Below are 144179 nucleotides of genomic sequence, written 5' to 3' on the forward strand. Positions count from 1 at the left end.
ATTGTATGTTAATTCTGTGTTGAGAAAATATTAATAAAAACTTATTGAGTTAAAAAAAAAATAGATTGAATAATGGGAGATTTGTTCAGAGATAGATTAGGATCATACTAAATACCATTTGTAAAGATTATACAGGTGTTCTCATGTTATACACACCTGAAGATAGAATCAATGAAGCCAGTCAATGGCGGACGCTGCCGCCCCGATCACCCCAACCTGGCGTCAGGAAGACGCGGACTGCGCATGCGCACCCACATCATCGGAGAGTGCGAGGCGGTGCATTCGTCAAACACGGGCACTACACCGGCCATATTGGTGAAGAGCACAATGCCAGACTAATGATAAATATGCAGACATAAAAATATGTAACGTGAATAGAAATAAGATTCATGGAAACTAAACACATAGATCCCCAAAACTGCACATGGCCAAAGGTGGGGGTCAGGGTGGTGCATGCGCAGTGAGCTGAATACCAAAATGGCCATATTGGCAAAGGGAACATAACAGGCATGTACATACGCAAATGTCTGAGATAGACGCGCCACCCCCAGTCCCCCAATTGATGGGAGGGAACCAGAACAGCACATGCACCCCAGACGGATGCTGAAGGGCAACCATATTTAAAAATGACAATAAAAAGGACGTAACAATACAGCTAAATGTAGAGGACAATCAATAAATAATACAGTGCATATATATATATATATATATATATATATATATATATATACACATATACATGACTTAAAAATACAAATCCAGGAACACCTGCTCAGTACCATATATAAAATTATACATAAACCAAGACCAATTTAACTCATAAATAAATCAGTGCATACATACAACGTGCTAAATGGCTTATACCATATTGTTGCAAAAATATACACACACACACTTATGTATATATGTGTGTATATATATGTGTGTGTGTGTGTGTGTGTGTGTGTATATATATATATATACACACACACACTCAAAAGTAAATATAAATACCTCAATGGTTAATATACAAAGTGCAAAATTGAATAAATAAAAAGTGAACACACGTGCAAAAGTGAGAAGTGAAAAATAACTAAAGTGAATACATGCCTGCACCCAAAAAACAAATAAAATTAAAATATATAGATACAAATTTCATTAAACAAAATAATTCAATTAAAATAGAGTACCAATAATGTATACAAAACACTTGATAATGAAAAAAAATAAATATATATATATATATAAAAAGTGTGTATATACGTATATCAAAAAAGAACATACATGATCAATTACATAAATTAATTAAAAATCATAAGTGAAAATGTGGTAATATTTAAGATGAGCATATAGGCCCAAAGAGACTGGACTAAAATGCATGTGTAACTTAGGGCAAAAAATACCCCTTCAAAAAGCTGAAAAGCCTGTATATGTTCTATAATAGTGCATAGTAGTATGCATATATAAACTACATTCATAAAGTAACTTAATATCACAGATGATGGCATTAGATCCACAGCTCAGCAGACAGTATTGCACACAATAGGATTAGATACACAGTTCAGCAGACTGTATCACACAATCAGGGCCAGCCTTAGGGGTGTGCGACCTGTACCATTGGACAGGGCGCATCACTCCGGCAGGTGGAAGGAGGCACTGCGCTGGCTCCCTTCTCCTGGTGGTGTTTCAGAAGCTTCTTTTCTCAGTGGCTAGCTCCCTGCTATTCTATCTACTAGGCTACAGACCATTCGGCCTGCAGCCTATCAGGCGTAGGGACAGGATCACGCTGGCCTACGCTAGCATCCCATTCTTGGCATTGTGGAGCAGCTCCGTTCGTCGTGGGAACGGGGCCTAGGTGAGTACATTTTTTTGTTTGTTTGGTGGGCACGGTCTACAAAGGGGGAGGTGGGGGGCTGTATGGCACTATCTACAAGGGGGATGTGGGGGCTGTATGGCACGGTCTACAAGGGGAGGTGGGGGCTGTATTACACTGACTACAAGAAGTTTGGGGCTGTATAGCACGGTCTACAAGGGGGAGGTGGGTGGCTTTATGGCACTGTCTACAAGGAGGCGGTGGGGGATTATGGCACGGTCTACAGGGAGGCTGTATGGCACAACCTACAGGGGGCCCTATATATAAGGGTTGGCTGTGTGTGGCAGCCAGGGGAGAAGGGCATTATACTGTGTGGGGGCCACTAAGCAGACATACTGTGTAGGGGCACTACATGGGCCAACATACGGGTGTGGCACTTAGGGCACATAATACTGTGTAGGCACAATTAGAGGACAAAATATTGTGTCCTTGAAGGGATTATAATATATTCAATATTTTTATTACTATACCGTATGGGGGGCACTAAAGGAGCATTATACTACTGTGTGGGAGCACTATATAGGGAATTATACTTTCTTTATGGGACATTTTTTTATGATATTGGTGTGGGGCGCCAAAAGATAATTTTGCATAGGGCGCTACCTATCCTAAGGCCGGGCCTGCACACGATATGCTTCGATACAGGGACTCTGGACCGGCGTAATCTCTCGATACTTACAGTGCTGTCCCGTACCCAGATGCATTGATCTCCCTGTCAGTGTTTGAAGATCTGACATGGGAGTTGTGGCTGCACAGGCTGGGCTCTCATGTCGTGGTTTAGATGCATTTTTTGCCACAAATGACGGCAAAACTGTCATTTTGCTGCAATCTTTACAACATAATGATGTGGTTTTGTGGCGGTTTGTTCACAAAATTAAACCAAACCACAACATCCCAGGCTTATCTGCCAGAATCTTTTGGAAATGAAGGGAGGACAGCCAGGGTGTCTCACGGAAATGCCAGTGTCGCGTGCAGGCCATGCCCCCCAAAAACATGCACACCTGTTGAGGAATATGGCTGATGGTGAACAACACTAGATTGTACCTGGAATTTTTCACCCAAACTTTTCGGTTGATAAAAGTGTGGCTAGGGCTTCATGAATATTGTCCTTAAAGAAAAGACTTCTAGCAGAAACACAACTTAACATCATAGGCACCCCGCACCTGTTTGTCTCGAGCCGTGGACTTATTTTATGTATAATTTACTTACTTTCTGTGTAGGAACAATGCCCAAACTGGTTAACACCCAATTGTCAAATTATTCCTAAATTTTTAAGAGTAATAACGCAGGAACAGCACAACATAGTTTTAAGGGCTAGTTCACACAGTATTTTCGCACTGTTTTTGAAATGGAAACCGCGCCCAAAAAATGCCCGAAGTTGCCTCCCATTGAAGGCGAAAGCGTTTTTTCCCCCCGCGAGCTGTAAAAACCACTTGTGGTAAAAAAGAAGCGACATGCCCTTTCTATGGGTGTTTACATCTATGGCCCCCTTTGACCTCAATGGGAGGCAGAGATTGTGTTTTTCGCTGCGGTTTTTGGCCACGGCCGAAAAATGCGGCAAGTGTTCTGCCGGCAGGTCAAAATCTGCCACAAAATTCCTGAATGAAGTTTGAGGCAGATTTTTCTGCCTGCAAAATACTCTGTATGAACAAAGCCTTATAAAAGATGTTCCAGCATTGTTATGGGACTTATAATTATTTACTCAAAATAGACATGACAGGAGATGGCAGGTCCTCTAAGATTTTAGGCCCATTAACCGAATTGTATTTGCTGTTCATGCTCCCTTTATATATGTTTTAAGAAAATTAGATTGTGTTCAAGGAGTGAGAAGTTAGAAAATCATTTGTCCAGGATTAGAAAAACAGATCTACTTTCTACCAAATATAGTACCACACCTGCTCACAGGTTGTGTGGGGTTGTACCATTTAGCTCCATTCACATTAATGGAGGAATTGCAATACCACACACAACCCATGGACAGGCGTGTTGCAGTTTTTAGCAGAAAGCAGATAAAAGAAAAAAGTGAAAAAAAAAAAAAAAAAGTAAAAAATAGTAAGTTTCAAGTGATAAAATAATAACACAATTGGCCTTTTTCCCTTATCAAGTCCTTTGTTATTGAAAAATAAAAATAAACCATACATATTTGGTATCGCCGTGTCTGTAACAGCCTGAACTATAAAAATATTGTTGTTATTTATTCCACGTGGTCGGCGTAAAAAAAAAACCTTAAATAATGCCAGAAAAAGTTGCATGTATCCAAAAATGGTACAAATAAAATCTATAGTTCATCTTGCAATAAACAAGCCCTCACACAGCTCCGTCGACTAAAAAATTAAAAAGTTATGGCTCCCAACATGGCGACAGAAAAAATAAATTTTTTACAAAATAAATTTTATTGTGCAAAAGTGTAAAATATAAAAAAAAGTGCCATAAATTAGGTATCGCCAGAATCGTACTGACCCGCAAAATAAAAAGTTAACATGTAATTTATAACGCATGGTGAACGGCATAAAAAAAACCATGCCAGAATTGTTGGTTTTTGGTCACCTTGCCTCCTAAAAAATAGGATAAAGTGTTATCAAAAAGTCACATGTACCCCAAAATGGTACCAATAATAACTACAGGGCGTGCCGCAAAAAAACAGCCCTCATGCCACTACGTCTATGAAAAAATAAATTAGTTAAGGCTCCATTAAGTCAGGAAATAAAAAACATGCAGTTGTGCAGGACCGCGGGGAACATTTCTTCTGTTTCAAGAGGCTATTTATCAAGGCCCTAAAATTGGGGAACCAGGAAGGGTAGGACCCAAACATATCTGCTGGAAGGGAGGGTTCCCGTATTATACCAAGACAACACTTCCCAGCAAAATTCCCCAAACTGCAAAGGTGCAGAGTATGTACCAAAAGGGGTATAAGAAAGGACAATTTATCAGTGCGACATTGGCCTGGGCATGAAGGATTGCTTCACAGCGTAACAAGTATCTATGGATTATTTTACCCCATTATTATATCACCTGACTATGCCCAGCTTACATATGCCACCACGTTATAAACTAAAATACCAGTAAAACTACAAACACTACTACCATGCAAAATCCACGCTCCAAAAGCCAAATGGTGCTCCCTCCCTTCCGAGCCCTACAGCAGTTTACCTCCACATATATGGCATCGCTATACCCGGGAGAACACTTTTAACAATTTTTGTGGGGTGTGTCTAGTGGCACAAGCTGGGCACTACATATTTGCCACTGAAATGGCATATCTGGGGAAAAATGTAAATATTTACTTTGCACCATCCGCAGCGCAATCATTTATGGAAAAGACCTGTGGGGTGAAAATACTCACTACACCACTTCATAAATGCCTTGAAGGGTGCAGTTTCCAAAATGGGGGTCACTTTTTATTTCACATGCGAGCCTCTGCAATTGCGAACCAATACTTTGTAAGCTGCCAAATTAGGCATCAATTTCACATGCTACTCTTTCACTCCTGAGTTTGGTCGAATGTCCAGGCAAAAGAATAGGGCCACATGTAGAGTTTTTCTAAAACCGGGAAAAAGCATAAGAGAGAGCTATGTTGTTATGGTGGCACAAGCTCGGCACCATATATTGGCATCTATGCAAAAAAAAATCCCATTTTCACTCTGCAACATCGAGTGCACACTAATTTCTGCAAAACACCTGCGGGGTTAACATGCTCACTACACCCCTAGGTGAATACCTTGAGGAGCGTAGTTTCCAAAATGGGTCACTTCTGGGGGGCTTCCACTGTTTTGGTCCCACAGGGGCTTTGTAAATGCGACATCGAGCCCAGAAACCAATCAAGCAAAATCTACACTCCAAAAGCCAAATGGCGCTCCTTCCCCTCTGAGCCCTATTGTGTGCCCAAACAGCAGTTTATAACCACAGATTGGGTATTGCCGTACTCAGGAGAAATTGCTTTACAAATGTTCAGGTTCTTTTTTACTTTACTTGTTGAGAAAATGATTTTTTTTTCCACTAAAGATACATCTTATTGAAGAAAAGGGATTATTTTTATTTTCACTGCTCAATTCTAATAAAGTCTATGAAACACCTGTGTGGGGTCAAAATGCTCACTACGCCCCTACATTAATTCTTCACGTGGTGTATTTCGTGAATGGAGTCACTTTTGGGTAACTTCCACTGTACTGGTACCTTAGGGGCTTTGCAAAAGCGACATGGTGCCAAGAAATCAATCCAGCAAAATCTGTGCTCCAAAAGCCAAACAGCGCTCCTTTACTTCTGATCTTTGCCGTGTGCCCAAACAGCAATTTATGACCACATATGGGGTATTTCCGTACTCTAGAGAAGTTGCTTTACAAATGTTGGGGTTCTTTTGTTCCTTTAATTGTTGAGAAAATGAACAATTTTGAGCTAAATCTACATCTTATTAAAGGAAAAGGATTTATTTTTTTTTGTCACTGCCCAATCCTAATAAAATCTAAGAAACATCTGTGGGGACAAAATGCTCATTACACCCCTAGAGGAATTCCTCAAGGGGTGTAGTTTCCTAAATAGAGTTACTTTTTGGGCGATTTTCATTTTCATGGCCTAATTCCAATAATTTCTGCAAAAAAACCTGTGGGGTCAAAATGACCACTATACTCCTAGATAATTTCCTCAAGGGATATTGTTTCCAAAATGGGGTCACTTGTGGGGGGTTTCCCCTGTTTTGGCATCACAAGACCTCTTCAAACCGGACATGGTGCCTAAAATATATTCTCATAAAAAGGAGGCCCCAAAATTCACTAGGGGCTCCTTTGCTTCTAAGGCCGGTGTGTCAGTCCATTAGCACACTAGGGCCAAATATGGGATATTTCTAAAAACTGCAGAACCTGAGCAATAAATATTGAGTTGCATTTCTCTTGTAAAAACTTCTGTTGCAAAAAAAAAAAAATATTAAAAAAATCGCTGGTTCTAGTGCCCTAGGGGGACAAATAGTGTGTGAAAAAAAGTTTAGTAGTGAAAAAAAAAAAATAAAAATAATTAACGTTTAAAAACCCCCCTTTTCAAATTTTTCCCCTAAAATATAAAAATAGAAGTAAACAAAATTGGCATTGCTGCGTCCAAAAAAGTCTGAACTATTACAATATAGCAATATTTAACGAGCCGGGTAAACGCCGTAAAAAAGAAAAATGTAAAACTCTAAAATCGGTGTTGGTCAACTTCGCCCTAAAAAAAATTTTTTTATAAAAAAAAAAAAGTGATCAAAAAGTTCTACATATTAAAAAACAGTACCGATAAAAACTACACCTCGTCCCGATAAAAATAAGCCCTCACACCGCTCAATCGGTAAAAAAATTTAAAAAGTTATGGCTCTCAGAATGTGGCGACACAAAAAGTTTATCAATAAAAGTAGTAAAATAACAAATTTACATAGTTTTTTTTATATCACCGTAATCGTATTGAGCCACAGAATAAAGATAAGTTGTCGTTTTTACCGCACGGTGGAAGCCGTAAAAACGAAACCCAAAAAACAATTGAGGAATCAGTTTTTTCCAACTTCAGCCTGCAACATTATATGGAACTATAAATGGTACCAAAAGAAACGACTCCTCCCGCAAAGAATAAGCCCTCACACCACTCTATTGACGGAAAAAAAAAAAAAAAAAAGTTATGGCTCTTGGAATGCAGGGAGTGAAAAACGAAAATCAAACAATTGGCTCAGTCTCGAAGGGGTTAAAGAGGAAGCCCGAGCACGCACACGTGAACCAAGAACATTCGACCGCAAGGAGGGGACACCAGCAGGACAGAGACCAGCAGGGGTTAAGGGGAAGCAGCGTCATGGGATGGATAAGGTGTGTATGAATTCTTATATTAATTTACACAATTGTAAGCAGTTTTTAAAATAACCTCCAGAGGTTGGACAACACGTTTAACAAAAGGGGATGCAGATGTAGCAGTCGCAACCGGTACGAAGGCCCCTTGCCAATGTGAAAACATACCAGTATCATAAATGGCGTGATAGGAGGGAGGCTGTTACGGATTTTGCACTGGCGCTCCCGAAGCCGCAAACTACGCCTCTGCTGAATGATCAGTTACTGTGAGCTTAGCTTATTAATTTTTGCTGCTTTGTAGTGGCTGTCAATGAAGCAGTAGGGGAATCCCACTCTTCATCTAACCTTCGAGATTCACTGCTGGGCCTCAGAAACCTGGTCACCGTAAGCGGCTGTCTTCATCATCATCACTTGTGGCATGAGGCCCTGAAGACCTCCTAGCATAAGGACCTGGTTGCCGTTGTGATATGCACAGGAAGTTAATTTTGATGTTTAGGTTTCATCTATCTGTATCATGGACTGTTACAGAAATCTGAATACAACATGGGCATAATGAGGATATATTATCAAATTAAAAAAACCAAATAACACCATACTTTGTTGCTTTATTTGCATATTACAGTTTTGCATAGATATTACAAATCAGTATACAGCTTATAAACGCATTCCTTTGTATGTCTGAATTTTCTTTAAGTAGCAGATCTCTGCAGTTATTTTTTTTAAAAAGAAATAAAAACGGGTAAAAAGCATGTAAGGCGAATGATAAAAGAATGGTTAACACAAAGACAGCATTAACAATACTATTAATAAGACAGTAGGTTGGCCTAGTACAGCATTTGGCTTTAATGGCAATAAAAAGGTAAAAATGAAAGGTATAGACAACCTAAAAGGATGAAAAGTACACTCCAGGTACAGTAGGGTTGTACGTCAACACTATACAGTCCCTTTACTGGTCAACACTGCAATATATTAAAAAATATATATATAATAAAGTACAATGAACAGACCACGCAGGATTCTTTTTTGTTTAAAGAAAACAAAAATATACAGGGTTTAAAAAGATGGAATAATTACAGCTGGTTATGTCATTCGGCTTGGTTGGTCTACCTGTCCACCTTCCTAAGAATCTCCTAAGAAAGATTAGGACAACCTTCATGTATTTCCTTCTTTTGTCTTAGTGCCAGTTAAATGCCAGGCATATAAACATTTGCCTTTTTTAATTAGATGCAATGACAGAAATGATTGGTAGAGATCACTAAAATTAAAAACAGAGAAAAATGAACCTTCATGTCCTCACTACTCTATATAACAGAGTGTTTAAGCATTTTTGGTACAATATATTGTTACCTTAAGTTACTATGGCTCTTAAGGAACTGAAATAAATTTCCACACCAGAGTGAAAAGCCCTTCAAATTATCCAGTCTACGTATTTCACAGCTTTGCCTTCTATATATGCAGAACGTAAATTCTCTTATCTAGTGCAACTGCGCTTAGCGGAGCTTCATCATGGGCCCAAATGGCCATCTGAACAACCACGAATAAGTATAACATAGAATTCATCTAACACTTCACAAGTGCTTCTGCATGATCGGGAAACACACACTTTCCATGTCTCTATAGAACTTTCCTCGCTCTTCCACACTTTCCATGTCTCTATAGAACTTTCCTCGCTCTTCCACACTTTCCATGTCTCTATAGAACTTTCCTCGCTCTTCCACACTTTCCATGTCTCTATAGAACTTTCCTCGCTCTTCCACACTTTCCATGTCTCTATAGAACTTTCCTCGCTCTTCCACACTTTCCATGTCTCTATAGAACTTTCCCCGCTCTTCCACACTTTCCATGTCTCTATAGAACTTTCCTCGCTCTTCCACACTTTCCATGTCTCTATAGAACTTTCCTCGCTCTTCCACACTTTCCATGTCTCTATAGAACTTTCCTCGCTCTTCCACACTTTCCATGTCTCTATAGAACTTTCCTCGCTCTTCCACACTTTCCATGTCTCTATAGAACTTTCCTCGATCTCTCTGGGTACATCTTTATCCACAATTGTACAGTCTCACCTCCTTAGCACTGTTCCTGTACTCTATTTACACTCTTCATTACAACATCCATTTCATAAACAAACTTTCTCCAAAACCTTCATTTCATTTTCCATAATTCTACGTAATCTGTGCCATCATGGAACACAACTTCCTTTCTCTTTCCAGAACCATCTCGTCGTCAGTGTCCTATTCAATGTCCGTTATTCATAATCACACGAATCCAAAGATCTTCAGAAAATCTAGAAGCTGGACTGAAGGAGTGTGATCCGGATGGGTTCCCTTTCTTCCTTGCAGAAGTCTGAAACTTTGCTCATGCTCAGTGGGTTATAATGTAAGTCTTCTATGAGGAAATCATAGCTTGCCACCTGTCCGTTACACTTGGGTAGAGCAGAGCCCTCCTGTTTTGTGACTGGGCCGTGATCTCGGCTTTCTCCCTGCTTTTGTGCTGACCAGTTCTCATAGTGTAGATTGTCTGAATGCAGACTACTGAACCTGTCTTTGGTTATGTCAGGACTAGAGGATCCTTCGGAACAATGCTGGCGGGACACAGAAGAACAGCAATGCTCATCTTTCTTTGTATAGGTTTTTTCATTTGGAGGACTGGTTGACGCGACTTGGCAATCATCTCTGACTTCACAGGGTTTGCTGCTGTTGGAATCTTTCAGAAAGTCCCATGGATACACTTCATCTGACGTGGAGACGTCACTATTGTTATCACAGTCATCAATGAAAGCATTCGCTGTAGAGGAAAATACAAAGTCATCAAAGGAACATACAAAATCATCTTAATTCTCTTCTGACTAAAGGGTTGTGTAAATCCAAACAAAAAAAAAAGAACTCACTGCAGTGTATGTAAAATCTGACCAAACAAAAATTCCTGAGTGAGGCCTCATGCACACGACCGTATTTTTTCCCACCCGTAAATACTGGCGTAAATACGGGTCCGGTGTCACACGTATTCGACCCGTTTTGCACCAGTATTTACGGACCCGTGCCCGTAAATATGGGTCCAGTGTCACCCGTATTCCACCCGTATTTACGGGCACGTTTTTGGCGGCAAAATAGCACTGCACTAATCGGCAGCCCCTTCTCTCTATCAGTGCAGGATAGAGAGAGAAGGGACAGCCCTTTCTGTAATAAAAGTTAAAGAAATTCATACTTACCCGGCCGTTGTCTTGGTGACGCGTCCCTCTCTTCACATCCAGCCCGACATCCCTGGATGACGCGGCAGTCCATGTGACCGCTGCGCCTGTGATTGACCTGCGATTGGCTGCAGCGGTCACATGGGCTGAAACGTCATCCAGGACGTCGGGCCGGATGTAGAGAGGGACGCGTCACCAAGGCAACGGCCGGGAGACCGGACTGGAGGAAGCAGGAAGTTCTCGGTAAGTATGAACGTCTTTTATTTTTATTTTTTACAGGTTTATTCTGATCGGTAGTCACTGTCCAGGGTGCTGAAAGAGTTACTGCCGATCAGTTAACTCTTTCAGCTCCCTGGACAGTGACTATTTACGGACGTCGCTTAGCAACGCTGCCGTAATGACGGGTGCACACATGTAGCCACCCGTCATTACGAGAGCTCCATAGACTTCTATGGACTGTCCGTGCCGTTATTACGGCCAGAAATAGGACATGTTCTATCTTTTTCAACGGCACGGGCACCTTCCCGTGAGAAAACGGGAAGGTACCAGTGGCCAATAGAAGTCTATGAGCCCGTTATTATATTGCATCCTTATTATTAGACATTTGTATCCGCAAGATATACTGTAGAAATAAAATAAAAAAAACATCAATATGCATGACACATATCAGTGGTGGAGTGCAGGAAGGCAATGTAATAGAGACGTTCAGTCACCTGTAATTATTTTGCTACGTTGCGAAGCCTCTGATGCAAGTGTGTAGGACAGGTTGACAATTCGTTCCCGCTCTCCCTCCATGGAGATGGTGTAGCCTTCATCAGGGCTAAATCAGAAGTGAAAATTAACAACAGGCAAACAAACAAAAAATACAAAAAGAGGCCACATGCTTGGTCTTAAGATCATACAAATAGCAAAAATACTGGACTGCATATACTCTTATCACAGGGTTCGATTATAAAGTCTGATCTTATGTTCTCCAAAACGGTAGACCTCAAAATTACCTGGTCCTTGACATTGGGGTTTTTAGTCTGTCCACAGTCTTTGGCTTCCTTTCCACTTCTTTAAGCTGATTTTTGACAATGCCTGTGGTTTCTTCAACTGATCTGGTCTGAAAGAAAAATGATTCAATATTCACATATGTGCAACACATCACTAAACCAGAAATACGCCTGTCATGTCATGAAGGACCCTGCGGTGTAGGACTACATGCATATAAAGTCCAAAACACAGTCACATGCTCCAAACTACCTTTCCGTTTTATAAACCACTTTGAGCCCATCATTATTCCTCTGAGATGAGCATGGTGAACTTCTACATGTACCATACAGTCTCATGCCTGGTATATACAGCGCAGTGCACCTCATGCCAGTATGAAGCCCGGACTGCCCAAATCATCATTTACGCTAAGCCCGCATAACACGCCCATGAGATGATCATACAACGCAGCGTCGAAGCAATGGATCTAGCATGCAAACAATACTTTGTTTGAAGCTTACCCCCTGCTTATTGTAGCTGCCATTGTGCATATCTTTTTTCAGTTGCATGCAGGCAGCAGTGACAATTTTACTGCTTGTTCTTAATGGAGGAGTCACCTTTACCATCGGAGAGATCTCGTGACTTGTTACTGAGGTAACATTTTCTGCCTGCGGTTCCATGACAACACTGTAGGTCGGGTCCTCAGGCATTGTATCGGATGAGGACTTTTTTGCGTTGTTTCCCGTCTTTCCATGCACTGGTGCAGATGTGTTGCTGGGGTAAAAGGACGCAGTGACCCTCACCAGCGTTGGTTTTCTCTGTTCTGCCGAGCTTTTATCCAACGGTTGAGAGTTTGTAGAAGATTCCGAGGAAGAAGATCTCAGCTGCAGGAAGATAGTAAATGCAAATTAGCAGAGATCTAAACTTAAATCCCTGCCTTGAAAACCAGAGCACATAGAGTCTTATAAATATAACTAAAGAGGAGGCAGGATGTCCTTATGCATACACAGCATGTGCGTGCATAGGGACGCAAAAATGAGAAAATCCAGAAAAAAAAAAAAAAAAGTCTGATAACAGTATAGTCCCCCAACCTATGGCTCTTCTGCTTTCGTGAAGCTACAATTCAAGGCCTGCGGCCGTCAGTAAATGCTAGGAGTTGTAGTTTTGCATCAGCTGGACAGTCACAAGCTCTGGATCACTGCTATACGCACTGTAAAAATGTTATGTTTTAGGCAAATTAATTATCCCAAAAACTTTCTTGGAGTCTTCCAAGCCAAGAATTGTTTGCGTGTAGATGCTTTACTTACTCCCAAACGCAAGAAGTCAATTACAAATTATTTGATCAAGGAATTTATATTCACATGTTGCAGAATAAGTAACCACATTCCATCCACAAGAACAAAATGTATTAGGCTACAAGTACACGTCGTGCATTACATGCGAATTTGCAGCGCAGAGTTCCCACGGGAAATCTACAGTACCAGCAAAGTAAATGAGATGACAAGTAATCTTATCCACTCGTTGCAGAATTTTCCCGCACCTAAATTGAGCTGCGGTGGAGATTTAAAAATCTAAATTCGGAGATGGAAACGCAAGGTGAATTGACAAGTTTAACCATAAAAAAGTGCACCAAAATACGCAGCACAAAAACCGTACCTGTTTCTGCATCAAAATATAAAAATGCATCAAAAAATGCAATATAAAGTGTGGATTCTCCACAACAAATTAAGCAATGTGTGCATGTAGCCTTACTCAACTCAATGAAGAAATACACACCCTGCCTCGTATAGGACCCGATGTGGACCTCTGAGAGTTCTGACGTTGCGCTGTAACACCAGGCTTTGGTTTCTCATGAATCTGAGCCTCCTGATGCCTACGCATTCTCTCCATTTGTTCCTCAGCACTCATCCTTTGCTTCCGAACTGTCCCCATCTCTGGCACATTGGGTGGTGATGCCTAAAAAGGCAGAGTAAAAGTGGTCAAACCTTTAGGGCTTGTTCATACATAGCGGAATTGCTGCGTTTTCCGTCCGGAATTGCGGCAGAACACAGTAGCAGCAAAGTGGGTGAGATTTAACAAACCTCATCCACATGCTGCGTAAAAATTCAGAGCAGAAATTGACCTGCGGTGCGTATTTTTCGGACCGCAGCATGTCCATTCCCGCTGTGGAAAGTGGAATGAATTGCTGCGTTTTTCAGAGATGTCACCATCTCCTAGCATTGTGGAAAATGCAGCAAAATACGCACCATTTTCTGCAGTCGAAAATGCAGGAAATGGTGCGTTTTTGCCACAGCGGTAAGTCTGCTACTTTCAACTGAATTTCTGCACAAATTTTCTGCAGCAATTCCGTTACGTGTGGACAAGCTCTTAGACTTTGGTTTGATTTGCACAGTTTTTATGCATACTATACCTTTGCCTCTAGAGACATCTTGTGACCTGAAGGTATGGGTACTGGGCATGTGGACTGAACTTGGCGAACACCTGCCACATCCTTAATGGGTAAAGCAGCATCTTAAATACAAGGAAGTTAATAAGATGAGTTAAAGTATTATAATATGCCATATATAAGCTTTGGCTATAATAAACAATAAATTTGACAGGTGGTGCAACATATGTATATTTATAGTTTATATTAATTTTCAGCTGCTTATCTAGTACCAACATAGTGTAGTCCCTGTCCGTTTACAATGTAATTTCCCTACCTCACATACATAAGCGGGATAATTTCATAAGACGCCAACACCAATCAAGCAAGAATAGAAGTAAATAAATACGAAAAATAAAAAGAACAGGAAACATCATAAGAATCTCTCAGTAGTGCAGCCTCAGACTTTGGGCCTGTACCTTTATGTAAATCAGATCTTTGATAGAAGATATTTAATATTTTTTACATTTGTAATTTGACAACAGAATGTATTTCAACAGATTTTTACATTCAGACAAGTCCGACTATTTTCTTCCCAGTAGCCATTTTATTTTTTATACAGGAAGATTAAAACTGGGGGGGGGGAAGAGAGTAACTCACCACTGAATGTACTTGGTGACGGCGGTGCTACTGGGCTCTCTGGCTGCTCAGATACTCCTTCATGCTCATTCTATAGAAAGAAAAAAAAATAAAAAAAAAGACAAAACATCTTTTATGATGAGGGAATTCCAACTTGACAAGGTTGGCAATGTAGCATAGCTCAAATGCAAATAAAGCGATCAACTGGGAGATGTATTAAAACTGGTGAAAAGGAAATGTTGAGTAGTTCCATGTCAACCAATTAGGTAGGTCGCTATTTTAATGTTCCAGAGGGCCTCCGAAAAATGAGAGGTGGAGTCTGATTGGTTGCCAATGGCAGCTACTCCATTTTTCCTTTGCACCAGTTTTGATACATCTCCCCTATTGTGCCATTTCTGGAATTGCTTTGACTGTAACGACAACTCCTTCAACAGATATATTAATACACAAAAAAGTCTATGTGATCACCAAGTTTTACACTTACTTTTTAGGAGGTGCAGCAATTTATGAATAGATTGACACTAACCTGTTCACCGATGATCCCCCTAGTTTGTCCTTCAACCTCCATACTGGATGTCGGGTGATCTCTGGGCAGAGGTGGTCTGGGAGGAATGGCTTCAGACTCCTTTAAAATAGAAATTGGTGCAAGTTATAGGGTAGTTATTTTATTCACTTGGAAGCTTACATGTAACATTCAATAATAAAATGTAACTATCCACTCAATTGCTTTAGCAGATGGTTTATGCCTGCAACTCTGCCCTCCCCAAGAGCCGATCCTGATATTTAAAAGGAACATTATAACCACAAAGCATTTTTTATTTTATATATAGTATTCGACCTTGTTCACCAGTCCGCTATCACTTGTCTGGCTTCACAAATGCCATTGAAGCAATGAATAGGTGAGAGCATTTGATTGTACCCCATGTACCATAGATCTATTCGTATGATGCAAGACAGGCTTGTGTAATATTAGATATTAGCATATAAGTTAATATAAATATGGGTAACAAGGAAGTTGAATCCAGCGCTTGAGTGAAGATAAAATGGAACGGTTTTCCAAGTTTATTTGTTTTTCGTTAAAAGTCCAGTAAGGTATGATCCTGGTGTGTGGGCAATGGGAAAATGTGATCCTTTTAAGCCTACGCGTTTCGGACGATAGCAACGTCCTTAGTCTAAGGACGTTGCTATCGTCCGAAACGCGTAGGCTTAAAAGGATCACATTTTCCCATTGCCCACACACCAGGATCATACCTTACTGGACTTTTAACGAAAAACAAATAAACTTGGAAAACCGTTCCATTTTATCTTCACTCAAGCGCTGGATTCAACTTCCTTGTTACCTCTGTTCCTGCATCGTGTGCCGACACGAAGGATCCGGGCGCTGACAGCGACACTCACTACTGTGTCAGGTGAGCTGGAGGATTCCTCCCCTTGTTTCCTTACTATTAATATAAATATATTAAGCACCTATAGCAAAACTCAGAAGGGGCACCACACCGCATTGAGAGCTCTGCAGAGTGTACTTTTTTTTAAAATACATTTAAAGAGGCTCGGTCACCAGATTTTGAAACCCCTATCTCGTATTGCAGCAGATCGGCGCTGCAATGTAGATAAGAGTAACGTTTTGGTTTTTTTTAAACGAGAATTTTTGGGCAAGTTATGAGCATTTTTATATTTATGCAAATGAGCCTTTCTTAAGTACAACTGGGCGTGTTTAAAGTGAAGTACAACTGGGCGTGTATTGTGTGTGTACATCTGGGCGTTTTTACTCGTTTTACTAGCTGGGCGTTGTGAATGGAAGTGTATGATGCTGACGAATCAGCATCATCCACTTCTCTTCGTCAACACCCAGCTTCTGGCAGTGCACAGACACACAGCGTGTTCTCCAGAGATCACGCTGTGACGTCACTTCCTGCCCCAGGTCCTGCATCGTGTCGGACGAGCGAGCACACATCGGCACCAGGCGACAGAGGCTACATCGACTTACCTGCAAACGCCGATGCTGCTGCAGAATCAACTGTAGCCTCTGTCGCCTGGTGCCGATGTGTCCTCGCTCGTCCGACACGATGCAGGACCTGGGGCAGGAAGTGACGTCACAGCGTGATCTCTGGAGAACACGCTGTGTGTCTGTGCACTGCCAGAAGCTGGGTGTTAACGAAGAGAAATGGATGATGCTGATTTGTCAGCATCATACACTTCCATTCACAACGCCCAGCTAGTAAAAACGCCCAGATGTACACACTCAATACACGCCCAGTTGTACTTAACTTTAAACACGCCCATTTGTACTTAAGAAAGGCTCATTTGCATAAATCTAAAAATGCTCATAACTTGGCCAAAAATGCTCGTTTTTGAAAAAAACAAAACGTTACGGTAATCTACATTGCAGCGCCGATCTGCTGCAATACGAGATAGGGGTTTGAAAATCTGGTGACAGAGCCTCTTTAATGCCGACCATAATTTCCTATTATATATCTTTATATCAGTCATAGTTAGGGTTAAAGGGCTTGTCCAGGCTGGGGGCTGTTTTTTATACTTCTGACCTATCCACAGGATAGGTCATCAGCATATGATCGGTGAGGGTTCGACAACCGGACCCCGTACTGATCAGATGCTTTGGCTGCCTCCAAGCAATGAAAGTTATTCAGGGTCGGTGCCGGAAGCAGGTGGCTCCGACCACCGTATAGTGCAGCTCTGCACCGACCCTGCATAACTTCCCGTGCCTGGAGGAAGCCAAAGCAGCTGATCGGTCCGGGTGTCAAACCCCCACCAATCATGTGGATAGGTCATCAGTATAAAATGTATCCCCCAGCCTTGACAGCCCTATAAAATGACATAATTCTGGCATGTAGCCACCACTATGGGGAGAAAACTGAAAATTGATTTATACTGTTAGCATTGAACTCAGAGAGGCTCTGTCACCACATAAGTGCCCTATCTCCTACATAATGTGATCGGTGCTGTAATGTAAATAACAACGGTGGTTTTTATTTTGAAAAACGATCATTTTTTAGCAAGATATGAGAAATTTTAGATTTATGCTAATTTGTTTCTTAATGCCCAACTGGGCGTTTTTTAAAACTTTTTACCAAGCGGGCATTGTAAAGAGAAGTGTATGACGCTGACCAATCAGCGTCATACACTTCTCTCCATTTATGGCCATTTGTACTCAGCACAGCGTGATCTCGCGAGATCCGGCTGTGCCGTCACATACACCCACATTAACTTTACTGAAGTGTCTTGAGAGTGAATAGACATTGCCTCCAGCCAGGATGCGATGTCTATTCCGACTCCCGACACTTCGGTAAAGTTTTTGTGGGACTTACTCACAGAGCACAGCGTGATCTCGCGAGATCACGCTGTGCTGTTATTCACAGCGATTAAGTCCCACACAAACCTTACAAAAGTGTCGGGAGTCTGAATAAACATCGAATCCTGGCTGGAAGCAATGTCTATTCACTCTCAAGACACTTAACAGTAAAGTTAATGTGGGTGTATGTGACAACACCTCGTGATCTCGCGAGATCACGCTGTGCGGAGTAGAAGTGTACATGAATGGAGAGAAGTGTATAACGCAGATTGGTCAGTGTCATACACTTCTCTTTACAACACCCACTTGATCAAAAGTTAAAAAACGCCCAGTTGGGCATTAAGAAGCGAATTAGCATAAATCTAAAATTGCTCAAAATGATAGTTTTTCAAAATAAAAACTACTGTTATCTACATTACAGCGCCAATCAGATTATGTAGGCACTTATAATCTGATGACAGAGCCTCTTTAACAGCACAAGTAAACATATTTGTTCAGTAAGCGTCCCCTAGTGGTGGTTGCAGGGAAATGCGGTGTGTAATAGGAAATGGGAAACAGTTCAGTGTTGGACCTCTTCTTCACATGGGCCCCAACATGTGTACACATCATGCACCTGAATAGGGGGCCAGCAGGTAAGGTGCCCATAGTCACATTGAAAGCAACTTCATGCAATCTTCTAGATTGCATTTAAAGGACGGAGCTAATGAATTCAATTTCACTCAAGTTCTGATAGATTGTTAGAGAGGTATAAGGGTGTGATCTATGATGAGAAAAACAAGGGGCCCATATCGCATTCTTGCACAAGGGCCCAATGCTGTCTGTGTCTGCTCCTGATGGGTCCCAGATTAGTTGCGCGCCCAGCATTAATAATATGTATGCCTCTATATAAGCAGGGAACAGTTGGGTGTGTGTGTATACAAAAAGGAAGATGCAGGAGTAGAATTAGGGTATCAGGAATAGTATTGGCTCATAGTGTCGTAGGTGACAGTGAAGTAGTTATGCAGGAGGAGTAATGTCCCAAGACTATTTACAGAGATCTAAACGTAGTGTAGGAAATGTGGATTAGCTTACATTGGGATTTTTCTCTTGCCCAAAGGGATTCAGTCCAGACTGATGGTAAAGGAAACTCCTCTGGAAGGTTTTCTGTGTTTCACTAGCAGGTGAAGGTGGCATCATTGCTGCATATATGGATAAAATTAATTAAATTACATGAATCCAATAAAGAGTTGAATTCCGCAAGGTGCTTTCTATCTAAAAAAACAGGAATAGATCTCAAAATAAGTAAAAAAACAAGTGTTTAAATACCAGGATGTCTTGCCGGATCAGGAATGACATGAAAGTTGTTTTTGTTAACTCGGAGGCCAGATATGATGTCATTGATCATCCAAAGATCTCTCTGAGCTGCTGCCTGGTCCTGAAAATACAAGAAATGCATAAAATACACGTAGCAGCTTATAATGGCTGGTGGCCCTGTCTTTAGAACAGGACTACATTTACAACTGGTGGCTACTAGAGTGAGTGTTTATGGGGTCCCTCAGGAGTCTGACTGTAAGGAATAACGTGCTATTATTTACCTGTGGGTGTCCAACTTGACTGACACGTTCCAATGTCTCCCTCACCGTGTGCAGTTCGTTTTCTAGCATTCTGTATTCTTCCCATGCACGGTCTCTGTCCTGATTAAGAAAATGCAAAACAAAAACATCCGTATTTCATTATGACTTTTCTTAGACACCCCGTGTTTGACGGTTTTTAAAACACAATAAATTTTGGCCACGCTGTGTATTCCATTCTTTGGGACAGAATACTAGCGCATTTCACTTAGTAAATCTCCCCCAATGTGTACAAATTACTATCCTCTATAATCCAACAACTTTTCTCACCTTGATTAGTGTTGCTTTGCTTTACCAGTATAGAATGTTGCACTACTGGCAATAGGTCTAAATGCTATCATAATGGGACCTTTTGAGGGCCAGTATACTACGTCAGGGTCATAGCACCGGCTATTCGGAGATCTCTAGTGTGTGGCCCTGGCTTTAGGATTGGTAACATCTTGGATTTAGCAGCATCTTTTATTAGTACCTTAGGCAGAGGCCCGGTGGGGCAATACATGGAAAAATATACATGTTATACGTGCTGATTTGCAGTGGATTTCACGCTATGCACATGGCAAAGAGTGAATACCACTGTGAAAATCTGCAACATAATGAGCATGTGAATATCAAAATCAGCATCATGCTCTGAATTTCACGCAATTTTTTCCTCTACATGTGGATGTTGGTTTGCTATACAAGCTTTCACACTTCGGGGAATAAATAAGCCTCCAGTCTATGTAGGAAACTGCTAAATGACATCTTCTGCTTTGTCCTCTATTGATATTGTTAGATCTTGGGCCATTTAATCAACTGCTTACTGGGTTTTTTTATTATCTTTCTGCCAATACAGGTATTACATAGGTTTCTCGGAAGCCTTGGGGTAAGTGAACAAGCTCACCAAAGAGAGATCACACAGCCTGGCCCGCACATATACCAGGTCATCCTGCAGGAGCCTCTGCTGGTACCAGATGTTCTCAATCACTTGTTCCTGACCCTGGAACTCCTCAAGGTGTCGATGAGTTAATTGAAGCGCATCCTCCAACTTTTCCTATTGGAAAAATACAAAGGCAGAAAAGGAAGCATAGGTTTACCTAATTACTCAGCATGTGAATATAAATTCTTAAGATCATGTACATACTCCTCTGCATTTGGATGAGCAATTTAAGAACTGGTTAGATGTAAATCGGGTATTTTAATATGGTTTCCTCCCCCAATAAGATAGAAATGGCTGGTATTTATTTAAAAATATATCTGCTGGCCGAGCATGCGCACCATTCTCATGGAGCACTTTGGAGGACTTTTGGTCCCCCGTTCACATCATCACTGGGGGTCCCAGCTGTCGGACCCCCAGTGATCACACATGTATCCCCTATCCTGTGGATAGGGGATACATGTGTTTTGTAGGAAAACTCCTTTAAGGGCAGATTTCATTAATATGACTGCATCTGTAATTCTCACAAGTGGTTATGGATATTGGAAATCCCATTTCTTGTGGGTACTTGAGAATTGGAGTTGAGAAAAACTGCCACACAGTATGTTGCGAAGGAAAAATACAATAGAAAGACTGGAGGAAGGAAAACGGTCCCACATGTCAGAGCACTTATATATGAGCTGGTTAAACATCAATATTCTGCAAAGAGGTTGATAAAACCATTGACAATGTAATGTCATGTCTCTCTCGTCATTTGGACATAGCTTAAAATGTAGGTTTGGGAAAATATCTAGGAATGCCGTTTCCGTAACTCCCGTAGAAGTCTCTATGGGATTGGCAGCATGCATGCTCGACCACCCGTTCCATACAAGAACTAACTCAGCCTGCAGGCGAAAAGGAACGGGCAAATCTATACCCCTGTACTAGTGATCAGTGGGGGTCCCAGCACTAGTGCCCCCAGTAATCTAACGTTTATCACTTATCCACCGCATGGGTGATAAATATTTGTGGGAAAAACCCCTATAAACACCTAGCTACCAATACCAACTACCTTTTCAGTTCGAAGATGAGCAGATTCCTCCTCAATTCCAGAGAGAAGCTTATCCTGACCGCACATCTTTGTCAGCAGAACCTGTAATTGAAGTTTAAGATGAATTGTAACTTTTATAGTAAACATGTAAAATAAAACCAAAAAAAAGGATATAAAAAAAAATATTCAAATATTAATCTACTACATCATATATCTTGGAAAAAATGACACTAATGTTCTTGTCCATTATTATTCCATATTATTTATCTACAGTGCTTGCTATTAGGGAAGCATAAAAATATCCATCACAGATTTTAAGCGATCACTTATTTGGTCCTATTTGTTCCTATTACTTAATGCAACCTGTGATTTAAAGGGGTTGTGCAATGCAGGGCAACTGTCCGATGCCCTGCAGGTATCCTGCACTAGTATTATTCTAATTAACACCGTCAGACGGTTGCCTCAGCAGTGAATCTGTGTCGCTCCATTCCTGATGTCCGTTTGGATGGAAGTGAGTGGCCCAGCACGACCCCTTTAACCCCTTAGTGACCAACAATACGTCTTTTCATGTTGGTCACTAAGGGGCCTTAGGCTAGGCTGACGCCTTTTCACGTGAGCCTAGTCTAAGTCCTGCACGGGTCTCCCGTGCAGGCTGGAGCCGGGGCTCTGCTGTCTGATGACAACTGAGGTCCTGCTCCAACGCCCGCGATCGAAGTTCACTTCGATCGCGGCCGTTTAACCCGTTCAATGCCGCCGTCAATAGCGACCGCGGCATTTAACTTGTTTACAGGGGGAGTGAGCTCCCTCTGTCACCCATCGGCGGCTCGCAAATGCAATCGCGGGTCTCCGATGGGTTGTCATGGCAGCCGGGGGCTTGATAAAAGCCCCCAGGTCTGCCCTGGACATATGCCTATTAGGACGCGCCGGAGGCACGTCCTAACAGATTGCCTGTCAGATTTACACTGACAGGCAATAATGCTCTGGTATACGAAGTATACCAAAGCATTACAGCAGCGATCTGATGATCGCACAATAAAGTCCCCTAGTGGGACTAATGAAATAAATAAATGTGAAATAACGATTAATAAAAATGACAGTAAAAAAATAAATACAACAATTTTTTCCATAAAAAGTGGCTTTATTTAGTAAAAGTGTAAAAAAGAAATAAAAAAGTACACATATATGGTATCGCCGCGACCGTAATGACTCCATTAATAAAGTTAATATGTAATTTAAACCGCAAGGTGAATACCGTAAAAAAAAACGCAAAAAACAATGGCGAAATTGCAATTTTTTTCCATTGCCCCCCAAAAAAGTCATAATAAAAATGAATCAATAAGTCCCATGCACCCCAAAACAGTACCAATCAAAACTACGTCTCGTCCCGCAGAAAACAAGCCCAAAAAAATCACTACATTGATGGAAAAATAAAAAAGTTACGGCTCTTGGAAAGCGACGATGCAAAAACAAATAATTTTAGTTCAAAAGTGTTTTTATTGTGCAAAAGTCGTAAAACATAAAAAACCTCTACATATGTGGTATCGCTGTAATCATACCGACCCGTAGAATAAAGGTAACATGTTATTTACGTCGCACAGTGAACGGCATCAATTTAAAAACGCATAGAACAATGGTGGAATTTCAGTTTTTTTTTATAATCCCCCCCAAAAAAAAGTTAATAAAAGTTAAGAAAAAAATTATATGTACCCTAAAATGGTGCTATTAAAAAGTACAACTAATCCCGCAATAAACAAGTCCTCATACAGCTATGTAGATGAAAAAAAAAAAAAAAAAAAAAAGTTATAGCTCTTTGAATGCGACTATAGAAAAACGAATAAAATAGCTTGGTCATTAGGGCCTAAAATGGGCTGGTCACTAAGGGGTTAAGGTTTTCTAACACTGCTTATCACTATGCTAAAATTATGTCGTTTTATAGCTAGACCGTCTCAGTAACTTTATCAGCTGTAAAGTCTTTGGACCTATACAGTAGATGAAGCTCCCCTTTAAATCATATGTGCTGCCTTCTTCATAAAGTTAAAGCACCTATCTAATAGTAAACAGAGGAGAAGGGTAGAAGCAAGTCTATTCTGCAATGGAAACCAGTTTCAATGTTATTCTGCCTGTAATGATAATGAAATGACTGCTGAGAAGTGTTATCTACAGACCAAGATGACACAAAATATATATATATATATATATATATATATATATATATATATATATATATATATATATATATGTCTCACACACAGAGCTGTATTACAACTATCTGAATGTGGGCTTACTTTGAGTCATATCCCATGCACAACACATTTTCTCCATGGTTATAGATGGTCACTGTATGGCACTAGTTTGATATTACCAGCATATAAAGTAGGGTAGCTTACAATATTACATAAATACACTGATCAGACTGTCCTTTTGAGTTCCTAACACTAAGAATAAGCTAAAAAGGAAAGGGCATATTATTTTCATGCACAAGGTAAAATCAATACTTACATCAATGCTATTCTCTGCAATGCGAGCTGGGTATGGTGCGCGGTCACGATACTGTGTAGTACCCGATGGCTAGGAAATATGAAATAAGAATTAAGGACAAAAAGCAGCTACTAATAGATAGACCTGAGATAAATAAATAGACAGGATAGATTGCTTCTCTAACTAGGAAAAGTACAGATAAACTATGTCAAAAAGGTATAAAAAGTACCAGGACCTGCGTGATTTAGAGCACCAGTAAGGGTCCCAGGGGAAGGGTCCTCCACCAATATTACTAAGGCCCTGTTCACATCTGCGTCGGAGGCTCAGTTTGGGCCTTCTGGCACCGATTTAGTTCTTTTTGCAGGACCAAAAAAAAAAAAAAGACAGAAACCCGACAGAACCAATTAAAGTCAATGGGTTCCGTCGTGCGGCGTTGGTTTCAGTCACGTGGCAGATCCGGTGCTTCTGCTCCTTTGATGGAGCAGAACAATGGAAGCTGGAATACAGCCTATGTTCATCCTCTGCTATACAGATATGTATTGATCTATAAACATTTGCTCAATCTCAATAAATATTGTTTGGGTTCTGAAGGTAATATTAATCATAGAAATCTCACCACAGCACTCAATGACATCCTCTTCCCAGCAGGTAGATGGGGACGATTGGGACCAGGAGGCAATGGTGGCAGCTGGGAATAACTCACTAAGCCCTGCAGAACAAAAACATTTTTGTTTTAAGAAAAATACGCACCCATCACACTTCTTGTCAGGTGCTCGGCAGTGAAGTGCCGCAGGTAACGTTTACTATACAGTAAAACACATCCTGATGTAGCTATGGGGAGAAACCACCTCAGTCGCTGTATTAACCCATTAGGACATTGTTTACCACAGCTTTTCTGGACTATTCATTGCAACCACTTGTACAATTTTGATTAAACATGCCATATTTTATAGTAGAACCAAGAATCATCACAGGGGTTTTCCAGTATCATGTGACTGAAAATCACTAAAAATTTAAGTTCTACAACTTTCTAATACACATTGTGATTCAATTCTTCACCATTTTCGGAAAGCAGATGTTGCAAAAGGTAACACATCTACTTCTGCTCTCAGCTGAGAAGTGGATACAATTGTATCCAGTCTATGCAATTCTCTGTGAGCGAAATACATTGAGGCTGTGTTCACATCACCGTCTGTGTTCCGTCAGAGGTTTCCATCGGGTTAACACCTCAACGAAAAGGCAAACGGAAGCTTAGGTTTCCGCTTGCCTGAGAGGTTAACCCGACGGAAACCTCAGATGGAACCCCTCAACGGAACGGTAACGGTTGTGTGAACAAGCCCCAACAGCAGATGCACAAATCTCTGGTAGTCTGCTACAATGTATCATTCCCCATGTTTATTTTTGTAAAGGAGAACAGATAGAAGCAGCCTGCATTTAGTGCAACAGCCGAGAAGTAGAGCAGGGGAAGGTTCTTAAGATCTACCATGAAATAAATGCATTTTTTTTCACAGAGAAAGGAATGGACCTTGTTTAGGTCATACACATTACTTACATGTTTGTGACAAATCAAAATCACAATGTAAAAATAACACCAAGTATAGCATTGTAAGGCTATGTTCACATGTAGCGTAATTGTTGCAGATTTTCTGCTGGATTTGCAGGTGGAAAATCTGCAGGGGAATAGTGTCTTCTATCCCCTCAGCTTCTGTGCAGCGGCAAATACGGCCAAAAATATCAAACACTATTTGGTGTAGGCTTTTTGCCTGCGGAATCTTTACAGTGGCACATTTGGCCGATGCAACGATCGCCGATCAACGAGGCAGCTCGTTGACGAGCGCTCGTTTGCTCCTTTCAAAAGGAGCTAGTATGGGGACGATCGCTCGTCCCCATACATATGCATCATGTTGGCAGCACGTCTCCCTGTTTACACAGGGAGATGTGCTGCCAACGATAATATTTTGCACTTTTAAAGCGATAAGATCAGCTGATGAACGAGCGTTCACTCGTTCATCTGCTGATCGCTGCCCTGTTTACACAGGGCAATTATCGGGAATGAGAATTCTTTAAATGCTTGTTTGCCCGATAATTGACCAGTGTAAAAGGGCCTTTAGTCTGCATATTTAATCAAGTGTCTACCTAGGGACTAGATAGATAATAGACTGATATCCAGAGCATATCATAGAGAAAGCTGGCAATTACCATTTGGAAAAATTTAGGAAGTGAAGTGTTGCACTGACATGTAATTAATTTTTTGAGACTATATAAAAGCTTGTGCAGTTTTGTAAATACAAATTCTCCTTGTAAATTGATGGACAGTGATGAGCTCCTCACATGTAGCCCGCAACAGGATAAAATACTCAGAATTATCTGTATATAAATACTCTGAACATTAAACACAGCAGCATGTTCTCTATGTACATTGTACAGATATTCAGCTTCAATTTACATTTTGTAACTAATACACTTTTATTTCACTCATTTTCTCTTGAAAAATGCAGAAACTCTCTCATGATTATATTTGACCATACAAGGATCCACTCACCATCTTTGACAGGTGCCTCGGTGTGTTGCCAAGACCTCGACCGGAACATATTGCAGGGGGGAGGAATGACCTCTCCGAATACTATTGGCAGAAAGAGATGGAAAACTTATCAAAACAGGAAAACCGTTGTATAGAGAATTTTTCCATTTGGTATAGGTTCTGCTCAACTACTACCGGAAACCAAAGCTACTTGTAGGAGGTGATCCTAATATCCAGGCGTGCTAGTCATTTGATCATATACTTTATAATAGAGATCATTCACTTAAAAATAGAATTAAATAAAGACTGAACTGTATATATAAAAGATGCCTACCCTTGGTCCTTGGCTTCTGTGTCTTCTTAATGATGGAGTCAGAGACAGCTCTGCAGAGTATTCTTCTACTATTACCCTCTCTGCTGGAGTGTTTGGTCTTATTTGCAATCGGCTGTTGGGATACCCATGGGCTCTAGGAGGTAAATTAATTCCACAACCATCCAGCCTTTCATCTTCTGTCACTAAAGGTTGCGATCTTCTAGAATACCGATTAGGACCCTTAGTCATTGTAGAAGCAGTGAAAGGGTCATCAGATGGCAGAACATCAAACCTATCAGATGGAGTTTGAGGTCTTGTTGCAGACTTCACACCGTGACTTCTGGTTCTAGAGCTAGTTACAAAATAATCGCCTGGTCTTTCGTCACTGTTTCTGATAGTTGCAGAAGCAGGAACTCTGTCTTCTGAAGGAAGGATGTCTACTCGCCCAATTGGCGTATTGGATCGAACGGTTATTCTTCCCAAAGACGGGGAGCCAGTCACAGCCACAAAAATATCCTCATTAGAAGCAGTTTTATGCTGCTGTGTTTGCACTTTTGGACTGAGGTTTGGTGTAAGAGGCATTTCTCTTTTGGTTGGACTTCCAACAGGTAATGCGACATTTGCCTGAAAACACTCTGGATAATGGGGAGATTTTTCACAAGGTAAAGGGCTTCCATACTTCAGGTTAGGAGGAGGACTTCTCTTTATCATCCTGTGTCTAGAAACTTCCGAAGGTGTTGGTGGAAGAGATTGAGATCTTGAGGCCTTAATTATCCTCTGAACTACGTACTCCACTCTTTCTGGTGAAGGGCACGTTGTGGTCCTTGACGGAGAGCAGGAAAGTGGGGACATTTTACTTCCATCTTGTGAATCCAAAAGCTCATCTTGAGCCATGAATTTTTCGTCTTTCAAGTTCCGGTTCCGCTCTAAAATGTCAGCTCTATATACATGCGTAGGGACAACAGCAGGAGAAGAAGGAGCAGAGCGGGAGTGAGGAGAGGAATATTCATCATGTGGGCATTCAAACCCCTTTGGTGGGTGTCTAGGGGGACTCTTATCTTGGCAAGGCCTGTGAAACGAAAAATACTTGTATTCATATATAGTTGTACATTACTAATGAGAAAAACAAACGACATGATTTGCAAAAACCTTTTCAGGTGTATGCAAGATCACCAAGTAGAATAGTATAGTTCAAATAACGCCACAACAGATGCTTACACTGACAGACACTTATGAAAAGGCACCCACTCTTCATCCTCAGGAATGGAGTCTTTCCCATCTGCAGACATCTTGCTTTCTACTTCGTGTTTGCTGTAATTGAATTCCACATGCTTTACTCCGCTTTCTGGTGTGGGTGGAGGAACAGAACCGTTCTGGGATATAGAAGTATAGTGTTGCATAGCATCTGTTAGAGACTCCCTCAGCCCACTGAACAAGCGATCATTCTCCAAGTCCCCATTTCTGTCTTGGTCTGGAAGGCTGTCTCTCGAGCTCTCGTCTTGTGATCTGGTTTCAGACAGATGGGCAATCTCCAAAGATTCAGCACTTTTTCCATCATCTCCAACAGTATTTATTTCAGAGTGGGAGAAATCTTCATAGCTGGCATATAGCTCATCTTGTGAGGTTAGGTTGTGACCATGGGTACCCCTGTAGGAAAAGATCACGAAATCCAGGTTATACTCCACAACATATATAAAGTTTAATACTAAACAGGTAGAATGGCATAACTCCCCGTACATTTTTTCCCCTGTGAGAAAAATGTCGAATAGTAATGGAAAGAAAACTTAAAAAAATAAAAACAACAACACGCAAGCAAAAAAAAAGAAAAAAGAAAATTGACTCACATTTAAACCCATACAAAATTATAGTAAAGAAGGCATTTGCACTGGTGACCTATCAAAAAGGACAAGTGAGAATCTAAATTATGCCATATGTAGTACATGAAAAAGATCAAACTTAAACTCTGCTAAAAATTCAGGTGGAATTTCAGAATCTCTCTCCACACGTCACATGGATCCAGGATGCTGAGATATGGTGGCATGGTCCTGATGATTTTCTTTACCCACCAAATACCAACTGTGTAGGGTTAACAAGTCAAAAATAATTTTCCCTTTCAGTGGCAAAGGAAATCACAAGTTGTCTCCAGAGAGGACCATGCCAAACCGTTTCCCCTATCTCAGTTTCCTTGACCCCACTAAGTGAGACATTGAGGGTTGGATATTATGGATAACACTTAAATCCTCAGGTTTTAAATGGAATTAAAGGGTTTTTACAGGAAAACACATGATGGCCTATCATTAAAACAGTACATCAATGTGTGTTCTGCAGGGTTTGACCCCCAATTATCAGAATGAAGGGGTTGCGTGTCTTTCCAGGCTCAATGGCACATCCATCCATGTGGCTGCGCCTGGTATTACTGCTCAGCACCATTCAAGTGGGTCTGACCGTCGCCAATCACACGCGGATGAACAATAACACACTGGTGACCTATCCCAGGTCATCATTGCGTTTTCCTAGAAAGCCCCTTTAAGTCTTTATTAATTAAAGCCTAAAGAATTGTATCACAGTCCAAATTTCACAAAGATCTGACAATCCTAACTTCAAATATCCCTTTTCTTAGTAAATAGCGTTCTACATAGTGAGGAAAGGATATTTTTCAACTATTGAAATAATACACTTATTGATAGGATTCACTTCCGCCAACAAGATCTTTTCTTCTGCCATCCACTGAGGCCAAGGGTGACTTTCTTTTCTTATTTCTCTCATCAAGTGTATTTATACTTTCATTAAGATTCTGTCTGCAAGCCAACATGAAACTACAGTAGCTGCTCAGTTCACAGACTTCAGTTGGCTCCCATACATACACAATATTAAGTCACCCAATATTCATACTTGTTTTTGTTGTCACCGACGACCAGAGCAGATTGATTCATGGCACGGATCCAGGCATTCATGTCTTCCTGAGTGTCGGCTCCAAAGTAATAAGTCCTCATGCCAGGATGTTCTGCCTGAAAGGTTGGAGTACATTAGGACTGGTTCATTTGAGTTCCCTCTTTGGCACTGCTCACAGTAATACGCAGAAATATATGCACATATACAATGCACACAGCTAATATGTATATGCAAAACTAAATATGTAAATCATACCTTAAAGCTGAACCTTCGGTTTTTTACTTCTCTTGGGTTGGCTGGCAAGATTTCATAGCTTGGTAATAAAATACTGCCGAGTACGGTCTCCTCTCTGCTGTCTGCAGGAAAATACATACAAAAGAAAACCATTTAGAATTCCAGATGAAAAAAAATAATAATTTTATTATACCCAACATATCGAATATTTATCTGAAGAATTGTAAGACAAGTTGTGACAAGTATGCTCTACATTACCTCGGTAATAAAACAAGCAGAAGTCTGATAGCACGAACCACCTCCTTTTCCAGAGACGTAAGCCTGCACTGTCCTATAAGATATAAAGAATGTTGAGGGCCGCCACTTACAGGGACTGGGATTCCAACCTCTTGCATTTCATGGTGAAAAACATTTACAATAAATTAAATTCAGATTGAAATAAATACTGTATGTAATTTTCTAAAAAGCCACTAGGTGGAAGACCACACCTTTCACAATTCCGGTTACCTTCGGGGGTTAATACTAGTAGCTGTTGCTGCAAACATTTTTTTATTTTTATATGCATGCTCTCAGATGCTACATAGTATTTGAGTACACCAAAAAAAAATAATAATATTTGTACTTAAATGCTGAATAAAAGATGCCTATTGGCATATACAAAAAAAATAAAAAAATACAATCCTAGGCTGGGTTCACACTGAGTTTTTTTTGCAGGCGGAAATTCTGCCTCAAAATTCCGTTTGGAAGTTTGAGGCAGATTTTCCTCTCCCTGCATACAGATTTTCACTGCGTTTTTCGCCCGCGGCCATTGAGTGCCGCGGGCATAAAACGCTGCGAAATACGCTTTCTCTGCCTCCCATTGATGTCAATGGGAGGTCAGAGGAGTAAACGCCCGAAGAAAGAAGGGACGCTCGCAGGAAAAAGACGCCTCCGCCTCCCGTTGAGATCAATGGGATGCATTTTCGGGCCGTTTTTGACGTTTTGCGGCGCAGTTTCCGCGTCAAAAAAACTCTGTGTGAACATACCCTAAAGTATACTTTAAATAAGCTTTGAATAAATATCTTATTCATTCGAGATGTATCCTTTACAGTTTTCTGCTGTCCTCAGTTTTGACAGTCACTAACCTGCTTATAAAGCCAACCCCGAATCACCACAGGAGAGTTGGGGTCCCTCTTAATGGAATATTCTCTTTTTCCAAATGTGTGCACTCGCTTTATTGATCTGGTTGATGGCTAAACAAAACAACAATGAGGGTTATCAGCGCATTGTGAAGGTAACATTTCAGTAGGTTTAGATTTTAGATTTATTCCTGTAGATAAGAAAGTTCGTTTATCATAAGTCCTAATGAATGATTGAAGGAAATTTAACTGGAGTTTGTGTGACTCCCTTCAGTTGCCAGCAACCAGGCTTTTACAGGCAGAGTTCGATTTCTGACTATACGAGTACCTAAATGAACTGGACAAACATCATCCAAGCATGCAGGGTTGGACTAGCCCACTAGACTATCGTCTGGTAAGCTCAGGGTCTGACACGATAATGGACCCTAATACAACAGGGCCTAAAACATACAGCAGAAGACAAGCCCAGTTGGGGCCAATCACCTGCCACTAGGGTCTGTTTCTTATGAGATGATTCACTACTAACCTATTTGATTTTATTGATATGTTCTATTTGCACAATCATAATAAAGTTTACTATGCACTAGAATATGGATGCCCATCCTTCGACTAGGCCTTCAATATCAAACCTGTGGGTGTACGACTCCTGGAACCCCAAACAGCTAAATGAGTGCCACGCCTTCATTGTTTACTAGGTACAGCTCCATGCATTTCGTGGTGGCTTAGCCTGGTACTGCTGCTCATTTCCATTCAAGTCGAAGAGACTGAGTGATAAAACTGTGCCTAGTAAACAAAAGGGATACAGCACTCAATGGACTGCCACGGCCCCCTCGCCGATCAGCTGATTATTGGGGGCCGCAGTGGTCCAGCGAGTGCCTCGCCCCACCTTTATGGTTTATATTCTCTGGTGGACCCAAGAAATCCCACTCCGACACCCTAAGCACGTGCGATAAATTTGACAAAAATCTGTAAGGCAGTGATGTGGCAAATGAGCCGTTACGAAGGAGATTTACCTCAAGCATAATTTGTATAACACTAGGTTGTTTTATATATAGCTGGAAATGGAGGAATCTGTATTTTAAAACTCTGTGCGGCACGAAGTAAATGTCTTTCTACTTTTGCTGGAGGGAGCCCCATGGGTAAGTTTAGACATAACGGAAAAAATCCCCTGTGGATTTAGACGTAAATCTGCAGCAAATCCATGGCAAAATCTGCATGTAACACATGCCATGGAATGTGATGCGTATTCACGGCAGATTTCACCCTATACACTGAAAAGCTGAAATCTGTGGTGAAAATCAGCGCCTTTTCTGCAACATAATGAACATGCTGTGGATTTGTAAATCCGCAGCATGCTCATATTTTTGCGCTGAATTTTTCCGCTGTGTGTGGATGGGATTTTATAAAGCTCCATTCACGTGTTACAATGTTTTTATAAACTGCACTCACCCTTGACCCCTGGGTGACAGAAGCCGTTGTGGCAATGCTGCTGGTCATGCTAAGCCCACTCCTGGGACGCTCCATTTCTTCAGTCATAGTTCACAAGTTCTAATGTAATGGGATTTCCACTTGCAGGATCAGGAGTTCATAGAAGTCCCTGTAATATAAACAGTTCATTAATGATCAATTTGGAGTTACTCCGCCAGAAAGTGAACGCTTTAAACAGGTCTGAATGTTCCATTGACTTCCAGCAACATACTATATGAAGGCCGCACTTCTTGTCTATGGTGAGAAAAAATATTTATTCCTATTATACTATGCAGCCAGAGGCACAAGAGTCAGTTAAACAGCAGATCGTTTGGTCAATAGTAAAGTACCATCTCCCCCATTCACCAGTCTCATGTAGCGAAGGTTTTGATGGACGCCACATTTAAAAATTCGATTATTCAGCAGATTCTTCATTATAGATGTATGGGTGAAGCTGGATGACAACCTATACTGCCGCCATGACAATTCCCATAGAGCTGGTCACCCAGCTTTACAAAACTCTGGAATGCAAATTTGCCTAGTTGTGAAGGCATATAACGCTCTCCTTTCAGTAGTCTGGGAAAGTTGAGCGACATCCCGGCGAGAGCGGTCATCCAGCTATATTTGGCGTCATCTTGCTTTCCCAACACACATATATAGATGAAGCCATTTAACAGAGGGATAGCTGAATGACTTGTTGAAGCCATGTTTCAAACCCAAACATTAAAAATCTGTTTCTGGATATCGGTTTATTAAAAAGTTTTCCCACCGCCTCAGATACACTGAAAAATACCAACTTATCTTCCAGCCTGTACTGAGCAGCCTTATAAATAAATGAAAGCTTTGTGACTTTAGACCAGTCCAATGTCTGCAGGGCCTGGTATGCGTTCATAGTATAAGCTTTGTAGATGCCTTTCCCGGGGGTTCAGCTGGGGCATACACTAGCCGTGTACCAAATACTGCTAAATCTGGAAATGTATGAGCCAAGGCTTGAGACAATGCACCCATTAATTTTCCAGACTTAACTTCATTACAAAAACCAAGGATTAATTATTTAGGGTCAGTCATTTTATAAGATCATTACCAAGCATTAAACAGACAATTAAAGCCTATTAATGTACATAGCCTACAGCAACGTGATCCAAGTCCTGGAAGACTTCATCTAAGGAAGCCAGAGCCCTATAAATGGTCACTTTCTGCGCTTCCCCTTTCCAAGTACAATGAGATAAACAACTTTTATATAGAGCAGTTCAGAGCTCCAATCCGTATCAGGGGTCGGAGATAATGACCGGTTATAATGGACCACTGTACTACTAAACACTGAACACTTTCAGGAATGTTGTGACCAACAGAAATCAAACACACATTTATAAAAATAAAAAAAGTACCATTCTAAACATGTTCATAAAAAAAGTTAAGAAAAAAAATACAGCTTTAGTTTAGTTTGAGTGACGCATAACGCATAAACCAACAGCTAAACATATCTGTGGTGGCAGTCATTCCACACTTTGACATCTTCCCAAATTGGAGTGGTTGTAATCCTCTCTGGTTCTATTTTCTCATTGAAAGCAGTCAGGGAAAAGGTCGAGGAGTGGGGTTTAGGAACAATTGGACTTGGCCTTCCTGCAGGGGGAGGCCAATCTAGCCCATGTATAATAAAAAATATTGGTAGAAGCCTAGTGGAAATAGCACCTCGCGCCCATTAATTCAGGCCTACATATGATGGGCTGTAGGGACTCTTTTAGGCTATAATGCGCTTGTAATATTGGAACCCTTCTACTGCAAAGCCATTCATGCAATTTCCTTATCACATGTATATACATTCATGTTTGGCTAGCTGGCTTCAATGTGTTGCTGCTCCCCAATCTTTCATGTAATAGCTTCCCCACATTTTCAATAGTGGTTGAGAAGTTTTGGGGAGTGTTTGTTTCATTGCTTTAGTTTCTATACTATAAACATTGTTAGGAAAACTAAAAGATGGTGAGATTGTCAGAGTTCAAAATGGGGGCTCATGGTTTGACAAGTTCAGCAGATGACTGCAGAAACACTTCGGTCACCTAAGAGTAGAAACTAACCGCTCAACAGTCGTGTTCTGCTGCAGAGTCCTCGCCCTACGAAGTGGCAGCTGAAAGTTGTTCTGCCAACAGTTATCACAACCGATCCCCTGATTAACCTGCACGCTTGGCTGAGCATCCATGTTATGTCCATGGAAAAAGAAGGGATGAGTGGCTGCCAGACACCTCTAGAGCCAAAGACAATCTAGCACAGCTGACCCTCTTTTCTCCCGAGAATGGATGGTGTCTGCCAATGCACATTATATTGTAGGCAAATCCCAACAAAAATGACAGGACCCGACAAAAAAAATTGTTACTTGTAAAAATGTTAACTATAAAAATCACTAATGAGTTTGCAGAGCTTTAGGCTCCAGTAATACAGCTTTGTAGATTTAGTGTCAAGAACAGGTTTGAACCTTTTTAGGAGAAAGTAGGGAAAATGTACCCAAAAGTTTTATTTGTCCCACATAGTACCATATCATGGTTGTCGTGAATGTCACTCTTATTTAGCCAACACCATGGTTTGGATTTCAACTAGTGCACCATCTACATGAATCTATGTCCTTCTAGTGTTGAAGTACTATGTTTTTTTGTACATATATCTTGGCAGTGTCATTGGTTTCTTCCCTTTTCAGTTGCATCTATACATTGTGAACCCTGTTATTATTGGCAGCTGTGTCATGTGATCTCAGCCTGACCACCAAAATAGACCACTCACAGGAGCAACTGACCTTTCTACACGTGTACGACTTCCTGTGAACTACAGGATTACATAATCACCTATTAAATCACTCCTAGCAGCTCTGAGACCCCACCCCTCTCCTCCCTCCATGCATATAGTGCTGCTGAAGAGATTATTTCTACCATATCTAAAGCTCCGGGAGTGCAGTGATAGAATAGGCTGCAGTTATAAAACTCCCATGACTCTCACGGTCTATATTGTGAGTGTTGTGTGCAGAGAATCCAGTGTATTCCTATGAGATGCTGCTCCTCACTGTCTCCTGCTTGAAAGGGCTGACAGAAAAAGCTATCACTAGCAGGAGGCAGGCTGAACTGGCATCACATAGGACACAGACTCTGCAGTGTGAGTACAGATGTTTTACGTCACAACTATAACCAGCAGTAGGCAGGAAAGCAGGCTGAAGCTGCATTACATAGGATCCACTAAGACTGCAGTTAGGGAAGAACAGTCACTGATCTATCACTTGCTGTCCTTAGACAGGACTCTGAGCAGAGAAAATGCAATGTGATGGGAAATGTAGGCTGCATTAGGGGAACCATATCAGAGGGGGAAGAAGGAACCAAGATGGAAGACAACTCATGAATGGCACATAAACTAAGCAGGTATGCACAAGTCATATACAAGAACCTCTACATAATTATTTAATAGACTATGCTGCACTATATAGGCAAAACAAAAAAAACAATCACTGTAGGGCTTCTTAAAAATTGGAGCCTTTAGGTTGCAAACTCCACTGGCACATGCAAGTCTCTACATAAAGTTTTGTACTGCTACCAGGGCAGCACGGTGGTTCAGTGGTTGGCACGGTTGTCTTGCAGCCCTTGATTTTAATCTGACCAAGGACAACATCTGCACGAAGTTTGTATATTCTCCCTATATTTGCATGGGGTACTCCGGTTTTTCTCCTACACTCCAAAAACATACGGATTGGTTTACGTGGCTGATAAGAAATTGGCCCTAGTGTGTTTGTGCTATTGAAGGAAATTAGTCTGAAGGGCTAGGGACTGGTGTGAATGGTGATACATTTTGTACAGCGCTGTGGAATATTTTTGCATTCTATAAACATGGCTGCTACCATGCTCATGGGTTAAAGAGGCTCTGTCACCAGATTATAAGTGCCCTATCTCCTACATAATCTGATCGGCGCTATAATGTAGATAATAGTGGTTATTTTGAAAAACGATAATTTTTGAGCAAATGAGCAATTTTAGATTTATGCTAATTAGTTTCTTAATGACCAACTTGTGTTTTTACTTTTTACCAACTGGGCATTGTGAAGGAGTGTATGACACTGACCAATAAGTGACCAATCAGCGTCATACACTTCTCATTGTTCCAGCCCATTGTTACAGTGTGATTGTGCAGTGAAAGAAGCTGGGCTGGAATTCTCATTGTTCCAGCCCATTGTTACAGTGTGATTGTGCAGTGAAAGAAGCTGGGCTGGAACAATGAGAAGTGTATGACGCTGATTGGTCACTTATTGGTCAGCGTCATACACTCGTCTGTACAACGCCCAGTTGGTAAAAAGTAAAAACATGCCCAGTTGGTCATTAAGAAACTAATTAGCATAAATATAAAATTGCTCATAACTTGGTCAAAAATGATTGTTTTTCAAAATAAAAACCACTGCCGTTACCTACATTACAGCGCCGATCACATTATGTAGGAGATAGGGCACTTATAATCTGGTGACAGAGTCTCTTTAATACCAGAGGGACTATAAACTTTTTGTTTTCACTTTTGTGGTTTTCAATCCCTGGTGGAAAGAGTCCTTCTGATAACATAGATGTGTCAGCAGAAACGTGTTTGGGACAAAATGTAATATGGATTGTAGGACTAGATTAGGGTTTAATAAGGACTGCTTTATAGGGTTGAGCTTTTCAGGGCTGTAGCTCTGTGGAAGGACAGTGTAGGCTGAATCACAGGATCACACAAAGTATCTATGCTATTTTTTTTATCATATTCACTGTGGACCGGAATATACGACATACCGGCAATCTGGGTCCATTGTTTGGGACTACAGTCTATGTATTCTTCGTTATAATAGATACATAACCATTGGTAAGTTACCATCTAGCTTTTTGATGAGACTTAAGTCTTGTTGTGGTACAGTTCATTTCTTAAGGGGGTTTTACACAAGACGATTATCGTGCAGACGAGCGTTAATATAACGCCCGTTGCCGATAATTACCCTGTGTAAATGGGGGCTCGATCAGCAGATGAACGAGCAAACGCTCGATCATCTAATGGTCATATAGTTTTAAAAAAAAGTGAATTATCGTTGTTGGCAGCACCTCTCCCTGTGTAAACAGGGAGACGCGCTGCCGACCTGATAACGTATGGTGAGGAGTGATCGGAGTAACGACCGCTCGTCCCCATCCATAGCTTCGTGTGACAGGAGCAAACGCTCGATCATCTAATGGTCATATAGTTTAAAAAAAAAGTGAAATGTTATCGTTGTCGGCAGCACATTTCCCTGTGTAAACAGGGAGACGCGCTGCCGACATGATAACGTATGGGGAGGAGTGATCGGAGTAACGACCGCTCATCCCCATCCATAGCTCTGTGTGACAGGAGCAAACAAGCGCCGATCAACTATGTCTCCTTGATCAGCGCTTGGTGCACCGGCCGGTGTGAAATGCCTGTACCCACTGTGTTTGTTATATAACCAAATGGGAAATGCACACGAATAAAAAAAAAAAAAAAGGACACAATCTAAGTTTCGGCAACCTATATAATACAATGCATGCTATCCGCAAACACTGCATTTACCTGAAGTGCAGCAAAGAAGGACGCAATAATCCAGAAAAGAACACAACCGTAAAGCAGTGGAGATTCTTTTTACTCTAGTAAAACAATGAATCACATGTAGCTGGTTAGGGTTGTGAAGATGGCAAGGCACCTTGTTGTTTCAGCAGTTCTGAATTGACCCCGTTGACCCCTCGCAATGAACGGAGGTGACTTACTGTGTGAAACTTTACCAGGAAACACTGCTTGCCAGAAACTTCAACAAAGTTGAAACACAATATATACAAGCGAGAGAAGGAGGTAGATTAGTCTGAGACTGGAGCTGATCTCACTTGAAAAGGGAGTAGGTCAATGTAATGGTGTATCCAAGGGGGAGTGGAGAGGTGAAAAAGAATTTGGCCAGATTCCATAGAAGGGATATTGCAAGCTTCACCGCTCAGGCTGACCAATATTCAAGCATTACTCATGCATACCATACATCAAGTAAAACTGCAAGCTCGAACCAAAACATATTCAGCATATTCGATTTTATTTAGCATCTTCCCAGAACCCTTCCCATAGAATTCTCTCCAGTGGTTTTCAGGAAAGTTGGGTCACAAGCATTACGGCTGCAGTTCCTGAAAACTGATAAATGGCAAATATGGCCAAAAGACCCTCACTCAACATTTAACACCTTGGGTAGAGTGAAGTGACAACTAAAAGTGAGGATTTTTTTTCCCCAGGGGGAATACTCTTTAAAGAGGCTCTGTCACCAGATTTTGCAACCCCTATCTGCTATTGCAGCAGATAGGCGCTGCAATGTAGATTACAGTAACGTTTTTATTTTTTAAAAAAACTAGCATTTTTGGCCAAGTTATGACCATTTTTGTATTTATGCAAATGAGGCTTGCAAAAGTACAACTGGGCGTGTTGAAAAGTAAAAGTACAACTGGGCGTGTATTATGTGCGTACATCGGGGCGTTTTTACTACTTTTACTAGCTGGGCGTTCTGATGAGAAGTATCATCCACTTCTCTTCAGAACACCCAGCTTCTGGCAGTGCAGACACAGCGTGTTCTCCAGAGATCACGCTGTGTCGTCACTCACAGGTCCTGCATCGTGTCGGCCACATCGGCACCAGAGGCTACAGTTGATTCTGCAGCAGCATCAGCGTTTGCAGGTAAGTAGCTACATCGATTTACCTGCAAGCGCCGATGCTGCTGCAGAATCATCTGTAGCCTCTGGTGCCGATGTGTCCTCGCTCGTCTGACACGATGCAGGACCTGGGGAAGTGACGTCACAGCGTGATCTCTCGAGAACACGGCTGTGTCTGCACTGCCAGAAGCTGGGCGTTCTGAAGAGAAGTGGATGATACTTCTCGTCAGAAAGCCCAGCTAGTAAAAACGCCCCGATGTACGCACATAATACACGCCCACTTGGACTTTTACTTTTCAACACGCCCAGTTGTACTTTTGCAAGCCTCATTTGCATAAATACAAAAATGGTCATAACTTGGCCAAAAATTCTCGTTTTTTAAAAATAAAAACGTTACTGTAATCTACATTGCAGCGCCTATCTGCTGCAATAGCAGATAGGGGTTGCAAAATCTGGTGACAGAGCCTCTTTAAGGCTGGGTTCACACGGGCACATTAACGTCCGTAATGGACGGACGTATTTCGGCCGGAAATCCCGGACCGAACTCAGTGCAGGGAGCCGGGCTCCTAGCATCATAGTTATGTACGATGCTAGGAGTCCCTGCCTCTCCGTGGAACTACTGTCCCGTACTGAAAACATAATTACAGTACGGGACAGTTGTCCTGCAGAGAGGCAGGGACTCCTAGCATCGTACATAACTATGATGCTAGGAGCCCGGCTCCCTGCAGGGTCTTCGGTCCGGGACTTCCGGCCGAAACACGTCCGTCCATTACGGACGTTAATGTGCTCGTGTGAACCCAGCCTTAGGAGTAAGGCTATGTTCACACGGAGTATTTTGCCGAGTTTTTGGACGCGGAAACCGCGTCGCAAAACTCGGCAAAAACGGCCCGAAAATGCCTCCCATTGATTTCAATGGGAGGCGTCTGCGTCTTTTTCCCGCAAGCAGTAAAACTACCTCACGGGAAAAAGAAGCGGCATGCCCGATCTTCGGGCGTTTACGCCTCTGACCTCCCATTGACTTCAATGGGAGGCAGAGAAAGCGTATTTCGCTGTGTTTTATGCCCGCGGGTGAAAAACGGCGCAAAAATCGCTGCGAAAATCGGCGTGCAGGGAGAGGAAACTCTGCCTCAAACTTCCAAACTTATTTTTGAGGCAGAAATTCCTCCTGCAAAATACTCTGTGTGAACATAGCCTAAAGCTGGAATTCTTGTAACATTTCTTGTGGTTTTTTTATATATATATAAACAAGGGGGCGAATCAAGCTGGTGTTCCTTGCAGACACTGAAGCGCCTAGGGAGAGTGTCAGGGACTGCGAGGGGTTAAAGAAGGATGGAACGTTTAAATAATGCCCAGGACCAGGATTGGTGAGCAAGGGGTAAGAAGGGCGTGGTTAAGGAGATATAAGGCTGGGGTTTGGGGCAGAAAGCCCTCTTACCTTCAAGCTGCAGCGGGAGAAACACCCGCCCTCCCTCCCCTTGTGGTGTTGGTTTTAAAAAACTTTTCTACGGTTATATTCTTGTTCTGGCGTTTTTCTGGTTCTTTCGTAGATGTCACAGCTGGCGGAAAGTACGGCAGAAGACAGAGTTAGCACCCTACATGCCAGATGGAGACAGGGAGCATCGGCAATTCAGGAGGAGAGAAATTATATATATATATATATATGTCTTCATGCCGATGGTTGTAAATAATGATAATAAAGCTGTGGCCACTTCCACATTTCCATAAAGAAGGTGTTGGTGTTTTATTTAAAGAAGGATGGTATAAGGTCGTGGACAATGGGTCCTTGCAGTCCTTTAACATTGACACCGATTGGCCATTATAGTAAGACAACAGACGTTTTGACATGTGTTAATAGCCCGTTTGTGTATGGCAGCCTGGGCTAGAAATCTGGGGCCCATGCCCAGGATCAAGTGAGTGGGAGACCGTGTCAGAAAACAAGAATCCATTAACAATGGAAAGAATGTTCCCCACCTACAATTCTGAAGAGTCAAGGTTCATATTGGGGAAAATATGAATGTGCTATTCATATAAACACGAGAAAGGTCAGCGACGGCTACAATTACATTAAAAAAAATTTGCACAGAATCGCAGCTATGTTACTGTAATATCTATTGTCTGTTCACTTATTATTTCTGTTTGTCCATAGCATTAGTGACATACAAGATCTTCTGAACTATGCTGCGATCAAGAACATTTCACAAATATGTCTGATACGAACACTGGACGTCATTTGGTGGTCACAGCAATTGAGGCATCTGCAACATAGTTGCACTACATAAAAAAAAAAAATCCCCAAAAAAACAACTGATTACGATGCATATTTTAGGGCGGAGGGCCTGAATACATTAATAATTTAGATTCTTCCCTAGAAGTAGTGTTTATAGGTAGGATTATCTCCGACATGTGGCACCCACGTTCATGAGGTCTTACACAAGCTTTAACCGAAACTAAGCTGAACAAAAAAAAAAAAAAAAAAAAAAAAAAAAAAAAGCTTCCTATTCTAATTACTCTGCAAGGGTCCCTAATGTAGTTTACTGGTAACCGATCCTGCAAAACATGGATGACTACTGTATTTCATAGCTCATGTGAAGACCATTGTAGATACCCAGTATTTTTCTGAAGCGCTGCAATTAAATTCCATTTGCACTACTGTATCCTGATTTTTGTTTTTTTGGGGAAAAATAAAAATTAAAAAAAAAATCACCACTGGCCCCCACAGTTGAATTGAGCAAATAAATGTGTATTTTAAGGACTCTTATTATTGCAACAGGCAAATTTAGTTTTTTCACCAACACAGTATCATTGCACATAGATGGTGCCGCATTTGAGGGGGAAAATAAATAAATAGTGCAAATGTAGCAACATTCACGAACAAGCAGAAAATGAAACATTTACATAAGGGGGACAAAAAAAACCTCACATTGAACAATTGAAAATTGGCACAATTCCGATGCCCACAAAAGTCCAGAAGGACACACTGTGTGAAGCACCCACCTGAGGGTGGTCACGGCACTGAATATTTTAGATTTTGCATTGATCTTCTATTCCATGAACTTGGGCACCTTTTGCCTCAACAGATGTAGGGGTGAACAGGCCTTGCACCATGCTGGCTTAAAAAAGCAGCAGGTTCCTCAGCTGAACACAGAGGTGAAGCCAATAGACTGGTTTCAATTAGGGATTCATGAATTTAGAACGTCTCATGTTCTTTCATGTTAGAAAATACAAATATTTTTTAACTGTAAATTATAGCATTTAATGGAAAACCGAATGCTATTAAAATACTGAACATTGCACAAGATATATACAGTAGCCTCGCGCACATTATGAGGCTTGTGCAAGTACAACTACTAGTCCTTCTCAATGAATTAGAATATCAAAAAGTTAAAGGGGTTTTCCCACGAAGGACATTTATGACATATCCACAGGATATGTCAAATGTCAGATCGATGCGGGTCCCACCTCTAGAATCTGAACCTATCTCTAGAATGGGGCCCCCCTAAACTCCATCGTAGCTTTTGGCGCAAACGCCGTCTCCCGGCCACTTCCTGACTTTATGGTCGGGAGTTACGGAAACAGCGTAGCTCGCTGAGCTACGCCGTTTTCTTAAATCCCGTACTAGTGAATGGCGGTTACGGAAGCAGTTTAGCGTGCAAGCTACGCGGTTTCCGTAATTACCATTCAGTTCTATGGGACTTACAGAAACAACGTAGCTCAGCGAGTTACGCTATTTGTGTAACTCCCGACCATAGAGTCAGGAAGCGGCCGGGAGACAGCATTTGCACCAAGAGCTAGAACGGGGTTTAGAGGGCCCCGTTCTAGAGATAGGTGCGGGTCTCAGAGCATCTGATATTTATGACATATCCTGTGGATATGTCAAATGTCCTTCATGGGAAAATCCCTTAAATTTATTTCAGTAATTCAATTAAAAAAGTGAAACTCATATTATATAGATTCATTACACACAAAGTGATTATTTCCAGCATTTTTTTCTTTTATTGTTGATGGGTATGACTAAGGCCCCATGCACACGAGTGTGCTTTTGCGGCCGCAATTCCCCCGAAAATCCACGGGAGAATTGCAGCCCATTCATTTGTATGGGGCCACGCACACGACCGTGGTTCCCACGGTCCGTGCATGGCCCAGGAGCCTGGACCGCAGAAAGAACGGGGAGGTCTTATTACGGCCGTGTTCTGCGGTCCAGGCTCATAGGAAATAATGGACGTGGCCATGTGCACGGGTGACACTCCGCTGTCGGCCGACCCGAAAATCACGGCCGTGCACATGGCTACGGTCATGTGCATGAGGCATAACCGTTAATGAAAACCCAAAATTTTGTGTCTCAGAAAATTACAATATTAGATAAGCTCAATTTCAAAAAGGATTTTTAATACCGAAATGTTGGCCTACTGAAAAGTACATACAGTATATGCATTTAATACTTGGTCAGGCTCCTTTCGCATGAATTACTGCATCAATGCGGCGTGGCATGGAGGCGATCAGCCTGTGGCACTGCTGAGGTGTTAGGGAAGCCCAGGTTGCTTTGATAGTGGCCTTTAGCTCGTCTGCATTGTTGGGTCTGGTGTCCCTCATCTTCCTCTTGACAATTCTCTATGGGGTTTAGGTCGGGTGAGATTGTTGGCCAATCAAGCACGGTGATACTGTGGTTAATAAACCAGGATTGGTACTTTTGGCAGTGTGGGCAGGTGCCAAGTCCTGCTGGAAAATGAAATCAGCATCTCCATAAAGCTTGTCAGCAGAGGGAAGAATGAAGTGCTCGAAAATTTCCTGGTAGACGCTGCGCTGACTCTGGACTTGATATAACACAGTGGACCAACACGGTCGCTCAGTGGTCCAAAGTTCTGTTTTCAGATGAAAGTAAATTTTGAATTTTCTTTGGAAATCAAGCTCCCAGGGTCTGGAAAAAGAGTGGAGAGGCATCAGTCCAAGTTGCTTGAGGTCCAGTGTGAAGTTTCCACAGTCCATGATGGTTTGTGGAGCCATGTCATCTGCTGGTGTTGGTCCACTGTGTTATATCAAGCAAAGAGTCAGCGCAGCCGTCCATGCAAAAAAGGAGCCCCGACCAAGTATTGAGTGCATATACTGTACATACTTTTCAGGAGGTCAACATTTCGGTATTAAAAATCATTTTTGAAATTGGGCTTATATAATATTCTAATTTTCAGAGACACAAAATTTGGGGTTTTCATTAACGGTTAGCCATAATCATCAACATTAAAAGAAAAAAAAATGCTGGAAATAGATCACAGTGTGTAATGAATCTATATAATAATATAATATAGGAGTTTCACTTTTTGAATTGAATTACTGAAATAAATTGCTCAGAATAGATATGTTGGTTTAGTAATTCATGTATACAAAAATCCTAATCTTTGACAATCAGATTTTCCTGCACATGAAGCATCCACATACAGGGGTTGTAATCCAGTGATCCGCACCCGGAGCTGGTGTATTTTTATTTGCTTGCGCGGGTGAGTGCTGGACCAATGGTTGTACCAGCTGCAAATCCAGCACTTACTGCACTTCAGACCATCACACTGACCCACACCCAGTAAATGTCCTAACCAATATAATGTCTTTAGGTATGAACGTGATAGGTCCAAAAGTACATCTGACCTTAGGCAGGTTATTTAATAGATCTTACATAACAGAGCACGTAGTGCTCACACTTGCAGCGTTAAAAGCCTGACCTTGGGAGCTGATCACAGGGGTCACAGCTGTGAGTAGGGGGAGGTGATGTTTATTTACACACAGTTTGTCTATCTCAATGGATTTGAAACATTGGAATGGGAGTCTCCTGTCCATATAGCTATGTATGGAAGGGGAGGCATGCAACAAGATCTGGTCAGGGACAGTATTTTAACACACATATACGCTAGGAAAGTATGAAACCTACATGTTTTCTGTTATTAAAGCCCTATTTATATCAAAATATAGGACTCCTATCATTAAAACCAAACCAAAAAGCAGTGTTGGTTAGCAATACAGTACAATACACCACATCCAAAAGAACTGCAAGAATTTTTAGAGAATCAACATCATTCTATCCATCCAAATAACAAAGCCTCATCCGGCTGACGCAAGCAACATCAATGACACTGAAACCCCTTAGTATGTGCTTGGGAGTCGTTCCATAGACAAGCCACAGATGTTGTGCTGCATGTCTCCAGATCACTGACCCCTGGGGTCTCACAATCACTGGAAAGCCATTTCTTACTGAAGAATTTAGAGAAGTTTTAGCTGCATAAAATATGGACGACACAGATAATGTATTTTACAAATGTAGCGGTAGGAAGTAAGGAACACAAGGAGAGGTCCCCTATGTAAACAATTCTTAATGGCCGCCTTCAGACAGGTGCGGAGCTTGCCGAACACTATTTCAGTAGCGCAGCTGTTAATGACTTGGTCTTTCCTCTCCTTATCTCTACTTCCCCCTCTTTCCATTAGTAGCAGTGACCGGCAGCTAGTGGAATGTGCGTCCTCTTATTCGCCATGGGAACGATCCTCACTTCTTTCCGGAGAGTAGGAAAATGTAGAAAAGCACATTATAATGCTTGAAGGCCAGCATGGAGCTCTCTTCTGAATATTAGGATCCGGTTTGGGGATATGTACATAAACAATTCCCTAATATGCGGTCATTGACAGAATTGCTAAAAACCGAAACCCAGGGCAACTGCGTGGACTTTGCATGGCTGACTTACGCCATTTTTAGATGCCGTGTGGTCAGTGCAAAACATTTTGGCAGCAAAATATATAGCAAAATTTATATGGGATTCCTAAATACTTGTAGGCACTCGATAAAAGAGGTCTGCGGTGTCGGATAACCGATTATACCCTTATTACGGCATGTTGAGCAAATTCTGACCTATTCTGCAAAGCTCTACAACTGGGAAACAACAATTACAACCATGGAATACAAAGTACATCAAGAATGACAGAAAATATTAACTAAAGACAAGATGAGAGGGCCCTGGTCACTAGAGCTTACAAGTTAAGAAGATGGGGGGGGGGGGTTCTGCCAGAGTTCCCCCATATTAACAAAAGCAATGCAATAAAAACTATCAGACATCAATAACAAAAGACCAAAAAAACAACGTTAGGGCTCCTGCAGTAAATCTCTATGGATATTGGCTACTGGAATCAGTGATTTGCCCTGGTCAATAGGCAGCTGAAAGGGGTGTTCCACAGGATAGGGCATAATTATCTGATTACTAGTTGCCCCCACCGAACCTCCCGTTCCCTCCTCAACTGCAGAGAGGAGGACATTGAATGGAGCGGCGGTCGAGCATGCAGCTGCCGCTCTATTCAAAAAGTTTACAGTCCTGGCCAAAAGTCGAGACGGACACGAGTTTTGGTTTTCACAGTTTGCTGTTCATTTTTATAGTGCCAATTTGCATTAATCCTAGATTGTCATGAAGAGTGATCTCATGAACTGCAATTAATTGCAAAGTTATTCCTTGCCATAAAGGCTGGACCAATATCAAGAAAAACATCAATGACCATGACATTCTACAGGAAGTACAGGGACTGGACTGCAGAGGACTGGGGTAACGTTATTTTCTCTGATGAAGTCCACTTCAGACTGTTTAGGATATCTGGAAGAATGATTGTCCGGAGAAGAAAAAAAAGTGAGCGCTACCATAAGTCCTGTGTCCTGCCAACAGTTAAACATCCTGAGAACATTCATGTATGGGGTTGCCGGTCATCCACGAGAGTGGGCTCACTCACACTTTTGCCTAAGAACACTTCTGAGAATAAAGAATGGTATCTAAACATCATCCAAGAGCAACTTCTCCCAACTATCCAGTAGAAATTTGGTGATGAACAATGCTTTTTCTAGCATGATTGAGCACCATGTCACAAGGCAAAAGTGATGAGTGGCTCGTTGAGCAAAACATTAAAATTTTGGGTCCATGGCCAGGAAACTCCCCAGATCTTAAAGAGGCTCTGTCACCAGATTATCAAATCCCTATCCCCTATTGAATGTGATCGGCACTGCAATGTAGATAACAGCAAAGTGTTAGTTTTTAAAAACAAAACAAAAAAAGATCATTTTTGCCCAAGTTATGAGCAATTTTAGATTTATGCAAATGAGCTTTTCAATGGACAACTGGGCGTGTTTTCTCGTTTTACCAGCTGGGCGTGTATTGTGTTTTTACCAACTGGTCGTGTTTACTCGTTTTACCAACTGGGCATTGTGAATGTAAGTGTATGACGCTGACAAATTAGCGTCATACACTTATCGTTCCCACCCAGCTTCTTTCACTGCAGACACACAGCGTGACGTCACCCACAGGCCCTTCAACCTTGGCGTCGGACGAGAGAAGACACATTGGCTCCAGGCGTCCGAGAGGGTACAGTTGAATCTGCAGCAGCATCACCGTGTGCAGGTAAGCATAGTGAACTCCCTAGAGATGAGCATATTACCCTCTCAGACGCCTGGAGCCGATGTATCTTCTCTGTCCGACGCCAAGGTTGAAGGACCTGTGGGTGACGTCACACTGTGTGTCTGTAGTGAAAGAAGCTGGGTGGGAATGATGAGAAGTGTATGACGCCGATTTGTCAGCATCATACACTTCTATTCACAACGCCCAGTTGGTAAAAACAGTAAACACGCCCAGGTGGTAAAACGAGAACACGCCCAGTTGGTAAAACGAGAAAACACGCCCAGTTGGTAAAACGAGAAAACACGCCCAGTTGGTAAAACGAGAAAACACGCCCAGTTGGTAAAACGAGAAAACACGCCCAGTTGGTAAAATCGTTTTTAAAAAAAAAATTAAAAAAACTGCTGTTATCTACATTGCAGCGCCGATCACATTCAATAGGATACGGATTTTATAATCTGGTGACAGGCGAGTGCAGATCAACGAGACATCGTTAAATCGGCGCTCGTTTGCTCCTGTCACACGGAGCTATGGATGGGGACGAGCTGTAGTTACTCTGATCGTCTCCCTGTTGTGCTGCCAACAACGATAATATTTTACTTTTTTAAAACTATATGACCAGCAGATGATCGAGCGTTTGCTCGTTCATCTGCTGATCGTTCCCGTTTACACAGGGCAATTATCGTCAACAAGCGTTCTGTGAACGCTCGTCTGCTGGATAATCGTCCAGTGTAAAACCCATTTTAATCCCATTGAGAACATGTGGTCAATACTCAAAAAGCCGGTGGACAAAGAGAAAAAAAAAAACAACAACTCAGAAATTGCGTTAAACTCCAGGCACTGACTGGTTGGACAAGAATGGGTTACCATCAGTCAGGATTTGGCCCAGAAGCAGATGTCCAGCATGAATTGCAGAAGTCTTGAAAAAGAAGGGTCAACACTGTAAATATTGAGTCTTCGCATAAACTTGATGTATTTGTTAATACAAGTTTAAAAATGTATGATATGCCTATAATTGTACTGCAGTATACCATAGAAACATCTGACTAAAAGAAAACACACTGAAGCAGCAAACTTTGTGAAAACCATGATTTGAGTCAGTCTCAAAACTTTTGCCCAGGACTGTATAGCACATTAGAAATCACTGAAAAGGCCATACTTACTCATACAAGGGCAGTTACAAACACCAGTTCCCAGCAGGATGAATTTTTTCAGAGGACTGTCTAGATATGACAGAAACAGCTGAGTACAGTGCTGTTTTCTTAATTCCCTTAGACACTGAATGAGGTGGTGGGCACATGATTGACCACCGCTGTATTGAAGACCCTCCTTTAAACGGGGGGGGGGGGGGGGGGGAGTGCAATGAGGAGGTAAAGTGGCTTTTGGCCAACTTTTCTCGCGATTGGTGGGCGTCCCAGAGATCAGAGGATTAGGATCCATTTCCATTTGGGTACACCCCTTTAAGGTCTATATTCACAGAACACCTTTAAGACTTTGCAGGTCTATTGACACGACATTTTAATGTTCCACCTTTTAGAACATAACTGGAGTATTTGTGACACAAACTCCTGGGAGACATGTAATGCACTTCCCTTTAGTAAGAATTGTACTGTAAATTAAAGAACAGGCTTTTCCTGTTTTTAACGAGTAGTACATAAATGTTTAGATCATGAGAGTGACAAAAATAGTATAGTATACAACTTATATACAATGTATAAACAGCGCTGCCCCCAGTCAACTGTACAATAAATTGCAACAATGTATTTTTTTTTATTTTTTTATATGAAGTTAAAAACGGCCAGCAATTCAAAATTCTAAAAACACAGAAAAAGTACTTTAAGGGTGTGTTCACATCAGCGTCACCCTTCCGTTTATGGGTTCCGTCAGGCCCTAATCCCTATCAATGGGATATGATGGCAGATTATCAGACGGTTATAGAACAGTAAATAAAATTCACTTGTAGGGAGAACTACTGCAACTCAAAACTAAATTTGAAACACAAGGAGGGGTAACTAAAGAGGACCTGTCACTGTCATAAGTTAAACTGATTTACTGACCCGAATAGCGCCGTCTCCCTGATTTCAGCGCATTTTTTTTTTTTCATGGAGCCCCTCTCCCCCCTCGTTCCACAGATATGACCCACTGTGGTGTTGGCTCCCTCTATGCGCATTTGCTGTAGTTAGCCAACAGGGTGCAATCTACCCTCAAGCTGCCAAGCACGGATTGGTCAGCATCAGAGGCAGAGGCAGTGAAACTAGATCCAACCCTTGGCTAACTACAGCAAATTAGCAAATAGGAAGCCAACACGACAGTGGGCCATATCTGTGGACAAAATAGCACTGGAATTAGGGAGGTAGAGCGATTCAGGTTAGATGACACGTTCATCTGGGTGTTCCATACGTCAATCTAAATATAAAGAGCACTGGAGTAAAATGCATTTAGAATTTATTAAGAGGCGTAGATATTTGCCATAATTTATGCAAGCTTCAGGCGTAAATTATAGGGAATTTGTTGGGTTGCCCAAGTTTCTGTGCAAATTGCCAATTCTCACTTATGGGCAACTTAATGACTTTGTAGTAAACCAGTATTGAACATGGTTTTTGTGAATTACATGTAAAATATTCAGAACAGATAGCAAATGTAAAAATTTAACTGCAGCGGTATAACCGCTTAAGCACCTGACAAAGTTAAACCGTGATAAGAATGGCATGAATCACATGGAGCTTAGCGGTATCAACGTCAATAGTTGGCTCTGTGCACTACAGAGGTCTGCCAACATCCAGCACAAATTACCTAAACGTTGCACAAGCTCATGTCCTGATCAAGTTTACCACCAGATGCGAAACCAATAAATGTATTTATAATGCTGCCGCTCATATCAATGTATTAGGTAAGAGACTGATAAACACCTAAGAAATCCCAACATAGAGAGGATATACTACAAAAGAAAATGGTGCCATTCCCATATTAATACAGCATTATTATTTTTTTCCCATGTAAATCATATTATAAGAAGTTCTGCAACGTTCCAAATTACGGTGTGTTTCAATTGCTCCTTTCAAAATCTCTGCTTGCTGTCAGTGAATGAGAACATCCTGGTAAACATCCAGGAGGCTGAATGCCCCAAAAGACCAGATACTGAAAGTTTGCTACAATTGTATCCGGTCTAGACAATCCTCTGAACAAAAAATAGGCTGGACTCAAGACAATTTACTTGCACTAAATCATTGTAAAAAAACGATGGGGTCAGGGAAGAGATTTGCGCTGCTGACGTTTTTAGCCTCGACTAAATACAATTGTAACGAACACAACAATGAGTATTTTTTTCCCCGCGGCGACTTTTAGCTGCTCGTGGAAAAAAAATAAAAATAAAAAGAACGGCATGCTTCGGACCTTGCCTTGAAATCATTGGGAGGCCGATAAAGTGTTTTTCATGCAGTTTTTTGCCCCACAGCCCTCAATTTTCCGCGGGCGAAAACCGCTGCAAATACCACGGTAAAAAAGTGCAGGCAGGTCAAAATCTGCCTCAGATTTCCTTCAGCAGTTTTCTGCCTGAAAATTCCTTCGCGTGAATGGGACCTAAGGCCTCATGCACACGAACGTAAAAACGCCCGTAATTACGGGCCCATAGACTTCTATTGGCCACGGGTACCTTCCTGTATGCTTACGGGAAGATGCCCGTGCCGTTTAAAAATATGGAACATGTCCTATTTCAGGCCGTAATAACGGCACGGGCAGGCCCATAGAAGTCTATGGGACTCCCGTAATTACGGGTGGCTATGTGTTGCTAGGCGACGTCAGGGGATAGTCACTGTCCAGGGTGCTGAAAGAGTTAACTGATCGGCAGTAACTCTTTCAGCAGTGACTACCGCTGGAGTTAATAGTATTAAAAGTTAACTTACCCTCTTCTTCGTCCAGTTCGGCCTCCTGGGATTACGTTTCATCCCAGGTGACCGCTGCAGCCAATCACAGGCTGCAGCGGTCACATGGACTGCCGCGTCATCCAGGGAGGTCGGACTGGATGTCAAAAGAGGGACGCGTCACCAAGGCAACGCTACGTATGAACTTCTTTTACTTTCAATCACTGCGGAAACTCTGCCCGAAAGGGCTGCCCCTTCGCTTTCCAGCACTGAGAGAAGGGGCTGCCAATTAGTGCACAGAAAATGGGTCCGTAAATTCTGGTGGAATACGGGTCGAATACGTGTGACAAAACGACTCGTATTTACGGGAGGAAAAAAATATGTGTGTGTGTGCGCATGAGGCCTGAGACTGGATTCACACTGCATATTTGTTCGATTTTGGTGTGGATTTCAATGCAGATTTTTGAGGCAAAGCCTGAAGTGGTCCCAGGGGGAAGGGGATTCCAGCTCCTCGAGGGAGTCCCAATGGCAATATCTACAGGGTGGCATGGCGCTATCTACATGGACACTGTGGCACTATATAGGGGACTATGTACAAGGGAACTATCTACATGGGCACTGGCACTAGGGGCAATATACTGCATGGGGCAGCTATGGGGCAGTATACTGCAAGGTGGTAGCTATGGTGGCATTATACTGTGTGGGAGGCACTGTGGGAGCACGATACAGTGTCGGCTGAACAGGGTATGTATGGGCAGCGATTGGGTGGGACTAGAGGTGTGGCTTAAGAGAAAAAAAATTGCCATGTCGCATCCATTGTCCCTCTTTGTGATACTTGAAAGTTGGGGGGGGGGTATGGCGTTTATGATGTGCGAATGGCAGAGGATCCGGGTCAATACTTCGTCTTGCTACTTCTGCTGTCCCCTAGGAAGTTATATGCAATGTATGAGCATAGGACCCCCCTCTCTTTATTAGGGAACCTATACACTACAGCAACATCCCATTATTTAGGTTGTAATTCTTACCATCCCATTATGATGGAATAAATGAGAATTTAGCATCATAGGATGCAGTTGACTTTTATAACATTGACATACTGAGGTCTGTATACAGCGATTACCACAACATGGCATATTATTTTCACTCATGACAGCAGCAATGATCAGTGAAGGATTGCTTTAGGTGATCTACACAGTGACTGTTGCTGGTTGAGGTCAGTAATAAATCACAAGAGAAATCTGTGCAAGCCTTACAAATGTGTATAAATCAGTCCATGCATTTTTCTATATCTGGATACTTGGCTCACGGTCAGGCCTTTATACTACTATACCCTGACAGACTTTAATAAACCTATTTATGGACAATCCCTTCCCGCCCCCCCCCCCCCCCCCGCAGTATAAAATGAAAGTGTGTCTGAAGTCGCTAATGAATTTGACAGTCCTAATTCCCCTGAGCCTCTCCCTGTTTCAACTCCTGGAGAAACTTAAAAGTCTTATTGTGTTCACCCACAAGAGCGTATAATGCTTTGATCACGGAGACATCACACAGTATATGCATCATGGTCCAGGGAAAGAAATGATTGCTCTGGATAATACTGCAGATATTCCCACCCCACCCTTTTCATTCTTCTACATTGTAGTCCATATCTTAATATATCACAATATCAAATATATAGTTCACAGATTAAAAAAAACAAAAAACCTAGTCAGTCATTCCACAATTTTAGGTTTTGAACTATAATTTTTAAAAACTTCTTTCTTGGAGGAACTAATAGTGCTGTTCATCCTGATCTTCCAGGTTCAGGAATGGAATGGCATAACTCTAAGGCATACAAGTAGGACGGTAGAAAATAGGGAATGGAATAAGAATAGTAAATCAACAAGTCTGATTTTCAGGGCATTCAGAGTCTTTGGAAAGCTAGGCAACAACCCCGATGGGCACTGTAACAGCTGCCAATAGTGTTTATTCTCCAGAGTCCATAATGCATTTAGGGTGCCATCAGCAGAGATCACCCAAAGGAAGAATTCAGCCGAGTAGTCGGTGACTGACTGCTCCAGCTGGACAGAACCGCGGATTTGCAGTAGACTTGCCTGCCCTGTCAAGAGGTCACCTGCTTTTTTTTTTTTTTTTTTAAGGAGACTCCCGGTCAATCCAGGAGGGTGGGCAAGTATGTACCAATCTCAGAAAGCATTGAAAAGAATTTAGAAAGCCTTTGCACAAAAGGTGAGACAAACGTTAGCAATAGAGATTATTTATCCAAATGATTGATTCACCAACAACTCTTGACCCCTTTTACATGAACGAAAAGCTTGGGTTATCACGAATGTTATTTCAATGGGCGGAGCGGCTACAGTGGTTGTAACACATTAATTGTTTCATAACTCATTAACAGGATAGGTCATGAGACATTGATCAGTGACCCGTCTGCTTGGAGTCAGACAGGCAAAACACAAACCTGTCTGATCCTCAGGGGAGGGTCTTCGAGCCCCAATAGACACTAGTTTTGCAGGATCTTCTAAAAAAAAAAAAATACATGGAATCTGCTGACAGAACTAATCTCATCTAATGGTCATCCTTACGTTTTGAGAGAAAGCATGGGTGCTCGTCCACGCTGCCTGCGCATTAGTCATAAGAAAAGTTTACACAAACTTGGATGAGTAATTTGAATTGAAAGTAAGAATATTAGCATTTCAGCATCTTCTTGGCGTCGTGCAGTTAGAAGACATTTGATAAGTGGATCCAGCAGTCCTAAGCTCCATACCAGCTGGAGTGCTCAGTTCTGGCTTTCTAACCTTTCCTTTGAAACAGAATACATCAGGATTCCAGTGCAAAATTAACATCGTAACAGAGACAAAGAGGAATTATGATCCAAATAGTCTCTCCCTCCCACAGCATTGTTGTAACCATTCCAGACAGAGATCTTATAGTGAAATGTGTTAAATGACAACGTGAGCAAGTGGAGCATCAAAGTCTTACACAGCCCACCATGCAGACATTTTTTCTTGCCCTGTTACAGAACAAAAGCTTCTGTTTTGCTTCTCTCTGACTGTAAACAAAACTTAAAATGTCATTCTCGGAGACTGAGATACAAACATACATTATACAGAAGTGAAAAAGACATAAAAAAAAAAAAAAACAAAAAAAAAAACACACACCACAGAAAACATACACGACATAGGCTTACTTTGCCGTTTCTGGAAGCCCCATAGAAGTGGAGTGGTAGCGTGCATGCTCGACCACTGCTCCATTCATTTCTATGGGGCTGCGGAGCGAAGATGGTCAATAAGGCTAAAATACGTTAACTTTTGGCAGGCAGTTATCAAAAGTCTTACGATTCTTTTTTTGCTTAAAGCTGTATTTGAGTTTTTCCAGCAAGTTTAAAGTGACGGTTGCATGTGCCAATCCACCAGCCAAAATTGAGTAGTCTGCTAACAAATCGTGATCAAAAACTTCTTATAATCCCAGGAAAACCTGCATCAATACTGGAATCAAATACTACAGCAGAGGCTTAAAAGGGAAGCATAATAGAATTAATCTCATAAAGGAGATGTAAATCTGTAGAAGAAATAGAATGTGTTATTTTTATTAACGTTGTAGCGATTTGTTTTAGAACCTTCCCTGGGGCAGCCTTATTCGAGACAGACTTCCTTCCTGTATTGTCTATATAGGGTTTGGCCTTAAACTCACCCACTCACTATTTATGCAAAATCAGATGAAATCTGTGCAGGTGTGAACAAAACTTTGGTGGTGTTAAACGCATATTTAAGGTTTCCCTCAGGCATAACAGATGGGAACATAGACTACAACCCTGCCTCCAGTGTTAAAAGTAAAAAAGTCCCATTTATTTTAGCATATGAAACAGCAGTTGACAGTTGGACTAATAGTAGGAAGTCGTTATAGGTTTTATATACTCGCAGCATTAGAAAAGAAACCAAATTTACAATAATTCAGTTGCAATTAAAAAAAAAAAAAAAAAAAAAGAAGAAGAATGTAGGAGCCAAGAAAATACCATTTATACCGCCATTTCCCACTCTAGTGTATGAAGCATTTCCACGATCCACCCAGTCTTCTATATAAAAGAATTATTCTGCGGAGAATGGCTACATACAGAGAATTGAGCAGATTACAACCACTCCTATCCATGCCCCCGAGTCAGGGGGGCAAATTTTTTTTTTTTTCTTTGGTCCAAGGGCCACATTTAAGAGATTAGTAAAGGAGTACACACTGGGGTGTGATGCCAGACAACAGTGTGTTATAACATGGGTAAGCTACTGTCACTTAGCTGCATGTGTACTCTGTATTAATGAATTATGTAACACTATGTGTTAGGCTACACCAATGAGTACTATTATATACTATCATTTGGGACCTCATTCACTCCTCTTTGATAAACATACCCAGGTGTTAGTAATTTATTTATGAACTTATTTATGCACCTTGGTTTCTCATATACATCCTTCTTATGCATATCCTACAATAGTAGCCCCATTATACACGTGTCTGGCTTCTTTTTCCACACTGTGGTAGTCATCCTTGTCTTTTTAAACTTGTGAGTAAATACATTTATCTGTTTTGTTGTGCAATAATAAAAATTATAACTTCTTTATTATAAACTCGGTCTTTGACTCATTTCTTTTAGGTTGTTGTTCTTAACATATTATATGAGTTATCGCTAATGTTACCAGTATTCATGGGTATTCACCTTTGTATGCCCTTCCCCTATATATTATATATTTATTAAAGTAATTTACTTGATGACTTTCAAAGGGGTATTTTGGTTGTCCTCCGCATTGGTGGTCTATATTTATAATTGAAAATAAGGTGCAGCCAAGGTGTAACACAAGATTGTAACTGGCGCAGGTCGCCAACCACCACTTTTCTAGATGGGAATGTGAAGGAAAACCTTTATAAAAGATACAAAAAAGTGCAACATTAAATCCACCCCTCCCCCTTCACGATAATTCAGAAAATTCCGTAGACTTCAAAGTTCCATCAGCATAATTGCATTCGGCAGAAAAAATGGTGGTAAATAGATTGATAGATGTGCTCCATTATATATGGGGGGGGGGGTGACTCACCACGGGCTACACAAAATGGAAGCGTGGTCCTCATGAGATCCCTAGGACTTTAGTTGTTGAAGTACATTAAATCGACGATAGGTCGAAAATTTCCACATCATGTCGACACAGGTTTAGGGCTAGATATGAAGCCTTAATCCCCAACAGTAAATGTTTAAAAATTAGCTTGCACGTCAATCAAATCTTATTTTAGAATTTCCACATCAAGATCTTAAGAATTTCAAAAAGAACCCTGGACCTGAAGCTTTAGAGCTGTAAAAATTAGAGAGAAAATAAATCCTAAATTTAAGTGGATTTCATTTCTCAGGGAGAAGTTCACTATTGTTCCTTCTTGACATGTCTAGCCGAAGTGTTGATATGTCATCAATGAAGATCACACAGATCGTTTTAAACCATGTCTTGTTTTCCGTATGTCATCAATTCTACAAGCAGTCATACACTATGTATAGACGGTGGCTGACAGGGACTATAGTGATAGGAACATCTTCTGTCAAAGAAATTATTCACCAACCACAATCATTCACTCATCAAGTCTCCAAGCTCAGTCTACTAATGAGTGGCCAGCTGGAGACTGCAACCAGACAAATCCCCTTTCATAAAGACTCCTGTATCCATCGTCTACCACCCTCAGGAATTGAACAGATCAGTAGAGCAAAAAGAGGCAGCGATTAGAACCAGCAGATGCCACTGTGCCCTGTAATAGAATTAACACATACGAAGCAAAGTGGGCACAAAAGATCACACTAAAATCATAGAAACACGGGCCAATGATCAGGCGCACTTGAGTTTGTAAGAAGGGTAGCAAAAAGGAGACAAACGTGCAAACACTTTTTTCAACGGATCTTAAGTGCTGCCACAAAAATGGTGACTTGTCGGCTTATCAGCACGTATTAACGATTGTTTGTCCACATTCCAATCATTGCTCCGTTTGAATAGGGCAAGCTAGCGCCTATTGATATGCTGTATTGTCAATCGGCGCTCGTTTACCCGTGTAATAGTGCCAAGAGAGAGGTTCATGCACACAACTATATTCAGGATTCGTATCACATGAAGCCCATATACTCCAAATGTGGTGTCTGCATTAAAAAAAATCTGGCATGCTCCATTAATTCGAAGTTGGAAATTAAGCAATTTTAAGCTCTTTGAAGGAATTAAAAAATTGTTTTTATTTAAATTTCTCCCAGGGTATGTTCGTGGGGGTGAATTGCACGTTCTATGCCAGTTTTCCACGCATATCACTTTAGAAAAAAAGGCGGATGGGGCCTGGCATTCCATGGCCCGACAAATTTACTATAATTTACACCTGAAATCGTAGTGCAAATCTACTCAAGTTCATAACTGGAGTAGATTTAATTTTCTGGTATTTATTAGAGGCGTGAGTTTCTTCATGAATTAGGTGCATCTTACTCCAGCACGCTTTAGATTAAGACTTGTGTCTGAAATAATAATATTTAATCTCCTAAATAATTATCCCCATTTTGTATTTCCTGTTTTTGACAGGAACATTTAGAACAATTACAATATATCTCCCCCTTTTATCATCACGTAATTTTTAGGTCCAACAATCTGTGCTTACGAATTTCCTAATATTTTTATAGAGGTCGGAATGGTTTTTCTGATACAGAACTCCAATCCTAAATATGTAAAATAGGGGCTGGGCACACCCCCTGGCCCAAGTATGCCTAGAAATCGGCTACATGCATCTACCTTTTGAGGGTGCCCATACAAATAGCAGTAGCGTAGTGCACACAGATTTACTGCAAATTACCAGATTGTTTTTGTTTGACCTGTACAAGTGGTGCAGTCAAAAACTGTGTTGCAAAACCACGGTAATACGTAGTTAAACTGCATTCTGTCTGTGCAGGGACCCTTAGTCAATTATTTATGGATGTGTAATAATTTTTTTTATTAATGGCTTGCTAAAACAATTTAATTGGCTCACGGCGTGGTCCTTCTAAAGTCTACAGAATGTTGTCCATCCTGGATTTAGAATTTACTTGGTATCTTTAGAATTCCATAATCATTCACTTCACTGGAGAAGAAGGTCAACTGAAAACACTAGCTTGGGTTTCACATTAGAATCCAATCATAACTTATGTTTAATAGCCACTACCATATGACTAATGTAGATTCCAGAAATGTTACCATTAGCCGACAAATGCCACCTCAAGTTCATGTTGCTTTACATTCCTATAATTCTACGGACCCATTCTATCTAAAGCTAATGGTGGACCATCTGTGGACAGCACTCATGAGAAATGTCTTATTATGGAATACACAGCTGTGCCCTACAGGACATAAATAAAGAATTCCAAAGGTCCATTCCACCCCCATAGTGTGTGACTCAACACTGCTCAAGAAGAAGTAGTAGTAAAAACATTTCTCTTACCTACTTCATGAAGACACAGGGCACCGCACCTTCCTGGCATGTAAAGAACTTATACCACAAAGTCCAAGGTCCGGTGAATTATTGCTCCCATTCTTAGGTTAGGTCAGCATGGTTTGTAGAGCTAAACAATGAATCGTTGAACATAATGTTGTTCCAAGAAATACCCTACTCCTCTGGCTTTAGATCTCTGCAGGAGATCAAACAGATTAAACATTGATGGTCTCCACTTCTGTGCCTTACACGAGGAACCCCATGCACTAAAACAAGCTAAAGTGATCAAAACTATAACAAAGAATGAAAAGTAAAGATATAGCCATACTAAAAAAAAAAAAAACAAAAAAAACATTGACTGTCAAATTAAAATGGCAAACACAACTTTAATATTTTCAGGAAATGGCATAAAAAATAAAATAGTTTATGCTACTACAGTCCCTCTCTACTGAAACTTGCAATATGCAAGAACCCTTAGGCTGTAATATGGCACCATCCATTCATGCTTTACGCATGTTGAATCATGACGTGCACATACATGGCACACAAGGTAACAAAGTACTTCACAGTAACCAGACATGAGAAGAAACTAGTCATCATGACCCAGAGGGGAAATTGTATTTTCTAATGTCCAATTCATCGCCAGCACAGGTGGGGAGCAAGACTCCACTTGTTATCAGTGATGGTGGTCAGGCCTTAAGCCTAAGCTAAAGTGGGTAGCAGGATTCTTTATTAATGAGGTAACGTTCAAGACAAGTTACTGAACCTGCGCTTTGTGCTGCTGCTGCTCAACCCATTATAAACATGTAATTGGGGACTAGCTATAGGGGGCGCAGGGGTACACATAGCAATAGCACATGGTTTGGGAAGGGCCTTGATACAGATTTTGCATTGTGGCCCAGGAGTTTCAAGTTACGCCTCTGCATCCTATTGCCATACCATGTTGATTGCAGGGGCATTTCTTGGGCACAAACGAAACTGGTTGCAAGGATATTATTACACACCAAGAATAGATGTCTTTAGCCTGCTATGTTAGGCGCAGGAACGTCATCTGATGAACGCTCTCCTCTATGCACGGAGGGTGTGACTTTAACAAACCTGCTAATGTCAACAATTGTCAACCATGAATACATGTATAACGGAAACAGCTGCAGGCCAACATGATGGAGGTGTCAAATGCATCAGCCAAGCTAACTGTAGTAGTCTCAGTACAAAACATGGACCCCATGATGTGTTAGGACATAGGTGGGTAATTAAAAAGAAAAACACTTATTTGCAGCTTTATGAATTTTCAGTATGATGCAGTTAAAGACTATAATGCATGTATATAATAGAATAATTAGACAAAAGAGTCTCACAGGACACAAGAATATAAGGGTGGGATGCAAAGAATCTCAACCACCCGCAATATTTCAAAGATACGAACTCCAAACAATAGTATATAAACTTGAGAAAAAGAGTCCAAAGATATCAAATCTTAAGAAAATACAAAATCTTTATTGATCACAAACATGAGAATCTAAAACAAGTTATTTACTGGATCAAAAAATAAATGTATATTAAATAAGAATTAAGTACAGGCAACACATGGCATGAATAGGAATGGAGTACAAGCAATATATGTCATGAAAGAATCACTCACTTAATGTATCCCATCTTAAGGGGTCCTTGAAGAAGCTACATGCGAAACGCACGTCGGGGCGCAACTTTATCCACTGGGTCATATCACTATACTACTGAACATGGGTAAGCATATGACAGCGGTCTTGTCAGGTCCTACACAGCCATTGTACTGTTTGCTTCCACTAGATGATAATCGCTATTCTTAGCTTTCCACTTTCTCTTTCTTTTTTCTGTCCTGACATACCGACCTATATGAACATACCTCTAAGATGGGATACATTAAATGAGTGATTCATGCCATACATTGCTTGTACTCAATTCCTATTCATGCCATGTGTTGCCTGTACTTAATTCTTATTTAATATACATTTATTTTTTGATCCAGTAAATAACTTGTTTTAGATTCTCATGTTTGTGATCAATAAAGATTTTGTATTTTCTTAAGATTTGATATCTTTGGACTCTTTTTCTCAAGTTTATATATATGTATATAATAGAACTGCATAGAACGTCATCCCATATTATACTTTTATCTGAACCAATGGACGAAAAACAGCAGGGAATCTGCCGGACAATGGAATTCAGAGGCCTGTACTCCGCTGATGGTCTTGAAATTCATGTGATTATGGCTATTATGGTCACATGAATTGTATAGAAATGAGACATGTCTGTAGCAATCTATGTACGTAAGGCCCATATTTTTATATATTAAGGCCTGATGCACATGAACGTAGCCATGTGCATGGCCATGATTTTTGGGTCGGCTGGGGGCGGAGTGTCACCCGCAAGCCGCCCGCAAATCGCGGGCTGTGCACATGGCCACAGCCATTATTTCCTATGAGCCTGGACATGGCAGTAATAAGACTTGCCCGTTCTTTCTGCGGTCCAGGCTCCTGGGCCATGCACGGATGTGGAAACCAGGGTCGTGTGCATGGCCCCATAGGAATGAATGGGGCTGCATTTTTCCCGTGGATTTTCGGGGGAATTGCGGCCGCAAAAGCACGTTCGTATGCATGGGGCCTAATAGTAAATAGTTATCACTTCCAATTCACTCAAAACTTGGCAGATGGCTGGAGATCATGACTATATACAATAAACTGCCGAGACACTTTTGGTTCATGTTGCACTTAATCACTTATGTTGCATAATCATTGATTCTGAGGGTTTACTGGAAGTTCTCGTTTTTTCATCCTGTAATGAATGCAGAATTTGTGCACACAGTAAGACAATATCCTGCCTGGCAGGTCATAGGGTGAAAAGAAGAATAAAATACCACAAAACATAGTAAATATGGAATTCAACCAGCAGAGCCTAAACAGATCTCGCCCATGTGTTCTCTATGTACTATTTACAGTGCTTTTAATAGAATCTCGGCAGCCAAACTACCTAACACGACTTGTATAGAAGCATTCAGCCAAACACTTGGTGCATTATCCCACCAGTCATATCATACATGCACCACATATGGATATAATACTCTTCTTTTAAGAATACAACTAAATTACAACATGCGAAAACACAATTGTTGGCATTAGTTCTGCAAAATTTAGTGGTTTGGAGATCTGTAGAATATAAATGTTAAGCTAAGTTTGGAAGGGTTCATTGTGGCTTAGCGCTGCTATTTTTGCAAGCCGTGCAGATCATAAAAAAAATCCAGCATGGTTCACTAACCTTTCCACAATAAGGAATAAGCTTATTTAGAAACATAGTCTGGGTTTAATAGTTATGGGTAAACCCCAAGTCTTGTTACTGGTTATTGACTGCTGTCTGTACAATGCAGGGAGACTGGGTATCTGTAACCTGAATGGGTCAGATCTTCAATACCAGACATGTCCATGGACAACATTGATGCTATACGAGAAAAAAAAACAAAACCCTTGTTTGCTTACTTATCTCAGAACATCACTTTAAAAAGTTATGTTCGGCTTTTGGAACCACTTTAATAGATTCGGAAAATGCATTAGGAGCATTTTTTCTTATTTAGGCCTATTACCCAAAAAGTTTACTTTATGTGAAAAGACTCAATTTATGTTGCCTGTATTCCGAGAATGGAGAGGACGGAGGGCTATGTCAAGAAGAGTCAGCACATTACACCGTATTTTCAGACGTTTTTTAGTAAGCGTGTGAAGATATCCTTAAGATAGAAGTATAGAGTCAAATTGCAATTATCAAAACACAAAAAGAATGTATGATCCTATGTTTTAACTAAAGTGGGCCATACATGTTACAGACTCGTTTCCAGAATTAAAAAAGAAAAAAAAAAAAAAAAAAGAAGGGTTAGTCCCCCCCCCCCCCCCCAGATACAGCGCCACACCTGTCTATAGCCTGTACCTGCTGTCACAGCTCAGCTCAATTCAAGTAAATGAGGCTGAGGTGCAATACCAGGCACAGCCTATGGACAGGTGTGGCACTTTTCCTGGAAGAAAAAATGCAGACCCTTTTTTTTCAATCATAAAGGACCCCTTTAAATGATATTCACGAGAATAAAGTTTGGACATGGATGTCGGGCCTGCTTATATTCCTCCCAATGATTTCAATAAAAGCGAAACAAATTTTTCAATAACTGAAGCCTGTAGGCGATAGAGAAGAGAAAACCTCCTTTGTATTTAATAGTGTCATGCGTAGCTTAAGACACGGTCTACCATGTTATTTTGAATTAAATCATTTTTAGAACACAATATTCGAGTCCAGACCAAGACTGCCAAGTGCAATGGCACACATGCCTTTTATGCCAGCTACTTGGGGGGGTGAAGATGGTTGAATCAACTGACTATGCAAGGTCTGCCCTGTGAAGCGCTGACTGGGTGGCAAATGTATCTATGCTATAAAAAGTTCCCAATGGTGTGAAGGTGTAGACGCATTCCTTAAAACTGAATTACATGAGAGGACAATACAGAAGCACCATTACTACACACTGTGGCGGCAGGAAAAAAAATACAAAGCCAACAAACAATTCTATGCTAAAGGTGGGAACACACAGCGTAAACACTGCCGATTTTCTGCAACGGATTCATTGTGGAACATCCGCAGCGTATTACAGTAGCAGCAGTGTGGGTGAGATAGCAAACTCCCTAGAGACGAGCAGATTAACCTTTTGGATGCCTGGAGCCGATGTATCTTCTTTGTCCAGCGGCAAGGTTGAAGGACCTGTGGGTGACGTCACGCTGTATCTGCTGTGAAAGAAGCTGGGTGGGAACGATGAGAAGTGTATGATGCTGATTTGTCAGCGTCATACACTTCTATTAACAACGCCCAGTTGGTAAAAACACAACACACGCCCAGTTGGTTAAAACACAATACACGCCCAGTTGGAAATACGAAAAAACACGCCCAGTTGGAAATACGAAAAAACACGCCCAGTTGTTTATTGAAAAGCTAATTTGCATAAATATAAAATTGCTCATAACTTGTGCAAAAATGATCGTTTTTTTTTTAAAAAAAAACCATCTTTGCTGTTATCTACATTGCAGCGCCCATCACATTCAATAGGAGATAGGGATTTGATAATCTGGTGACAGAATATTTAAGAATATTGGACACGCTCCAAGCTTTCAATGCGCACTATATTGAAATACAGTCCATGTATGACAATCTCCAGAACCACAATTGTTGTGGTGTATGGGCTACGGTTTACAGATGCTTATTGGTAATGGTAATACAATAGAAATCACAATGCAGCAGTGGTACTATGGTCAGGCTCTGTTCACACATGCGTGGTGGTTTCGGTTTATGACAAATCACGACGCATAGCCAGATACCACCGATGCACGATTGATACAATGGACTTGTGTCCAACAGACCTCGTTGACTGGTGTGTAGTTTTGACAGGAAAAACAGTGCTGTATACAGTTTGATTAATGTTTTTGCTTTTTACATTAACATTAAAAGGGTTGTGCCAGAATAAACAATTAATCCCTATCCTGCTAGGTGATAATGGTCTGTTTGGTGGGGGCCTCCATCACTTGGGAGAATGGGGGTCCCGAATCCCCTGTTCCTCCTCACTGCGGTCGAGGACTTTGAATGGAGTGGCGGTCAAGCATTCAAAGTCTATGGGACTGGCAGAAAAAGCTCAGTACAGCGCTCGGCTATTTCTGACAGTTCCATAGACATTGAATATAGCGAGAGCATGCATGCTCAACTGCAGATCCATTCAAGCTCCTCTTCACTGTGGGGGATGTAGTGAGGAGGGAGGCAGCGAGGAGTAACTGGGGGTTTAAGACTCCCGTTGTTGTGATCGATGGGGGTTCCAGCAATCAGACAAGGGATTGCTGGCTCTATCTAGGATGCACAGCCCCGATCACCGGTCTGAAAGTAAAGATGTGTTTAGCCATCACTATGGTCTTCGTACCATCTATTCCACAATGCAACCTGCACCGGGCACTAAACATTATCCGAGGCCCCCAACTTTCTAGTTTATTACTTACTAAATTATTACTATTGCTGGCGGGAAACTAGCACTGCACATCATTGGATGCAGAGGCGCCCCGCTCTAGGTGCTAGTCTCAGTTTCACAGCTGCACCCCCTCTTGTTCCATTGTCTGCAAGTTTGCGGAATTCTCTTATTTTGTAATGCAGTTGGTAGCCATTATTGCGTTCCGTTAAATCGAGGAATTTGCAAGTGTTATATAAATGACAAATATGCAAGAATCAACTTAGCAATGCAAAGAACAAAAGCAAAACTTAATGCTGTATTTTTTAGTTTTTCGTCAACCTGGTATCCAGATTTTGCTAATTTTACAAACAAATGTTAATAGGATTGCCAGATACGTGCAGACCAGCAATGATATTCTTAAATAATAAAAGGGACAATTTGTAAATACTAGAGTCAGTGTTTTAATGAGAAGTCTTTGATTTCTACATTTGAGGACTTCTTAAACATTCTTGGATATTTGGAATAAGTTTAAGTCACTGGTGTCCCGGCTTTGAACGTGTTTCAGTGTCTGGTCTTAAGCCTAAATAAGCTTTTCTTTTGTAACTAAAAAGAACCAAAAACTAGAGACTCAATAAGTAATTCATTAGTTTCTCTGCTGGAAGTAATTCAGAGAACAGGTGCCCTGCAGGGCAAGGCTGACAAAACATTACACACTAAACCCCAACCCTGTTTACAGATGCACTACATACAAGACACCGGTGGATGGCCCACTGAAGGAGATTTAAACTCCTTAAAGGTGATTTCAATACAAATAGTTGAACTGTACACTATAAAAGCTTCATCTACATGTGAATGAATATTTTACATTTTAGTAGACCAAGAACAGCTTGATAGGTTAACAAAAATCTTAATTGGACAGATTTCGCAAATTTTTTTTCTGTTTGGTTAGAAATGTTTTCCCCAAATGTGAGATGGTATGGATCTGACATTTCTTGCAACACAGATACAAGCATTCATGCCAAGGTGGTCCGAGACATCTCGACCATACATGGGTAGAGGTTTCACCAACACTGACAGTCAAAGAAACAGCTACCCATCTTCAGAGACCCTATCCCAGTGCCCTACCAGTACATAGGGAATACAATCCTTCTCTCTTCCATGAGAAGACAAGAATTTATAAATTGGATGTTTTTGAAAATCTTTGTACTGTATTGATCAGAAGTATTCAATATCTACCACCTAAATAGTCCCATCATCAGATCAGAAAAAAACAACAGGCCATGTATGTCCACAGTTCCTGACCATGACAGTCAGAACATCCAAGGATGATCGATTGTCTATTGCTAGAAAAAAAACAAAAAACAACCTCGATAGTAGAATAAAGATTTGTTGTTACCGCTATGTGGAATTACTATAGCAATATGCTGACTAGAGACAGCTATGTTAGCCAGACGTTTCTCGCTGAGGTACACAGAGTGGTGAAGAGACCTGCCAAAGATCACAAGCAGTAGAGAAAGAAAATAAGCCGGGCTTCCCTGCTGGGGGTCAACGTGGTTACAATCTACGCCACGCCTGTTCTTTTGATTTAGCTTTGATTTATGAAGCTATTCTATTCCACTTTATAGTATGGACATGTATTTTTTTTTTTTACCAAACTGCAAGGCAGACAGATTTAGAAGCCGTGTTGAGGTCTGATGGTAAGCACACTCCCTGCTTATTTAGTATAATATATGTACACTATTCTTTGGATGTCACAATCAAGTGCTTTTTTTGTCACCAAACATGTCAAAATTGCATGTTGCGGAGTAAATCTGTACACCGGATGTTCTGTAGACTTTCACAACTGTACAAAAACTCATAGGCCCGACTCCAGAAGAAGGACTGAGTGATTCTGACAACTCAATCTGCAATTTTAAAGGTCTACCTGCATATTATTTCATGTGCCCCATCTCTTGACAGGCTTCACAGCTGCCACAGACCATCACAAACTTTCCTCCCGGGTGTATTGCCTCAGCTCCTCCATATCATCTTAGTCTAGTCAATAAGTACCTTCTGACTAGTTTACAAGACCCCAGAGTCGGCTAAAGAAAACAAACCTCAAGAAAGGACTTTGAGAGGCCAACGGTTGTTCATGTTGAAGTAAAACAACTGCTGAGATAGTGTTAACACGAACAACGTCCCTTCCATAACAATGAGGTGGACAAAGCTTAGGCTCCAAGAGGTTTGGAAACTACAGGTCCCAATATTTTCATTAAAACCCTCTAGCTTTCTACAAAACAAATGCCAGTATGTATTGGCGCTGTTTCTGGAAGGTCATTCTTTTTTAGGCTTGAGAAAGGTTCAGATGTGAACCTAAAGGATATACATAAGATGTGCACATAGCCTTAGGCTGTGCTGTGTTCACATCAACGTTGCCCTTCAGTTGAGGGGTTCCGTCTGAAGTTTCCGTCGGGTTAACACCTCAGCGGAAAGGCAAACGGAAACCTTCGCTTCCGTTTCCCTCACCATCGAACTCAATGGTGACGGAAACCTAGCTAATGGTTTCCGTTTGTCACCGTTGGGACAGGGTTGTGTCATTTTTGACTGAACCAATAGCGCAGTCGACGGAACCCCTCAACAGAAGGGCAACGGTAATGTCAACAGGCCCTTGATGAAAAATTTATATTCCTATCTGGGACAATGTACTGGTGCTAGCCACCAAAATCAGACATTTTTTATTTTGGTTGTTGGTTCTTCATGTGACTATGGCATTTGTTAATGGTTTTATATAAACAATAATTCACTGTGAGACACACAAAACAATTGGGCACGTAAGAGTATGTATGAATTATATAAAGATTACAACTTCAAATGGTCATCTGTATATGATGGGTCATTTGCACAAAAGATCATAACCAATTGTTTATAAATGTGGGAAATGGCCAAAAAACTACCATTTAGGTCGATATTTATCAGAATTCTATGGCCAGCTTTAGTTGAGAATGTCAGTAACTAGTTTGTGTGTGGCCGATAAGTCCCCCCCCACTCTCCAACATTTGATATGCGTCTCGTATTACACAAGGCAAACTTCAAACAAACCCAGGAATGATGGTCATACCCACGGAAATGCCTCTTAGGCAGATGATACAACCAACACCCTAGTAAAGGGTAGAAGAATTCCTGACAGTATCATAGCTCATTCTGGAATGGGCCGCTTTCTTTTTGAGAAATCAGCCTAGTTAGTTTAAAATGGACATGTTACATAAGATATGGATTTCAAAAATTCTTTGGTAAATTTTTAGTAAATGAAAGACCCTAGAACAGCAAATGTTCATAATTCATAAGACTATGTTCCTAAAAATAAAAATAATGTGTAGGACATGGTGGGTGCTTTCAATAAAATGGGTTCTCCTAGAAACTACATGAAAGCTTAGTTATCTTGTTATCAACAGGGAAAGCCCGTGGATTTGAAGCTAGCAGAAAACAAAACATCATCCAGCAGCTTGACAATATTAGAAAGTGTGGGCACAAGCCATACGGTTATTTAAGCTACATTTCTGTATTCCTGAGAACCCTTTTAAAAGCATACCTAAACTTTCAAAAACCTTTTAAAATAGGTCAGAAGTTTTGATTGGTGGGGGTCCGAGCATTGAGACCCCACCGATCGCTAAAACGAAGCTGCAGAAGCACTCGGACGAGGTGTACAGAAAGTCTATGAGCCTGCATACGGCTTGCTTGGTTTTCTGAGTTAAGCAGATCTGAAACGGAACAGCACAGTGCTTACTCGAGCACTTCTGCCGCATCATTTTAGAAATCAGTGGGGGTCTCAGTGCTCAGACCCCCGCGCGATCAAAACTTTTGACACGTCAAAAGTTTTTTGAAAGTTTAGTGATCCTTTCGGCCCCATGCACGCGACGGAATTACGGGCCCATTAATTTCTATGGCCGATGGACACCTTCCCGTATGTATACAGGAGGGTGTCTGTGCCGTAGAAAGCTGCCGAAAAAAATAGGACGTCCTATTTTTTATTTTACGGACCGTGCGCCTATACTTTATAATGGGAGCATGGCCCGTAAAAGCGGGCGGCCGTCCGTGCCTGTAATTACGGGTACGGTCGTGTGTATGAAGCCTCAATGTGTACAATGTACCTTTTGCTGCAAACTACATTAAATAGCTGCTTTCATTGTTTCCATGTAGCAGGTGTGCTCGTGGAATTTGGAGATAAGAAATGCATACAAACTAAAAGATTGTAGAACCCATGTTCAGAGAGGCTGTATGAAAAAAAATTAGCAGCCAAATTCTGTGAATGTATTACTACTAACCAAGTTATTATACCTGTACAAAGTGCCATTGTGCTTACAAGTCTTGCCCCAAAAGTTAGACAAGCCATATGAGCCAGGAAACCAATGTGCCTCAAATCTTGCTTCGGCTACCAGTCTTCGTAGACCTTATTTACCTGAATGTCCATGAAAGTACTTAACGTAGGGCCACTAAATGTGAACATGAACCCTGGCCTAAAGTGGACGTGCACATGTTATAAATAGATGGAGTAGACACACAGTATAATTTCTTCTGCTGGGCCCAAGGTACCCCAGCCCGATGATGGCATATCAACCTATCAATTCAATATACATTTGTGCGATTTGCACTTGGCCTAGAATGTCAACTAGGATATCAGTAATAGGTTGATAACAAAGGTAAAGCTCTTAAAACAATAAAACAAGGCCACCCATTTTCAATCAGTGACCAGCTCTCTCTCAGTATGGCATCTTTATCACCCACAAACACAGAATTAAATCAGTGATGATGGATTTAGTGAAAAGCTTTCTGGCAAGATAAACACTGCTTGGCTTTGTGCACTAGCAAGACAGATAAAGACCTAAAGTACTATTTATGAAGGAGGAAGGCGAGCAAGAATGACCTTTGTAGACATTGGGGCAGATTTTCTAAGGTGATTGAGCCTAGACCTTGTGAAATGCTGCAAAATGTGGTAGATTTCTGGCACATATTGTCGAATTACGTTTTAGAGCGAATTATAAAGCAAAAAAAGATGTTTGTGACTCAGTAGACACTTCTAAAAGGGTCTTGAAAGTGGGTGTGGCTTAGAAAAAAAGAAGTGTGGCTTAAAACATGGCGAAATAAAACCGTTGTAAAATAAAGGCCCTCTTACAACTGGCCAACTTTGGCAGCTCGTTGATCGGCACATGATTGCTCCGGTCACAAGGAGCTATGTATGGGGACGAGCGCTCATTACTCCGATCGCTCATCCACATACATTGTTTTTATGCCTAAAGCACATCTCCCTGTGCTGCCAACAATGATAATGTTTCACTTTTTTAAAACGATACGATCAGCAGGTGAACGAGCTTGATTCATCTGCTGATAATTGCCCTGTGTAAACAGGGCAGCTATCGGGAACGAGCGTTCTATGAACACTTTGCCTGATAATTGCCCAGTGTAAAAGGGCCTTAAGTTAACCAAGAGGTAGTATAAAGTGGAAAGGGTCTAGTAAGATACGCCAAATTAATAGTACAGCGTGCGCCACTGTGGGATAAATATGCCGTATCTTCTGACTGCCTGGTCTAAAAGGTAAAGACTAACTTAAATTTCTGCTGTTCCTGACGGAACCAATAGCGCAGTCGACTGCGCTATTGATTCCGTCAAAGCGATAGAACCCTGTCAGAACGGTGACAAACAGAAACCAATAGCTAGGTTTCCGTCACCATTGAGTTCAATGGGGAGTGAAACGGAAGCTGAAGGTGGAACGAACGGTGATGTGAACACAGTCTAAATCGGCTATAAGATTACGGAATTTGTACCTTTAAAATTGGCCACAGACGTATTCATAATTTAACAGATGCAACTAATACGAAGAAGTCAGAAATAATCTATATTGACAAAATGTATTGCCTGACCTCAGCCAAATATGCCTCTATGGCCACCTTCACTAATGGGTTTTTTCTTCTTTAATCTTGCACCAGACTTTGACCCTATTCCCCACCCCCATTAGTCCCTCTTCATCTAGGGCATTAGAATAGCTTGTGCTCTTATCTATCGGTTATGCACACTTTTTGCCATATCAGGCTCATTGTCTATAGGCTCACTAACTTGATGACAATGGATTTTGTAAACCCCCTTGTCAGCTAGATTAGATTTTATGTTGTCCTTTCTTTAGACTAAAACTAGCCATCCAAAATTAGATACGTAATGGCCAAACCCATCGATTTTTAGATTTGGCTGACAATCCAATCTGTATGAGGGCAGCCCAACACCCCCCCCCCCATCTGCCATTTGGACACGTTGGATCACCAGCTACTGAGAAACTACATCTCCCAGCTTGCCCGGTGGCCAGTTGTGGTTTGAGAGCTAGAAGACAGAGTAACGCTATATGCACTAGAAAAAATATAGGAGGGTTCCTCCAGCTCACCTTTTCACCAGATATGCAGAGTCACTCACGCACGGATCCCCGTGTCGGCACACGTGTAAACATAGAAAAAAAGATGAAGGATTGAATCCAGCGATGAGTCTGTGTGATTCTGTTAAAAATATATAGGAATCTTCTTCCAAGTTTTATTCAAGCAGAGGGTAAAACAAGTGCGATAAAATATAGGTCAATATCCCTATGTGCAACAGAGGGATGGTACAGCAATTGGAGCGGATATTTGGTCCAATTGCTGTACCATCCCTCTGTTGCACATAGGGATATTGACCTATATTTTATCGCACTTGTTTTACCCTCTGCTTGAATAAAACTTGGAAGAAGATTCCTATATATTTTTAACAGAATCACACAGACTCATCACTGGATTCAATCCTTCATCTTTTTTGCTATATGCACTAGTCATTTTTCAGACGCTCAAGAATAATTCAGCATGTTATAAAATACGTACATTCCATACAACTCCCTGTTCACGATTTGTTTTTAGCCTGGGCTGGGTTAGTAGATGTTTTGCGATATTAAATTTGCCTCCAATACAAATAGAAATCAGCTTTCATAGGAAACCTATAAATCCAAACAGATCTAAAACAGCACAAAGCTTTCCGGAGGTAATCACAGGGTGCCTCATGGATATCATGTCTGCTGGAAGCCCCCTACTGTTTTCTTACTTCTCATCCTTATAGACAATGGAGTTCACTACATAAAAACCAAGTGGTTATCTCCACAGTAGTTGCAAAAGCAAAACAAGTCAGCCCAGAGGGGAGGCTCTGAAAGCCTGTTACAGGGATCATTGTTCAGGACAACCACATACACGCACTTTTCATATCACACAACTCACTCCTGGGTCTCAAAAAAGGCATGGAAAAAAAAAGGAATATAATAGTATACTGCGCAGTATACTTTGTTAAAATGGAACACTATGGTCGACGTATCCTATTGTATGCCTGTAAAGCGGGATACGTCGCAGCCCTTTATCGGGATATACGTCAAACTAAAGGGCTATACTGTGATGAAAACAGGGCCTAATGCACGGCCTAGGAAAACTTTTTTTCCCCACATTAATTAGTAACACTGTACAGTAGGAGAAGTCAGAGGATGAAATAACAAAACTATTATTTTGTGTGTGGACAATCTATTTTGATCAAACAACGATACTTGGTTTATTGTTACGACATAAATCCAAGGGCCGGCCTCAGATTTCTGCTGCGGATTCTCGGCCAAATCAGCAATGTGGATTTTTCTGTAGGAAAAATATAGTCTGAACCTACCCAGGGTTTACTGCATTAATACATGCCAAAGGGCACTTCTGCAGATACGAAACTTAGGCCTCATGCACACGACGGTAGCCATGTGCACGGCCGTGATTTTTGGGTCGGCCAGCAGAGGAGTGTCACCTGCAAGCCGTCCGCAAATCTCAGCCCGTGCACATGGCCGCGTGCATTATTACTTATGAGCCTCGAGCATGCACGGACCGTGGAAACCACAGTCGTGTGAATGGCCTCATAGGAATGAATGGGGCCGCAATTCTCCCACGGATTTTCGGGGGAATTGTGGCCGCAAAAGCACGTTCGTGTGCATGGGGCCTTCGATCTGTGGCCAATGTTCGTTTGGCAGGTTAATAAAATAGAGCATGTTGAATTTTAACATGCCCGATCCTCTGTCCTCAAAGGAGATAAGGCGCCGCCTGAGGAGTCTGGCAGCTGCTTATATTCCTCTCCCCATTGAGAACACATGCTTGCCCGGCCGAACCAAGTATTCATGCGTATGAGGAGGTTGGGAGGAATAGCTGTCTAAAAGGGTATGGCCACCTTAAGAAGCTCTGAAATTGCCACCTACTTCCTGCTGTGCCTACTGCTTGACAATGGCTAAAACATGTTTGGCTTCTGTTTAGCATAAGGAAAAAATAGGAGTTTCTAACTTTGGCAAGAAATATACAGGACTCAGACCTCCAACATTTATAATAAGTTGAGAATTCAGCCATAGGCCGCTTACATACGGCAGTATTTTGATCAGGATTTGTAAGACAAAATCCAGAGAGGACGAGAGGGTGAAAATCTTTCCATTATACATCTTTTCGGTGTAGGCTCCACTCCTAACTTTGGCTTACAAATACTGATGCAAAATACTGACCTAATACTTCTGTGTGAATACAATCTTACCGAGAAATTGAGGGTCAGAACAAAGTCAGGCATCAACGGGACATCAGATTTTATGGACCGTGTTAAATAAACATAAACCGGAGTTCCTCGAAGGTATTCTGAATAATGCTGCGGTTTGGCTATCAGTGGTCCAATGCCACGGGGTGTTTTATATTCACTTGATCATTGAGAAGAATATCTGTTAGGCCTTACTTACATGAACGTGTGCGTTTTTGCGCACGCAAAAAATGCTGCGTTTTTTGCGCGTTTCAGTTCCGTGCGTCATCAGTGTTTGGTGCGTGGCTGCGTGATTTTCGAGCATATGGAATCCTTATGACACGCGGTTATGAGGTTTAGAAAATGAAATGGAGGTGGTTTTATTTTTCCCTTCATTTCTTGAACTGTTGCACGAATCACACGGGAGTCCGTGTACTGCGCGTGATTTTCACGCACCCATTGACTTCAATGGGTGCATGATGCGCAAAAAACGCTAAAGTATAGGACATGCAGTGAGTTTCACGCAGCGGACACACGGAATGTCTGAATGGCCCCATTGACTTACATAGGTCCATGCGACGCGTGTGATTTTCACTCGCGTATCACGGACGTGAAACACGTTAGTGTAAATAAGGCCTAAGCAGTATTGCTGGATTATCAGGTGCCAGACTAGTGGATGTTCACATCTAAAGAGTCAATAGTGGTAGTTTATAACATTTTCCTCATTGTGTAATAAATATCCTGCAATACAGACTCTAGTCAGAGAACACGTCTTTGTTTGCCCGGGGGACACGTCTGTTAACACACCTACTGTGATTTAGCGATGACACAGGCTGATTCATAATGCACTCTCTGTTATTATACGTTATCGTTGGAGGGGTCATAAAAACAATGTGAAATCATTTCCAGCTGGAGATTAAAAGTATTACAGGGAATTTAACAATGAACTCGCAAACCGACAGGGTCATTTTTTCCTTTCTGCTCATGGATCTATCATAACATGAGAGCACACACTATTTCAAATGACCATCTGCTCAACTATAATGATATTTTATACGGTTCTAAACTTGGCTCCACGCTTGGGGGGGTTACATGGTGATCGGTGATGTGTGGAAGGACATGTAGCCCTTACCTTAAAAAGAATGTGCCAAATTTAAAAAAAAAAATCACCATCAATACAAATGTGTAACTGCAGTCTTTGTGGCATTTGGCACTATTTATAAAACCTTTTTGTCTTTTAAAATAGTATTAGATCAAAATTAAAAACTATTCTATATTAAAGGGAATGTCTCATCATGGACAAGTCTTCCAACGTGGTATCCACCCCAGTGATTACCTGCCGAGGACATCCAAATGCACCATGGACCACTATTTTTTAATTTAAAAAAAATAATAAATTATAAAGCAAATGTTGAAAATATACCAGTGTATGAAAATGGATAAAAAAAAAAAGTTGCATCTTAAAACCGTCAAACACCTAATTTTTCTTGGAGTTCCACTGATAATCTAATAACTATAGGGACTCCTAGTGGCCACTGATGATGATTTTTTTTTTAACCAGCCATTATGTTTTGTCTTCTTTGGAGATAAGTGGCATTAAACATGTCTGTTGGCCGCTTATCTCAATATCCTATTAAAATGACACATTCAGCACTGTTATGGTGGAATCGAGGTCAGACAGCTGAGGAAAGTAACTGGCCAGCTTTATTTATAGGAAGATCACAGAGAATGACTAATACCGCTAAAATGTACTTGTATAAAAAGGTAAAAATTACTTTCAGAAAATTGTCACCAAACGGGCATTTATGTAGGACAGCACACAAGTTAAAATAGGTTGGGGTAGTTGGTAATTTGGGGTATATTCACAAACTAGGCCAGATTACGGAGTTGTAGAGGTCCCTGGGTCTCAAACTGTCACAGGTGCTCTGCGCCACATTTATTAAACACTGAAGCTATTTAGGGTGTATTCACATGTGCCAGTAACAGCATTACCACAACACAACGGCAAACCCACATGTTAATACACTCCAGTATTTTCCAATGCATTTTCCGCCGCAAAAACTGCAACCCTGCTGCAGTGTGTGAATACTACATATATAGAATCAAAGAAAATTTATGGATATGATGCAGAGCCGGTGTCAGATTTCTTAATAGTCGTTTTTAGAATGGGTCAAACATTACAAATATCAATGAGTTTTTGCATAGAGCCCAAACCGTCCTCAGCGACGGTACTGACAAGACTGCTCCACAGAACATAGGGACGCTCCAACTGCAAATTCATCCCTGCTCATTCCTAAAAAAAAGCTACGCTAGCAGGTGTGGGCCATAGAGCGAACAAAGCGTGCCCTATATTCCTGTCCGCACCACCTTTATTAATCTGACAGTTCCTTTACTTCACGCCTGGTTCTAGATCCTGAAAAGTAGCACAACAAAGACCTAACCGAGGATCTCCAGAAAGTAAGTGAATAGTAAAGCTGGCAGAGTCCAGTCTCAGTGCACGTGTGTCTTGGCTTGCTTTCAAATCCTATTGATATATTGGAGTGAAGGGAGGGCTTGCCTGTGCCTGGTGCCATAAGTCGCAGATATGCGCCTGACTGTCTGCTGGATCTAACAGGGAGTTGTCACTTGTACATAGGAGGACTATTGCAGCTGAATCCAGACATGCACAGGGTGATACAGTGCCAGTCAGTTTTATCAAAGCAATGATCCAAAAATCAATGGTATTCAATGTGGACTGCAAGCTGGAGAGGTTTTATAATAATAAAAAAATAAAATCCAAAAACATAGATGTATACTGTCTGTGTGGTCAAAGGACTGTTTTAACAAAGTTTCCAATTAAAAACTTTTGTACACAATGGTCTACTACAAGGAAAAAATGTAACGCAGCAGCTTATGTATTAGACTCATGGATTGTCATCACTGGATGTACACAACAAAAAAAAAACTCCAAAACACTTGTTACTTTGAAGGTCGGTGTTACCCACATGCAGCTCATGGACTCTGCACCTGAATTCAGAGTATTCCCTCCATTGCGAGTCAGGTTCATCCCAAAATGTTAAGTATCCAAAAATTTAGATTATAACCAATACATGAGATACAATGTAACACCTCCTCGAACTACAAGAGCAGCACTGACCATCTGAGGATGTTCAGTTCTTCAGGAGAAGCTACAATTGTATACTTTGTAACAATTCACACTATAAAACAAAAGTTGTGAGGTCACATGGGCAGGCAGGTGGGGACTACAAACTTTAGATTGGCAGTGAACAGGGTAAAGTAATGGCTTGTAATAAAGCCGAGTAGTTTCACTCTTACCTTGGGAGCCTGTGGTGCTACCAGGCTGGTCTACTGGGTCAGAAGAGCTTCCATTAGGACCACAGAACATCAGCCTTGGTTCCTAAGAGCTTGAGTGAGATGTTCCTGGTGGTCAATGTGTTGCTGCTTGCAATCCTCCTGGTCAGTGCTTGCCTGCTCTCCTCCACCCCTTACATGCTGTGTTTACTTTCTCTGTCTGCCTTATTCCCTTATGTACTTCCTTTCCTCCTCTTCTCCTTCCTCTCATTCACTTCCAAACTACCTCGAGCCGCTCACTCCTTGTTCCCTTCTCCCTCTCTCTGCACACCTCCCCCCTCATGCCTCGCCCCTTCCATAGAGCTAGAGGCCGGGTCTCCCCAGAACAATTGAAGGCCCAACCTCTACCAACTCCCAGATTCCAAAAGGCAGGATTAGGTTTCAGCTCGTTCACTCCCACACTCGCCTGTTGATTCCAGACGTGTCTCGGGAGACAACAAAAAAATGCCAAAATATAAGAATATATCGAAGTTATTTGCATCTAGTGGTTTTACATTCCTGGTAACCAGAGAAACTCTCTCAGACTTTACACTTGGTGGATATCTCTTGAGGATTTTGTTAGTTACCTCGCTCATATAACCTGTATGTCTGCCTTTATCTTTCAGGGTAGAAAGGAAAGCCAAGAAGTCTGTGCTCATACTTTCCAATTTATCCAGTCAACCCAGCGGTATGAGCCATATTGGGGGATTTGACCGCAGTTGGAGAGAGCAAATATCTTACGATCAATTGCAAAAACCGATTGATAGGGGACGCATGTAAAAACACCAGCATTTTAGAGCACATTCAGAAGTGGCGCAAATGATGTGGAATTCTGCAGCGGCTGTTTTTTACATTTGTTTCAATACATTTTTAGGCAAGTTAGTTCAGACATTGCTGAAAACTCAGCTGCGGACCATAGGCTGCGGTGCGGAATTTTCCCTCCGCAGCATGCACTGGCTGTTGCGGAGAAGAAGCGAAATTTCACTGCGGATTTCAGCCTTTGCAATGCAAAAACTGAAATCTGTGGCAAGTCCGCTGTGATTTCTGCAACGTCTGAATTACCTGCCAAATATGCAAATGTTGGTGCAGATTCGTTGCGTAAGTGCCCCAAATCTGCACCAACATTTGCAGCGGAAAACTTCTGCCACGTCTGAACGTGCCCTTATAGTATACTTTTACATGCGTTTCAGTGACCCTTTGTAGTGTCATTTTGTACATGCATTTTTAGTTTTTCAAGTTCTGTGGGGAAAAAAAAGGCCAGAAAAAACGCCATACCTAGAGCATGCTGTGTTTTGATAAAAATGCCACTGACCCCAAAAACGCTACAAAAAAAATCAAAACCCTATGGGGTAGATGAATTATTACTGCCGTAGGCCTAATTCACACGAGCATGTCCGGTCCGTGATATATGGATACGTATGTCGGCCACATTTCCCGGACCGAACACAGTGCAGGGAGCCGGGCTCCTAGCATCATAGTTATATATGACGCTATGAGTCCCTGCCTCGCTACGGGAAAACTGTCCCGTACTGTATCATGTCTTCAGTACGGGACAGTAGTTCCGCGGAGAGGCAGGGACACCTAGCATCGTACATAACTATGATGCTAGGAGCCCGGCTCCCTGCAGTGTGTTCGGTCCAGGAAATACTGCCGACATATGGTATGTATATCACGGGCCGAACATGCTCGTGTGAATTAGGCCTAAGGCTCCATTCACATGTTGCGGCTGAGGTGCAATTAGAAGCACGTAAAAATAACGTGTTTTGATGTGGTTTTGATGCGTTGCGGTAAAACAACGCAACCACATCGAAAAATTAACTAAATCGTGGTAAAAACACATGCGGTTTTCAGAAGCGGTTTTTACATGCGAGTCTAACCACACTTCTACCACAACGTGTGAATGGACCCTTAGGGTATGTTCACACAACCTATTTTCAGCCATTTTTAGGGCCATAAATGTCCCTGAAAAACGGCAAAAAATGCGGGGGCTGAACGAAGTGCATGTCATTTCTTGAGCCATTTTTGGAGCCGTTTTTCATTGACTCAATAGAAAAATAGCTCCTAAAATGGCCGTAAAAAACGCTGCGAAATGAATGGTTCATAATTACGGGCCCATTCATTTCTATTGACTACGGACACCTTCCCTTATATTTGTGGGAAGGTGTCTGGGCCATAGAAAGCCTCCACAAAAGATAGGACATGTCCTATCTTTTGCTTTTTTACGGACCATGCTCCCAAAATCTCATGCCCACGCAGCGGAAAAAAAATCCAACAGAAAAGTCATCCGGAAAGTGTTCTACAGCATGTAAATTTATGCTGCGGGTTCTGTGCAGAGATGCTGCGTGTTTGGTCCATAGACTTGAATGAGGAGCATAAATTCCGCAACAGATTTGTGTTGATGCGATTTGTACATTTACAGCGGAAACTAAGTAAAAACCACCAATCAATGTTTAACAATCAATGTTTAACACTAAGGGCTTATTCAGACGAACGTTAAATACGTCCGTGCAACGCGCGTGATTTTCACGCGCCTCGCACGGACCTATGTTAGTCTATGGGGCCGTGCAGACAGTCCGTGATTCACGACATGTCCGTTCTTTGTGCGTATTTCGCGCATCACGCACCCATTGAAGTCAAAATCACGTGCACCGCACGGAAGCACTTCCGTGGGACGGGCGTGATTCGCGCAACAGCAGTGAAAAGTATGAATGAAAACAGAAAAGCACCACGTGCTTTTCTATTTACAAACATACAAACGGAGTGTCATAATGATGGCGGCTGCGCAAAAAGCACGCAGCTGCGCAACATATGATCATGACACACGGAGCGGTTAAGTGCCTTTTGCGCACGCAAAACGCCTCATTTTTTGTGTTCGCAAAACGCACACACTCGTGTGAATCCGGCCTAAGGGTAGGAACACACAGAGTATTCAGGATGGATACACTGTGTAAAGCTGCACAGCGTATCTGCCCTGAACACCGCAGGGAATGCCGTCCGAAATCCCGCACCACACTGTGGTGTGTTTTTTCGGGCATATATTCCGCTGCGTAAATGATTGCACATACTTACCCCATCCCTCCTCTGACGTCCGCTCCAGCCTCCCTGGATGACGTTGCAGGCCATGTGACCGCTGCACCCAGTGATTGGCTACGTCATCCAGGGAGGCCAGACTGGAGAAGAAGCAGGAAACTCTGGGTAAATATAACTTTATTTAAAAAAAATTCTTACTTGCGATTTTTGCGGCGGAATCACTGTGATTCTGCCGCAAATATCGCAACACACTACTTTGTTTCGTGTTTAAGCACCCCATTGAATTCTATGGGAAAACCCGCAACAGAAGAGCTATGAATCCGCAGCATTAATTAACATGTTGCGGTTGAAGAAACCGCACCACAGGTCAATTTATGTGCGTTTTTTTCGCCGGCATTTTTAGGCAGTGTGAGGACGAGATTTGTTGAAATCTCACCCACACTACTGCTACTGTAATATGCTGCAGATTTTCCGCAATTAATCCGTTGCTTAAAATCCGCAGTGTTTACGCTGCGTGTGTTCCTACCCTAAATTCGCATGTAAAACCGCTGTGGAAAATCTTCAGCGTATCCTGTGTGTGGGAACATGTTAAGATATGTCAACACACAGCTTAGCCCCTTCCCGCTACTTTACGTACTATAAGGGTATGTTCACACGGAGAGTCAAAAATGTCTCAAAATATGGAGCTGTTTTCAAGGGAAAACAGCCCGTGAATTTCAGAAGTTTTTTGAGCAACTCGCGTATTTCGCAGCGTTTTTTGCAGCGTTTTTTACGGCCGTTTTTGGAGCTGTTTTCATTGGAGTCTATGAGAAAACGGCAGTTGCCGCAGCTCCTTCAGCGGGGACCAATCTCGGTGTCCCCGCTGATTAACCCCTTAGAAGCTGCGTTCAATAGCGATCGCGGCTTCTTAGGGCTTAAACCACCATCGACGTCGCGCTACATGATAGTGGGCTAGGCCATCTACGGAAGCCTAGTGGGTCCTGACGTCAGGCTGCGTACTACAGAATTTCTGACCGAGTTTTCCGCAGCGGTAAAGAAAAATGTACGTGCTGCAAATTGAGAATCCACACCGCAAGTCAATTTCCGCACATATTTTCTGTGTACTTTTTCTGCAGCGTGTGGATGAGATTTGTTTAAATCTCATTCACTCTGCTGCGACCGTAATGTGCTGCGGATTTTCCGCAATGGAATCCGTTGCGGAAAATCTGCCGCTTATCCGCCCCGTGTGCACATACCTCTTCCATGCTTTGGCCCCACTCCTAATTTTGTCTTCTAAATTCTGATGTAAAATACTAACCAAAATATTGTCGTGAAAACACAGCCTTAGGGCGTGTCCACACGTAGCGGAATTTCTGCATTTTCCGTCCGGACGGAAAATACGCAGCAGAATACAATAGCAGCAAAGTGGGTTAGATTTAACAAATCTCATCCACATGTCAATTCCTGCTGCGGAAAGTGGACTGAATTGCTGAGTTTTTCAGAGAAGATGTCACCAACTCCCAGCATCGAGAAAAACGCCGCAAAATACGCACCATTTTCTGCAGTAAAAATACGCAGGATATGATGCGTTTTTTCCACAGCGGAATTATTTTCCTTAGGGTATGTTCACACGACCTCTTTTCAGACGTAATGGAGGCGTTTTACGCCTCGAATTACACCTGAAAAGTCGGCTCCAATACGTTGGCAAACATCTGCCCATTGCTTGCAATGGGTCTTACGATGTTCTGTGCAGACGAGCTGTCATTTTACACGTCGCTGTCAAAATACGGCGCGTAATATGACGGCTCGTCAAAAGAAGTGCAGGACACTTCTTGGGAAGTTTTTGGAGCCATTTTCTTATAGACTCCAATGAAAACAGCTCCAAAAACAGCCGTAAAAAACGCAGCGAAAAACGCAGCAAAATACGCAAGTTGCTCAAAAAACGTCTGAAAATCAGGGGCTGTTTTCCCTTGAAAACAGCTCCATATTTGGAGACATTTTTGACTCTGCGTGTGCACATACCCTCACACCACCTGTTGGTTGGCTTACTTTAAACCAATATTTTGTGCTAACCAGTTTTTTAGTGCAAATGAAGCTTAGTAAATTTCTCCTTATGTATGTAGGCTCTCTCATATTTAAAGAGTCTCTATCACCAGATTATAAGTGCTCTATCTCCTACATACCGTATTTTTCGGACTATAAGACGCACCTTGACCATAAGACGCACCCAGGTTTTAGGCAACAGAAAATAGGAAAAAAATTATTTGTTAAAAAATAATTTATTATGTTTCACCACATTCTGAGAGCCCAAAATTTTTTATATATTTTTTTATCGATTGAGCGGTGTGAGGGCTTATTTTGTTGCGGGACAAAATTATTTTATTTTTTATATTGTGCTTGGGGAAAAATTGGAAAAGGTTTTTTTTTTTACACTCATAAAAATGTATCTAACATATTTTTTTTGACACATTTTATTAGTTCTTCTAGGGGACTTGAACCAGCGGCCAATTGGTTACATGTGGAGTTACTGAAACAGCGTAACTACACTGTCTCCCTAACTCCCATAGTAGTAAATGGTAGTTACGGAAGTAGCGTAGCATGCGAGATACGCTGTTTCTGTAACTACTGTTCAGTTCTATGGGAGTTATGGAAACAGCATAGCTCAGCGAGTTACGCTGTTTCAGTAACTCCACATGTAATCAAGTGGCCGGGAGAGCACAGAAAGCTAGAACGGGGTTTAGAGGGGCCCCGTTCTAGAGATAGGTGCGGGTCCCAGAGGTGGGACCTGCATCTATCTGACATTTATGACATATCCTGTGGATATGTCATAAATGTCCTTCATAGACAAACCCCTATAAATGCCACAGTCGCTATTGACCGCACCATTTAACTAGTTAAAGGGGTTTGCCATAAAACACATGTATCCCCTATCCACAGAATAGGGGCTACATGTGAGCTCGCTGGGGATCCCAGCGTCATCATTTTGACCCCACAGGTGTTTCATAGAATTTATTAGAATTGGGCAGTGAAAATAAAAAAAAAATTTTTTCTTCAATAAGATGTAGCTTTAGCTCAAAATTTTTCATTTTCTCAACAAATAAAGGAAAAAAAGAACCCCAACATTTGTAAAGCAACTTCTCCAAAGTACGGCAATACCCCATATGTGGTCATAAACTGCTGTTTGGGCACACGGCAGGGCTCAGAAGAGAAGGAGCGGCATTTGGCTTTTGGAGCACAGATTTTGCTGGATTGGTTTCTTGACACCATGTCGCTTTTGCAAAGCCCCTAGGGTACCAGTACAGTGGAGACTACCCAAAAGGGACTCCATTTGTGATACTACACCCCTTGAGGAATTAATCTAGGGGTGTAGTGAGCATTTTGACCCCACAGCGGTTTCATAGATTTTATTTGAATTGGGCAGTGAAAATAAAAATGAAATTTTTTTCCAATATGACGTAGCTTTAGTGCAAAATTTTTCATTTTCTCAAAAAATAAAGCAGAAAAAAAACTCCAACATGTGTTAAGCAATTTCTCCCGAGTATGGCAATACCCCATATGTGGTTATAAACAAATTTTTGGGAACACGGCAGGGCTCAGAATGGAAGCAGTGCCATTTGGCTTTCGGACTACAGATTTTGCTGGATTGGTTTCTGGTCGCTATGTAGCAATTGCAAAACCCCTGTGGGACCAAAACAGTAGAAACCCCCCAAAAGTGACCCCCATTTTGGAAACTACACCCTCAAGTTATTCACCTAGGGGTGTAGTGAGCATGTTAACCCCGCAGGTATTTTTCATAAATTAGTGTGCACTCGATATTGCAGAGTGAAAATGGGATTTTTCAATAGATATGCCAATATGTGGTGCCCAGCTTGTGCCACTATAACAAGACAGCTCTCTAATTATTATGCTGTGTTTCCCGGTTTTAGAATCACCCTACATGGGGCCCTAATCTTTTTCCTGGACATTTGACAGGGCTCAGGAGTGAGAGAATACGAAATGCGAAATTGAGGCCTAATTTGGCGATTTCCACAGAATAGGTTCACAATTGCAGAGGCTCAGATGGGAAATAATAAAAGAAACACCCCAGAAGTGACCCCATTTTAGAAACTACACCCCTCAAGGCATTTATTAAGGGGTGTAGTGAGCATTTTCACCCCACAGGTCTTTTCCATAAATAAATGCGCTGCATATGGTGCAAAGTAAAAATTAAAAAATTTCCCCAGAATTGCCAATTCAGTGGCAAACATGTTGTGCCCAGCTTATGCCACTGGAGACACCACAAAAATTGTTAAAAGGGTTCTCCAGGCTATGGTGGTGCCATATATGTGGAAGTAAACTGCTGTTTGGGCACACTGTAGGGCTGTAGGGTGGGAGCGCCATTTGGCTTTTGGAGCGTGGATTTTGCTTGGTGGTAGTTTTGTTTGGATTTTTACTGGTGTTTCAGTTTATAATTTGGGGCATATGTAAGCATGGCAGAGTACATCAGATGCATAGTCAGGGGGTATAATAATGGGGTAAACAATAAAATAATCCATAGATGTGTGTTACGCTGTGAAGCAATCATTTCTGCACAGGCCGGTTTCGCACTGATAAACGGTGTCTTTAATTATCCCCCTTTTGGTCCACACTCCGCACCTTTGCAGTTTGGGGAATTTTGCTAGGAAGTGTTGTCCTGGTATAATACTGGCACCCTCGCTTCTAGAGGATATATTTTTGGGCCCCCCCCTTCCTGGTTCCCTAATTTTAGGGCCCCGATAAATCGCCTCTTGAAACAGATGAAATGTTCACCTCTGATCTCCTGACTTATGGAAGCCTTAACTAATTTTATTTTTTCATAGACGTAGTGGTATGTGAGCTGTGTTTTGCGGGACGAGCTGTAGTTATTATTGGTACCATTTTGGGGTACATGCAACTTTTTGATCACTTTTTATCCTATTTTTTGAGAGGCAAGGTGACCAAAAAACTGCAATTCTGCCATAGTTTTTAGAGGTTTTTTATACAGCGTTCACCATGCGTTATAAATTACATGTTAACTTTATTCTGCGGGTATGTACGATTCCGGCGATACCTAATTTATAGCACTTTTTTATGTTTTACAACTTTCTGCACAATAAAATTACTTTTGTAAAAATAATCTATTTTTTCTGTTGCCATGTTGTGAGAACCATAACATTTTAATTTTTTTGTCAACGGAGCTGTATGAGGGCTTGTTTTTTGCGAGACAAGCTATCATTTTTATAGGCACCATTTTTGGATACATGCGACTTTTTGATCACTTTTTATTTCAATTTTTGTAGGGCAAAGTGACCAAAAACAGAAATTCTGGCATTATTTTTTACGTTTTTGTTTTACACCGTTCACCGCGTGGAATAAATAACATAATATTCTTATAGTTTAGGCCGTTACGGTCGTGGCGATAACAAATATGTATGGTTTATTTTGTTTTTTTCCAATAATAAAGGACTTGATAAAGGAAAAAGGGTGATTGTGTTTTATTTTATTACATAAAACTTTTATTATATTTTTGACAACTTTTTTTTCAATTTTTTTTTTCACACTTTACTTTAGTCCCACTAGGGGACTTGAAGGTCCAACTGTCAGATTTTTTTTCTAATACATTACACTACCTACGTAGTGCAATGTATTGGAACTGTCAGTTGTTCACTGACAGCAAGCCGATTAGGCTTCGCCTCCGAGCGGGGCCTATTCGGCTTCTGTAATGGCAACCAGGAGGCCATTGTTAGGTCTCCTGGTGTCATAATAGCAGTCGGCAGTCGTGCGATTGCAGGGCACAGCTGCCGATCTGCTAGCAACCACAAAGATGCAGCGATCACATCGAATCGCTGCATCTGAGGGGTTAATGGCAGGGATTGGAACTAGCTCCGGTTCCTGCCGTTTCAGGTGGATGTCAGCTGTGACATACAGCTGATATCCACTGCTGATGACGCCGGTTCATCTCCTGAGCCGGCGCCATCTTGCCGGCAACTACGGAAGCCTTTCAGGCCTCGCCTCCAGGCGGGGCTGGAAGTTTTCCGTGCTAGGCACACCGGGAGGCCAGTATTAGGCCTCCGGGTGCCATTGCAGCCACCGACACCCCAGCGATTTCATTGCTGGGGTGTCGATGAGCTGCAAACACCTTAAATGTAGCGATCGGTTTTGACGGCTGCATTTAAGGGGTTAATGGCGGGGATCGAAGCTAACTTCAGTCCCCGCCGTTACAGCAGGATGTCAGCTGTCAGATATAGCTGACATCCGGGGAGCATGGCACCGCTTCTGAGCAGCTGCCAAGCATTTGTCGTAAGTATACGACATTTTGCGGGAAGCACTGGCTTTCCATGTCGTATACTTACGACAAATGTCGGGAAGGGATTAAAGGAACTAATTTTTTATTTTAGCTTTTGTATATGTACCACCTCCATTCTCATCCGTGGTGTTCAGGAAATTATGTAATTATACTATGAGCAGAAATGACTGTCCTGTAATGGTTCTTGGCGACATGAATTGTGTTATGGATGAGGTAATGGATAGGATTAGCACTAATTGAAGTAATAGAAGCCCAATTAAAACACTGTTGGCCAGGTCAAGTGAAGAAATGGGTCTAGTAGATATATCGTGTTGTCTAGTGAATCACTTGTTACAACTATTGGGAAAATTAAATATGACAATAAAAGCATTTCGGATCATACTCCACTTATTGTGGAATCTGCCAAGTTTATACAGATAAACCCACATTGGTTTTCATTACTACAGGACATAAAAAATATCAAAATTGAAATTAATATTATTTTGTTATTGAACTGGGAGACTGCACCGGATTTAATAGTTTGGGAAACCTTAAAAGTCTGTATAAGGTGTATCCTCTTTGGAAGAATTACAAGATTAAAAAGAGAATAGAAGAAGATTGAGCAGGAAAAAAAACGTAGTGCAAATCGGTTGGAGGCAAATTACATTGAAACCCCTTCGGAAGACAATTTAAAATTATGGTTGCAGGCCCAAGAAGAATACAATGTAAATTCTTTGGAAAAAACGGGACCCCGTGAGGCGCTGCTACTCAGAAAGGATACAGTGGTATTAATAAATGATACTTTATTGTTGTAGGCTACGCGTTTCAATGCCACACCGGCATCTTCCTCAGGCCACACACATTGCAGTCTGAACAACAGCCCTTTAAATACACCACGCGGGAGAAAAAACCGCCAATGTAGACAGGGTTAAAGTGCAAAGGTGACGTAATCACCGGGAGAAGTTCCAGCTTGACAGATACAAGTAAAACATCCAATCGTATATAATGCTAATTAAAACTAAAATAGACAGAGTGGAATTAAAAGTGCGGTATGGGATCTTAACATAAAAACAGGGGACAATTGCAGACGATCTATAAAACATTAATATCCAGAACGATGAATTTAAACAGGAGCTAAAACCCAATGAAATATACAGAAGTTTTGTGATGTATCGTACTAGCAGTATTTTGCGGTAATTCACCAATTCATTAGAACAAAAACGAATTGAAGAAAAATAAACTAAATGGGTGAAAATAATAGAAACTGCTATTGAACCCATATTACTGGGAACTCAACTGAACGTAGCAAAGATATAAAATGATATATATTTTTGGTAAAAACAGTGATCAACCATTAAGTTGATCAAAATGTTATTTTTAATAGTTATCCATTGGACAGAAATGCGGATAATTCAGTGGGAAATTCTATCAAAAAAGGATATAGGTGTTAAGTAAAAATAATCTAGATAAAAGGGGGGACTATTTCAGACAATCCCATAGAAACAATAAAATACTTATCTATGAATTTAGACAAGAGTGTAAAAGCTCAACAAAATGTGCAGAAGTTTATGCCGTATTGTAATAGCGATGTTTTGCGGTAATTCACTAAATACTTGCAATCAAAACGAATTAGAGAAAAATGAACTCAAGAGGAGAAAATGATTAAAATTACTATTAAACCCATAGCGGCCAGAACTCAACTAAACAGAGAAATTACACCAAATGATGTTGATTATAATAGAATTAAAGATCATCCTTTGGGATGATCTTGATATTATTAACAATGGTTGTCCTTTGTAATAAAATGTGGAAAATTCAATAAGGACTTCTAACATAAGAAATATATATAAGTATTAGGTATACATGTATAAGTCAAAAATTAATACTATATGCTAAAAAAACACAAATTAATTTGTAATATAAGAATAATTAGAACATTAATCAAGACTAGTTTCCGAGATGTCATTCAAACCGTTTGGATGTAGGGTCAGTAGTTTGAAAATCCCAAAATTTTCTCTTTGCTTGAGTTTTTGGAACCGGTTGGGAACGTCACAAGGAATTTGTTCAATAGGCGTAATGGTAATTCTATTGAATTGGCAGTTATGGGAAGAAGCACAGTGTCTCGAAACACTGTGTTTTAAAAACCCCTTTAGAACATTATATCTATGTTTGTTGATTCTACTTCTCAAACATTGGATGGTCCTCCCAATATACTGTAAGCGACACGAACACTCAAGGAGGTAAATTACAAAATTACTACCACAATTAAGGAAAGCCTTAATTGGGAAAATTTCATTGGTTGTATTCGAACAGAAGGTCAGTTTTTTGTGTGAGATATTGTTGCAACACAAACAGCGCCCTTGGCTACATTTATGGGATCCATTTAAAACTGGTAGAGCTCTTGGGATAGAAGGCTTAGAGTTATTGATGCGACTAGGGGCCAATATATTCTTCAAATTAGCTGACCGTCTAAAGGTGATATTTGGTTTATCGGGTAGAGAATTTTTGAGGAAAGGATCATTTTTCAAGATATGCCAATGTTTGGACAAAATAGATCTCACCATTTTATGTCCACTGTTATATGCTGTAATAAAATTATTCGCAAACTTGGTCTTGTTGGTATTCATTTTGCCATTTTTATTTGTACACTCAGTGGTATCCTCCGTCTTTTTTGTTTGATTAACACAGGACTTTTGGGTCAATTCTGCTGCTTTAAAACGTGCACCTTTAACCAGTTGAATTGGGAAATTTTTCTCCTTAAATCTACTTTCTAAAATATCACATTCCTTTGAAAAATTAAGTTCAGACGAGCAATTCTTCCTCACTCTCCTGAATTGGCCAAAGGGTACGTTTTTAATCCACGGGGGGTAGTGGGCACTTCTAAAATCGATGTAGCTATTAACATCAACGGTTTTAAAATGTGTTCTGGTATTAAAATTGCTGTTAATGTCATCATAATCAATGGTTAGATCTAAAAAATCGATGCACGTACTGGAGAAAGTGTGAGTGAAAGTTATTCCAAAGTCATTCTTATTTAGTGTTTCCATAAAATCTGTAGCTTCTTTTTCATTACCTTTCCATACAATAAATAAATCGTCGATAAAACGTCTATAGAGTAAAATTTTGTCTTTAAAATTATGACCATTAACCCCTTAAGGACGCAGCCTAGTTTGGGCCTTAAGGCTCAGAGCCCATTTTTCAAATCTGACATATTTCACTTTATGTGGTAATAACGTCGGAATGCTTAAACCTATCCAAGCGATTCTGAGATTGTTTTCTCGTGACACTTTGGGCTTCATGTTCGAGGTAAAATTTGGTCGATATATTCAGTCTTTATTTGTGAAAAATTGCAAAATTTAGAGAAAATTTACAAAAAATAGCATTTTTCAGAATTTAAATGCATCTGCTTGAAAAACAGACGGTTATACCACCCAAAATAGTTACTAGTTCACATTTCCCATATGTCTACTTTAGATTGGCATCGTTTTTTGAACATTATTTTATTTTTCTTGGACGTTACAAGGTTTAGAACATAAACAGCAATTTCTCATATTCTTAAGAAAATTTCAAAAGCCTTTTTTTGAAGGTGCCAGTTCAGTTCTGAAGTGGATTTGAGGGGACTATGTGTTAGAAACCCCCATAAAACACCCCATTTTAAAAACTAGACCCCTCAAAGTATTCAAAACAGCATATAGAAAGTTTTTTAACCCTTCAGGCATTTCACAGGAATTAAAGCAAAGTGGAAATTAAATTTGCAAATTTCATTTTTTCTGCTGAATTTCAATTTTATTCAATTTTTTTTTAGTAACAGAGAAGGTTTTACCAGAGAAACACTACTAAATATGTATTGTCCAGATTCTGCAGTTTTTAGAAATGTCCCACATGTGGCCCTACTGCGCTCGTGGACTAAAACACAAGCCCTAGAAGCAAAGAAGCACCTAGTGCATTTTGAGGCCTCTTTTTTATTAGAATATATTTTAGGCAGCATGCCAGGTTTGAAGAGGCGTTGAGGTATCAAAACAATGGAAACCCACCAGAAGTGACCCCATTTTGGAAATTACACCCCTCAAGGAATTCATTTATGGTTTTTGTTATCATTGTGACCGCACAGTTTTTTCACAGCACCTATTTGAATTGGGCTGTGAAATGAAAAAAATGATATTTTTTCCAATAAAATGTCATTTTTGATCAAATTTTCTTATTTTCACAGGGAACAACATACCCCATTTTGTTGCCCAATTTGTCCTTAGTGCGGCAATACCCCATTTGTGGTGATAAACTGCCGTTTGGGCCCATGGGAGGGCTCAGAAGGAAAGGAGCGCTATGTGTTTGTTGGAGTCCAGATTTTGCTGGATTGGTTTTCGGGTGCCATGTCGCATTTGCAGAGCCCCAGAGGTATCAAAGCAATGGAAACCCACCAGAAGTGACCCCATTTTGGAAACTACACCCCTCAAGGAATTCATTTATGGTTTTTGTTATCATTTTGACCGCACAGGTTTTTCACAGCACCTATTTGAATTGGGCTGTGAAATGAAAAAAATTATATTTTTTCCAATAAGATGTCATTTTTGATCAAAATTTCTTATTTTCACAGGGAACAACATACCCCATTTTGTTGCCCAATTTGTCCTTAGTGCGGCAATACCCCATTTGTGGTGATAAACTGCCGTTTGGGCCCATGGGAGGGCTCAGACGGAAAGGAGCGCTATGTGTTTGTTGGAGTCCAGATTTTGCTGGATTGGTTTTCGGGTGCCATGTTGCATTTGCAGAGCCCCAGAGGTATCAAAGCAATGGAAACCCACCAGAAGTGACCCCATTTTGGAAACTACACCCCTCAAGGAATTCATTTATGGTTTTTGTTATCATTTTGACCGCACAGTTTTTTCACAGCACCTATTTGAATTGGGCTGTGAAATGAAAAAAATGATATTTTTTCCAATAAGATGTCATTTTTGATCAAAATTTCTTATTTTCACAAGGAACAACATACCCCATTTTGTTGCCCAATTTGTCCTTAGTGCGGCAATACCCCATTTGTGGTGATAAACTGCCCTTTGGGCCCATGGGAGGGCTCAGAAGGAAAGGACCACCATTTGGCCTACTGGAGCTTTTCTGGTGCTAAGTCATGTGTGCAGAAGCCCCTGAGGTACCAGTACAGTTGAAACCCCCGAGAAGTGACCCCATTTTAAAAACTACACCCCTTAAGACATTCATCTAGAGGTGTAGTGAGCATTTTGACCCCACAGGTACTGTGTAAAAGATAATGCGCAGCAGATGGTGCAGTGTGAGATTTGCAATTTTATATATGTATATGCCATTTCAGTGTCCAATATAGTGTGCCCAGCATGCGCCACCGGAGATATACACCCCTTAAATTGTAATGTGGGTTCTCCTGGGTACGACAATACCCTACATGTGGCTGTTATCAGCTGCCTGGGCATACGGCAGGGCTCAGAAGGGAAAGATGAGGGGGGTAAGCTGTGCGGAGTGCATCAGGGTAAATTGAAAATCAAGGGATGTATGATACATTTTAAAACAATCTTTTATACAGAGCCCTGGTTTTTCGGGACACGTGTCACATTGGTATATTGTGTTCTTCCTTATCCCCCTCTTATAGCAGACTCTGCACCTCTTTTGACTCTTTCCCTTTCCACCGGTTTGGGGACCTTCTCCTGGAAAGTGTTGCCCTGGTACGATGCGCCCCCCCTTCCTGGTCCCTAAAGATTAGATCTTGAAATTCCAGGAAAGTTCCCCTCTGGCCTGCACATCGACGTAGCACATACGCATTGTACAAAGCCATCTGTATGATGTGCCCGGCCAGCTTCTTATACCTCACCGCAGTGGCGGACACAGACTGCAAAAGGCCCCTGTGCAGATAATGTGCCAGGGCCCCCCCCCCCCCCACCCCGCAAACTTCTCATGGCCGACGGTCCGCTTTCAGCTGCATCGCTGGGTCTCCTAAGTGACCCAACAATGCAGCACTAGCAGCCGGGGCGTCACTAAGGCTGGGTTCACACACACACTATTTACGGACGTAATTTGGGCGTTTTAGCATTGAATTACATCCGAAAATGCGGCTCAAAAGCGTCGGAAAACATCTGCCCATTCATTTGAATGGGTCTTACGATGTTCTGTGCCGATGGTCATTTTTTTTTACGCGCCGCTGTCGAAAGGCGGCGCGTAAAAAACTGCCTGTCACTTCTTCAGATGTAAATGGAGCCGTTTTCCATGGACTCCATGGAAAACCAGCTTCAATTACTTCCGTAGTGGACGCAGCAAAAGACGCCTGCACATGCCATTACGGCTGAAATTACGGTGCTGTTTTCTCCTGAAAACAGCACAGTAATTTCAGCCGTAACAGACGCTGCCGTGTGAACATACCCTCAGGGCTTAAAATGTCCGGGAAATAGCCCCAATACATATGTGTCCGCCCCAAAAAAAAGTGTGTGTATAGGAGACAGCATAGCATATCTATAGCACTACGACCCTATAAACTATGGATAGGATTAGATACAGTGGCTGAGCAGACAGTATCACACATGATAGGATTAGATACAGTGGCTCAGAAGGCAGTATCACACATGATAGGATTAGATACACAGCTCAGCAGACAGTATCACACATGATAGGATTAGATACAGTGGCCCAGCAGACAGTATCACACATGATAGGATTAGATACAGTGGCTCAGCAGACAGTACCACACATGATAGGATTAGATACAGTGGCTCAGCAGACAGTACCACACATGATAGGATTAGATACAGTGGCTCAGCAGACAGTACCACACATGATAGGATTAGATACAGTGGCTCAGCAGACAGTACCACACATGATAGGATTAGATACAGTGGCTCAGCAGACAGTATCACACATGATAGGATTAGATACAGTGGCTCAGCAGACAGTACCACACATTATAGGATTAGATACAGTGGCTCAGCAGACAGTATCACACATGATAGGATTAGATACAGTGGCTCAGCAGACAGTATCACACATGATCGGATTAGATATAGGGCCCAGCACAGTATCATACATGATTGGATTAGATACACAGCTCAGCAGACTGTATCACACATGATAGGATTAGATACAGGGCCCAGCTCGCTGACATTGCGGCTCCAGCGCTGGACCCAGGAAAGGTAAGAATAATAATTTTGCTTCTTTATGTGTTACTGATTATTTTTGTGTGTTTGTGTTTTTTTTACAGGTTCGGTTGTTGGACTTCGGATACGAGGACTTCAATGACGGCGTTTTTTTTATTCTCAATAAAATGGTTAATGAGGGTTGTGTTTTTATTTCAATAAAAAAAATTTCTATGTGCTTGTATCTTTTTAAACTTTATTATCACCGCCTTAGTAATGGCCGCTGGCTGATTGACAACCTCCATTACTAAGGCGAGGCTTAATGTTAGCCGGTGCAGAGTCTACACTAACCCCCATTATTACCCCGGTACCCACCGCCACCAGGGGTACTGGGAAGAGCCGGGTACAAACCAGTACCCGACCAGCTGTAGTGACGGGCAGGCACCGGGGTGGCCGCAGGCTGGTAGTATTAGGCTGGGGAAGGCCAAAAACAGTGGCCCTTCCCACCCTTGTAATGCTGCCTGCTGCTGCTGTGTTGTATCTGGCTGGTTATGAAAATTGGGGGGGACCCGACATCGTTCTTTCCAATTATTTTTTAAATGACGTGGCGTCCCCCCCATTTTCATAACCAGCCAGATACAATAAAGCAGCAGCAGCCTAGCATCACCAGGGTAGGAAGGGCCACTGTATCTGGCCTTTCCCCTCCTGATAATACCAGCCTGCGGCCACCCCAGTGGCCGACCATCACTACAGATGGTCAGGTACTGGATCGTACCCGGCTCTTCCCAGCACCCCTGGTGGCGGTGGGTACCGGGGTAATAAAGGGGGTTAGTGTTAGCCTCTGCACCGGCTAACACTAAGCCCTGCCTTAGCAATGGATGCTGTCAATCAGCCGGCGGCCATTACTAAGGCGGTAGTAATATAGTTTAAAAAAAACCACAAAGACATAGAAAAAATATTTTATTGAAATAAAAAAAAAAAACACAACCCTCATTAACCATTTTATTAATAAAAAAAAAAGCTGTCATCGAAGTAGTCCTGGAATCCGCCGTAGTCCAACGACCGAACCTGTAAGAAAACACACAAAAAATGATTAGTAACACATGTGTTAGGGTATGTGCACACACACTAATTACGTCCGGAATTGACGGACGTATTTCGGCCGCAAGTACCGGACCGAACACACTGCAGGGAGCCGGGCTCCTAGCATCATAGTTATGTACGACGCTAGGAGTCCCTGCCTCGCTGCCGGACAACTGTCCGGTACTGAAAACATGATTACAGTACAGGACAGTTGTCCCACAGCGAGGCAGGGACTCCTAGCGTCGTACATAAGTACGACGCTAGGAGCCCGGCTCCCTGCAGTGTGTTCGGTCCGGTACTTGCGGCCGAAATACATCCGTCACTTACGGACGTAATTAGTGTCTGTGCACATACCCTAAGGCTTAGATACAGGGCCCATGTGTGATACTGTCTGTGGGACCCTGTATCTAAGCCTACCACAAGGTAGGTTTAGATACAGGGTCCAGCAGACAGTAATCTTATACAGTATAAGATTACTGTGTGCTGGGGCCCTGTATCTAAACCTACAGTGTGGTAGGCTTAGATACAGGGCCCAGCAGACAGGATCACGCATGGGCCATGTATCTAAGCCTACCATGTGATTGGCTTAGATACAGGGCCCAGCAGACAGCATCACACAATCTGTGATCCTGTCTCATGGGCCCCCTAAGCCTGCTACATCGTAGGCTTAGGGGTTGTGCAGTCCCTAAACATTGATGGCCTATCCTCAGGATAGGCCATCAATAGCTGATGTGTCGCCCGGGACCCGCAAATCAGCTGTTTTGAAGGGGCCGCAGCACTCGTACGAGAGCTGCTTCCCCTTCATTTCACTACTCGCCCACACTGTGAATCGCCGAAACCGATTCACAGTGTGACCGGAATGAAGTGACAGGAATGAAGGGGGGCAGCTCTCGTACGAGTGCTGCGGCCCCTTCAAAACAGCTGATTGGCGGGTCCCAGGAGTCGGACCCCGCCAGTCAGGGCTATCTTACCTTCCTCTTCGGCCGCGGCGGGAGTTCTGTAGTCTCGATGCTGTGTGCGGCGGCATAGCGCTGTGACGTCATGCGCTGCGCACAGCGCCTGACGTCAGGACCTCCGCTGCGATCCGGAACCAGGAAGGTAAGTAAAGTATGTTACTATAGTAACAGGGGCCCGCGGCCCGAGTTACTATAGTAACTTTTTATTGATGTGGTGCGGGGGGCCGTGGGCCCCCCTGGCTTCGGGGCCCGGTCGCAATTGCGACCGCTGCGACCCCTATAGCTACGCCAGTGGTCCACGGGCCTCTGTCTCAGTCCTCAGCATCGCGCAGCTGAGAACTGAGTCGGCCAGCAGAGGAACGGGCCCCCTTCCCACGCGGGGCCCTTGTGCAGCTGCACCGGCTGCACATGCGGTATGTCCGCCCCTGCCTCACCGCATGGCGCTGTAGGGCTTCAGGACTTGATTTGACAAGTCCATCCCTCCCATGTACCTATTGTAGTCCAGGATGCAGTCTGGTTTGGGGGTGGCCTTTCCTTCATATATCCTAAACCTGTAGGTATACCCTGATGCACTCTCGCAGCTTATACATCTTCACGCCATACCTTGCCCTCTTACCTGGCAGGTACTGGCGGAATTGAACCCTCCCTTTAAAATGTACCAGGGACTCATCAATAGAAAAACACTTCTCGGGGGTGTATGCTTGGGAAAACCGGGCACTGGAACGGTCTAATAGGGGTCTCCGTTTATACAAACGGTCAAAACTGGGGTCATCTCGGAGTGGGCACGGCTCATTATCAGTATAATGTAAGAAGCGAAGTATTGCCTCATTTATTTATTTTTTTAGGTTCCAGTTCATTTCTGAAGTTGCTTTGAGGGGCCCATATATTAGAAACCCCTATCAAACACCCCATTTTAGAAACTAGACCCCTCAAAGTATTCACAACAGCATTTAGAAAGTTTATGAACCCTTTAGGTGTTTCACAGAAATTTAGAGCAAAGTAGAGGTGACATTTACTCTTTTTATACCATTTTTTTTATAACACAAAAGGATTTATCAGAGAAACGCAACTCAATACTTATTGCCCAGATTCTGCAGTTTAGAGAAATATCCCACATGTGGCCCTCGGGCGGTAATGGACTGAAGCACCGGCCTCCGAAGCAAAGGAGCACCTAGCGGATTTTGAGCCCTCTTTTTTATTAGGCACCATGTCCGGTTTGAAGAGGTCTTGTGGTGCCAAAACATTGGAAACCCCCCAAAAGTGACCCCAATTTGGAAACTAGACCCCTTGAGGAATCCATTGTAGTTTTCATGGGGTGCATGCGGCTTTTTGATCAGTTTTTATTCCATTTTTAGGTGGCGTGGTGACTAATAAACAGCAATTCTACTATTGTTTTTGTATACTTTTTTTTTTACAGCGTTCACCGTGCGCTATAAATGATATATTAACTTTATTCTGCGGGGCGATACGATCACGGCGATACCAGATGTTTATAGTTTTTTTTTATGTCTTATGGCGTTTGCACAATAAAATACGTTTTGTAAACAATCATTCACTTTTTGTGTTACCTTATTCTAAGAGCCAGAACGTTTTTATTTTTCAATCAATAAAGCCGTGCGAGGACTTATTTTTTGCGTAACGAACTGTATTTTCCATCAGTACCATTTTTAGGTACATGCGACTTTTTGATCTCTTTTTATTCCATTTTTTGGGAGGTGAAGTGACCAAACAATTGTGATTGTGGTACGGTTTATTAATATTTTTTTTTACGGCGTTCACCGTGCGGGATAAATAACAAAATAATTTTGTAGTTCAGGCCGTTACGGACGCGGCGATACCAATTATGTATAGTTTATTTGTTTGTTTATATATTTTTATTAATAATAAAGGCCTGATAAGGGAAAAAGTGGGACTTTTACTTTTATTACTTTTAAAACTTTTATTTTCTTATTTTTACACATCTTTTTTTAACTTTTTTTTTACTTTATTACTTTGTCCCACTAGGGGACATGAGGGCAGGAGGCCCTGATCGCTATTCTAATACACTGCACTACATGCGTAGTGCAGTGTATTAGAACTGTCAGCTACTCACTGACAGCAAGCATAGTGGGTCCTGACGTTGTCAGGACCCACTAGGCTTCCGTCTATGGCATAGCCGGACGCCATTGTTTGGTGTCCGGTTGCCATAGTCACCATCACCGGCCGCTATCGCGTAGCAGGCCGGCGATGGCAGCTTAACCCCTAAAAAGCCGCGATCTCTATAGAACGCGGCTTTTAAGGGGTTAATCAGCGGGGACACAGCGATCGGTCCCCGCTGTAGGAGCTGTGACAGCTGCTGAACAAGACAGCAGCGTCACAGCTCCTGTATGTGTCGGGAGGACGGCCGAAACGGCCGTTACTCCCGAGACGTACTATTACGGCATGGAGCGCGAACGATACAGCTGCCATGACGTAATAGTACGTCAAGGAGCGGGAAGGGGTTAAAAATATGTTTATCCTCAAAGTCACCCATATATAAATTGGCATATGCCGGAGCGAATCTGGAGCTCATCGCACAGCCCTTTATTTGATTATAAAAATTGTTTCCAAAGCTGAACACATTGTGCTTGAGGATGTATTCCACACAATTCGTTAAGAACAGAATTTGTGCAGTTGGAATTTTGGGATTCGAGGCTAAAAACGATTCAATAACTTCAAGGCCTCTGTCGTGGGGAATATTACTATATAAGGCTGTGACGTCGGCTGTTAGGAAACACACTTTAGATAGTGGGGGTACAACCAAAAGATTTTGTAAATCATTAATAAGTTGAGTAGAATCCCTCAAATAAGAGGGTAATTGTAACACAAAAGGCTGGAGATGCAAATCGATATAATGGGACAAATTGCTGGTGAGAGATCCAATACCAGAAATGATGGGACGGCCAGGAGGATTATTGATACATTTGTGTATTTTCGGTAGGTGGTATATAAATGGTAAACTGGGGCATGGCATATTGAGGAAATTCTTTTCTTTTTTGGTCAGTAAACCTTCTGAAAAAGCTGTGTCTATAAAGGTTCTATATTCATTTATATATGAGGAAAGAGGATTAGCCACTAATTTTAAATAAAATGAACTGTCTGATAAAATTCTGGAGGTCTCCTTGAGGTAATCACACCTGTTCTGTATTACGATGCCCCCTCCTTTATCTGCGGAGCGGATCACAATCTCCTTATTGTTCCGTAAGGATTTGATTGCTTTTCTCTCTTTACTAGATAAATTGTCTGGCATAAATTGAGGTTTATCCAGCAACCGAAATTCATTTCCAACGAGTGTAGAAAAGATTTCCAGAAAAGGACCTTGATGATATATTGGATAGAAATTGGATATGGGATGTACATCCACACTTACAGCCATTGAGCTAGACATACTCTCAAAAGAATCATTTTTAGGAGGAACTAATGAGGAATCGTCGGACATGGAAAAATGTCTGGATAGGGTCAGTTTCCTAACAAACCTATTTAAGTCCATGAAGAGTTCAAAAGTGTCGGGAGGGGCCACTGGGCAAAAAGAGAGCCCTTTGCCCAATAGACTGGTTTCCCAAATATTTAATTTGTAGGTGGACAAATTAAAAAGTTTCACTGTGTGTTCCTTTGTTTTTTGGACTGCAAGTGGATTAGTGACAGATTTACGGCTCCTACCACCCCTCTTTCCTCTATATCTTTGTCCGCTTCTAATTTTCTTTTTATCGAAATTTTTTGAATAGTCGGAAAAAAGCTGGTAATCGTCTGAATTTTGGGGCTCGTGATGTATGGTACCAAGCAGTCCTTGCTTTTTAATGTTGGGGTTATTGGAGGTATAGTTAATTGGGACGGGAGGCCTAAAAAAGAAACAGTAGAAAGGGTGTTGTCCATACATATGGAGGGATGATCAGAGGGAACTTCTATTGGTTTTTGAATTGATACGTTCTGTTGGTTGTCACAAAATGAGTCATCAGAAATGAGGGATAACTCCACATCATGTACCGACAGGTCAAATTGCTCGTTAGAATTATTATGCACAGACAATTGCATCAATGATGAATTGCTATCTTGATTTTGAGTGTAAACTGAGTCATTGAGATGGGGAGACGGGGGACAGTCAGGTGAAGAAACACCGGTCTTTAAATTGTAGCGCAATAATTCCGTCTCAAGATCTATGGACTTGAAGGCATTAATGGGTATGCTTGAAAGTCTGTCACCTGATGGACACATAGTGCCACCAGAAATAGTGGAACGAGAGCATGTAGATGGATTGTTCTTCTCAGCAGTGATGCCATTATCATTGCTGGGACATGTGATAGAACCAGTCGTATTAAAATTGCGTAGAGGATTTTTTATCCCTGAATGTGAGATTTCATTACCTCTATACTTGGGGTTATTTCTAGACGACCTCACAAAAATAGGAGACGAATATTGAAGAACATCAGTGGTAAATGCAACTCTGTTAGAAGGAATATTTTTTAATAATGGTTGCCTGAGTACTGTGGTGGGTGGGGAGATTGGTGGATTGGACCCCACTCTCCAGTCACCGAGTTGATTAAGGGAATAATCACCTCGGTCTCTTTTTAATTTATTGGCTTTTTTCACTACTAGTCCGTTCTCAAATCGAACTAATCGATTGTTGGTAGAGATCTCTAATTTAGAGAAATCTTGGTGCTCAGAAAAAAACAAAAGTTTCTCATCAATATAAATGTTCTCATCAATATAAATTTTCAAAAAGCGGCACTCAATGCTTTGCAAAGCTTCCTTTTTTAGAGTGTCCTCTAGAAGTAGAAAATTGTCAGTCATAGACTTGGTCTGTTCTGGAGTGAATTTGTTACTCACTATTGAAGGTGTCATCGGAGGTGGTGTATTTAAAGGGCTGTTGTTCAGACTGCAATGTGTGTGGCCTGAGGAAGATGCCGGTGCGGCATTGAAACGCGTAGCCTACAACAATAAAGTATCATTTATTAATACCACTGTATCCTTTCTGAGTAGCAGCGCCTCACGGGGTCCCGTTTTTTCCAAAGAATTTACACAGTATCCATTGCGGTGGTCCTCCAAGGCTGACCGGCTGGGATCTCGGCAGCAGCACTCACCTAATACTTATCTACCTACTACACGCTATTGACCGTTCCACCTGTGGTAAGCCTCCATCTGTCAAACATAGTTTATTTCCTGGGCTTACTCACACTATGTGGCGCCGTGCTTTTCTCTTTTAATTCTCCAAGAAGAATACAAGGCCTGGTTAGTTGGAAAAGCACAAAATAAATTCTTCTTCCTAGGGCAGAAAAATTTCTGTGAATCCGGAATACCACATAAATTATTAATGAGTATTCTCAAAAACTAGAGACAGAATGTAATGATGGGGGTAAGGAAACAGACAAGTGAGCCCTAATCTACCCACCACTCAGTCCCTGCCTACTTGCAACGACCCGCCCTAGGCGACGGGGTACAACCGGGCGACGGTCCCCACGCTCAATAAGTGCACGACAGACAAACAGACAAGGGTACACAGAAGCAAGGGAAAAGGGGCAGTTGCCCATGGCAACACCGTGAGCAACAACAGTGGTGAACGAGCCGAGTCAAACCAGGAGTGTACGAAGTACCAAACGCAGAGCAGGAGAGTAGTGAACAAGCCGAGTCAAACCAGGAGTGTACGAGGTACAAAACGCAGAGCAGGAGAGTAGTCAGTAAGCCAGGGTCAATATGAAGCAGGGTCAAATAGATCAAAAAGCTGCAGCAGGGCCAGGAAACCACACGAGAAGAATCACAAGCAAGGAGGAACAGGAAAGGCAGGTATAAATAGACAGAGGGCGGGAGCTAGCTCTGTCTGGCCAGGCTGTGATAGGCTCTCCCACTCCTAAGCCTGCCATCCTGAGTGGTGGAAGATGGAGTCAATCTCACCGACATAGAAGCAGGTGCAGACTGATTACCTATGGGCGTAGATACAGAAGCTGTGCCTGGCAGATCCTTAACACAGAAGAGTAATATTATGGTAATTTCTAATAAAAGGGGGAAGATAATTAAGCAAGATTATGAAATTAGATCAGAATTCTTGGATTATTATTCGGAACTGTATTGCTCTGCAAAAAAGTATAATGAAGAACAATTAGAGCTCTTTCTAGACTCAATGTCTTTCTCCCATTTGTCTGACATACAGAGAGATGGATTGGCTCAACCATTCTCCCTGGAAGAATTAAGATCTGCATTGACTAGTGTCAAAGGAAATACAGCCCCAAGTTTGGATGGGTTTCCTTCGAACTGTATAGAATATTTGACGAAGAACTACTACCAGCTTTGTTGAAAACCGTGAGTTCAATAGTATAAGGTAGGTTGCCAAGTTCAATGGTAGAATCTAACATAACCTTGATATTGAAATCAGGCAAATGCGCATAAAAAGATGGAATCTCATAGACCTATTTCTCTGTTAAATACGGATGCTAAGATTTTCGCCAAAGTGTTGGCGGGAAGACTTGCTAAAGTAATTTCTACTATAATCCATAGTGATCAAAAGGGATTTATTCCTGGTAGAACAGTTAAACAGTATGTCCGGTGAGTGTTTGGAAAGATTCAAGTGACACCAGGAGAGGGCCCCTGCTCCATTCTGTCTCTTGACGCAGTTAAAGAGTTTGACAGAGTGGAGTGGGGATACTTATGGGCGGTCATGAGAAAACTAGGTCTAGGAGAACCTTTTATAAAAATGGTTAAATTATTATATAACGGACCTAGAGCAAATATTAACATAAATGGTGGGAATTCAAAATTTTTCTATTTAGGTAGGGGCAGAAGGCAGGGTTATCTGCCTGATTAGAGAGGATGGAAATATTGTGGGTTTTCGAGCTAGGGGGGAAGAGAAAAAAATGATTTTATATGCTGATGACCTGTTTCTTTTTTTGACGAATCCTGAGGAAAAATTGGGTTATGTTTTATCTATAATTCAAAGATTTGGATTATATTCTGGACTAAAGATTAATTGGGAAAAATCTTTATTAATGTCACTAGATAAAAGTGACTTAGTATTACAGAATAAAATTAGTCATATACTCAGGAGAAAGCTTTAGATATTTGGGTATAGAAATTTCAAATAATATAAAAAACAAAAATTTGGATTATAATCTTTTTCCATTTATAAAAGAAATGGAAAAAAAAAAAAATATGGAACGAATTGCCTATATCGAAAGTCGATATAATTGTTTTTGGGGTTACTCTGGTATGGATACAGGATAAATATTTTAAGAAAATTGTAACTATCTTTAACGACCTGATTTGGGGTAGGAAGAGAGTTCGGATTAAACTAGATTATATATGTCCTCTAAGAGAACTAGGAGGATTAGCATTTCTGGATATTCGAGTATATTATTTAGCAGCACAATTACAGTATATACAGGAATGTGATAAGTTCGAGTTTCTACAATGGATGATTACTAATATCAGAGGCCGTTTTTCAGATATTTATAAGGTTTTAGAATCTGGCCATTTAAATTCTGGAGACATGGAAAATGTGTTAACGGCACAACTCCTGCATAGATGTTGGAATAGTTTGAGAAACATGACTGGTCGAAGCGGATTCTTATCTTTTTCTCCTTTATGGCATAATCTTAATATAGAAGAATGTTAGAGTATCCCAGAGCTACCACTGTTCAAATTTAGGGGGATTAGATATGTATTAGACGTAATTGAAGGAGGTAAAATTAAAACATGGTCAGGACTATCAGTTGATTTTGAATTGACGGCGAAAGAAAGGTTTTCCTATGCTCAATTTAAGCATGTATTTGATAAAACCCAAGTTAAAAATTCTCTCTGTAGGGATAATATGGATGGATTCTACAAAAAACTAAGAGAACATAAATTTGAAAAAAACAAAAAACGCTTTCCAGACTATATAAATCCCTGATGGAAATAAAGTCAAGAAAAATAAAATGTAACTGTTGTAAAATGGGAGAGGAATTTGAACGACGATTGTGATTTTGATTGGAAATCAATATTCCAAAACATTTGTAAAGTATCAATAAATATGAACCATCAGTTAATTCAATTTAACTTCGTACATAGGCTTTGCTATACTCCAGTTCTTTTGAGCAAGCTCTTCATTAATAAAGCAGCTAATTGCCCCAGATGTGATGCGGCAGAAGCCGACTATTTGCACATATTATGGAACTGTATAAGGGCACGGCCAGACGTGGCAGAGTTTTTCCGCTGCAAAAGTTGGTGCAGATTTGGGGCAATTACGCAACGAATCTCCACCAACATTTGCATATTTGACAGGTAATTCAGTCGTTGCAGAAAACACAGCGGACTTGCCACAGATTTCAGTTTTTGCATAAGGCTGAAATACGCAGTGAAATTCCGCTTCTTCTCCGCAACAGACTGCGGACTGAAAATTCTGCACCGCAGCCTATGGTCCGCAGCGGAGTTTTCCGTAAAGTCTGAACTAACTTGCCTAAAATTTTATAGAAACAAATGTAAAAAACGTCCGCTGGAGAATTCCACTGCGGACTGTCCGCACCGGAATTCCACAGCAATTCCGCCACGTCTGAACCTGCCCTTAAGGTTGTTGATTACTGGGATAGAATCTTTCAAATAATTTTGGAAAAAATTTACCCAGATATAGTGTTTCGACCCCAACTGGTATTGTTGGGTGATGATTCCAAGTTAAATATTTCCAAAGAAAAAAAATGTGGATTGTTTATAGCAAAATTAGTAATAGTTGGAAAGTGGATATCTAACTCCCCACCAGAGGTTAATGGTTGGATTAAGAAGGTGAAAATGATAATGAAGTATGAGAAAATCTATAATCAAGGCAAACATTATTGTAAAACTTTTTGGGGGGAGTGGTATGGAAAATATCTTTTAATCCAGACCGGACTTAAGTGGGTGTGGGTTGGAGGAAAATTGAAAATATGTGTAATATGTTTTTTTTCTTCCTTACTTGTATGGAATTTTTTATCGTATTGAATAAGCATAGAATAAAAAAAAACAACAACAATTAAAAACACGTCAGAGCACTGTGTGCGATACCGGCTGTAGTGGTAAAGTAAAGCTCCAGTTTGGAATCACTGTGATAATTCCTATGTCCTATTTTTTACGGAAGCTTTCTATGGCCCGGACACCTTTCTTCTAAATATACGGGAAGGTGTCCGTCGGCCATAGGAATTAATGGGTCCGTAATTCCGGATAAATTCTACGGTTGTGTGCCTTAGTAACAGAATCGTTCTTGGGAATTTCTCATTAGGGTGCATTCAGATGAGATGTTTTTGGCCGCACTGTAAAAAATACATAAAACAATCACATAAAAAATTCATTCAGTTTTACAGCGGTTTTTCGCCTGTATGGTTCTTACGATTGAAACACATTTAGGGTATGTGCACACACACTAATTACGTCCGTAATTGACGGACGTATTTCGGCCGCAAGTACCGGACCGAACACAGTGCAGGGAGCCGGGCTCCTAGCATCATACTTATGTACGATGCTAGGAGTCCCTGCCTTGCTGCTGGACAACTGTCCCGTACTGAAAACATGATTACATGATGGAACAGAACGCCGTTTTTGCCATTGAAATCAATGGGCAGATGTTTGGGGGCGTTCTGCTTCCGAAAATTTGCCGTGTGAACATACCGTTAGGCTACATACACACATTGTGTAATGTAGTGCATAAAAATCTGCATCAAAACCACAGATATGCGCAGGTATTTCCAGGTAAAATCCGCAAATTTTTCACATTTTGATGTGGAAACATGTGCAGATTTTATGGTGCAGATTTTGTTGCTTTGTTTTTTTATAAACTTGTCAGATACAATTCTGAGACGGAAACGCAAGATAAATTAACATGCTGCAGATTTTAAAATACGCATCGCAGGTCCAAATTCTGCAACATGTAGATGAGATTACTTGAAATCTCATTTACTTTGCTGCTACTGCATCACGATTTGGATTTGCCACACGTAATACACATCTAGGAGCGGCCGCACTGCCCACTGCAAGACATAAGGGGAGGTCGCCATGACAGGATAGGAGGGAAGGGGTAGGAAGGAGTTAAGAAAATTCGTAGAAGTGGTTAGGGGAGGGAAGGGGAGGGGTTGGGAGAGGAGGAGGGGGTGTGTAGCGCGGCTTCCCGCTGTTTTCCTCAGTATGAGGGAGACAGCGAGAGGAACAACAAGCAGCAGCAGTGAGCAGTCTGCAGCGTCGGGACACATTACCTTCTGCGTCCACGATGTCATCCTTTGAGGGTCTTGTGGAGCGGCTCCGGGCGGCGGCTGAATTTCAGGATGCCGGGTGGTCAGAGACGGAGGTGACGAGACTTGTGGCGATGGCTGTGCCGCCGACAGCTGGGCCTCGGCACTCACATCGCGCAGGGTCCGGGGAGGGGGGAGGGGCGGTGTCTTCCCTGTCATCCCCTGTAGTGCTGGATTTAGCTCTGGGCAGTCCTCTGCTGCTCAGCCCTCCGGCTAGTGGAGGGATCATCACGGATGCCGGTTCCTCAGGTGCCGTGCCTGCTCGCAGGTCACGGCGTGCCCGCCCCCCAGCTAGACTAAGCCCGGAAAAAATCCCGCGGGCACGGCGCCGCAGGGGAAGCCCCTCCAGGGTCGCTGCAGGCCGGTCCCCAGGGAGAGCTGCATCCCCTGAGGGGCCCCGGCCTAACAGAAATCCCCAGCCGCGGCGGTGCTTGGCGGTTAGGGGGGGGTTGGCTCCTGGCTTCCCAAATACCCCCCCCCACTGTCTGGAGTGATGCAAGAGACAGGGACGTCGGCAGCCCCGCATGATGATGCTCCAATCAGGGGGCTGGCTGCTTCATGGCCTTCTGCAGGGAGGACGGTGAGTCCGGTGGGCCGTGGCGTACAGTCGGAACTTTGGATACCGCAGACCGGGCAGCAGGTGGCTGGCCCTATCAGCATCAGGGCTTCTAGGGAGGATGGCCCTTCAGGACAATCTGGTCAAGGATCTCCATGCTCGCACTGCGGGTGTGGGCAGCGGTCGCGGATGGTGGTTGCGTTGGAAGAAGGAGCGGTGGAGGAGCCTCGGCGTGTTCAAGTGTGTCCGGCTGGCGGGATCACAGCGCCTGAGCAGCCAGGTGGGTGTTTTCCTTCTGTCTCTTTTTCTACTCCTTGCATGTCGGGAGGTGCGGGGGTTGCGTCGGCAAATGCGGCCATCGGCGGGTATTCTGGGGGGAGCGGGAGTGGTTTTGCGGACCTAGTAGGATGCTTGCGCGAGCTGGTCAGAAAATTGGATGGGTCGCAGGCCCCAGTATCGGTGGGAGAGGGCCCGGTTGCGGTTTGGGGGGGTCGGCGGCGCCGGCGGTGGTAGGGCGGCCTCAAGATAGGGCATTGGTAGGGGGCTCAGGGGGGGCTGTGGCGGTGTCTGTGTAGACGGATGAGGCACAGGAGGGTGACGGTGCGGTTGGATGATAGAGCGCGGGGTGAGGTCTATATGTGTTTTGAGGGCCCGTTGGGGGCGCATCTGAAACAGGAGGTGCGCGAGCGCATTTGGAAAGATGAGTATGTGGAGATATTTTCGCTTCTTCCTTTAGCAAAATTCAATTTGGATAAAGGAAAAAGGGATGAGAGTAAGAAAGAAGAGGAGGAACGTCGGCGATATAGGCTCATTCCGCAAGCGTTTGTGAATTGGCTGCAAGCTTTTGCGATATTGGCTAGCGTTGTTGGGGAGAAGGCTCCGGAGCATTGTTCCGCTCTTTTTTGTTACATGGATGCTATCGGCGAGGCGCATCGGGTGTACAGCGGGGTGGCATGGCTGCGTTATGATGAGCAATTTCGGCAGCGGAAGGCGGTGTGGCCCAGCATTAGATGGGATCAGAAAGACATCGCGTTGTGGTTGAGAGTGACGGCTCCGGTTAAGCCGGGACAGTCCTTTCCAGGGAGCCGGGGGTCTGCAGGGCAGGTCGGCCAGTCCAGTGAGGGTTCTAGTTCCAAGCTCGGTTTTTGCTGGCAGTTTAACCACGGCCAATGTAAATTTGGGGCCACGTGCAAGTTCAAGCATGTGTGTTCCCATTGCAGCGGGTCGTCCCATGGGGCGTCTAAATGTCTGCGGAAAAGGAAGAAGGGAGGTGGAGCAGGGGGTTCAGCTGGTCAAGGGGGTGACGCCGGTGAAGTTGAAAAGGATGGCCCCCTTTCTAAGTAGGTATCCGGATAGGGCTGGGGCGCAGTTGCTTGCGGATGGTTTTCGCGTGGGTTTTGTGATTCCGCCCCCTCCTTATGATGTTCCGGTCACTCGTAGGAATCTTCGGTCCGCTTATCAACACTCTGGGGTGGTGTCGGATAAATTGCGTAAAGAAGTGACCTTGGGCCGCATGGCGGGACCTTTTTTGAACCCTCCTGTGGCTGATCTTGTTGTTTCCCCGTTGGGGGTGGTGCCTAAGCGTGAGCCAAACAAGTTTCGTTTGATTCATCATCTTTCTTTTCCCCAGGGGGCATCGGTCAATGATGGGATTGATCCGGTTTTGTGTTCTGTGGAGTACGCGTCGTTTGATAAGGCGGTGGTTTTGGTTCGGGAGGCGGGTCAAGGTGCCTTGTTAGCAAAAACAGATATTGAGGCAGCTTTTAGGCTACTGCCGGTTAATCCTGAGAGTCAACGGTTGTTGGGTTGTTTTTGGGAAGGGGAATTTTTTGTGGATCGTTGTTTGCCTATGGGTTGTTCCCTGTCATGCGCCTATTTTGAGGCTTTTAGTTCTTTTTTGGAATGGGTGATTCGGGATGTCGCAGGTGTAAGGTCTGTTATTCATTACCGTGATGATTTTCTGTGTGTTGGCCCGGGTAGTTCGGGGGTGTGCGCCAATGTTTTGTATACTTTGCAGGGTGTCATGCGAGATTTTGGAGTCCCGTTGGCTCCTGAAAAAACGGAAGGGCCGGTTATGGTGAAATTGACTCTGTCTTGATGGAATGCAGACTCCTGGAGGACAAATTGACGGCTTTGCGTGCGGAGGTTTGGGCGTTGGCTAGGCTGAAAAAGGTTACGTTATGCAGTTTGCAGTCTGTATTGGGGAAGTTGAACTTCGCGTGTCGGATTATGCCCATGGGTAGCGTGTTTAGTAGACGTTTGGCGGCGGCAACTGCTGGTGTGTTGGCACCGCATCACTTTGTGAGGTTGAGCGGAGAGCATCGGGCTGACTTGGAAGTGTGGCATCGGTTTTTGGGGCAATACAATGGTCGGTCCCTTTGGATGGCTGGGGCTTTTGATTCTGTGGACTTGGTCTTGTTTACAGATGCCGCTGGAGGGGGGCGGTTTTGGTGCATATTGTGGGGGACAGTGGTGTGCTGGGGGGTGGCCTGATAGCTGGGTTGAACACGGTCTAACAAAAAACTTGTCCCTACGCTCAATAAGTGCACGACAGACAAACAGACAAGGGTACACAGAAGCTAAGGGAAATGGGGCAGTTGCCCAAGGCAACACAGTGAGCAACAAGAGTAGTGAACGAGCTGAGTCAAACCAGGAGTGCACGAGGTACAAATCGCAGAGCAGGAGTGTAGTCAGTAAAGCCAGGGTCCATTTAAAGCAGAGGTCAATAATCATAGCAGGAGCAGCAGAGCCAGGAAACAGAAAAGAATCACAGGCAAAGGAGGAGCAGGAAATGCAGGTATAAATAGACAGAGGGCGGGAGCTAGCTCCGTCTGGCCAGGCTGTGATAGGCTCTCCCACTCCTCAGCCTCCCAGCCTGACTGGTAGAAGATCGTGTCACTCTCTCAGACTTAGGAGCAGGTGCAGACTGATTACCCACGGGCGTCGAAACAGAAGCTGTGTCTGGCAGATCCTTTACAGGCTAGGTTTTAGAGGAATGGTTTTGGCTTGGGTGCTACAAGAATTTCAAGTCTATACTCAGCTAGACCGGGTTCCTAAAATGTTAGTGTTGCATGTTGGGGGGAATGACTTGGGTGTGCGCCCTTTTCGAGATTTAGTGAGGGATATTAAGCACGACTTGTTGTGCTTATGGGCGTTACATCCGAGATTGATTATAGTATGGTCGGATATTGTGCCCAGAAAGACATGGCGTTTGGCACGTTCAGTGGAGAGGCTGAATAAGGCCAGGATTAAAGTTAATAGGGCGGTGTCGGCATTTGTGGCAAAAAATGGAGGAGTGGTGGTCCGGCACAGGGACCTGGAATCGGGTGTAGGGTGTTACTGGAGACAGGATGGTGTGCACTTGAATGAGGTGGGGATGGATTTGTGGAGTTTGGCCCTGGCAGACGGTATTGAAAGAGGGGTGTTGGTGTGGAGGAGCTTATGGGCTTGAGGTGGTCAAGGCCCATTTCGCAGTGGCGGGGGGAGTTCTTGAGGTTGGTCAGTAAAACTGGTGGGGGGGTCGCATCAGGGGTATGCGTCCCCCAAAATAGGTGGAAGGCTTTTTAGGGTGTTACCCCTTTTAAGCGCTTTATGGGAAAGCCATCTGCAGAAATGAGCGGTGCCTTCGAGCCGGGTTACGGCTGGAGGTAAAAGCAAGTGGCGGTGGCAGATGGCTATTTTTTCTAATTGGCGGTAACCTCAAGGGCTTCCTCTGGTCATGTTATTGATGTTATTTATATTGACCCTGTTAAGGGTTTGTTATGTGTATTTTGGAAGAATTCCAATTTTTGGGGAATTCTTGGTTATTTAATGTTTGGTTATATAAATTTTATTTTAAAATTTGTATTCATAAACGGCTGCTGTGGCCATTAAAATCCAACATCGGTGTCTTGTGTTTTATTCTCAAAGGGGTAAGGTATTATTAAGGATCACTCGACTCTACTTATCCAAGTCCTGTGCATTTGGCCTTAAGGCTCCACGGCATTACCTGTAAGTAGAAACAAGGCAGGGCTTAACAGGAGCACAAACATGGCAGACCTGGGGGCTTTCATTAGGCCCCCAGGCTTCCATAACAACCAACGATCTGTTAGAGGGGATTGCCCTCCTCTTCCTAATGCTTTAAATGCCACGGTTGCTATTGAAATTTAAGGGGTTAAACTAGCACAATCCCGCTCGTTACGGTGAGGTGTCAGTTGTATTATATAGCCGGCACCCACGTTGTATGGAGCGGGTTTAGCCCGTGAGCCTGCTCCATACTCCCCCCCCCCCCCCCCCCACCCGGCTTTGACGTAAGTATATGTCATACGTCGGGAAGGGGTTATAATCCACAACATAATTGACCTAAATTCCACGTGGATTTTTTCCACTACATTCTACCGTGTTCTACCTTTCTCGTTTCCCGCTGTTACTTGTACTTTCTGACCATGTAATCAGAAAACAGCGTAGCTCTCTGATCTTCGCTGTTTCCGTAACTTCGATAGAAGTGAATGGCAGTTAGGGAAACAGCGTAACTCACGTGCTACACTGTTTTCTGATTACACGGCCGGAAATTACAAGTGACAGCGGGAACCGTGGAAGGTAGAATGTGGTTTAGGGGGCCCCACTCTAGAGACAGGACAGGATCGGGTCCCAGAGGTGGAACCCGCATCTATCTGACATTTATGACATATCCTGTGGATATGTCATAAATGTCTCTGATGGGCAAACCCCTTTAGGTCTAATTTTGTTAAGGCACTGTTCACAACTGTATTGGAGACATCATTAGTCACCTCCATTGAAGATCCGGCAGAGATTACCGGAAATAATAGTGCAGCATGCTATTGGTTTCGGCAAAACCACGGACACCCCTGACGGAAAGCTGACAGAACCCCATGAAATCATTGAAATGGGTGGTGCAACGCAGATGTGAACAAAGCCTAAGGCTTTGTTCACATCTGCGACAGGGCTCCATAGGTTTCCGTTTGCATCACCATTGATTTCAATGAAGACTGATCCGGTGCAAATGGTTTCCGTTTGTCACTGTTGTTTAAGGGTTCCATCGTTTTGACGGAATGAATACTGTAGACAACGGTGACAAACGGAAACCATTGGTTTGCGTTTGTTTCAGTCAGGGTTCCGTTCATGGGTTCCCCTGACGGAATGCTCCAATGGAGCCTATGAACGAAGCACTGACGCAGATGTGAACAGAGCCTAAGTGGTACGTTTATTATCAAGAATGATCAATATTGAAACTTCTTTGTAACAAATGTAAAATCAGTGTCTATTTTTTTCCAGCTGTATGTAAATGGGGCAAAATTGACACCAAAGCTCTGGCACGTGAACCAAACCTAAGACCTTGTTTACACAGTGCAGATTTTACATGTGTTTTATTAAGGCCTCATGTACACGACCGTAGCCATGTGCACGGCTGTGATTTCCGGAGTGACAGCCGCGAGCCGCCCGCAAATCGCGGGCTGTGCACATGGCCACGGCCATTATTTTCAATGGGCCCGGCCCATGCACGGACCATGGAAACCACGGTCGTGTGCATGGCCCCATAGGAATGAATGGGGCCGAAATTCTCCCGTTGATTTTCGGGGGAATTGCGGCTGCAAAAGCACGTTGGTGTGCATGGGGCCTTAGTCAAAACCAGGAACGGAATCTAAACAGTAGAAATACATAACGCTTTTTAGCTTAAAAAAAATGCATGCAGAATCTGCACTGTGTGAACAAGGACTAAGGCCTTATTTACACGGCTAAGGTGGAGGCAGAGCTGTAGATACTCCATAGGCTGACTATTGCTGGAATCACACATGCAGTTTTTGTGGCGATTCTTTGAGCCACAGGCCCTCTTAACATCGCATCAATTGCCTTCTGGCAGAGACACATCCCATCCAGGAGTGGAGAATTAGAATATTTCCTGTATACAGTGGCGTAACTACCACTATAGCAGCCGTAGCGGCTGCTATGGGGCCCGCAGCATGAGGGGGCCCGTGCCACCCGTCGGCATGGGCCACCCCATGGTCGGAGGCTCCGCTAGCAGACGCTATGGCTGCTACAGCGCGACGCCACTTAAGGGGTTGTTCCTACAAAAGACATGCATCCCCTATCCACAGGATAGGGTATGCATATGTGATCGCTGGGACGCCCAGCGTTAAGGAGAACGGGGGACCAAAAATCCCCCGAAGTTCTCCATGACAAACCTCGGACTTCCGGGGTCTGTCTGCAGCTCCATAGAAATGAATTGTGCACTGATAGCGCTTGTGCGCATGCATGACCAGCGCACCTTTCATTTTTATTGAACTGCTCAGACTCCGGAAGTCCGAAGTTAGTCATGGAGAACTTGGGGGGACTTTCGGTCCCCCGTTCGTCTTATCGCTGCCTTCGATCACACATGTATCCCCTATCTTGTGGATAGGGGATACATCTCTTTTGTAGGACAAACTATAGGCCGTTTTTTTTGGGGGGGGGGGGGGGGCTATATGGCGTTATCTACAGGGGGGGGGTCTGTATGGCGTTGTCTACGGGGGGGTGTGGTTCTGTATGGTGTTATCTATAGGGGGGTCTGTATGGCATTATCTACAGGGGGGGTCTGTATGGCGTTATCTACAGGGGGGACTCTGTATGGCGTTATCTACAGGGGAGACTGTATGGCGTTCTCTACAGGGGGGGTTTGTATGGCGTTATCTACTGGGGGGGGTCTGTATTGTGTTATCTACAGGGGGGACTCTGTATGGCGTTATCTACAGGGGGGACTCTGTATGGCGTTATCTACAGGGGGGACTCTGTATGGCGTTATCTACAGGGGGGTCTGTATGGCGTTATCTACAGGGGGGTCTGTATGGCGTTATCTACAGGGGGGCTATATGGCGTTATCTACAGGGGCTGTATGGCGTTATCTACAGGGGGGATTTGGGCTGTATGACGTTATCTACAGCGGGCTGTGTATGATGCTTCCCCTACCTATGTGATCCACTTCTGGTTCTGGCTTCAAAATCTGCACAAAAATTGTAGCGTAAATAATGTATATCCAAAATGATACAAAATAAAAAATGCCATCAGAAAAGCAATGAAAAATGCTTGAAATTCATGTCGTTTTTTTTTAGGGCTTAAAAAAAAAAAAAAAAGAGTTGAAAACATAGTGGGGAGGAAATTATTAAGACCAGGGATTTATACGCCAGTCTTAATAAAAAAAAATTTGAAGTAAGCTGTGACACTTTTATTAAGAGACGAACGTCTCTTAATAAACGTATCTCGTCTTCCGACCGGTCGTCACACTACAATTGTGATGCAACGACCGCAGCCGTGTGCCATCTATTCCCCCTTTCGCATCGGCAATAAAATAAAAAAGCATTCTTCACCGCTCCTCTTCTCTCCTCTGGGTCTCCTCAGCATGTAAGCGGCTCATACTAAGTCCTTATGCCGAGCAGCGTCAGGGCCTTATGTGCGTCACAGCACTCAAGTTATCATTGCTGCGCCGCATACAACGTCCTGACACTGCCTGGCGTCAGAACATTGTATGAGCAGCAACGTGCTGAGGGAGCCTGAGGGAACACGGAGAAGAGAAAAGGAGCTGTAAGGTGAGTATTCTTTTTTTTTTATATATATATTTACGGCAATTGTTTGATGGGAGGGGGGCAAGGGCCAGCACGTGTGTGTGTGTGTGTGTGTTTTCACACATGCCGTTAATGATGCAGGTTTTTTTTTTTAACCAGAGCCAAGAGTGGATTCAAAAGGCATGGGAGGTATAAAGGAAGGACTTACACTTTTCCATCCTGAAGGCTCAAAAAGTAGCATAAAAAACACAACAAAATGAGATACATCAGTCTTCAATTTATACCTTTCCTATCTTTTGAATCTACTAACCGAACGGAATTTCCGCTGCGTAAAAAAGCACTCATACTTACCCCCTCCCTCCTTTGACATCCGCTCCGGCCTCCGACGATGATGTTGCAGGCCGTGTGACGCTGCAGCCTGTGATTGGCTGCAGCGGTCACATGGGATGAACCGTCATCCCAGAAGGCCGGACTGCAAGAAGAAGGAGGGCGTTCTGGGTAAGTATGATATATTTTTTTTTCGGCAGTGCGATATTTGCTGCGTAATCGCAACACTTTCTGTTGCGATTTCTAAAGTTGCAATACTTTCTGTTGCGGATTTTGCATCCCCATTGCATTTAATGGCGTAAACCCGCAATGGAAAATCAACAAAAACTCTGCCTAAATTGACATTTATTAACGTTTGCGCTGCTTTTTTTCCCCTCAGCATGTGCATGAGATTTTTTAAATCTCATCCACTTTGCTGCTACTGTAAATTATGCAGAATTAATGCACAGAATTCCTTTGCCATAATTCCACAGTGCTTACGCTGTGTGGGAACCCGGCCTAAAAGAAGGAAAATTACATTTCGCATAGCCCTGAATCCTTATCATACTCCAACTGCCATAATTACTTAAATTAGGGAATTGCTATGTATGCTTTCCCTATTTAATACATTTAATTCATCCATAGCGCATATCTAGAAAAAAAAATTTGTGACTTTTTTTTTGAACAGCATTAGTCAGGTATACATTTTACTAATACCCTTTTCACACTTTAATTGGACACCTCATATTTGAGGGCCTTTTGTCCAGTGTGAACGTGGTCTAATCCTACTACTTGGCAGCAGGATCCTTCAGTGTGTTGTCATCTTTAGAATTCATTACTTGAAAAGAACATCTTCTTTATGTTACTCTCCAGTTTCCATGTGAGATTTATAGTTACTTTTAGTTTTGGCACAGCATGTATTGTGAAGTTATGGAGAACACACTGGTGTCCGGTCTCTGCCTCTACGTCTGGAAACAAGATTGACCCTCAAATCTGTAGCCAAGAGCAAGGTGTGGTTCAAATGTAAGGAGATCTAGAGCTGCAGGGAAGGGGCTGCTGCGTAATGGATATGAAAATATCCAACATATGGTTCATATTCTTATCTGTCTACATTATGCATCTACTTATTTATTTAAAGGTTTTCCGACTGTGAAAATCATTAGGAAGACATAGTGTTATGAATAAAATGGCCTGCGGGGGAACGCAGCTGCACAGACAAAAGTACAGAGAAACATCTAGAATAAAGAACAAACAGTAGCAGAATGGGGAGAACTAATCCTGGACTTGCACATAAAGCGACTGTTGTCTTGTTTGTCAACAATGTTTTAGAACTAGAACATTGTAAATCCTTCACAATCCAATTTAAAGCCCACAATGACAGCCAGACACAGCAGGGCACTGCCATGTTGATCCTCACATGTAGATGATGCTCAGTCCCAATATAAATGTATAAAGCTGGCCCCAAAGACTTGGAGATTTACCAACAAAGCAAGGTGATTCTCTTTTTTCTTCGTTATCTGTTTTTTTTTGCATAGTTCACACAGAGGAGGTCAGGTATCAATGTTGTGTTAGGGTCGTGCATGGGCCGGTTCAGGTGTGTCGCAACAAAGATGACACCCGGCCACAGCAGGAAAATAGTAACGCATCAATATGAGAGGCACAGTTCTTAGACACGGCTCAGACAGGCAGATGATGACTGGCTGGCTCAAACTTTGTCAGTTTTGTCAGCCAAGCCCACTCGTCCCTGATACAGCAGCTGGTCTGGCATTTTCAGGCCTCACAGGCCGCACTTTACTTTCTACATGCTGCACACATGGGAAGGCTCCTGCTCGCATGCACCTCTGCTCAGACAAGTCTTGCGCACAAAGGGGAGACTCCTGCCAGTCACCCACAACTGGCTCCAGGACGACAGACTCTGGCCCAACTACTCGTGTCTGTTGCTTCTCCAGCAGCTTTGCACAGCAGGTCTGGTTTTATACACTAGCCCCCAGCATCAGGATGCAGCGTAGCCACGCTGTGTCATCCTTGCGCTGTAATGGCGCAGCATGAAATTTAGAAAAATGTTGTCCTGGCCGTATATCCCAGAGCCAAAGCAATTCCGGTCAAGCCAGCAAACCAACCATCAATTGTAAAGAAACGGTTAGTGTTATTAACTTATTAACGCAATGTCACTTACATGTACGCGAGAGGCATTAAGGGAAAATTTGCAACGGGCTGGCTAAACGATGTCTGGTCCTGAAGCCTCAAAACAGCACGGTCCTGAACTGGTTAAGAAAACAAAATAAAATATTTTATTTATAAATAAATACTATAATAAATGAAATATTGCAGCTGTAAAACACGTTTAGTGCTGAGTGAAATTAATATCATTATACTTCATATGCTGGATGCGTGTATTATATTCAGGGGTGTAGCTAGGGGGGCATGCGGGGCATATGCCTCGGGCGCAACATGGAAGGGGGCGTCAGGGCTGCACCGTCCATGATGGCGGCCTGCTGCCCCTCTGAGGGGTCGGCGGTGCCACTGAAACCAGCCGCCGCCACCCACTCCTGCACTATAATTGTACCTGCGTCTATTGGACACAGGTACAATTAGAAGCAATGAATGGCAGGGTACGTTCCGTGCCCGGCCATTTAACGCCTTTCTACGAGTGAAGCGGTGCGATACTATGCGCTGCTTGCGTCGTTGAAAGGCGCTGATTGACAGGGAAAGTAATTCTGCCCTACCAATGAGCGCCTTTCATAGACACAAGCAGCGCGATCACGTGATCGTGCTGCTGGCGTTGTTCAACCCCAGGAGACCTGAGCAGAGGAGAGCAGGTCTCCATTGCCTCCGGACGGCGAGGGAACGGGATTAAGGTGAGTTTGTATAGTTCGTTTTTTTATCCTAATAAAAATGTGTGTGCCATTATCTACGGGGGGGGGGGGGGGGGTGGTGGCTTTATCTACAGGGGGGCTTTATCTACGGGGGGGGGGCATCTCCTGTAACGTCGTCATGGTCTTGGATCGACCAGCGGGGTCCATGGCCTGAGCCTACTGTCACGAAGGGTACGTGGACCCACTGGGCCATACCGCCTTGATGGTATGGCAGCTGGCCAACAGGACAGAGGTCACAGTCAATAGTTCGTATAGTGTACCAGTGGTAACTCAGACAGTAGCAAGACAGGCTCGGCTGGGACTAGGCGGCAGCAGGCAGGCGCCAGGCGTGGTGCTGCAGGACAGGCATGGAACACAGCACAGCACGACTTCAGCTCAACACAGCACTTGACCAGGATAGCACGGGATACAGGTTACAGGTAGCAGGAACAGGGATTACTGGGAACTGGAAAACACTAGGAGACCATTTGCATAGACATACTAGGATAATGACAACAAGGCTCGGGCAAGATAGGAAGGGGCAGAGCCCTTCTTATAGTCCAGGGTACTCTGGAAGCAATCGGCTCAATCTCACACCGGTGTGCGCTCCAAGGCTGACTGAGCTCGCGAGCGCACCCTGGTGGTCATTGTGGAACAAGACGGCCGCATCTGCAGACATCTCTGGAGAGAAGGGCGTCGACCGGATGGAAGGAGTTCATGGTCAGCGACCACAGACATTACACTGAGCTTGGTTCTGGTACTGTATATATGTAATGAGCTGTGTTCTGGTGCTGTATGTATGTAATGAGCTTTGTTCTGGTGCTGTATATGTGTATAGAGCTTGGTACTGGAGCTGTATTTATGTACTGAGCTTGGTTCTTTTGCTGTATTTATGTACTGAACTTGTTCTGGTGCTGTATATATGTAATGAGCTTGGTTCTGGTGTTGTGTATAGAACTATATTGCTTGTAACATGTACAAATGTTTTTATGCTTGAGTTACATTAAAAAAAATGTGGAAAAGAAATGACACGTCATTGATTGGCAGAGAAAACAAACATGGCGAGGGGGAAGGAGATATCGGGAAAGAGGTTGGGGGGAGCCAAACGGAATCTTTGCCCCGTGTGTTGGAGAACCTAGCTGCGCATCTGATTATATTATAGTGTTGGCACTGAACAAAACAAGAAAGTATCAAAAACTTCTATAAATATAGTGGATCCGTCTCTCCATTACTGTCTGGAATGGATCAGAACATACTTCTTGTGATGTCATAACCTACAATCTAGGCATGGAGCATCTGTACGTACTTCCTGTGATTACATCATCTAGAATCTGGGTGTGGTTTATGTACGCATGCTTCCTGTGATATCATGACATAGTTCTACCATATTATAACATCATCAGGCCTATAAGTATGTGTCACACCTTGGCAAATGTATCAGTACATTTCTTTCACTGTACAATTCTTTCTATTCCTAGATCATCGATAACATCTGCTGCCCCGGCCCATTACTATTGATAAAGGTTATTTTTTACTTAGGGGCAGTCTTTACACGAACAACAATGATAACATCTAGAACTTCTTTAAAAACATCATTATTAACAACATTAATACCATCTATAATAACACCATCTATAATAACATCTGTAACATCTACACTTCTCAACATTGATATTGCAACACCAAGAAGAAAAATATTTGGAATTGTGGAAATCAAGGGATCGATAGATGTTAATATTATACAAACGTTAAAAAAAATGGAAAACAAAATATTCCAAACATCTTGATTTATTCAGTGTCGAGTACGAGCGCCACACGCAGAAATACACACACTTACACCCCTTGGCATGCTATCAATGACGTTATTAATGGTTGTCTGAGGAATGTTATGTCACGCTGAATGCACTTGGGCACTCAAATCACCAAGATTTGCTGCTGGCAGCTCCCTTTGCAATTACCGACCAATGATGTCCTAGACATGCTTGATGGGAGACAAGTAGCACAAGCAACATGCAGCTTGGCGTTATCCTGTTAAAACAGCTTCTGGAACACTTTGGCGAAATGGTCATACCGCTGTTTCCACGGCCAAATCAAAGCAACACCAAGCTGTTATTGTACCTGAAATGAAGACTAGAGCGGTCCGGCTACCGTACATTATGCGACCCCACACCATAGTCCCGGGAGTTGTATCCGTGTTATGTCTGTGACTGCGGGCTGTCAGCTCCGTTCCCCTCCTGACAGCCGCAGCCACGAGTCGGCAAGCGCTGGCCCCAGCTTCCTCCTCAGGAGACGCCAACGCTCGCGTCCACTCACCGTAGCCGGATCACGTAGGGTGCGCCCGCACGCTCGTGCCCGCTCTTAAAGGGGCAGCGCGCGCACCGGACTTTGTGGACGAACTTTGCCCCGTGAGTACTCTGGACTATAAGAGGGGTCCAGCCCCCTAGTTCGATGCCTGAGCGTTGTTGTGTTCCCTAGTTTGTCTTTGTGATGGCCTCCTAGTGTGTTCCCTGTTCCAGTCCCTGTTCCTAACATTCCATACCGTCCTGGTCTAGTACTAAGCTGTGCCAAAGTCATGCCGTGCTGCATCACGTCTGACCTGCTTCACCTCACCTGACATCCGCCTGCTACCTAGTACCAGCCGAGCCTGCCCTGCTGCTGTCTGAGCTGCCACAGGTACCTGTAGAACTATAGACTCTCACCTGCTCCCTGTTGGCCAGCTGCCTTACCGCCAAGGCAGTACGGCCCAGTGGGTCCACAGACCCTTCATGACAACCGGTGTCACATTCCCATGAAGGCCTCTTCAAGGCGTTGCCGACATGGTCTCCATCCCAGTCTCCAGCTAACATTGTGTCCGAGACAAAAGCGGGACTCATCGCTGAAGAGGATAGACCTCCATTCCAGCCTCCATTGCCGTCTTGCTGTGCACCATGATAGTCTTTGAGACCGGTGGTGTGTGGTCAATGGAACACTTGTAGCTGGATATCTGGCTCGTAGCCCAATGTCGTGCAATCGCTTTCTGATGGTTTGTGCTGACATTGGTTTCCGCCCTAGGCTTTGGGATGTGACGTCCAATTTCACTTGCAGTACAGAATGGATGACTACGCGCCATTCTTCCAATCAAACGATCTGTCAGTGCAGATGTTCACCTTCGTGCACCTCTTGCTTTTCTTCCTGTTCGTCACTGTTCCACCAACCTCCGGGACACGCAACGTTGAACAATGCTGACATCTCGGCCTAGGCCGTAGCAAAGTGCCGGAGTGATAAACTAAGATCTTTCAGTTCAATGATTCTGTCTCTCTTAGTTTGCGAAAAGAGGCGATAACTGGCACGTCGACAAACAGGAGGCATCGCACAATCATCCCACACCACTTGATCCGATCTTGATTTTTGAGCTTTCATGTGGCTAAAAAACTTTGGCATGTAGGAGAGGCATAAAAGTCAGATTAAAAGCACAGATTGGAGCTAGGGGCTTGAAAATTTGATTATTTGCATATTTTAGCGACACCTGCTACTTCCTCGATTTGTATAACCTTACGGCTTGCCCTTCTTGGTGTTGCAATTTCAATGTTGAGGAGTGTATAATAGAATCACGATATATTGCAATACATTAATATTGCAGTATATCGTGCAAGCGATCTAACGATCGCTGGTTGAAGTCCCCTAGGGGGACTAATAAAACAAGTAAAAATTAGTAAAATAATGTTTTTTTTAAATGTAAAAAAAAATTAAAAGTTAAAAAAAAAATCCCTTTTCCAATTTTTCCCCTAGAGCATAGTAAAAAAATAAATAAACATAATTGGTATCGCCGCGTCCGTAAAAGTCTGAACTATTACAATATATAATTATTTAACCCGCACGGTGAATGGTGAACTCCCACAAAAAATGAAATAAAAAGGGATCAAAATGTTGCATGTACCCCAATATGGTATCATTAAAAACGACAGCTTATCCCGCAAAAAATAAGCCCTCATACCACTTAATCGATGGAACAATAAAAAAGTTATGGCTCTCGGAATTTGGCGACACAAAATACATTTTATTTTTTACACTTAGGTTTTTACTTGTAAAAGTAGCAAAATATAGAAAAAACTATATATATTTGGTATCGCCATAATCGTATTGACCCACAGAATAAAGTTAACATGTTGTTTTAATTGCACAGTGAATTCCGTAAAAATAACGCGCAAAAAACAATGGAGGAATCGCTGTTTTTTTTCATTTTCTACCCCACAAATAAATTTTTTCCCGTTTCCTAGTACATTATATGGCACAATAAATGCTACGAAAAACTACAACTCATCCCGCAAAAATCAAGCCCTCATAGGGCTATATAGACTGAAAAATAAAAAAATTATGGCTTTTGGAATGTGGGGAGGAAAAAACGAAAATGAAAATCTGTAATAGGGCTGTGGCGGGAAGGGGTTAATAAATGTAAAATTTTCTTTGTTGGGGTAAGACTCTACCATGTGTGGGGGTCACAGTCTTGTCTCTATTGGGTATTTATATATTTGTCTTTTCTTTGTCTTTTTTAAATGGCCTTCACCATTTCCATTTTGTTTTTTGCTTATTTAAAATTTTTATTCTTTCATATGATCTATTCTAGTGCACAAAGACCTAAAAATTACAAAATATTAGAACAAATTTCAGCCCATCTCATTCAAGGTTGCAGTCAGGGCCGGACAGCCCATCTGGCATTTCTGACAACTGCCACATGGGCCCTTTTGTACAGTGATACAAATCAAAAAATATCACAGCATCAGATATATGAAAATAAATGGGTGCACGCCTCAACAGGACTTGGTCCAAAGGCCCCTACTGTAAAATCCAAAAGAGACAAGGCAGCACATCCAAAATTCACCAATGCCATGGGTAAATAAAGTTCCCTTTCTTTTTGGAAATTTAGTTGTGTATCTTTTGGACAGTGTGCTGCTCTCCTCCTCATCCCAGTCGCCTCTCTGACCTGTCTCTGCATGGGTCAGTCAGTCATCCAACCCCTGCAGTCTCAGCTGTACTCCTGCTAGGTATGATATCACAGCAAGAGTTGGGGCCTCTTGGGAGAAAAGGTGGGGCCTCCCAAATTACAGTGCTGTTTATAACAGGAAGCAGCAGCTTTTTTTAACATAACACTGTTGGAGGTGGCTGAATGGATGGAAGGGATTTTTTTTTTCACATGAGACTGAATTTTGGAATGGTTGAAGGGAGGGCAGTGATGTTTTGCACATGGGCTTGTATGTTGTAAGGGATCATTGCTGCAACCTGTAGAGATTTTATCAGCCCTAGGATAGGTGAGATCCCGCTGTTCTGCTCCACTATGTATTTATTACTTGGCTTTATCCTTTCAATAAAGAGGACATCTGCAGAGGTACTACAGTGATCATCAGGCTAAGTAGTAATCTCCTGGGGGACCCATGCAGATCGGGGGAACGATACCTACAACCGACTGAGCTCATCGTAGAAATCTATGTTTCTGCTTCTACTATGGTAAGAATGGACACCAAATCATCACCTATTCTAGGCGACAAAAGACAGGACTTTAGCTCCTGGGTAAGTACAGGAAAGCTTACCTAGTTGCACAGGTATTTCCTACTGATAATTCAAGAATTTTGTTGCCTGTCAAGCTGTCACATGATTCTTATTCGGTTTGGGTTATGGCAGTGGCGTAACTATAGGAGTCGCAGTTACGACAGGGCCTTGAGACCATGGGCCCCCCGAACCATGTCTGTGGACAGTTACTGTAGTAACCGGGACCTATGTAGTAAACTATGTAGTAATATCTCCATATACTTATCCTCCTCTCTCCTGAGTCGGGTCCTCTTCGGTTTGGGGTGCAGTATTAGGTTCTGATGCTGTTCAGCATCAGAACATTGTATGAGTGGCGTACATAACTTCATGTATGGGGGATGGCAAAACATATGCCTTGGGGCTTGTGCATCTGATCTTTTAAGACCCTAACAATGCCCCTAGCTGCTAGTGCTGCATCAATGGGACACTTAAGAGACCCAGCGATGCAGCTGAAAGTGGGCTGCGGCCATCAGCTTTGAAGAGGGTCCCCAAGAAGAACTTTTGCTTCGGGGCCCATGAGTCTTTAGCTACGCCACTGATCACAAAAAATAACAAATTATCATATGCGTTTGATAGGGGGTATTCTATATGTATATGAAGATATCAGATCCCAACTCAAACTTTTCTTCTATAGGGTAAATACATTTAGTTTTGACAACCTTTCTTCCATACTTGTAATTAATTTGGTTTCTTTGAACTTTTTCCAGCTCTTTGATGATCTGGTGCACAAAACTGGACTGCATATTCAAGATTTGTTACCTTGCTTTATAAAGATGTAAAATAATATTGTTTTGCCTCAAGACATGCCACTTTTAACACAATGCAATACTTTGTTATCTTTTGATGAAGTAGACTGGCATTTGTTATGTTTCTCACTAGAGAAGTGGATCTTCTAAGCCGCAATTGGCTTTACCCTTAACCTCCACAAGGAGGGAATAGACTTTCCTGGTAAGATTCCCAGGTTGCGATCCTCAGAATAATCACTGACTGGCAGCGAAGAACTTGTAGTAAAGTCAGGAACGTAGTCAGGGTCCTCAATAGAATAGCAGTCAGGAGTCAACAAACCAAAGATTCAGACAAAATCGTAGTCGGTAGACAGGTCAGGAGTCTATGCCAGGAGTAGAATCACAAGAACCAGGCGACAAATCCAAGGGACTAGACAGGAGAATTACAGAAACAAGGCTGAGGTCAAGGTCAGGATCAGAATCAGGAACAAGTAAACAACAACAAATAGCCAGGCAAGAATGTACCTTGATCTGCATGGTAGTCTAAATCCCCTTTAAAGAAGCCACAAGCCCTGACGTCATGAGTAGGTGCTAGTTTCTCCAGGAACCCAACGTGCCAACTGTGGTGAAGAGGAGAGCTGGGGGCAAGGCCAGCAGGGCTGCAGATGAAGAAGAGATCAGAGAAGGCTGTGACCACTTGCCGAGACTTGTCACTGGAACCGGGTGAGGTGAAGAACAGTATTGAATGCAATAATTTTGTTTATTATTGATAATTACACCCAAATTTGTTGTAACTAAATTGAGCTTTAATTGTGGGGGCCTGTATGTCAAGTTTGCTTTGTCATATGGCTATGGCTTTTTGGAAGAGCGAAAAGAACAAGAGGAGAATGCCAACTTCAGATAATGTATAGAGTACAAGTTTAGGCGAATTGTCACATCTAGATTAAATGTTGCATTTTGTATGGTCGGCTTAAGGTCTTGCTCACACAGTGCAATGGTGTCACGGCGCGGGGTGTGGACTCACTGGGCCGTACCGCGTAGCGGTATAGCAGCTGGCCAAACAGGTACAATACAATTTATATAGTCCAGAAAGGGTACCTGAGGCAATGTAGACAGTAGCGGTGGATTCAGGCTAAGATGAGGCTCCAACAGTAGACAGACACCTGGCGGGGTGTGACACAATAGATGCAGCAGAAGACACAACACGACTCCAACACTTGAAGGCACAGAGGCACGGCAGCATGGGATACAGGGTACAGGCAGCAGGACGGGTAACACTGGGAACTGGAAAACACTAGGAGACCATTTGTAATGACAAACTTAGGTAACACAACAACGCTCAGGCAATGATCAAGAGGGCAGAGCCTCTTTTATAGTCCAGCAGCATTCTGGGCTAATTGCAGATATTCTGCAACTGTGCGCGCACTGGCCCGTTAAGGCCGTGCACATGTGGGCGCGCGCGCCCTGCGGGAGACAGTGTCTGGACCAGGAAGTGAGTGCCGGCGTTTCTCAGGAGGGAGATGCCACTGAGAACTCACACGTCCATGGACGCGGCCCTCAGAGGGTAAGTCAGGATGACGGTCCGCGGCCATAGACGTTACAGTATCCCCCCTCTTACGCCCCCTTTTCTTGGGACCAGAGCAGGACAGAAACTTCTTCACGAGGACAGGAGAATCGATGTTCTCCTCTGGCTCCCAAGACCTCTCCTCTGGACCAAATCCCCTCCAATCCACCAAATAAAACGTCCTTCCTCCTACTTTCTTGGTGGCTAGGATGTCCCTCACCTCGAAAGTACCTGACGATCCACCAGGAGCTACTGTGCAACTAGGAGTCCTGGAGTAGCGGTCCAGGAACACAGGCTTCAGCAAGGAGACATGGAAGGAGTTTGGGATCTTGAGGGTAGGAGGCAGCCGAAGCTTGTAGGAGACGGGATTAATTTGCAGCAGAATCTCGAAGGGTCCAAGGAACCTGGGGGCAAACTTGCAAGATAGCACCCTCAGCCGGATATTCTTGGAAGACAGCCGGACCTTAGTACCTGGAAGAAACTGGGGAGGTTCACGTCTTCTAGTGTCTGCCTTTTTCTTCATGCGGTCGACTGCCAGCAGAATAGAAGATCGGGTCTGCTGCCAGATCTGTAGAAAGTCCCTGACGGTAGAGTCAGCTGCAGGCACCTGGGACATAGTGGAGACAGGAAGAGGTATTCGTGGATGTTGGCCGTAAACAATGAAGAACGGACTGGAGGTGGTGGACTCACTAGTATGGTTATTATAAGAGATCTCAGTCCAAGGAAGCAGCTACCCCCAGTCATCATGCTGCCTGGAGATAAAGTGCTGCAGATAGTTCTCCATAATCTGGTTAACCCTCTCGACTTGACCATTGGACTGGGGATGGTAGGCTGAGGAGAAGTCCAACTTTACACCTAGGAGACCGCAGAGTGCTCTCCAGAACTTTGAGGTGAACTGGACCTCTCGACAATATGGAGAGGCAAGCCGTGCAGACGGAAGATGTTTTGTACGAAGAGATCGGCCAGTCGGGAAGCAGAAGGCAGGCCAATCAGTGGAACAAAATGAGCCATCTTGGAAAATTGATTCACCACAAGCCAGACCACACTGCATCCAGCAGAGAGAAGCAGATCTGTGACAAAGTCAACTGCAATATGCCAGGGGGCATCAGGCACAGGCAGTGGTTGGAGCGGACCAGCTGGTCTGGAGTGGGCAACTTTATTTGCTGCGCATACCGTACAGGAGGAGACAAAGTCCATGACGTCTTTGGGCAGCGTGGGCCACCATAACAGACGGGCAATTAGGTCTCAGGTCTTACGGGCACCCGCGTGACCTGCCAGCTTGGAACTGTGTCCCCAGCTAAGGATTCTTCCTCTGTCTGCCAGACGTACAAAAGTCCTTCCAGGAGGAATATCTCCAACTTGCAGAGGGTTGACAGAGAAGATGCAGGAAGGGTCAATAATATTCTGTGTGGACTCCAGTGTCCTCTCTCTCAAATGACCTAGACAAGGCATCTGCCCTCACATACTTGTCAGCAGGTCGGTAGTGGAGCTCAAACTGAAACCGAGCGAAGAACAGCGACCACCTGACTTGATGAGGATTCAGCTGTTGAGCCGTCTGAAGATAGGTGAGGTTCTTGTGGTTCGTGAAGACCAGGATTGAATGAGCTGCGCCTTCTAGTAGGTGTCTCCACTCCTGCAGGGCCAACTTGATGGCCAGTAACTCCTGATCCCCAATCGAGTAGTTGCGCTCTGCGGGAGATAAAAGCTTAGAGTAGTAGCCACATACCACAGTCTTGCCTTTGGAACCTCTCTGGAACAAAAGTGCACCCGCACCAACAGAGGAGGCGTCCACCTCTAACGAAAACTGTAGGAACACATCAGGATGATGAAGAATTGAGGCTGACGTGAAGGCCTTCTTTAAGCTCTTGAACGTGGCCTCTGCTTCTGGAGATCACACCTCGGCATTCATGCCCTTTTTAGTGAGGGTAGAGATGGGAGCTGTCAATGAGGAGAAGTTGGGAATGAACAGCCGGTAAAAGTTGGCAAATCCCAGGAAGCGCTGTATGGCCCTTAAGCCTTGAGGGCGTGGCCATTCCAGGACAGCCTTTACCTTCTCAGGATCCACTTTGAGGCCCTGATCGGAGATGATATAGCCCAAGAAGGGTAGAGACTTTCTTTCGAGCATGCACTTCTCCAGCTTGGCATATAGGTGATTCTCCCTTAATCGAAGAAAAACCTGGCGGTCTCTGATGAGTTACTGGATCTGTGGAAAAAAATTGAAATGTCATCGAGATACACCACAACAGAGACATAGAGGAGATCACAAAAAATGTAATTGATGAATTCTTGAAAAACCGCGGGGGCGTTGCACAGGCCGAAGGACATAACCAAGTATTCGTAGTGCCCATCACGTGTATTAAATGCAGTCTTCCACTCGTCACCCTGACGAATCCGGATTCGATTGTAGGCCCCCCACAGGTCTAGTTTAGAAAAAACATTTTCCCCCAGTATGCGATCAAACAGTTCAGAGATTAAAGGCAATGGATATTTGTTCTTTACCGTGATCTGGTTGAGACCCACGGTAGTCAATGCAGGGTCGGAGGATCCGTCTTTTTTCTTGACAAAGAAAAACCCGGCTCCCGCCGGGGATGAGGATTTACGTATGAAGCCCCTCTCTAGATTCTCCTTAATATAGGCAGACATTGACTGGGTTTCAGGTAAGGAGAGAGGGTATACTCTACCGCGAGGAGGGGACGAATCATCAACCAAGTCAATAGGACAATGATACGCTCGATGTGGTGGCAACGTCTCTGCTTCCTTCTTGTCGAAAACATCTGAGAACTGAGCGTAACAAGGAGGCAACCCTGTCAATGACTGATACGGAGGAGACTGAGGCGGATGGCTATGCCCCAGACAGCGGTTGAGACACGTGGGGCCCCACTGGAGAACCTCTCCGGAATTCCAATCCAGGACTGGGGCGTGTAGACGGAGCCAAGGCAAACCCAGCAGCACGGGGTTGACGGCCTTGGGCAGGACAAACAGGGAGATGAGCTCAGAGTGAAGGGCTCCCACTTGAAGCCTCAGCGGCTTGGTCACAGACAATATTGGGTCAGGAAGCGGCAGTCCATCTACCGAAGAAACGATCAATGGCTTCTCAAGAAGGGCAGCGGGTAAGTGAAGATGATCCACAAGGTCTTTGGCGTATGAAATTGGCTGCAGAGCCAGAGTCCAGGTAGGCAGAGACCGGATGGGGTCTCTCGCCAGCGACAATGGTCACAAGGATGAACAGCTTGGAGGAGAGTTCTCTATCAAATGCTGTGTCGCCCAGGGTTGTCTCTCCAACCAATCCGAGGCATTGGAGTTTTTCGGCTTCTGGGGACACAGACGCACGACATGGCCCGCGAGGCCGCAATATAAACAGAAGTGCGCCTGCGCTGTTTCTCCTGAACAGACAGTTTAAGCCGATCCACTTGCATCGGGACCTCGGGTGGAGTAGTAGGTGAAGGCAAGAGGGGTTGCTGGAAGTTGGGTGTCAGTCTAGGAAGCCTTCTCACTTGTCGAACCTCTTCGGATCTTTCTCTGAGCCTCATGTCCACTCGAGTGGCAAGTAGAATCAGGTCGTCCAAGGTAGATGGTAGATCCCGAGCAGCAAGTTTATCTTTGATCTTAGATGATAGGCCATGACAGAAGGAAGCTACCAACGCTTCGTTGTTCCAGGACAGCTCTCCTGCCAGGGTCCGTAACTGGATGGTGTACTCGCCCACGAAGTCGTCCTCCTGGCGAAGGTTCAGCATAGCAGTAGCTGCCGACGAGACTCATCCAGGCTCGTCGAACACATTGCGGACCCCTGGAAGTCTCGGGTCTCTGTCGTTCCCAGATTGGGTTCGCCCACGCCAGGGCCTTGCCGACAAGTAACGAAATAATGAAGGCGATCCTGGCTCCGTCTGAAGGAAATGCTCTGGCGTGCAGGGTGAAGTGGATATGACACTGGTTAAGAAATCCCCTGCACGTGCTTGCCTCTCCATGGAAATGATGTGGCAGTGGCAGCGAGAACCGAGAATCAGAACTGGAGCTGCCAGGAGGTGTAGCAGGAGGATCAGTCGGAGCGGCTGGAACAGGAGCAGAGAAGGAAGCAGCTAGCGCCCCTAGCTGATGTGCCATGGAGTCTACTGCCACAAGAAGTTGGTCCTGTTGTGCTTGCAGGTACTGCAGGTCCGCCTGCATAGCTTGGGAGGGTGACAGGCCCTTGAATTGACCAGCAGGGTCCATGGCCTGAGCGTACTGTCACAGCGCGAGGTGTGGACCTTCTGGGCTGTACCGCGTAGCGGGATAGCAGCTGGCCAAACATGTACAATACAATGTCTATAGTCCAGAAAGGGTATCTGAGGCAATGTATACAGCAGTGGATTCAGGCTGAGATGAGGCTCCGACAATAGACAGACACCTGACGGGTTGAGACAGCAGGAACGGGTAACACTGGGAACTGGTAAAAACACTAGGAGACCATTTGCAATGACAAACTTAGGTAACACAACAACGCTCAGGCAATGATAAAGAGGGCAGAGACCCTTTTATAGTCCAGCAGCATACTGGAGTTATTGCAGATATTCTGCAACTGTGCGCGTACTGGCGCCCTGCGGGAGACATTGTCTGGACCAGGAAGGGAGTGCCGGCGTCTCTCAGGAGGGAGATGCCGCCGAGAACTCACACGTCCATGGACGCGGTCTTCAGAGAGTAAGTCAGGACGATGGTCTGCGGCCATAGACGTTACACAGGGGAATTACACATGGCACTTGCATAGGATGCCACCTTTGCCACAAATTAGATTGTGAAATCTCTGATATGCTCTGGTCACCTGTGAGTGCCATTATTGTGAAGTGAAAACATCTAGGAGCAACAACAGGTCAGCAATGACAAGGTAGACCATGCAAACTCACAGAGCAGAGCCGCCGAGTTCTTAAAGAGGCTCTGTCACCAGATTTTGCAACCCCTATCTGCTATTGCAGCAGATTGGCGCTGCAATGTAGATTACAGTAACGTTTTTATTTTTAAAAAACGAGCATTTTTGGCCAAGTTATGACCATTTTTGTAGTTATGCAAATGAGGCTTGCAAAAGTCCAAGTGGGTGTGTTTAAAAGTAAAAGTCCAAGTGGGCGTGTATTAGGTGCGTACATCGGGGCGTTTTTAATACTTTTACTAGCTGGGCGCTCTGAAGAGAAGTAACATCCTCTTCTCTTCAGAACGCCCAGCTTCTGACAGTGCAGATCTGTGACGTCACTCACAGGTCCTGCATCGTGACGGCCACATCGGCACCAGAGGCTACAGTTGATTCTGCAGCAGCATCAGCGTTTGCAGGTAAGTTGATCTTACCTGCAAACGCTGATGCTGCTGCAGAATCAACTGTAGCCTCTGGTGCCGATGTGGCCGTCACGATGCAGGACCTGTGAGTGACGTCACAGATCTGCACTGTCACAAGCTGGGCGTTCTGAAGAGAAGAGGATGTTACTTCTCTTCAGAGCGCCCAGCTAGTAAAAGTATTAAAAACGCCCCGATGTACGCACCTAATACACGCCCACTTGGACTTTTACTTTTAAACACACCCACTTGGACTTTTGCAAGCCTCATTTGCATAACTACAAAAATGGTCATAACTTGGCCAAAAATGCTCGTTTTTTAAAAATAAAAACGTTACTGTAATCTACATTGCAGCGCCTATCTGCTGCAATAGCAGATAGGGGTTGCAAAATCTGGTGACAGAGCCTCTTTAAGGGCATTGCATGTAAAAGTCGCCTATCTGTTGTATCACTCACTTTCAAACTGCCTCTGGAAGTAACCGCTGCACAAGAACTGTGCATCAGGAGCTTCTTGAAATGGGTTTCCATGATCAAGCAGCTGCACACCACTGCACGACCTGCACAGAGCTCTGACTTCAACCCCATTGAGCACCATTAGGATGAATTGTAATGCCGATTTGTGAGGCAGATCTTCATTTCTGATACCAGTTTCTAACCTTACAACTGCTCTTTTGGCTGAATGGGCACAAATTTCCACAGACACACTCCAAAATTTTGTGGAAAGCTTTCTTAGAATAATGGAGACTGATATAGCTGAAAAAAAAGGGCCTAACTCCATACTAATGACTATGGCTTTGGAATTTGAATCCAACAAGCTCATATAGGTGTAATGGTCAGGTGTCCACATACTGTTGGACAGATAGTGTTTGTCTTCTACATTTACTACTATAGACACTCCCAGAGAAGAGGAACAAGTTGTATTATTAGCACATGACCCACTTGCACCAATAGATCTGTTTGCTGCTTTTTTAAATGTCACTATGTGGAGCGTGAGAAAGTAATGTGGGAATGCTCCTTGAGGCTTCCCCACGCATATTACTTGCAAGCTTTAAAAAGCCTCACAAGAATATGCGCTGCAACCTCTCCGTGAAAAGCCAGCCTTCTAGTCAACATGCTTCAGAACAGTTGTCAGTAGTGGCTGCCCACAGGCCATATTTTAAGCAATGGTTTTAGCACAGGTGGCATTGGTGAAACAACTGAGCTTGGGATCACATCACTTGAGCTAAAGGAGGAATTTCTGTATAACATAGCTGTGCATAAAGAATCACTACTGAGCACATTAGGGTAGGGTCACACTGGCAGCAGAATTTCCCTTTTTGCCCTATTAAAACTTACGAAAAAGGAACAAGCTGTTCTATTAGCTGCCATTCTCAACTTTTTTCCTGGAGATAATAATCATTGATATGTAGCGTTTAACAGCAATCGCTTAAAGGGAATGTGTTGCCAGCAAAACATGTTTTTTTTTTTAGTTAAACAGTTAGTGTATAGGTGATTAAACGTGGTCTAATTTAGTTGTTTTTTTCACAAGACAGGAAATATTATAAATTGGATTCAATTTATAATATTTCCCAGCACTGATCACTAGATGGAGCCATTCCCAAAATTGCAGCATTGCATGTGGTAAAGCAACCACATTGCTTTATGCTGCAAAATTGGGTAAAAATCCCTCGCTCTAGTGAGCTCTCAGAATTCCCCCCTCCTTTATCCTGGCTAGTGACGGGAGAAACGAGGGGTTTGAACGGTCTAACCTCCTACACTGTGTGTCGCCATTTTTTGAGCTAACACACAGTGTAGTAGGTTTACATACAGTAGTAAACACACACTGAAACACGAACATACATAGAAATAACTTACCTGCTCCAGTCGCCGCCGCTCCCTCCGGTCCATCCGCTCCGTCTGCTGCCACTGCTCCATGTGCACAAGTCCGGAAGCCGCGACCGGAAGTAGTAATCTTACTGTCGGGCCGCGACTTCCGGTCCACAGGAAAATGGCGCCGGACGGCGCGCATTTCAAATTGAACTGTGTGGGAGCGGCGCATGCGCCGTTCCCACACAGCGGCGTACACGATAGTGGATGGAACGGGCCCCGTTCGCAGTCCCTATGGGACTGGAGCTGCCGTATTCCATGTCTGTATGTGTCGTTAATCGACACATACAGAAATGGAAAAAAAAATGGCAGCCCCCATAGGGAAGAAAAAGTGTAAAAATAAAAAAAAGTAACACACAAATTAATCCAAACGTTTTTAATAAAGCACTAACATCTTTAACATATTAAAAAAAATATTTTGGTGACACTGTTCCTTTAAGAGTTTTCAAGCAGGATAATGCATGCCTCCCGACCGTCCCAGATCCAGCAGGACAGTTACAAATTCTGGCCGATGTCCAGCTGTCCCAGGCAGCATGTCCCATTTCAACTATATATAAACATCCTCAGGATGCGGCTACCAGAGGCGTAGCTAGGTTCTCCAGCACCCGGGGCAAAGATTCAGTTTGGCGCCCCCCCCCAACCTCTTTCCCGACATCTCCTTCCCCCTCGCTGTGTTTGTTTTCTCTACCAATCGACGTGTCATCTCTTTTTATGTAACGCGAGCATAAAATTATTTGTACATTTCACAAGCAATATGGTTCTATAAACAACACCAGAACCAAGCTCAGTACATATATACAACACCAGAACCAAGCTTAGTACATATATACAGCCCCAGAACAAATACAGCTCAATTTAGTGCAACCCCTGCCGTATAGGTTTGTACGGCGTAAAACTACAGCTCCCAGCATAGCCCGAACAATGGTAAGGATATGCTGGGAGATGCCGTTTCACAAAAATAAATCCTATCATAATTATACCACCCATCATCTCGCTGCAGATCATACAGTGACTACAGTGCTGATTAGAGGCAGAGTGAACATTTACATTAGGTGACTCACCGGTGACGTCTCAGATTCTAGTTCTTTTTCTCCATTTGGTCCAGACCTCTATGATGAATTCTCCCGGTCACAGCCCATTTCTGCAGTTTGCCGCTCAGATGTCTTCAGCTTCTCACTTTACCAACATTTCTGCTCCTATAAATAAATATAAAGTTATCATTATACCACACACTACGCTCCTAAATATAATAGCGCCAAACACTGCACCTCTAATTATAATAGCACCATACACCGTGTCCCACACACACACTGTGCCCCCTGTAGATAGTGCCTGCCATAGAGCCCCCTGTAGATAGTGCCTGCCATAGAGCCCCCTGTAGATAGTGCCTGCCATAGAGCCCCTGTAGATAGTGCCCCCATATAGACCACCCCTGTATATAGCGTCCCACAAATAACTCCCCCTATAGTGCTCTACAGATAGCCCACCCCTGTATATAGCCCCCTGTAGATATAGCCCACCCCTGCATATAGAGCTCTACAGATAGCCCAACCATGTATGTAGCCCCCCTGTAGATATAGCCCACCCCTGTATATAGTGCTCCACATATAGTCCACCCCTGTATATAGTGTTTCACAGATAGCCCATCCCTGTATATAGCCTCCCCTTGTACATATAGTCCACCCCTGTATATAGTGCTCCACTAGATAGTCCACCCCTGTATATAGTGCTCCACAGATAGCCCACCCCTGTATATACTATATACAAGGGTGGGCTATCTGTGGAGCACTATATACAGGGGTGGACTATATGTACAAGGGGGCTATATACAGGGGTGGGCTTTCTGTGGAGAACTATAGGGGGGAGCTATTTGTGGGATACTATATACAGGGGTGGGCTATATCTACAGGAGGACTATATACAGGGGTGGGCTATATCTACAGGGGGACTATATCTACAGGGGGACTATATACAGGGGTGGGCTATCTACAGGGGGACCATATCTACAGGGGGACCATATCTACAGGGGGACCATATCTACAGGGCTGGGCTATATCTACAGGGCTGGGCTATATCTACAGGGCTGGGCTATATCTACAGGGCTGGGATATACACAGGGGGGCTATATATACAGGGGTGCTATATCTACAGAGGGGGGCTATACACAGGGGGGCTATATCTACAGGGGTGGGCTATATACAGGGGTGGGCTATATACAGGGGGAATATATCTACAGGGGGCTATATCTACAGGGCTGGGCTATATCTACAGGGCTGGGCTATATACAGGGCGACTATATCTACAGGGGGGGGCTATATACTGGGGTGGGCTATCTATGGAGCACCATATACAGGGGTGGGCTATATCTACAGGGGGCTATATACTATATAGCCCACCCCTGTATATGGTGCTCTATAGACAGCCCACTCCAGTATATAGCCCCCCTGTAGATATAGTCCCCCTGTATATATCCCAGCCCTGTAGATATAGTCCCCCTGTAGATATAGTCCCCCTGTATATAGCCCAGCAGATATAGTCCCCCTGTATATAGCTCAGCAGATATAGTCCCCCTGTATATAGCCTAGCCCTGTAGATATAGTCCCCCTGTATATAGCCCAGCAGACATAGTCCCCCTGTATAATAGCCCAGCCCTGTAGATATAGTCCCCCTGTATATAGCCCAGCCCTGTAGATATAGTCCCCCTGTAGATAGACACCCCCCGTAGATAAAGTCCCCCCATGTAGACAAAGTCCCCCCCGCAGATACAGCCACACTTCTATTACAATTTAAAAAAATAAATAAATAAAATAAAATGTCAAACTCACCTTATTCCCGCTCCCACGCTGTCCGGCAGCTATGGAGACCTGCTCTCTTGTGGTCTCCAGGGGGTTGAACACAGCGTCTATGAAAGGCGCTGATTGGCTGGGCAGGATGACTTTCCCTGCCAGTCAGTCAGCGCCTTTCATCGACGGAAGCGTCACTGGTACAAAAGGTACCAGTCGCTTCATTCGTGGAAAGGGGCTGAATGGCCGGGCACGGAACGTGCCCGGTCATTCATTGCTTCTAATTGTACCTGTGTCCTTGCGACACAGGTACAATTATAGTGCAGGAGGAGGGGGCGCTGGCGCCCCCTCTGAACTGCGCCCGGGGCACATGCCCCGCTTGCCCCCCCCCTAGCTACGCCCCTGGCGGCTACAAATGGATACAATGGTGGAGCAGGGTGCCGTGAGCACCCTGCTCCACCATTCACGCTGTAATGTCTGCGATTAGCGGCTTGGCAGAGACAGGCGCAATGCAGTGACATCATCACTCCTGCCTGTTTTGAGTCACACACAGCACAGACCGGAGAAGATCTGCAGACGGATCTTCTGTATTCACCGTGGGAACGTGGCTCGGTGAGTATTTAATTTAATATTTTTAGGAGGCACTATGGAGCATTATACTTTGTGTAGGAGGGACTATGGGGGAATTATACGGTGTGGGGACGCTACAGGGACATGATACTGCGTGGACACTATGGGGGCATGATACTGTGTGGGCACTATGGGGGCATGATACTGTGTGGTTGCACTATTGGGGCATTATACTGTATGTGAAGGGTACTGATGAGGAATTATGCTGTTTGGGGGCACTATGATTGTATTATACTGTGTGGGGGCACTATGGAGGCATTATAATTTGTGTAAGGGGCACTATAGGGCATTATATGCTGTGGGGGGCCCTATGGGGGCAATATACTGTTTTGGGGCACTACTAAGACATGATACTGTGTGGGGGCACTATAGGGGCCTTATACTATGTGGCGGCAATATTAGGGCTTGATACTTTTGGGGGCACTATGGGGCATTATCACTGTGAGTGGGCTCTAAGGAGGTATCATCACTGTGTGAGAACGCTAATACTGCATGACGTATAAAGAGTTCACTAATACTTTGTGGGGGGCACAAAGGGAAATAGGTGTGCATAAACAGCGGGGTTAGAGGCTTTGCTTAAGGTTAAAAAAAATTGCCACATGAGTTGTCCCTCTTTACGATTGTTGAAAGTTGGGAAGTACCAAAAAATATGTGCATGTATGTTTCTTATGGGAAAAGTATTAAAATGTCCATCTGACCCCCGGGGTCAGCATATCAATGGATATTTATCTGATCCCTAGGCAGAAGTACAGCCATATAAAATAGTAAATATACCATTTCCTTTTTCACTGCTTTATTCCCCTTTCATCTATAATTTAACTGCTCATGCACACTGGCACAGGCTCCGTGCACTGTCATACAGGCTTTGTTGGACTGTGTCAGAGATATTGTCTCCAGAAGCAATGCTTCTATCAGAGTCCGATGGAGAATGCCATGATTATTTTTTCAGTTGGATTCATATGGAAACCGACAAAAAAAAACCCTGTATGCCTTTGTAATAAATAGAAATGGAACCCATATTCGGCCCTGTATAAAATAGAGCTGTAATTCTGCCGTCTGCATGAACCCTAAGGTTGCCCATACATTGATGGATTCTACGAGTTTCACTTGTACAAGCTGCATGACCAAAAAACGTACTGCAAAACTGCGATAATTTTCTGTAAGACCGTGTACGGCACACTACCACTATGAGTATGCACAAGCCTTAAAGGCTAGGTACACCTTTTGGAAACTTTTTTTTTTTTATATATAAAAATGTCTATCAGTGTGTTTGGTGCAACTTTCTAAAGACTTTTTAGCAAAAATTATTTTAACTTTTTGAGATACAGCTGTTTTGTTTCCTGTATACAGAGCAGCTATATCTAGCGCTAAAACCTCTATCTGTCAGGTCAGCGGCACTGACAGGTTCAGTGTCCGCGGGTCCTGCGTGTCTCTGTTCACAACTTAGATCTGATCAATAACACGTGGATACTGACTGATTTAGGTCTCAGCGCTAGATACATCTGCTTTGTATAAAGAAGAGCAGCTTCGTTTCTGATCGGCTTTTCTCAGAAAGCTGATGTAGCAATGTATGGGTCCATAGACTTTCTATTGAGTCCGTACACTGTTACATTGGCTTTCCAAGAAATGCCAATCAGAAACCAAGCAGCTCACCCGAACGCTTCTGCTGTTTGCGATCTGTGGGGGTCTCAGTGCTCAGACCCCCACCGATCAAAACTTCTGACATGTCACTATGGCATGTCAGAAGTTTTCTGAAAGTTTAGTTACCCTTTAAATGCTCACTGGGGACACAAACCAGATCGGGCAATCTAAGTCAGATGTCTACTTTCCCTGGTTTTATAACTAGCTCCTTCCTCTGAGTGGTCCTCTTTTTCCTGGGACCCTCATTGAGAGAAAAAGCGTTTCCTGCCTGCCCTCCCTTTTTGTCTTTAACGGTTTAGTTTATTATTGGTTGTGTATATATATATATATATATATATAATTGTTCCGCGTCACAACTGGTGTTTAAAATTGTGGTTGGGACCATTGGGCAGTACATGCTGCCGGTTTACCAGTTATGGGCATTTTATGTCGATGGCGGTGTAAAAGAATGGTTGTAACATCTGGTGTTCAAAATAAAAACTGTGGCCAACTCCAACCCTCAAAAAAAGTAATAACTTGTGTCCTCTCTTTTATTTTTGCCAAGTAATGTGTGCCTGTCTGATAGACAGAGAGTGTGGGTTGTTTGTTCCCTATGGTCTGACTGTGAGGTCACAGAACATAGAGCAGTCACTTCTTAGACACTTGAGACAGTGAGTTTCCATATGAAATAATGTATTTAACTGGATAATGTTATAATGGTTCTGTAACAAAGTTACTTATTGTTATTTAGATACAGGGTATACATGAGGAAATCAGCACACAATTAAAATATTAGTCACATCATTAACATATGAACAAGAGAGGAAGAGCTCCAGGAAGAGGACCTCTCATATACTCTGCCTTGTCATTTTCAATAGCCTAAGAAAGAACTGAGTCAGCAAGAAGGAGATGGGCAGGTGGGAGGAAACAGCAGTCAATGCAGGGTGTGACTCCAGACAGTAGTAGAAAAAAAGGTTCCCCCGACCCTTAGCAATTCCACCAACACAGAATATAATCTGCACCACATATTAAGTTAAATAGCTCAGTGTGAATGTTACAAGTTACTGCAGCCATTCTGTCCACCATTTCGGGAATTATAAAATTATTGTAACTTGAGTTCCACCATAGAGAAGTGAGGAGCAAAACAGTGATTGTCCTATCATTGACCATGTCTTCTTAAAGGCGTATTCCCAAAATCATAAATCATCACCTATCCACAGGATAGGTGATCATTTTCTGATCGCTGAGGGACCCACCGCTGGGACCCCCACTGATCGTGCGATCAGGGCACCCGATCCCCCAGATCCTCCTCACTGCAGGCGCACCGCTGCTCCATTCAAAGTCTATTGAACTGATCGAAACAGCCAAGTACAGTGCACGGCTGGTTCTGTCATTCTCATAGACATTAAATGGAGCCGTGAGCACATGCTCGAACACCGCTCCTTCAGTCAAGCAGTTTTACCGTGCGGCCATTTTGCCAAACAGCATGTCTGCGTGGTTTTCAGCTACATGGCGGACGCTATGTGGGACCGTACTCTTCTCAGAGCTGTGTCTTCTAACAATCCCAGCACTTGTGTGCCGATCACATGACCATGGACAGAACTTTATCCGCTGGTAGTAAACAATGAATGTTCCTACTGAATAACAAGCAGAGGGCTTGACAACTGTGAGGAATTGATACAGAAAGTATATAAGAAAGTTCCAAAACTTTTCATTACACAAAAGAATAAGCCTTTTAAGGGCATGACCACACGTGGCGGATTTCCTCCGCAACTGTCCGCATCAATGCCGCACAGAATCTGCGTTGCAGATTCTGCTGCGGATCTGCACAAAATGTGCAGTAAATTGATGCGGACTAGCTGCTGCGGACTGCGGGAAAAGTGCTTCCCTTCTCCCTATCAGTGCAGGATAGAGAGAAGGGACAGCACTTTCCCTAGTGAAAGTAAAAGAATTTCATACTTACCGGCCGTTATCTTGGTGACGCGTCCCTCTTTCGGCATCCAGCCCGACCTCCCTGGATGACGCGCCAGTCCATGTGACCGCTGCAGCCTGTTATTGGCCTGTGATTGGCTGCAGCCGTCACTTAGACTGAAACGTCATCCTGGGAGGCCGGACTGGAGACAGAAGCAGGGAGTTCTCGGTAAGTATGAACTTCTATTTTTTTACAGGTTGCTGTATATTGGGATCGGTAGTCACTGTCCAGGGTGCAGAAACAGTTACTGCCGATCGCTTAACTCTTTCAGCACCCTGGACAGTGACTATTTACAGACGTCTCCTAGCAACGCTCCCGTCATTACGGGAGCCCCATTGACTTCCTCAGTCTGGCTGTAGACCTAGAAATACATAGGTCCAGCCAGAATGAAGAAATGTCATGGCAAAAAAGCAAGACGCATCCGCAGCACACATAACATGTGCATGACAGCTGCGGACTTCATTGCGGAACTTAGAATCTCCATTGAAGTCAATGGAGAAATTCCGCCATGAGTCCGCAACCAGTCCGCCACTGGTCCGCAACAGACAGAGCATGCTGCGGACACCAAATTCCGCTCCGCAGCCTATGCTCCGCAGCGGAATGTTACGCATCGTCTAAACGAACACTTCTAAATAGAAGTGGAAGTCAATGCAGAAACGGCTCCGCTGCGGATTAACGCTGCGGAGTGTCCGCAGCGGAATTTAAGTGAAATTCCGCCACGTGTGAACCCAGCCTAAGAGGTTGTCTGAAATAAGAAAAACAAATTATTATATTAGTCCATAGGCCATGAATAGGGTTGAGCTGCAATACCAGCTCATGGACAAGACTGGCGGTATGGAAATATTTGAACACGTGTTTGACTTTGAATTTGTTGAGCAAATAATGAAATAAAAAAAACAAAAACATTCCATTGAAAGAAGTTTAAATATTTGCAGATCATTGTGTCTGCATTTAATGGCTCTGGGGCTAAAGTCCATTTTTGTGCCATTTCTGTTGCTGGAAAGGCTGATAACAAGGACCTTCCCCTATCTAATGATTAGAATTATGCATCTGAAATGCTCAGGTGGGAGGTTATGACCTGACAGATTCCATCTAGTTTATTCTGGTGAATATTTACTGGCAGATACTTGGGTGAGGGGATAATCGGAGACTGGAGGGAATCAAGATCCTTGTTCTTTAAATATTTTGACAAATTTACGTATTAGGATTTTGTGGCTGAAGCAAACGCTCTGCAGATGTTTCACATAAACATTACCAAATATTTCTTCACTGTGGAGTGAAACCACCTGGAATTATTCTCCAGGACACCAAATCTACAACAAATATACAGTTACTCAGTGCAGGATTATTTAAAGAGGCTCTGTCACCAGATTTTGCAACCCCTATCTGCTATTGCAGCAGATCGGCGCTGCAATGTAGATTACAGTAACGTTTTTATTTTTAAAAACGAGCATTTTTGGCCAAGTTATGACCATTTTTGTATTTATGCAAATGAGGCTTGCAAAAGTCCAAGTGGGCGTGTTTAAAGTAAATGTCCAACTGGGCGTGTATTATGTGCGTACATCGGGGCGTGTTTACTTCTTTTACTAGCTTGGCGTTCTGACGAGAAGTATCATCAATGTTTTGTTGATCGGCGCTCGCTGCACCGACCGAGTGTCGGCCGGTGTAAAAGGGCCTTAAGTGATTCTGTGCTGCTAAAGACTTTAATACACACAATGTAATTTACTGTTATGTGGCTATAAAAACAGATGCCCTCCCTAAAAGAGAAATTGTAGATTTTTACTAGACTTCCAGAAAGGTCATAACCGTGGTTTCCAATATAGTATTTTGATTGAATATTAAAAATCTTCACCATTGCAGAACCAACCACTACGACCACAACATTATTATAAATACAGGCCATCAAAAAGTTTTAAATCTAAGCTCATTTTTTTTTATTTTTATAGTTTATAATTTTATAGTTATGTACGATGCTAGGAGTCCCTGCCTCTCGGTGGAACTACTGTCCCGTACTGAAAACATGATTACAGTACGGGACAGTTGTCCGGCAGCGAGGCAGGGACTCCTAGCATCGTACATAACTATGATGCTAGGAGCCCGGCTCCCTGCACTGTGTTCGGTCCGGGAATTCCGTCCGAAATACTTCCGTCCATTACGGACGTAATGTGCTCGTGTGAATCCAGCCTAATACCTAATATATGAAAATTAGACTGCAGGTACTACTAAGCACAATAACTGGAATGTATATGATAAGTTTATCACTGCTGAATATGTCCCCCCTATAGAAATAACACATTATAAATTGCTGATGCTGAATTTCTTCAGTAACAAGCGAAGGCCTCTTATGCAGGAAAACATACGCTTGTTTAAAGAAACTGGAGCATACTTCAATCCACATGATCAAATCAGCTATGTTCTGGTGACTATGTTATTTCCTGTTTGACTGATTTTCTCTCTCGGCGCAGTTTAACCATCCAATAATAATAGAACAAAAGGATCAAAGTGAAAGAAAGAGACTGTTTAATGAGATAAGTTTTGGAAACTGAAGTACAGAATTCATATTAATATTAGAATTCTGCATACTGCACTATATTTTAGCTCTGTAAATCTCACCCCCAAAATAAAATGGAAGAAAATGTTGTAGATGAAACTGGGCCAGATCAAGGTTTGTGGAGACTCCTGGGAGAAACATATGTGCATTTTTTTTTTATTTAAAAAAGGAACATGGAGAATAATATCACTGTAATGTCTGTGGTCGCTGACCACGAACTCCTTCCATACGGTCGACGCCCTACTCTCCAAAGATGTCTGCACATTCGGCCGTCCTGTTGCACAGTGACCACTAGGGTGCGCTCGTGAGCTCAGTCCAGCCTTAAGGAGCCAGAGCGCACACATGTGTGAGTTAAGTGCCAAATTAGCCCATGAGCAACGTGGACTATAAGAAGGGCCCAGCCCCTTCCTGCCTTGCCTGAGCTTTGTTGTCGTTACCTTAGTTTGTCTCTGCAAATGGTCTCCTAGTGTCTTCCAGTCCCCAGTGTTTCCCATTCCTGCTACCTGTATCCTGTATTTTGTGCTATCCTGGTCAAGTGCCCTATCGAGTTGGAGTTGTGCTGTGTCATATACCACGCCTGTCCTGTTACACCACGCCTGGTTTCCGCCTGCTGCCAAAGTCCCTTCCGATCCTGCCTTGCTAGTGTCCGAAGTTACCTCAGGTACACCTATACGAACTATACATTTTGACCTGGGTCCTGTTGGCCATCTGCCATACCGTTAAAGCGGTACGGTCCAGTGGGTCCACGCATGGCCGGCCTTGGATACGTTCGACCAGTGCGGTCGCACAGGGCGCCAGCCGCCACACTGCAAGAGGGGCGCCAGCGGGTGTGTGTATCCCCGTGCCGTTGTAACTACCAGCGGGGATACACACACTAACTGCAGTCGCCTTTTCACCCGGGCGCTTCTTAACTTAGTGGCCGTCGCTACAGTTGTAGCAGCCATAGCAGCTGCTAGCGGTGACACCGGGCATGAGGGCGGTGGCGCCGCTAGCAGCCGCTGCAGCTGCTATTGCGGTAGTGACGGTACTATAGCAGAACAGGGAGGTATCTCCCTGCTCTGCTGTCTACTAGCGCCACTGTAGCTCCCTGAAGGAGCGGAATCCCCGAGTGGAATCGTCGGTCACAGCGTCAGCTACGCTGTGGACGGGGATTCCGCTACAGGAGTTTCCCCTGATGTCACTGTCCATATATGGACAGAGGCATCAAGCAGCGCTCCAGGAGCGGAATCCCCGGCCACATGAGGATTCCGCTCCTTCAGGGAGCTACAGTGGCGCTATCTATACTGGAAGGGGTTGGGGGGGGGGTTTCTATCTACAAGAGGGCTGTGGGCTGTGTGGCACTACCTACAAAAAAGGACAACTGTGCAAAAGCACACAAAATACCCAGCTTTCCCAGCTATCAAATAAATGTGTGGACATAAACTAAGATATAACTTTTATGTAATCTAGCTAAAAGGATTAATCCTTTAGTTAGACTAAATAAAAGTTATATCTTAGTTTATTTCCACACATTTATTTGATAGCTGGGAAAGCTGGGTATTTTGTGTTCTTCTGCACAGTTGCCCGCCAGCTATCAGGGTCATTTCGTAGTCCTTGCACTACAACGGGGCTGTGGGCAGTGTGGCACTACCAACCAGGGGGCTGTGGGCTGTGTGGCACTACCAACCAGGGGGCTGTGGGCTGTGGGCTGTGTGGTACTACCAACCAGGGGGCTGTGGGCTGTGTGGCACTACCAACCAGGGGGCTGTGGGCTGTGTGGCACTACCAACCAGGGGGCTGTGTGGCACTACCAACCAGGGGGCTCTGGGCTGTGTGGCACTACCAACCAGGGGGCTGTGGGGCACTACCAACCAGGGGGCTATGGGGCACTACCAACCCGGGGGCTGTGTGGCACTACCAACCCGGGGGCTGTGTGGCACTCCCTACCAGGGGGCTGTGGGCTGTGTGGCACTCCCTACCAGGGGTCTTTGCAGCACTCCCTACCAGGGGTCTGTGCGGCACTCCCTACCAGGGGGCTGTGTGGCACTCCATAGCAGGGGGCTGTGCGGCACTTCCTACCAGGGGGCTGTGTGGCACTCCCTACAGGGGGCTGTGTGGCACTCCCTACAGGGGGCAGTGTGGCGCACTCTACAGGGGGCTGTGTGGCGCTCTTTACAGGGGGCTGTGTGGTGCTCTCTACAAGGGGGCTGTGTGGCGCTATCTACAAGGGGCTGTGTGGCGCTACCTACAAGGGGGCTGTGTGGTGCTACCTACAGGGGGCTGTGTGGTGCTACCCACAAGGGGGCTGTGTGGCGCTACCCACAAAGGGCTGTGTGGCGCTACCTACAAGGGGCTGTGTGGCGCTACCTACAGGGGTAATCTGTGAGTGGGGGGCTGGTGGTCATTTTACTGCGAGTGGGGGGCTGATGGTAATTTTACTACGAGTGGCGGGCTGATGGTCATTTTACTGTGAGTGGGGGGCTGATAGTCTTCAAGTGGTTTCCGCCTCTGACCTCCAATTGAAATTAATATGAGGCACAAAATACCTGCGGCGCTCGTTTGGAGCTTTTTTTCCTGCGTCTTTTGCATTCGCTTCAACAGCTTAAGAAAAAACACAAAACTCTGTCAGTTGCTGAAGGAATTTTGAGGCAGATTTTTTTTGCCTTACAAAAAACGTGTGTGAACCTACCCTACGGGTGTAGTGCTTGTTTTCTGTCTTTCTCAAAAAATTTTTGGTAGGGGGGCACTGAGGAAAT

At 43.2% G+C, this 144179-nt stretch overlaps 1 protein-coding gene across 4 annotated transcripts; it reads right to left on the bottom strand.

Moving 5' to 3' along the window:
* Positions 1 to 9920: 9920 nt before the first annotated feature.
* LOC142662068 (uncharacterized) lies at positions 9921 to 77244 on the bottom strand. Of its 4 annotated transcripts, none has more exons than XM_075839940.1 (24): positions 76957 to 77244; positions 32679 to 32826; positions 31236 to 31343; positions 30370 to 30442; positions 30133 to 30233; positions 29878 to 29993; positions 28234 to 28632; positions 27007 to 28054; positions 26694 to 26774; positions 24768 to 24860; positions 24173 to 24241; positions 21695 to 21775; positions 20611 to 20760; positions 19695 to 19793; positions 19426 to 19534; positions 19192 to 19298; positions 15337 to 15435; positions 14832 to 14901; positions 14217 to 14317; positions 13583 to 13762; positions 12328 to 12690; positions 11833 to 11939; positions 11548 to 11654; positions 9921 to 10431 (listed from the first exon to the last, which is right to left on the bottom strand). In XM_075839940.1, the coding sequence occupies exons 2-24, from the start codon at positions 32763 to 32765 to the stop codon at positions 9932 to 9934; spliced, it is 4248 nt and encodes a 1415-aa protein (XP_075696055.1). In that variant the 5' UTR covers positions 32766 to 32826; positions 76957 to 77244; the 3' UTR covers positions 9921 to 9931. The 4 variants fall into 4 exon arrangements, with proteins under 4 accessions (XP_075696055.1, XP_075696057.1, XP_075696056.1 ...); XM_075839942.1 differs by having other exon boundaries at positions 12430 to 12690; positions 28204 to 28632; XM_075839941.1 differs by having other exon boundaries at positions 12424 to 12690; positions 28204 to 28632.
* Between the last annotated feature and the right edge of the window lie 66935 nt (positions 77245 to 144179).

The sequence above is a fragment of the Rhinoderma darwinii genome, chromosome 10 (assembly GCF_050947455.1).
Source record: "Rhinoderma darwinii isolate aRhiDar2 chromosome 10, aRhiDar2.hap1, whole genome shotgun sequence".
Classification (NCBI taxonomy): Eukaryota; Metazoa; Chordata; class Amphibia; order Anura; family Rhinodermatidae; genus Rhinoderma; species Rhinoderma darwinii.

Coding starts and splice junctions, on each gene's coding strand:
- LOC142662068 (XM_075839939.1), bottom strand. CDS start 32,765: ATGACTGAAGAAATGGAGCGTCCCAGGAGTGGGCTTAGCATGACCAGC. Junction 24,861..26,693: donor CGAGGCACCTGTCAAAGATG/GTGAGTGGATCC, acceptor TTTGTTCTGCAG/GGCTTAGTGAGTTATTCCCA. Junction 10,432..11,547: donor ACGTAGCAAAATAATTACAG/GTGACTGAACGT, acceptor TTTCCTCTACAG/CGAATGCTTTCATTGATGAC.